Below are 144,179 nucleotides of genomic sequence, written 5' to 3' on the forward strand. Positions count from 1 at the left end.
TCCAGTGTTTTGGAAAACTGAGTGATCTCTGTAAGTAAAAGACTTGCCAGGTGGGAAGAAGAGCAAAAGCAAACATGGAAATTAATATTGTGTATATGAGAGAGAATGAAGTGACTGAAATTAAGACACTGGTGAGGGGAAATTGTACTACTAGGTTATTAATGTATTTTCTTTAACATAAATTTGTATGTTTTCATAATAGAAAATTTATAAAATTGATGATAGTAAGAAGTCACCCACCACCCTACCACCCAGACAAAAATGCTTATCTCCCCACTTAATTTTATGTACAAATGTGTATATACAAGTTTTAAGAAAGTTGTAATATTATATATACTGCCTTATTAAATGCTGTTTAATGTAAGTTTTTGTGTTGTTCTATTTTATTACTCTTTCTTATACTAACTTTTGAGTAGAATGCTAACATACAGCTGTTCTGTAAATTATTTATCTAACCCCATTGTATAAATCCCTTTGGCAAAATGCTCTTCCCAAAGATGTTCACATCCTAATCCCTGGAGTCTGAAAATATGCTACAGTTTGTGAAAAAGGGGACTTCACAGGTGTAAATAAGGTTACAGACCTTAATTGGGAGAGATTGTCTGAATTATTTGAGTGGACTCAATCTAATATGAACCCTTAAAAGCAGAGGATTTTCTCCAGCTGGAGGCAAGAGATGCAGCACAAGAGGAAGTCAGAGAGATTCAAAGCTTGAGAAGAAGTTGGCTTTGCTACTTTGAAGATGGAGAGGGCAATTTGACAAGGAATACAGACAGTCTCAGGGAACGGAGAAAAACTCTTGGCTGACACTAGCAAGGGAATGGAGGCCTCATTCTCACAGTCACACAGAAGTGAATTTGACCAACAACCCTAAATCATGGACAAAGGACTTTACTTGTCTGCCTTCTTCACTATTATGATTCCAGAACCTAAAATGTGCATCTCGTTTGCTAAATCAATGAATGAATTATATTTCTGCATTTGTAGATTGTTCTTTAATATCACTTCTACAATTTGTTTTGGCCTCTTGTGAGATGATTCTTTCATATATATATATATATATATATATATATATATATATATATATATATATATGAAGGAGCCAGAAGTTCTGTATTAAATATGTAGTATTGTTAGAATGAGAAATTTAGAAGAGGAATCTATTTTGTAGGAGGAAAGAAATGCAACAAACTGGTTACTAGAAATAAAAAAGAATTCATTTAGTAAAATCAGGAAAGCATTGTATTGTTTAGCCAAACTTACAGAAAGAGAAACAAAATAGGGAGAAGAAACATGCAGACGTGGAAATTGCCCATTTACTCTGGTACAGGAGGGAAGAAGCAAGAATGCAGGACGGCGAGTAAAAATATATGGAGTCAAGGTTTTATTCAAGACTGAAGAGTCACTCCTGGTTACAGGGAGGAGTGTAGAATGAGTCTGTGTAATAAAGGAAGTCATGAGGAGAGAAATGTATATCATTTGTAAAAACTTAAATTGCGTCCAAATGCTGAATAGCTTCTGGGATGCTGTAGAGCTGTGTTTTCTACTACCGTTGGGCTACAATATTTGCCTACAAGTCAAGGAATTCTGCTTTCCATGCTGTCTTGCTCCTCTTCCCATCAACTTGCTCTCTGAAAATATCACTTAACCTAGAAATAGCAGAAGTCCACCCTTATGTTGAGCGGTGGGTTTGGAACTTGAACAAATGTAGCAGCTGCTGCTCATTTGCTCTCTTAGCCCACAGGGTGGAGCCCACCCAGAGCAGCACGGGGGAACATCACTTGGAGATAACACTTAACAATATATTTTCATCATCCTTGAAATTCAAAAATTAAAGGACTATTTCTGTGTTGGCTTTTACATTTTGCTTGGTAGTCAATAAGCTATTTTAATTAACAAAACTGGGTCTTTGTTTACCCCCAAACTTTTTCCCTCATATTTTATGGTTATAGATCTTCCTTGTTTTCCCATTCTATTCTGTTCTCTCTTTTACAAGTTCTGTTATTTATTATTGTGTTCTGTTAATGGATACCCTGCACCTGTCATTGTATTTAGTTTTCTCTGATTTTATTTCTCTCCATGGGCCCCTTTTCTCTGAGTTACAGAAAAATATCCGATTTTTTCATGTATTTCTTTACCTTTTTTCTTTAATATTCTTTCTGTTGTTGACTGCACCTACTGTAGTTTTACATTTTGCGGTTGTGACTTTTCAAATTTTATACTATTTCTCTTTCATGGCTACCTCTTCAAGTTTCTTGGATTCACTATCCCCAAAAATAGTTTTGAGAATATGAACTAAAATTTTGGAAAGACTTTCTGCATTAATTCCACTTCACAAGAGAATATATGCTTCCTGAATGTGGTCCTGAAACTGCCCTCCTCAGTACCTATCTTTCAGGATGATACACTTACCCTGTTCACCTTCAAAGAGGGAGATGATTGAGGGTAAAGACAATTTCCCCAAGAGAATGATCAGATCCTCAGATTTTGATCAGACCCAGACAAAAGTAAAGGCTCAGTCATCTGCTGCACATCCCAGAACTACTGATAAAACAAAATATGCAGCCACCCTCTCCCCACAGCCTACTCTTTTGGCTTCTTCTCTCCAGTGTATAAGATATTTATATTTTTCCTAAATCTCTTCCTCTTACTCCCAGGGAAGTGGCTCTGGGGAGCTAAGATTTGAGAAGTTTCCTTCCATCTAGTTCCATCTCAACTGTATCCATAAAACACTCCTCATTATTCAAATACGTCATCATTGCCCTTTCCACATGATGCACAATTTTCTTTATTTTTCCTTTATTTTTCTAATGAATTTTCAATGACAATTTAGCAAGGTTTGAAGCAAGGGAGGGATAAGTGACATCTGCACATGTCACCAATTCACTTTGAAACTAATATTTCCGATTAAACAAGATTTTAGACTTGGATTAATCAGAATATTTATTTCTTTTAATGTATGTGTGCATTTCAAACAAAGTCCTTTGATTACCTTTTCTTGAGTGTTTTCATTCTTAAACGAAACTACTTGGAGTGACACACTATGCTGTCCGCAGTGCTCAAGAGTCTTCTAATCTGGGGTCCGTGGAGCACAAGGAATTCCATGGGTTGCTTATTCATAAATGCTCCCTTAAAAATTGTATTCTATTTTCAGTGCATGTTTTTATATACAAATGTACTGGAAATCAGTTCTAAAGCATTCAACAAATTCTTGGAAGGGCCCATGACTCAACAGTCTAGTGACCACTTTTGGAATATTGTTAATTTATACTTGTTGAAATGGCTGTCATAAAATAAACTTTTAAATCTTCACTCTGTACATGCCCTTCTCTGACTGCTTTTGGCTGTTCACAGAAACAGTGCCTTTTACCTCTAACTAGACAGAATTGTATGTCCATCTTTCAACAGTCAGAGTGAGAAAGATCTTTATATCTCAATGGCCTTTTGGTTGCTAAACCTGAGTAGTAAAATGAAGAGGCTGCTCCCTAGGCAACCTTTTACTTCCCTGCTGCTTGTGAGATTCACTTGTATCACAATAGTTATAATCAATTAAGCTTTCCACTGCAAATGAGGCTTCTGATCAAAGTACAGGAAGCTTTTTCTTTTAAAAAATGGATTTTTCAATTATTAAAATATATCTCATATAGTGCCGTGCATCACATAAATTCATCTCACCTCTCTTAAAACTTTAATTTTAGCAGAGCAAAGCTGCTTTTGGATCTTTTTCCAAAACAGAATTATTTCAATATTTGTACACAGTGAGTTTGCTAATCACGTATGTAAAATTCCTACAAGTGTTTGTGAGAATATTTGTACAAACCAAATTTATAGATCACCATCAAACTTATTGGAAAGGGGTTCTATAGCATTCAGCAGATTCTCGAAAGTATCCTTGTCACAAAAGAGTTTAAGTAACACTGTACTTTATTGATACACCTTCAGAATCTAGTTAATTTATATTTGTATAAATGGCTGAACAGTGCAATCATTTTAAATTCTTTATTTTTTATGCTTTTCTCTGGTTCCTATGCCTCAATCAAATCATTTAGAAGGAAAAAAATAGATAATCTCAACTTATCTAATTATTATAGCCAATACATTCAAGAATTTAATCTGTACATTTTCTAAGATGAGTTGGCCAATATTTAAATAAGTACTCAAGCATTTAAATTCCTTTTGTTTAATACTATATTTATGTTTGTCACATAACAAACTTATACTGTGATGACCAACTTTAGTGAGAAATAAAGATATATTACTCATTTACTGCCAAAGTTGGATTTAAGTTGTTCAATGTTTAATTAAAATATTGCACATCATTATATTCCTATTTTAGTATTGGCAGTTTGTAAGTGACCATGGGCTTTTTTTCTCTCATCTTTTCTAGAAACAGTTAACACTGACTCAGAAAGATGTGGACACTCTCTGAGAATCTGAGGTTAGAAATTAGGTTTCAGCAGCTCCAAAAATCAACCCAGCCATGGTAATTTTAAAGATGATTCATCCCAGTGATTCCTCTTACTTAACATTTAGCATGATTTCAGAAACACCGCTTGAGTAAGAGCAGAAATAATTTTATTGGATGTGTACTTTTTATGTATATTTAGGAGGGAAAAACTAAACAAAGGTGCTCTACCTAAAGCAAAAGTCTGATATTTCCAGGGTGACAGACAATAGCTTTTTAACAGTGCTTGATTTTCAATTGAACTGCTCAGAATATTTAAAAGATAAGAGGAAATAATATGCCTAGCTCACTGAAAAGAGGCATTTACATAAGTAGATCATAATTATCCAAGTAAGACCTTGTTGCTGAGACGTGGGAGGGTTAATGATTATGATGATAATTAAAATGCAGAGGATTTGTAGAGCACTTATTTGCTTTCTGAAGAGCTCAGGGTACTTCTCATATATTCTATTCTTCTCATTGATCTCTGTGTGATAGCTATACAACAGTATGTTTAAATACCTCAGAGTAATGGAAGGAAACATCTGACCTGTTATAACCATAAATGATTATAATCTTTTGGGTTTTGCCTCACCTGAAAGGCAGGACCTCCAATGACATAGCTTTTTGAAACATCACTTCAGGTCATCACAGCAAAACTGACTCTGAGGAAAGAGTGCCACCTACTGAATCAAATTGCCCAGGTTCCCTCCAAGGGCTGGTCTCTCAGTTTTAGAATTGTCCTAACATGCTCAACTATAAGAAGTAATGGGATTGCTGCACCATGCATGAAATACTTATTATTTTTGTTTCCAACTTCAGTCAGTTTATTTTAACAATCCACCCATCACATCTATAATTTAACCATTTCATTCAGAAACTTTCCATTTGTTTTGAAAACTAGTATACAAAGACTGAACAAATCTAACTTTGTTATTTAATGAAGGGAATTTCCAAAACAAATACCTGTCTTTTTTATTGTCGAAGTGGCCACAAGGGGGAGCTAGCATGCAACTTCTTATGGGGCAGGAGAGTTGAGGTTTCATAATTAATTGAACCCTTTTATTCCTGGCTAAGGTAGGAGAAGATACAAATATGTTATTTGAAATTTATGAAGCTCAAGATAATTTTTCTCAGAATTACATTTTGCACAATGCAATCCAACTCCCCCTTTTAATATATGCTAATACATTAGATATAATGTAACATTTTTTAGTCTGACAATTCCTGTTTCTTCATGGCCTAACTCTCAGGTACTCTACACACAATTACATGCACACAGTTTGTTTAAACCACACCAAATAATTTTAAACTGTAAAACTTAAATACAAAAATTTTAAATTACCTGAAATTTGTCTCAATATTTTATTTTATTTTTAATTTTTTTTTTTACTCTAGTACTTGGTAGTTTTATTAGTTTATTTATTTATTTATTTGCTAAAAGACAACAAAAACAAAACAAATAGTGTATGCAATCAATTAAATTGTTGAAATCTTTAAGTGATTGCCTCATTGATTTTCCATCATTGGAAACACATACACAAATAAACACACAAAAAATGAGATGAGAATTAGTGATAAGAAAAGTCTGGAACATATTATCCGGCAGGAAAAAATATATATATGTTGCAAGCAGAAATATTTCTAGAATAACTTTTACTATTTTAAAATAAACATCCTGATATGTGTCCCAGTTCAAAAGTTGATCATTGGTGACTAATTTATGAGTGTTTCCTTCCGATTGACATGTATTTATAATACATAGCACCAGTTGGAAATTTAGTTTATTTACTGTGTGAATTTCAAATTAATAGAACTTCCATGTTTTTGTAGGGCTAATCCTGTATTTAATTTCGACTGTTCATTGGGAACTCACTTCCTATGTGTGGGAGGAGGGAACATGTATATAAACATGTTATATTGTAACATAACATACATATCATATAGAAGAGACTTGAAATATATCATTTCCTGAGAAATATTTTTTAATAGCAAGATTTAATAATTTTAATAAAAATGAGAAAAAATTAACATTTAATTTAATATACTGTTTATTTATGGATATAGTTTACACTTTTTCTTAGCTGTTGTATAGGAGAGATTTAGTTCTCAAAAATATTTTTAATTATAAACCATTTCTCCTGAAACTCAAAAATTATAGTTAATTTACATTACTTTATTAAAATTCATATTTATCATAAAGGGGAAAGATATGTTTTAGTGATTGTCCTGTTAGTAGTGTGAATTTGTCATTTGTTAAAAGGGGAATCTTTGATTAAAAGACAGCAGTTGGCTAATAGCTGTGTGTTAGAAGTGAGACTCAAATATCTCTGAAAGACAATGGAGACTAGAACTAGCTGTGAATGAAACACTATCCTTCACCTGTGGATTTAAATATGATATGGCAATCTTTGATACTTATTACATCTAAAACGTTTAGCTGTTAAAGTTATTTTTGAAAATTCTCTGTTAAATAAAAATATATGAAATCAAATATTGAAATAATGGTAAAAATGATGGAAAAGGAAATAGTGGAGAGAGAATTTTTCAGTCATATAAACAGTGGCTGTGTTGAAACTATCAGCAACAGAAATTTCTCTTAGGAACTGTATCTTATTGAATTCAACAATACAACAAACAGGACAAATTTTGGAAGAATGTTATAACTGCTACCATTTTGGCTACATACATAAACTCTCGGGGCTACATGCATGAACTCTTGGGACTACAACTACAGCTAGTCAATCTGAATTTTAAAGAGTCTCTCAGAGACAAAATTAAGTACCTTATATAACAAAAAAGTCATAAAATAGCATTTTAAGATTATTAATGATATTCAATTATTGATTTAATGTAATAGCATTAATCAGCCTTTGTCAGTCTATAAAAATAGACCTTAATACTTCTCTGTTTGAAGCTGTTCCAACATAATCAGTTTATTTTAAAACTCACCTAGAATAGCATAATATCTTATTAATGAAATAATGTTATGTTTATATGAGTATTTCTCAGTACTTTTTCTCAATGAGTGTGCATATATTTATATTTTGATGGAATCACACAAGATTTTTGGATGTTCAATATATGTATAATAATAAAGGAATAATAATTTTGGTTTAAGGTTGAGACTATCATTTGCAATTACAACTCATGATTATCAACCAGTCTTTTCTTAGAAATATGAGATTCTAGGTATCATGAGCTACACTCAACTCTGTGGTCTTCTGGATTCCTCAGCTAGAACGCTTATGTCCATAGCCTTCTATGGTATAAAAAACAATAGGATCTTTGAACTGTTTAACAATATTTATATCATCTCCTTTTTAAAAAATTGAGCTCAATATTTTAAGAATAGTTTAAAAAATACTCAAAATGGTATCTTAAAAAGAAAAATTGTTTGGGGAAAAATAGAATATAAGAAAGGGTTACAAATTAGGAGTGACTACAGTTTTAAAAGTTGTATCTGTCTAAAGGGAAGTCAAACAATTGGAAGCTGATTTCATTTCCTTTAAAAATGAAATAGGGATGAGACATAAAGATTAAAATTAATTATTGTGGGTACATGTCAATCTTTAACAACAGAACTCAATACTTCAAATTAATATATGAGTAAGGTATCTAATATGTAGTAGTAGTTCTGTTTTGCTCCCCTTGGCTGAAATCCTGGGGTATTCACCATAATCATGGTAGTTCTCTCTATATACACTAGGGGGAGGTGTTACAATTACTCTGGAGGGGTGGTGGGCAAATTGGTGTCTATGAGTATGTGTTTCATATCTCTCACTGGTCTCTTCTTAGACACTGTGGTTTTCCCCTCGGTTGCATAACAACACTTCTAATTAAGAATAATCAATAAGCCATATTAACCTTTCCTTGGAAGTTTTTCATCCTTTTGTTTTTGCTTTATTGTAAACCTCAAGTAAGGATGTTTTATGACTTTCCTTGAATTAGTATGTATTGCAAAAATAAAAATCATAGATTTTTCATATTTAAAAAACAATGAGGGGCTTCCCTGGTGGCGCAGTGGTTAAGAATCTGCCTGCCAATGCAGGGGACATGGGTTCCAGCCCTCGTCCAGGAAGATCCCACATGCCGCGGAGCAACTAAGTCTGTACGCCACAACTACTGAGCCCGTGTGCCACAGCTACTGAAGCCCGAGGGCCTAGAGCCCGTGCTCTGCAGGAGAAGCTACCGCAATGAGAAGCCCCTGCTCCCGCAAGTAGAGAAAGCCCACGCGCAGCAACGAAGACGCAACACAGTCAAAAATAAATTTAAAAAATTTAAAAGTAATGATTAAAAATGAGTGTGCATTCTCTATTCTTGATTTAAGTTAACGGCTGCTTTTAAAGCCTCTACACTTCAGATTTCAAGGTACATGCATTAGAACAGAGATACTAACCCCTTCCTGAGAAATGTAACGGTGAGGTTTCATGCGACGGTGCGGTTAGGCACCCACTCAGCAAAATAATCCAGATGTCAACAAAGCTGTAGCTCCCCTGTTTAGCAAAAGTATGTGCATGACAAACTATTTAAAAAATATAAAGACAGTTTAGGATTTGAAGGTCTGGCTGTAAAGAACACTTCTTTGAATTTTTAAACTGTTAAAGACAGTCTCTTAAGGGAGTGGTGAATTTTGGATCCAGATCACACTGCAAATTCAGACTGTAGGTTATCTCATTGAATCCTCTGGGAAATAAATAGCTCCTTTACCTGAATCTTTAAGCAATTATCCCAATAACAATCATCAGAACTTTCTTGTAATTGGTCTGGATTTGATTTTCTTTGAATTTTGAATGATTTATGTTACAGATTTATACGTTAGTCATTCACAAGTTATAAATGGCAACTTTACTTCAGTATTTATGAATTGCGATCAATACTCTAGCAATCAAAACACTCACCTTTTCTATTTCAATACTTCAATTTTCTTTGGCGTTCTTTCCCAGAACGGCTGGATCACGAACAAAGCAGTCACCGCTTGTGGATGTTTGTGATAATAGTTTGGGGAGAAAGAATCTCTGAGATTAAGAACTGCAGAAGAAGTAGATGAATCAGGAGTCTCTCTCTCTCACTCTCTCTCTCTCTCTCTTTCTCTCTCTCTCTTTCTCTGTGTGTGTGTGTGTGTGTGTGAGTGTGTGTGTGCGTGTGGTGGTAGTGGTATTACTTAGAAAGCATGAATCTTTTTTTTCCTTTCTTTATTAAGGTGCATTATCAGTAACTACCAAGTTAGAAAGGATGAATCTTAACAGATCTCCCACTGATCGGTCTTCACAGTTATGGTTCAGTTTCTACGCAAAGAAGCTTTGGCAAACGTGGTCATCAACACTTATTTGGTCTTAAGGATATAACATTCAAATTTCCATATGGACCTTTAATAATAAGGTCGAGGTAAACAAAACCCCTCGAGAACTATTATGAGTGCGTGTATGGATGTCCGCTTTACTTTAAATCTGGGCTGAGAATGCTGGAGACTGAAAACGGTAAAGCTCTAAGTATTATTTAGCCAGATTTGAGTTTTAACAAGCTACAAAGCTTTAATTGACCGTAAGCCTTTCTCCTTAGAGGAGAGGCACTTTTCCTCTGGGGAGACACGGTTTCTCTTTCACTGGGCTTTTGCTTTCTTCTGAAACACTATATAATCAAGTGACTTTCCTTGCCGCGGTGCCTGGGGACAGCTGATTTTTCTCCGAGGATAAAGAAAGTTACATATTGATTGCTGTTGCTCGCGGTGTGTTGGCACTAGCGCGGGACAGAAGCGGGCGCGCTAGCCCTCGCATTTACACACACTCACTGAAATACACAACACACACACCCCGCCTCAGAAACACACACACACCCCACGTACATACACACACACCCCACGTACATACACACACATCCCTCTGCACCTCATTTAGATGGGTCCATGCGCAGGCAGAAGATCTGCGCCTCCCTTGGTGTGAATGAGTGTATGGTGCGCGCGCGCGCGCGCGCGCGTGTGTGTGTGTGTGTATACAGAACCCTATCAGGAAAACCGCAGCTACCCTATTCTGCAAGCTCGCTGCGATTCCGGTTTCCGTGTACACCGGATAAAACAATAAATAAATCGCTGCCAGCCTTTTTTTTTTTTTTTTAATTATCTCTTTTCCAGAGGAAGACGGTGGAGGCGTTTCTCCCGGTAGTTAAAGACTCAGGAGACCCTGCGGCGAGGCCCTGGGCAAAGCCGCCACAGCACACACAGGGCTCGGCTAGCCCGGCTGGTCTCCCACGTAACTGATCTAATCAATGGCTCTGAAGCTCGGAGGCTCCGGACTCCGCCCCCGCCAGTCTCTCCTCCGCCTTCCATTGGGCGCGGGCCGAGGAGGCAGAGCCTTGCTCCTCGCGCGGATTGGCTGGCAGGAAATCAGTATCAATGTTTAAGCGGCGGCGTGAGGTGAATAGACTCAGTCAGCAAGAGACGCTGGGGAGAAAGCAGGGACTGCGAGCCCCGCGGATGCGGCAGCGCGGAGGGCGGCTGGGGAGACGCTACTCCAACTGTTGAATTTTCACCTTTCATTTCCACCGATGCTTTGCTTGCGGAGATGGATATATTTGCTTTGAAATCCGCACGTCTTTCGCAGGCTGTGAGCTGATCGTGACAGGCACCAGACTGAGAGACCACCCGTGACATAAAAGGAGGACCCCCCCAAAAAAAACCAAAAAAAGCAAAAACCTCCACAACGGACTGCACAATTAACTACGCACACCGGTGTTGGACTTTGTGAATAGAGAACATTGAGAGGAAAATCGTGAAATATGATGCGGGGCTAATCTGTGAACAGTCACTGTAATCCAGATTTGTTTTTTTTTTTTCCCCCAAGACTCTGAAAGATTTGGGGGTTCCTTACGCCTAACAAAAAGGGAAGGTTTTTTGTCGTTGTTTTGTTTTGTTTTTGTTTTTAAATAAATACACCTTGCAAAACAGACGCCTTGCTATCCAGAGCCTCGGACTCCGGCAGAAAGAGGTAGAGTAAAAGTGCTGCTGGATTCAGCTTCACCTCCTTCCTTCCCTCCCTCCCTTTCTCTCGCTTTTTCTTTTTCTCCAAAACATGAATCTGGCTTTTCTTTCTGTAGAGTGAGTCAGAGAAAGCGTTAGGAAGAAGCCACAACTAATGTCTGTGAAGGGAGGACGATGAGGCGAGAGTGAACACGATTCGTTCCGCTACTTCTGACTCATCCGGCAGATCGGAACACCTGCATTTCTGGATGTGTCATTCCCGTTTGTCGAGGCGCCTCGACAACCCGAAATAGTGTGTAGACAGACCCGTGCCTAGTATCCCCTGGGCGGTAGCTACCCGGGGAGGGCTCCCCTGGCTGGACCGCCGCGGCCGCAGCTCCTCGCCCGCTGCCCTCGCTAGTCGCCCAGAGAGACTGCGAGAGCGAGACTGCAGAATGCATCACGCCAAACCTTGATGCGTTCCTTTCATCCAGCCCACTCCTCCTACTATAGAAAAAATTGAAGAAAGAAAAAAAAAAAAGCCCACACTTTATTCGCTTCAAATATTCACCACTTTTATTCCTCTCCAAGGTTTTCTTTTCTAGATGAAGAGACCTGGGAGGCAGGGCCATTGGAAGGAGATGCTGAATAGAAAGAAAAGAGAGGCACTTGACAGCCCAGCCCTGTGAATGCAGAGACTGTTTTCCTTCTAGCGAGAGACAGGGAGAGTGTGTGTGCGAGGACTGGGAGGGTGGCTCCCCCTTCTTTTTTATTCCGCCTCTCCCTTCCCCTTCAAATCTGCACATCCAACCATGAGTTGCCTGTTGATTTCCTTTCGCCTGGGAAGAAAAGCAAACTGGAATTAAACTGCATCGAGAGAAGTCCTTGCTTGTGGGGAGAGAATGGGATGGTAGCGGCGGCTACTGGCTCAGCGTAGAGAAATTACAGAGTGTGTTTTACCAACAGAGGCGGAGATACATCTATACATTTTTTCCCCTCCCAGTAGACTCAAACCTCAAATGCTGATCAGGCTGTGGCTTTCTTGACTTGGGGAAGAGCCTTTTCCGAGGAAGAGAGGGAGGAGCCTCGTGGAGGGAGGAAACTACAAATCGGGACACTAGTTCTTTGCGCTGCATTTCCTCCCCTCCCTTTGGCTGCTCGGAAAGGAGAGAGAGAGAGAGAGGAAAAAAATATATATCCTTGGCTGGGAGATGCAGTCTGCCGCCACCGCTGCCTCAGCCAGCAATGCAAGATTAGATCTCTAAATGCAGCAAAACACCGCCTGAAAACAGACCAACCCGCGAAGCAAGCAGATAATTCACAGGGCTCCGGCTATTTTGAAGCTTCAAATATATCTGACTGTCTCTTCGTTGTTCCTCATCCCCAGCAATTTCATCACAAGAGAGGAGAAACAAGTAAGGATTTCACTTTCTGATTTGCCTAGAGACACACCTCCCCGCTCCCTCCCCCACCCGATGTGAAGAGTATTCCGGAGGCAAAAAGCTGGAGTGGATTTGCAGCGCCCTAGCGGGAGCGAGGAAAACCTACGGATTCTTTAGCTCATTATCATCCTTCCCAAACGCGATTTCCTTCTTATCTCTTGTCTCATCGCTCAAGTTTGAGTCGCCCGAAGTCCGGGCGGGAGAGACAAAGCTCCGGGCTCGCCCCCAGCTGCAGGGAGCCGCCGCCTTGCTCAGTGCCCCTGCAGCTCTGCTGCACCGCTGCTTCTCGCCCAGTGCGGATGCTGTAGATCAACAGGTTCAGGGAACTTGAGCGGAATAAAGAGAGACCGCCGGGTGCCGCAGCCCGGGAGCGGAAGGAAGGAAGGATCCATAGACTTGTGGCTTGGATCGGGGTCGCACGCTGCGCCTGGGCCCCAAGCTGGCGCGCACCCATCCACTCGCCCCTCCAGTCCGGCTGCTCCTGACAGCACCCCACCGGTCTGGGATGTACCTTTCCATCTGCTGCTGTTTCCTCCTATGGGCCCCTGCCCTGACGCTCAAAAACCTGAACTACTCCGTGCCCGAGGAGCAAGGGGCCGGCACGGTGATCGGCAACATCGGCAAGGATGCTCGACTGCAGCCGGGGCTTCCGCCCGCAGAGCGAGGCGGCGGTGGCGGGCGAAGCAAGTCGGGTAGCTACCGGGTGCTGGAGAACTCGGCGCCGCACCTGCTGGACGTGGAAGCCGACAGCGGACTCCTCTACACGAAGCAGCGCATCGACCGCGAGTCCCTGTGCCGCCACAACGCCAAGTGCCAGCTGTCCCTCGAGGTGTTTGCCAACGACAAGGAGATCTGCATGATCAAGGTAGAGATCCAGGACATCAACGACAATGCTCCCTCCTTCCCGTCGGACCAGATTGAGATGGACATCTCAGAGAACGCGGCCCCCGGCACCCGCTTCCCCCTCACCAGTGCGCATGACCCCGACGCGGGCGAGAATGGGCTCCGCACCTATCTGCTTACGCGCGACGACCACGGCCTCTTCGCGCTGGACGTCAAGTCCCGCGGCGACGGCACCAAGTTCCCAGAGCTGGTTATCCAGAAGGCCCTGGACCGCGAGCAGCAGAACCACCACACGCTCGTGCTGACCGCTCTGGATGGCGGCGAGCCGCCGCGCTCGGCCACCGTGCAGATCAACGTGAAGGTGATTGACTCTAACGACAACAGCCCCGTCTTTGAGGCGCCGTCCTACCTGGTGGAGTTGCCCGAGAACGCCCCGCTGGGCACCGTGGTCATTGATCTGAATGCCACCGACGCCGACGAGGGTCCCAACGGCGAAGTGCTCTACTCTTTCAGCAGCTATGTGCCCGACCGCGTGCGGGAGCTCTTCTCCATCGACCCCAAGACCGGCCTGATCCGTGTCAAGGGCAACCTCGACTATGAGGAGAATGGGATGCTGGAGATCGACGTGCAGGCCCGAGACCTGGGTCCCAACCCCATCCCGGCCCACTGCAAGGTCACTGTCAAGCTCATCGACCGCAATGACAACGCTCCGTCCATTGGTTTTGTCTCCGTGCGCCAGGGGGCGCTGAGCGAGGCCGCTCCGCCCGGCACCGTCATCGCTCTGGTGCGGGTCACTGACCGAGACTCGGGCAAGAACGGGCAGCTGCAGTGCAGGGTCCTGGGCGGAGGAGGGGCGGGCGGCGGCGGCGGCCTGGGCGGGCCGGGCGGTTCCGTGCCCTTCAAACTTGAGGAGAACTACGACAACTTCTACACGGTGGTGACTGACCGCCCGTTGGACCGCGAGACACAGGACGAGTACAACGTGACAATCGTGGCACGGGACGGGGGCTCGCCTCCACTCAACTCCACCAAGTCGTTCGCCGTCAAGATTCTGGACGAGAATGACAACCCGCCTCGCTTCACCAAGGGGCTCTACGTGCTGCAGGTGCACGAGAACAACATCCCAGGAGAGTACCTGGGCTCGGTGCTTGCCCAGGACCCTGACCTGGGCCAAAACGGCACAGTGTCCTACTCCATCCTGCCCTCGCACATCGGCGACGTGTCCATCTACACCTATGTGTCTGTGAACCCCACCAACGGGGCCATCTACGCCCTGCGCTCCTTTAACTACGAGCAGACCAAGGCTTTTGAGTTCAAGGTGCTTGCTAAGGACTCCGGGGCGCCCGCGCACTTGGAGAGCAACGCCACTGTGAGGGTGACAGTGCTAGACGTGAATGACAATGCTCCGGTGATCGTGCTGCCAACGTTGCAGAACGACACGGCTGAACTGCAGGTGCCGCGCAACGCCGGGCTAGGCTACCTGGTGAGCACCGTACGCGCCCTTGACAGCGACTTCGGCGAGAGCGGACGCCTCACCTACGAGATCGTAGACGGTAACGACGACCACCTGTTTGAAATCGATCCATCCAGCGGCGAGATCCGCACGCTGCACCCTTTCTGGGAGGACGTGACGCCGGTGGTGGAGCTGGTAGTGAAGGTGACTGACCACGGCAAGCCCACTCTGTCGGCGGTGGCCAAGCTCATCATCCGCTCGGTGAGCGGCTCTTTGCCCGAGGGGGTTCCCCGGGTGAACGGCGAGCAGCACCACTGGGACATGTCGCTGCCGCTCATAGTGACTCTGAGCACTATCTCCATCATCCTCCTAGCGGCCATGATCACTATCGCCGTCAAGTGCAAGCGCGAGAACAAGGAGATCCGCACTTACAACTGCCGCATCGCAGAGTACAGCCACCCGCAGCTGGGCGGGGGCAAGGGAAAGAAAAAGAAGATCAACAAAAATGATATCATGCTGGTACAGAGCGAGGTGGAAGAGAGGAATGCCATGAACGTCATGAACGTGGTGAGCAGCCCCTCCCTGGCTACCTCCCCCATGTACTTCGACTACCAGACCCGCCTGCCCCTCAGCTCGCCCCGGTCGGAGGTGATGTATCTCAAACCGTCCTCCAACAACCTGACTGTCCCTCAGGGACACGCGGGCTGCCACACCAGCTTCACCGGACAAGGGACTAATGCGAGCGAGACCCCGGCCACTCGGATGTCCATAATTCAGGTAGGAGACTCTTAGCATAACTGGGACTTTACATTTTGCTGGATTTGGAGCTGTCCTGAAACCTTTGGAACAGGACTAGCCACACTGCTAGTAGCAGTGAGCAGGGAACTTTTTTAAATGAAAAAGATTTACACTTTTGCCACTGCGTGTACAACATATTCTATACATAACTCCTCCCATGTAAATAGTCAAGAATCTACAAGATGTAAATGTCTTATTTTTGCATTTTTAAAGTTTATTTTTATAGGTGTTAAAATGTTACCAGGGTTCACTATTTAATAGTTTATTTTACTTTATTTGTTGGTCTACATTTCTCTCCACAACAGAGGATTACTAGAGAGAGAAAAAAATTGTTTCAGTTAATTGACTTTAATATTTTTATTTCATTAAAAAAATCTGATGGCAAAAGAAAGAAATGTATACCCCAATATTAAGAAGTAAATTACCTGAAGCACAACATAGCAACCGGTCAGAATTCCAGAGCCTGAATCAATTTGATATAAGGTTTCACTCCCCACTCCCGGAAAAATATCAGTTTTTATATTTAAAAAGTGTTTTATATTTAAAAGTGCTCATGAATCTCATTTATTCTTCAGCTGAAACTGTAGCACAATGCATTAGTGTAGCTTAAGGGTTGGAACTGTGAATTATGCTCTGAAGATCTTTCAAAAGTTTGAAAAAATATAGGCTCTGGATAATGACTAGTATCTATCTATGAAAAGTTTATATTTATTTTGTGCTCTGATTTTTTCCTGGTCTTCTTCCCTGGAGTCATTGAGGGATGAACAGAGTACACTAGAGGGGTGTACTCACTCTGTGCTGTTGAAAACAGGAGGCAAAGCTGCACTAAAGACACTGGTGCCAAAAAGAATTCAAGGTTGCATTTAGTTTGCATACTGAGTATTTTCAGTATATCTAGGTGATATTTAATACATATTAGATAGTATAATTTAAGGTTATTGGTATATGAAAAAAACTGACCCAGCATGGACACTAGACTCTAACAACAGCAGGTGACTATACTGTGTCTAGTTACTACCTAGTTTCTTTTCTCCACATACTGAGCTGTGTTATGAAAAAACTTAATTCTTGCTTATTATGAATGCATGTTGCTACAAATTACTCTGGATGAACAATACTTGAAATACAAAATTGAGTTTAACTAAAAGTGACATTTTGGGAGGAAGATTAGTCTGGGACAAATGAAAATAATTTGTTCACAGTTTTGTGCTTTGAAAAAGCAAATACTGTTTTTATTATTAAAACAGAGTAGTACAATTTCATAATCTTATACTTTTTAACATAAGTGTAACGAATACTAAAACTCAGCAGAACATTTTCTTATAATAGGGTAACGTCCTCGTAAAACAGACTTGTACTTGACGCTACCGAATACTAGAATATCCACTGTAGTATTAAATCACACCTTTTACAGTGTTTACTACATACCAGTAATCATGAATTTTTGGAGATCTATATAAAACTGAACAAGATATTCCTCCCATAAAAACTGTAGTTTCTATGAAAGTCTATGAGTGTGTAAAACTGGTATTTATGATAATTTCTTTAGAGGGATATATGTTAAATATATATATAGATCTTTTGCAGTCATTTTATAAATACACATTTGTTATATACCTTTCTTATATTTTTACCATTGACAGTTAAAAAGATATCACAGAGGGTTAATGCTTAATTTTTCACTTCAAGTACTATGAGTTGAATTCTTATTTAGGGTCCAGTAAAAATGAAGTTTGTGCAGTAGAATTCTCAGCAGCCTGAATCCTGGTCAGATTAGTGAGGAACAATGTTGGATAGAAGTATCCAGGAGGTTTTGAGGGACAGGGGTCCCTATACAGTGTTTACACCTTACTGTTCTTGAAGCTGGTCATTGCCCAAGGGATGGATGATGATGATTCCTCTCATTAGCAGTAAAACTTGAGCCAAAGCAAATCTCTCTCTCTCTCTCTCACACACACACACACACACACACACACACACAAAGGGAGAGAGAGAGTTTAAACAGCAAACAAAGGAGACAAACTTCCTTGCTATTCCCTTTCTTCTGGAATCTTAATTCATGCCATAAAGACACAGAAAATGTTTAAGTTCTTGAATTTGTTTCCATAGTGGCTCAGTTGCCCATATTGCTTCTGCCCTGGAAATATCCTCAATATAAAATGTTAAAACAGGCTCTTTTTTTTTTTTCTATTGAATTTTTGTTGTCCTATGAGGGATGCCTTTTAAATTCCTAGTATGTTAATTTCCTTTTAAATGTGTCAGGTTTTTCTCAGTGCCTATTATGGAGAAAAGAGTAAGCTGACTACAGTGACCTTGCTGTCCTTCTTTTTTTTTAAACTAGTGTGCTGCACTTTGTGCTGACGTGACATGCCCAAATTAAAGTGTTCAGGTGTCCCATATTCTTGTTTCAAGTGCATTTATTAGCGTGTGTTTATTTAACACAGCCTGCTGAGGAAACACACTATTAATCTCATGTATATTTCTGAAGGAAGAATTTTAATTCACAGTGCAACTGGGCTGGCAGCTACTAGGTCTGGTTTATCTTTATTTTCCAGCATCTTGGGTGCTGTTTAGAATATTCCCAGAGTATTTCTATTGATGGAATGAAAATAATATCATAATTGTTTTGAGATAGAATGGTAAAGAGTGGTGATATGAAACAGGAACTTTAGGACTTAAAAGAAAAAGACTCATGTTACAGCTCAAGTTCAAATTTCTCAAAAGATTTTGTGTGAATCGCAGGGTCTAAAATTTTAAGATTAAGATATATAGGTTTGGGAGCATAAGAGTATTTTTATTGAAAATGGATACAGAACAGTCATGTAAACTGGTGTAGAAACAGTGGTTCAGGAGAAAGTATTTTATGGCAGATTTTCTTCAAGTTTCTCAGTCCAAGTAAAGTCAGTCTATGAACTGTTTAATCACTATTGAAGAGTGATTAAAATATCCTCAGTGGTGTGAATCATAATATAACATTGTTATAATGAGATATTTTATTTATTTTAAAGCTACAAAAGTGATTTGTGAAAAATAGGAACATAGATTTTGTGATAGGTAAGGCAAACATATTATTAAGCAAATTTATAAAAGCACTCTTCATAGGAGCAATTTCCATGTGAATTATTTCATAGGTTAATATGAGAATCTGAAATCAAGTAGAGGTCATTACTAATTGTCACGAGTAACTGCTAATCGTGGTTTATCAAGAATTATTTGTCCTGGGGTAACTTTTCAACAGGTGTTTTCAATGAAGGTCATGCTGCGAAGAGGGAGGAGGCTGGGGACTTCTCACTGGTGGGAGAAATTTCCAGTTTTGTTGGAACATCTGTATTTTCAGAATTTTTTTTGGTAGCACGTAAAATGTAGTAATTTTAATATGCTGTCATAGAAGAAAATATATTGAGCCAGCAGAATAAGATCTATTGAAATACATTTTTAAAAGGTATACATTCTTACACAGTGTTTTACAGTTCAGTTTTAAAAGATTCACATTTCGGTTGACTTTAGATTTTTTATGCTGGAAGAGGAAATCCTTTTGATATAACTGGACGGCCTTTTCAATAAAAGCAAATTAAACACTTATAATCAATACAGATATATAAAAATGAGATTGAGGAATAGAGGGCTAAAGTATCATAGTGTAGACAATAAACGCAGTATTTTAGAATGAAAGGGTGAAAGAAAAAGTCTTTCCTAGCAACATTAACCATTGTCTGCCTTGTTACTACTTCTCTAATACAAGAGATTCTTGGCTTGAGACTCAGATGAGTTTTCAAGTCCATGATGTTCAAAAATTCATACTCTAGTATGTTAGTGATTTCAGTAACAAGCACAAAGTGTGTGAACAATTTTTTCATTTACGATTTTAAAGAGTTTTTACAGTGTTATTCCAATATGGCACAGTTTGATCAATTACATGCATTTATTTCCATAAACTTGATATACTTCTCTATTTCTAGGGGTTTGGTGTGCTGAGAAGGAAGGGGATATCCCTTTCTTACTGCATGCCTCTAGTACTATCTTGTCCACTTTTCTTTTTTTTTTAAAGTTTTTTAAAAGATAGGATTAATTTCTACTTCAAATTAACATGAGTACACAATCATAAAACATATATTTCTGTTTTACCATATATCAAAAGTAGCACAAATAAAGTGGAAGCAAGTTTAACTAAAAAGATAATGATTAAAGTGGTTTGAGTTTCTTTGGAGAAGAGTTTAAAATCCAAATTATTATAATCATTCTTAATATATTATTTTTATTCTTAGTTTTGTGTGCACCCATGAAAATCTCAGCTTCAACGTAAATCTCTCTACATTTCTCTATTTTATAATAATATGAAAACACAAAACACATAACTTTTTTACTATATGAATTAGAAACCTGAGAATCTCATTTTTAATATTAGTTGATCTAACTACTCATGAGGTATTAACTTCTTTACCGATTAGTTTTTAGTTTTCAATACAATTCTCAAAATATTAGCTAGGTAGTACTTCATCATCCTTACAGTCTTATCCTTACATTCTTATCAGTCTTTTAAAAATGTAAGAGTAAGAAGATTTTTAATTTTACTTAAGGTCTTTTAGTGAGTTCTATAATTTTACTTGAATTCTATGACTGAATTTTATAATATCAATAAATATTGTCATATAGAAATCTGCACGGATGACTTTGAAATTTTATTCTTGGCCTCATCACGTTATTTAAGGCTGTGTGCGATCATGAAAAATATCAGATCATAGAAAAGTATGCCCTAAAATTCCTATCTCAACTTCTTGAACATATTTTCTGGTCAAGAAAAAAATTGTACATGTTCTAAAACATTACCTATTACCTATAACTATATTGATCAAGCCACACCCAAAAAATAAAATAAAAACATATTTTCTAGAAACTTTTCTTTATAAAGTTGATATTATAATGCATATTATTCACTGTTTTATGGTACACAGATACACATTTATATATGAGGCTAAAATAAATGAATTATTCTTAAAAGAATCCCAAATATCATCCCCTAAAGGACTAAGAAATATACATATCTTAAAAGAAAAACTCCTTAAAAATCTCCAGATAAATATTTAATATTGTTGAAAAATACAGTGTTTATACTTTATCGTGTTTCACTACCATTGTCAGGTTTCAAATTTTACAGTTGTTGCTGCTTGTGTAATATAATGCAGTAAAAATATATCTATAAAAGATGTAAATTAAGAAAATATTTTTAAAAATTTAAGAATAATAAAGGTTTACATGCATTTACTGCAGTGAAGGTCATCTCTGCCCATATTTATGAAAATGTGAGGAATCAAACTTCCTGGCAAAATTAACATATGTGTATATGTATATATATGCCTTTATATTTTCAGTATAATGTACATAAATACTCAAGCACAAATATTAGCCCATTTTTATACTTTTTTAGTTCAAAGGTAGTTCTCCTCTTATTAAGGATGAACTCAAACCTTTATTTTTCTTTGAAAATATTTTAAAACTTGATGACTCACTGTTTTAAAACTTCAAACATTTTGAAGTTCCTTAAAGTAGAGCTAGTTATTCCAGAGCAATTAAGGAACACCTGGTCTTCAGTGAACAATAGGTTGGAGTTTAGGTAGATTGAGAGAAAAAAAAATTCATGCAAGTTTCTGATTCTTTGGTGAGGATGGTGGGATGGCTGGAGGAACTGTGAGAATATATGCTGGGAGTCTGATGATGAAACAACAGGACGAAGGTGAAGCCACTAGAACTGGGTTCATGCCAGTCGGGAAGTGAAGCTTAACACCCCTATGCTGAGAAGTCTTGCAATACACTCAATTCTTACAGATGCACCTGCTAATTATGATATTAGTCATTGCTCCAGAATGTGTTCCCTTCAGTGATGCTTCTGTTTAATAAATCCCACAGGGCATTATCTTAAAGCCATATTTTAGTAAAGCCATTAGGGAATTTTTTTTTTCTATTGAATTCCTTCAATCAATGACTCTATATTTGTTAGAGAATAGCGTCAAGGTAATTTTGCCTATCAATTTGAAGATAGTGTGACTTCTGCCACCCACCTACAAAACACTTTTAAATCTTCATCAGACCTACACTAATTTATTGTCAACCAGTTTAGAAGAGGAGACGCTGACAAGAATTCCCTTCAGTGGCACACAGTATTTTACAGTTAGTCATAGCTTTCACCAGTAGCTTTGATGGTGATATATTGCTATCCTTTGGTCTACTGAAATAAAGAATCTATAATAAAGGAGTCCTTAATGACATCAACATTCTGTACCATGACTAAGCAGAAGTCTGCTCTCACCTCCTTGCTACTGCAGAAGTATAAATTCAATATTTTTAAGGTAAAGCAAAAAAAAAAATGTAACAAAATACAAATGCAAAGTTGTGGCATTGTAGGTGGCATTTTTCACTTGTGTGCCCCATGGTTTCCCAGTGATAGACTGTAAAATTGGTTTCAGACAGTGTTTGAGAAAATCTATTGATATACATGTGACACACTTCTATTTGTTCTGGATATTCTGATTACTGGTATTCGGAGGCTCTGCCCTGGATATATTCCAGGGAGCTTTATTGTATTGAAATGACTCTTACAGTTCATTGAGCATCTAGCATAAATGTACTAAATATGATTGGCACGTTTGCGTATATTTATTCAAAAAATAAGGCAGTTAAACAGCATAATTATGGGAAAATGAATCATAACAATAAAAGACCATTTAAGTTAACAAGCTTTGTGATCAAAGGATAAATACAGGTTGGATAAATTAGACTTTAGATGTAACTAATCTACATAAATAGACTTTGGTCTGATTAGGGGAAAGGAATATATTAAAATAATTTAATGGTATTAGAAATGCATTTTATTTCAGACATTATGAAATATTTAAAAACGAGTTATTTTCTTTATGTTTCTATTTGATGAAATGGTCATGAACCATATTTGTGTTGAATGAAAAATGGGCAAAGTAAAGATGACTATTATCTTGTAAGCTTCTGTTTGGTAGAATATACCCTGTCTGAACAATATTTATTGTCTTTTAGACTTTTAATGTTTTTGATTGATTTTTAATTAGTGGCACACATTAAAGGGACCATTTAAAGGACAGTTTCTTGTTTACTTCCTTTATCAGCTAAAAGCAACCTTTGTAAAATATGAAAGTGTGAGCATTAAAAGTCTATTTCAAGTTTTCAAAGCTATATATTCATAATTGTTTTGTAGGTATATACTGTTTTTAAGAAACACTAGATACATGTTTGTAAATTATATTAATACTTAATGTAGGCAATGACTTTATGTTCTCAAACTTTCTAATGCTATTTTGATGGCATATATATGTTTAAATAACAGATTTAACTTAGGTGACTCAACTAATTTCTTTCCAACAACTGTGGTGCTTAGATATGTTTTCTTCAGCTTCATTTAGTGGTAACTTTTTAAAAATGTAATTTAAGCATAAGTCATCAATTGGTATACTTCTTTACAATATTTCTACCTGAATCCTTAATAATCATTGCTAAGCAATGATTGGGTTGGACTTATACCCAGAATTTTTATGCCCTCCAATTCAATAAAACTCAAATTGAAATATACACATGTATCCTAAATTTTGATATCTTTCTTTTATAAAGCAGAAACACAAGTATTTTGTTGTAGGGAGACATGTTCACAGGGTCAAAATTTATTTTTTTATTTTTATAATCCAATTTTAGACAATGTCTTAGAAAAATTCTTAAATTTTTATTTATTTGCAGTACGAACACTTGTATCAGTTTTGAAACCTAAAATTATAGTTTTCACTCTTAAGATATATTAATTCCTTTTCTCTTCACAGACCCCAATTTAAATACCTTTGCTGAAAGCTCTTCATTTCATTTACCACAGAATATTTTACCAGAATATACTGAGATTATTTTAGGACTGCATATTTGGTAGACTTTTGCTATTTTTCCACAACACCAGAGCAATTGCATATACAGAGCTGATACTTATAAAGGCAGTTCACCTATAATTACCATGAGAAGGATTATCTAACCACAGTGTAAAGTGATCAAAATGCACTTTTACTGATGTCCCCATTTCAGTAGATGAGGTAACAGTAAGAAGTTAGAATGCTTGAGAAATAATATGTTTAAAATCTTAGCAAAACTTACTAAGAAAAAATGTTATCCTTTAGTACTTGGAAAAACAGGACTTAACTTTAAAAGGGGATATTTTCCATTTCAAAGTTGATAATTGCTTAGTGATACATCTTTATATAAATATGAGGCATAAAATTTTCTGAAATTTTGAAATTTGAAAAATAATTAGCTTTGATTTCAATAGTTCTATCAGCAAAACCCCAAAAGATTATCTAAATATTGGTGAATTCTATTACTGTGTCTTCTTGAGGCACAAAATTCTCTCTATTTTGCTTTAGCAGTTTTGCATCTATTTAAAAATAGTTTATCCAAAATTAACTTATTGAATTAAGAATGTGAATAAGAGGAGTTATAAGTCATGCAAAATGAAAGAGAAATCAGCCATCTATCATTACTAACATTCCCATTAAGACAGAATTAAAGATTATATGCAAACTTGCCTTCACATAGTTTGAAGGCAAGACACTTGATTTATTTATTTTTATTATTATTTTAGCTTTTCATGACCTTGTGTAACATTAATGAATTGCTTTTTCTTTTTATTTTAAGCCAACTCTTACTCTCTTATTTTAATCTTCATTGATTAAATCAGAAATTTCTGATTAATGAGAAATTTTGGAGGTACAGTTGACTCTTACTTGGCATGGTATATGCGTGGAATGCATTTGTAATTTTAGGAACTATGAAAATATTTTGGTGCTAATGCATGAACCTAAATGTAGATAAAGACAGGATGACTGAGAGCAGATATTGTATGAAAAATAGGAAATACTTTAATACAACACATATATTGAAAAAATAGTTTATAACCTTGCACTTTTAGTGTTGGCAGATGCACGGATAGTGATTATTAGCTAAATTTCGAGATCCTGAACTTCTAGGAAAGCTACTATTTATTCCTAGATAATAATAAGGCAGGAAATAAGAGAACTATCCTACTAAACAAATCTCACTCACAGGCAAGATAAGGGTTATTGACAAAAGCCTACTCTGCAGTGTGGCCCTGATATCAGGTGTGCCAGTACCAACAAATGAAGCAAAATGACTAAGTTGGGAGAAACTAAATGACAGGAAATACATTTAAGGAGACATTTTTTTTCCTGATTTTGAGCAATAGACTTTCCATGATTTCTTTTTTTTATAATTAAGGCAATTACATATTTATTTGGGTTAGAATGCATGCCTGGTTCCCTATCTCAAAACGCTATTTGTTACCACCTGTGGCTATTTCTATTTAAAAAAAGAAACATAATTACTATGAGTCTCAGCAGTCTTAGAGTAAATTTTTGCAATTACAATGCTTCCCTTGGGCAGATGTGTGAAAATGGCAGATTAATTCCTGCCAGGATCTTTCTGTTCCTTGTGCATTTTTAGGTTTGGTGTTGCCTGCTTATTAGAGTGGCTCTGTTTGCTCTGGTTAAAGGTTATGTCAGTGTTTCCATAGTAAATCTCTAGAAATGAAGATCCACAAGTCAGCCATTAAATTTTGCCTTAGGTGAAAAGTTGACATGTAACTTCTCAGCAAAGGAGTAGATAATATTTTCCATCGCACTCCTCTGTTGTCTGGTTAAGTTTGAAATAAATGGTAGTAGGACCATTTGGCAGTGTTGAGAAAGCAGGACTTAGACTAGCAGGCAAAAAGAAAAGTGCACTCTTTTGAACTATAAAATAATATCTAGTCAACAGAAGTGGATGGAAGTATTTTAATTCTGTGCTTGATCCTAAAGTTACTTAATGCATAAGAATTTTAAAGAGCCACAATAAAAATATTGAGGCTGGATAGCTAACGAGATTTAACATTCTATCAATTTCCATTCATTCCTTCTTTTGATTGTGATATGTTAACTCTATTCTTTTTTTTTTCTTTTTAATTGGGGTATAGTTGCTTTGTAATGCTGTGTTAGTTTCTGCTGTACAACAAAGTGAATCAGCTATATGTATATATATATATATCCCCTCCCTCTTGAACCTCCCTCCCCCCACCATCCCAACCATCTAGGTCACCACAGAGCACCAGCCTGAGCTCCCTGCGCTATACAGCAGGTTCCCACTAGCTATCTATTTTACATGTGGTAGTGTATATATATCAATCCCAATCTCCCAATTCATTCCACCCTCCCTTCCCCCTGCTGTGCCCACACGTCCGTTCTCTATGTCTGCGTCCCTATTCTTAATAAAGATCTAATTGATCTACACACAAAATAATGTTATTAAGTCTGAACAGTTTTAAACCTCTGGGTCAGTGTTGTAACTCTTTATTAGTAAAGTTAATTTGTCACAAAGCAGTCTAGATAGGAGAATGCTTGAGGACAGTGACCACATCCACCTTGCTTGTCGTTATAGTTGAGAGAACCTAGCATGGTTTCTATTGCATAGTGGGCACTTAAAATATGAATTATTTGTAATGTCTTGTGATCACTGATCAGATATGAGCAGGAGCTTGGATTCAGAATTAGAAATTACTAAGGTCAAACCTAAGATATTACATACAGAAACATGCTGAAATAAGGATCTGTTGCTAAATAATCTATTTGAAGGTGGCCTATTTGATAATTTTTATTTAATAGTTGTTACCTTTTTAATAACTACAATGAAAATTCCTATACAGTTCTATTGATAATATTACCAATTCATGGAAAAAAACCAGGTGATCAAGGTTCACAATTATGAGCATCAATCTTTTCAGAATGTGTTTATATTTATGCGTGTGTATGTTAATCCATATATATATCCATAAATGTATTTACATTGTATCAAGAGAAATAGTGTTGGTAAGAGAGTATCTTTCATCTTTTGTTCTGTTCCTTGGTATGGTTAATAAAATATTGAAACTATGCAATTCAGGTGTTATATTAAGGCTTTGAAAATCACACAGCTCTAGTAAATTAAGAAACTAATGTGATCCTTTTTTCTATGTTTTAATTAATTTTAAGATAATTATATTTATAGAGACCATAAAATATACACTTATTTTCTATATGAAATTTTAATGAAATTATAGATAAACTGTAAATAGTAATTTTGATTACATTTATTTGTATTTGTTGACAAATACATTTATTTGTATTTCTTATGATTTAATCACTTTGGTACCAGCAATTTGCCATTTGATGACGGGAAAAGAAAATCACCATGGGCAGTTATCAAATGTATGTAATAATACAAACTCAACTTACAAAACTTTTCTTGAAATTTCAGAATCTATCTTGCATAGGTAATGTGAAATTTCAGTGCACATTTTGGGGAAACATAAACTACATGTTCATGTAAACAGTATTTTCCCATTTCAGTATTGTTATTTAAAATACATCCACAACCTACAAAGTTGTTCAATCCATAATCATTAATTCAAGAATAAGTAATGAAATAATTTAAAGAGCACTTAACTGAAATACTTTACTACTTTTAAGCTACCGTAGGACTTAATTACTATTTATCTGAATTTTAAATTTTGATAGCAAAATTCAAGTCAAACAATAAGGAGGCTTGGTAGAATAAAGGCTTCAAGCAGAACGAGCTTTCAAACCATATTCAAAATTTAATTATCCTCATTTGCCAGAATAGCTGAGATTCAAAATGATGGGGAAAAAAAACAATAGAAAGGAGCATAGAAATATAAATTTAAGAAGTTTAGGATTCATTGTCAATTACCATTTATAAAGAAGAGAAGGACTTTTGGAAAGCTTAAACTAATAGTGTCAAATATTATGTAACATTAGCCTACAAATAACAAGTTCTCAATGGAGACATATATATCCACAATTATCTAGACATTATAGTTCAAGTCTATCTGTAAATTCACCCTGGAATATTTGGCATTTTGGGGAAAGAAGGCCCATCAGCAGTCAGAGCTGCTCTCTCCAGAAGGAAAACCAGGGTGGGTCTTGGTTTCCTGGCACTACAAGAGGCCTGTGTATCTGGGGAAGATATTCTTTTACACATAGTGGATCAGAAGCTGGACCTGTAATGCTTCATAATCTGTCTGAATTTTAATTCTTTCTCAGAATGTGCTTGTTCTTGAACTATCATACATGTGTTTTTTTTTTTTTTTTTTTTTTTTTTTTTTTTTTTTTAGAAAAAGAATACAGCTGAGAAATCTTCTGGAAATGTGGCTTCCAGATAATGTTGGTAGAATGTGAATGTTTCGCAAATATACTAGTTTTCATGAGTTTAGTTTTCACATAAAACCGTATAATCTACACACATGTATCATCTGCTTAAATTTTTCAAAAGTTGTTTATATAACTGAAAAGTATCATCAAAACACATAATTTGAGTGAAGCAAATGGAAAGGAATTATTGTTTTGTCTTATACTGACCTGTTCTAATTCTTTTCTTCCTATCTTTGCCGTCTGGTCTCTTTTCTGTGATATCCATTCAGAAAATTTATTTTTACAGGGATACCTTAAGAATGTTGCACATTAGTATATAGCTTAAATATTTTAAAAGAATGTAGATATATAGGTTGATGAGACCATGGTGGTATTTATCACCAGATTAATATTTAACTATAGAGTTTTCCCTCAGTATTTGTGAGGAATATGTTCTAGGACCTCCGTGGATTCCAAAATCCAAAGATGCTCAAGTCCCTTATGTAAAATGGCATAGTATTTGCATATAACCTACACACATCCTCACATATACTTTAAATTATCTCTAGGTTACTCACAATACCAAATGCAATGTACATGCTATGTAAATAGTTCTAAATACAATGTAAATGCTAGTTAAATAGTTGCCAGCTTGCAGCAAATTAAAGTTTTGCTTTTTGGAACTTTCTGGATTTTTTTTTCCCCAAATACTTTCTGTCTGAGATTGGTTGAATCTGAGAATGTGTAACCTGGGGATATGGAGAGCTTGACTACATATACATTTGGACTTGAGATTATATAGTTATTTTACATAGTGGAGCTATATGGGGTGGGTTGGATTTCAGATGGGTTGGATTGATAGTATTATGTTTAACAATATTAAAATGCATTTAATAGACAAGACACATATTTATTTAGTTAAAACTAAAAAGCTTCTTGGATTTCCCTTAATCTAGACTTGAGTATATATTTTAAGAAGTAAATTATTGATGTTCTTTTTTGTGTAAAAAACAATAAAATAAACCTCTCCACATGACTCCCTCTTTTTGTTCTTCAGGCAAGAGTGTTCGCTATTGAGATAGAGTAGAGAAAGAATCCTCCATCTGCCACTCCCGAAAATAGAATGCTTAGTTTTTTACCTCTGGATAAATCTTCTTCATATATTTATGCCTATGCAGGTCAGAGAAATAGACTAACATATCAGTTCATAACATAAGGAAGGTAAATTTATAGTTAAACTTCGTCAACAAATTCATTAAAATTATTTTCATTTGAAATTTTCCATTAAGCCTCAGTGAACCTCAGCTTTATTTAAATACTCATTGTTTAACTAGAGAAATTAAATCTCCGAGGACACATCTGTTTTTTAATGATATTATAGTTTGGGTTTTTTTGGTGAAAGCGTGGGATGGTGATGGAAAGGCACTAGGGATCGGAGAAGGAAAGGAGCTCTAATTCAATATCCCCAGGTAATATGATATAAATAATTGGAAAAAGGAGATATTATTTCAGTTGGTTAATTGTAATAAACCTATCTTATTAGAGCATTAAGGTAGAATCAACATGTTGGGAAACAGATAAAAGGTGCATGAAAGCATTTAAAATTCAATCATTATGTTTTATTGCACCTATCTGCTCCCAGGAAATGTAATTGGAAATTTGATTCATTGACCTTTAGTTGCCATTTTGGATCACAGTTCCAAAGCCTAATGTTTTCAAGTTGGACATTTGAAGTTAATTTGATAGAACCATATTCAATACATTTTTAACCCAATTATCTTTTTGAACAAAATTTCAAAAAATAAAATCAGGCTTAATGGGCTGGTGTGTATTTGACAAAGCATCAGCACAGTTATTTAATCCTGAATCTGGTTAAAGCAACTAATGTTCAACTTAAGGTTTCTATTAACTAGAAGGACTGGGAAACTTTTTACTGTTGTTTTATTCACAAACTCCTGCTTCTCATTAATTATTTTCTGGATCTATATTACACTACATTTATAGTTACAACATCCAATTACACTAAAATTACTTACCATGACATAAGAAAAAAGCAGTATTTAGTATTACAGGTGATTATCCTTAATTTCAAAAATTTGGGCACTTCCCAACCCCTTTCACCAACATAAGTATGATACCACAGGACCCTCCTAAAATATTTATGTCTTCACTCAGAAGGGTGATATATGACAAAATTATATGCCTAACAGGAGAAATACATTATGTAAATTGATCATGATTTCTTGTCAGCGTTTGTGTACTTCTCTGCTCACTGAAGTCCATGTAACTTGGAAAAGAATCATGATTAGATGGGTGTTTCTTCAGCCTATGAGATCAGATTTCTGAAATGTTTATATAGTGATGAGCCAGATGTACACAGCTTAACCTTATAATCCCATTTCACAGCTTTTCCAAATACTTGGAAACTTGTTAAGTATGAAATTGATTATTTTGGCAGCATAATTCCATTAATAGGATTCAGATCTTCCTTATTTACAATCCAGCGCTGTTAAAATAATCTAGTATGTTAAATTGACATGGAAACTGAAAAAAGAATCCATTTAAGGGCTCATTGACAGGGCAACTTTTCTCTAAAGCTTTTTAATTTTTTTTTTATTGACCATAATATTAGAACACACATGGTGCAGGTGAATGATGTAAAAGTTTTAGATACTATGCTACCACCACTTTGGTGTGAAGCAATTAGTACTCGGATTTCTCATAATTCTATCGTAATCTTGATAAGCCATATAAGACCATGGATCTGCCCTTTACAAATATTCCTTTCAGCATTATCTCAGTTGCAAGGCCTTGCATGTCATTTGACATGTGAACGTATTTTAAATGCACTCATCCTTTTTTTTTAATGAATAGAGGCAATACAGAATAATTTAATAATGTGTCATGATTTTCATTATGCTTATTTATAGGTTCTGCAGTAATAGATGGAGAGCTTATTGTTATGCTTTCAGTTTGAGCTATTTATGCACCATGCTACTAGGTGCACCATTTCATATTTTTGATGTTCTGTCCTCTCAAGAAAAAGGGTATCAGGATCCGTAAATCAAATTAGACTGGGAAGAGTTTCATACTTTGTCTTTTTTATATTAAGTTCATAGTTTTATAAACTACCTGACTCTGCTTGAATAAACTCATGCTCCTTCAGAGAAAGGAAAAAACTATTTTTCAAACTATATATTACAACCTGATCCTCTGTTTTGTAAAGAAGGAAAAAGAAAACAAACAATCAGTGACGAGAAAAATTCTTCTTTTTTGGGAGAATTATCTACTTTGTGTTTTATATTTACACAAAAATGTGTCTAATGGACCCAAAATAAGGAGACATAATATTCTTAACATCTCTAATCATTGGGGAAAGGCAAATCAAAACCACAGTGAGGGGGCTTCCCTGGTGGCGCAGTGGTTGAGAGTCCGCCTGCCGATGCAGGGGACACGGGTTCGTGCCCCAGTCCGGCAGGGTCCCACATGCCGCGCAGCGGCTGGGCCCATGAGCCATGGCCGCTGAGCCTGCGCGTCTGGAGCCTGTGCTCCGCAACGGGAGAAGCCACAACAGTGAGAGGCCCGCATACCGCAAAAAAAACACAAAACACAGTGAGATATTACCTCGCACCCGTCAGAATGGCTACAATCAAAAAGAACACAAATAACACATGTTGGCAAGAATGTGGGGAAAAGGGTACCCTTGTACACTGTTAATGGGAGTGTAAATTGTTGGAGCCACTGTGAAAAGCAGTATGGAGGCTCTATGACCCAGCAATTCCACTCCTGGGTATATATCTGGAAAAAAAAACAAAAACACTAATTTGAAAAGATATATGCACCCTAGTGTTAATAGCAGCATTATTTAAAATTGCCAAGATATGGAAGCAACCTAAGTGTTCATTAACAGATGAGTGGATAAAGATGTGTTTTTTATATATATATACACACACACACATACAATGGAATACCACTCAGCCATAAAAAAAATGAAATTTTGCCATTTGCAGCCACATGGATGGACTTGGAAGGCATTATGCTAAGTGAAATAAGTCAGAGAAAGATAAATACTGTATGATGTCACTTATATGTGGAATCTAAAAAATATAACAAACTAGTGAATATAACAAAAATGAAGCAGACTCAGATACAGAGAACAAACTAGTGGTTACCAGGGGGTGGGTGGGGGCAGGATAAAGGTGGGAGTACAATCTATTGGCTGTAAATAGGCTCAAGAATGTATTGTACAACATGGGGAATATGGTCAATATTTTGTAGTAACTGTAAATGGAAAGTGACCTTTAAAAATTGTATTAAAAAAAAAACAGAAAAACCTTACAGGTCTAAAAATAATCAAAAGGACTTGGAAAAAAAAGAAAGAAAATCACTGTTTCTACCAGGAGAGGCACCTAACCATTCTTCATGGCCAAAGATACTGAAAATTAATTTCCATATTAATTGGCACAAGTCTGAAAACAGGTATTCTGAAAAGCTAAGGAACTTGTATTTGTCAAGGTAAACCAGAGAATATTTGTCCAGAAAACCTGGCATACCCAGAAATTATTCAGATAATGACATTAAATTTGTAAGAATAATTATACATTTTAATAAAATACTCATGCAAATCCCTACCAAAAAACCCACATAGAATTAGGTAACCACTAAAGAAGAGCTCTTCAAGGACAATTGATATGTAAATATGTATTGAAAAATAAGATTTTTGGAACCTTATTTTTTTTGTGTGAGATATTTCAAAGATGAAGTTGCTCCACTGAGACTGTGCCTCAAGACCTGTGTGGTCATTGCTGGTCTAGTGTCTTTTGGATTTCAACTACTGTACTATCAAACTGGGAATTTATAGTCAGCCTCCAGGGATGAATTGGCTACATTTGACCACAGGGCCAGTTATTCCCTTCCTGCTTGATTTTAAGCAAGTTAACAGTTTTCTTAGAAGAAGATACTTTACTCTTGGGAAAAACAGTTATATACAAAAGCCTGATATGCAAAAATTGTTTTATTCATTAAAATAATTTCAAGTTATTTTCCAGTATATGTGACTTTGAGTTTCTCTTTTCATTTTTTTTATACTGACTATATTTTTTCCCTAATTTTAAGAGGAATTCTTACTTATTGCAAAAATTCCACTAAAAAAGCCATACCTAAAACAGTGTCCAGTATATAGTTAGAACTCATTATACACTTGTGGACTGAAGATAAAGTTGAATTTAAAAAGTTATAATTGCTTATAATTTAGAACTCAGAGGTAGCTATTGCTAACTTTTTTGGTTCAGTCCACAATCCCTTCTCTGATTTTGAAATCTAAAGGACTCAGGCCTGAACAGATTTAAGGCTATTTTAAATTTTTATTTATTCCACTTAGTGTTAATATCAATATTTATTTTACTGGAGAAATATTAATATGTTTAATTTTGAGGTGTTATACCAGTCGCCGCTGGGATGAGTAATACGTGACATACACCCACGCAAACACACACATAACTAGATTTTTACAATAAGTGGCATATACTGCACAACATTGTAGCCAACTATATTTCAATTTTAAAAAGTGGTACATACAGGGCTTCCCTGGTGGCACAGTGGTTGGGAGTCCGCCTGCCGATGCAGGGTGCGCGGGTTCGTGCCCCAGTCCGGGAAGATCCTGCGTGCCGCGGAGCGGCTGGGCCCGTGAGCCATGGCCGCTGAGCCTTCGCGTCCGGAGCCTGTGCTCCGCAACGGGAGAGGCCACAACAGTGAGAGGCCCGTGTACTGCAAAAAAAAAAATAAAGTGGTACATACAAAACATAATATATTAAAGCTGCTTTTTCCTCAAAATTATATAAATGTAGCATAGATATCTTTATTTGTCGATGATGTAGTTTCATATAAATGGTGGAATTCTTGGCCAATTAATGGATATCTTATAGTTCATATAATTCATCCATCTCTGACTGACGGATTTTTTACACTGAGATTCTGTTCCCAATGACTTGGTTTTAAGAAAAACAAAACAAAACTTGCTTTTCAGTTCAGAGCAAGTTGCTTAACTTCTTTTTTCTGTTTTCTTATCAGGTGTAATAATATTTGTTGCTCATAGGGCTGTCATAAGTGTCAAGAATGAAATATGATTGTGCCTATAAATAATATTGATGATGCTAAATTCTGAAGAAATATTAACATATTATTATTTTCTTTAACAACAAAAAACAAAATATTCTGGAGCAGTTAAACTTTAGGGTGCTGATATGTAGACATATTCCCTGTAAAAACAAAATTTCAGTTGGCCTCAACGTTAGCATTTGTACAAGAGTATAGTTTTATCCCAGATTACTTATGCTTATAAAAAAGTAATTTTCCTGGAATGCAAATGTATTTTACTGTACATTTCTATTTTGACTTCTTGGAACCAGAAGTGATCACTTTTGTTTTACTGTTAAATAGACATTTTAAAATGTGACTGATTTTTGATAGACTATCTTGTGAAAATTAATTTTTAGATGTCTAAACATTTTCCGGTACGCGGGCCTCTCACTGTTGTGGCCTCTCCTGTTGTGGAGCACAGGCTCCGGATGCGCAGGCTCAGCGGCCATGGCCCACGGGCCCAGCCGCTCCGCGGCATGTGGGATCCTCTGAGACCGGGTCACGAACCCGTATCCTCTGCATCGGCAGGCGGACTCTCAACCACTGCGCCACTAGGGAAGCCCCTAAACATTCTTAAACTACGAAAGTTAACTCTGAAGTTGTAAGATAGTTTTAAGTCTTCCTTAAGAACTGTGCATTTTATGCAGGGAGATCCTGCAGGAAGAAAAACTCACAGTAGGTAGAAACTGAAGAGAATTTTCCACAAAAGAACTGTTTTAGGGCAATGAATACTAGAAAGTTAGAGACATTTGACAGCTCCTGATTTCATTTACACTTCTTTTCATGTGAGAAAATTGAAGCACAGAAATGTTACCGCAGCTTGCCAGGAATAGAGAACTAATGTCATCTGACTCAGAGTTTAGGGATTTTACTCCTACACCAGTTGGGATATCATATTTGACATTCATTTCTATTGAGGTATCTATAGATTATGGGAACATCTTATAGCATGAAAATTGCTGCAATAAAGTAATACAACTTAGTCCCTAGACTGCAGGTCAATTTAGAAGAAAATTCTTTAAGGCTTCCACATAGGAAGTGTCAAAAACTCTGCTGGAGCCTATGTACAACATGTTGTCACAGGGTCTTTCAAATGGGAAACCAGCAGTAGTGTCAAGAGGTTCTGTAGTTGTTCCTATAGTATTTTCATTTGTAGTGAAAATACTTCCAAATTTTGGAGACTCCAGAAGCAGCCCTGGATTCTCAGATTTGATCACAGAACTGGTTTTGATTCTTTTATTCTAATCAAAATTGTCCAGTAGATGTCATTGCTTTTATTTGTGTTTAATTCAGAGCTGCCCAGTTATAGGAATAAAGCTATTCAAGGGGCTGTGACCTGGTATTAGAACTCTGTAGGGAGTGTTGATTAACAAGCATGATTAGAATGAAAATAATCTGTAAAACACAACAGACAATGATAAATAGAATAAAATAGAAAGCAAAGGACAATACACACAAAAGCAAGATGAATCATATAGTACTTGCAGGTTTTTTATTTGAAAGAGTGCAAAATGTTGAGTCAAAGTAACTCGTTCATATTACTTACTCATATTGGAACCTCCGGCTAGCCTTTCATGAATTCCACAGGCCTCAGCTTCTCCATACATAAAATAGAAATAATTATAATGGCCCCATCCAGTGAGGCTGAAAGGAAATAATACATTTGGAAGAGTTGAAATACTGTGACGACATCAACCTCTAAAATATGTAAGGAAGCACAGCAGAGTTCTCAGAACTGAAGAGTTCTTTTCTCTGGGAATGAATTAGTTACTCTTATTCTAAGTGCACTCTAGAGGAACCTGTAATACAATTCAGGAAACTTCATGCATCTGAGTGCATTTTGTTTTAGGTGTTCCCATGATGGTACTGTTTCCGCAGTTTTAAGTTGTTTGGAATTGAATATAAACATGCTATAAATCACCTAAAACCTAAATCACTTAAAAATATAAATCATTTTTCAATCAGGTACCTTCCAAGTGCATACTCTGTGAGGAAGTCTGTGTCCTTCAGAGGATGAAAATGACGTGTTTTTTCCTAAACCATGACCTAATTAAGCCTAGTGCATATGTAAAAATGCCTCATTACTATTTTATCTACAGGAGTGAGTAGAGTGAAAAAATATTAATTATATGGTTAGGAAGTGAGACTTCGTCTTTCTAAGTCAGGAGCCTGCAATTTTTTTTTTTTTTTTTTAATGAAGGGCCAGATAGTATATATTTTAAAGTTCGGGGATTGTACGGTCTCTGTCACAACTACTCAACTTTGCTATTGAAGCATGAAAGCAACCATAGACAACATATAAATGAAAGGGCATGGCTGAGTTCCAATAAAACTTTATTTTCAAATACAGAGAATGAGCCCCTTAGCCAGCCAGGATTCACCAACCAATTTTGTAAGTCATTACTAACTGTTAATAATATTTCTTAATTTTTTTTTATTTGAGTGTTTGCTAAAAAACTGCACTATGTAGACTTTAAATAGTTTCTAACAAAATCAAAATGATTATCTGTTATTTCAAAACCAGTTATTGGAGGAATGCTGGCTTATTGTCTCATGAAGTGATTCTCTAGATAACATTGCTTCTTTCACTAGAGGAGAAAAATTCTTAGAATTAAAGTCTTCAAGCAAAGAAAGAGCTGGGGATTCTTGAATTAGGTATTAAGTGACAGTCTGATAAAGAGTAGAGATATTTCATTTCATTTTATGCTAATGTTTAAAAATATGCTAACATTAGTAAAGACACTTAACTTTATTTTAATTTCAGGTATGAACGTCAACCTGAAATAGCTATTTCCACTGAATCATGCATTTTAAATGTGATACTTATATTTCAGAGGGAAAATGAAAAATATTCTAGTAATCTAATACTTACAAATTTGATTAATAATTAATTTTTTCTCAAATTTAGGAATTTCTTTTTCTTTTTAATATTCATTTCTGAGGACAAGTCTTCCAAATTCCTTGTATGTTATCTCCTAAATTTTCATAACTGTGCTTTCAAATTACTCTTGTTTTTAAGACAGAAATTCAAATCTAAAGGGTTATTTTTTTAATTTATAATTTTATATAATTTTTATGTTTTGGAAGGGGTTAGTAAGTTATCTTTGAAACTCATGCAAAAGGTTGGGGACTCAAAATTCACCCAAAGTATATACTAGTTATTGTAAAATATATTGGCTGTTTATCTGGTTGGCTGAATCGTTACTTATAAAGAGTTAAAAATTCTCTATGCTTATCAAGATTTAGAGGAAGGAAAACATTAGAAAGCTGCTGATTTATTCAATTTCACCTTGAATTCCTCCTATTTTTTCTCCTATTAAGAATTGGAATGCACCTGGACAGTTGATGACTTGAAAGGCTGATGCAAAATCAGATAAGAAACAGATCTTGTTGATCACTCTTTGTTGCATTTGCAAAATGTAATCATTTTTTAAATAATAATTGACTATCTTCTGATCAACAATTTAATATTTTGAGCAGCAAGACTGGTGAATTGTGTTTACCAAAATCATTGCATTCATAAAGTTTTTAATTTTAGTGTATTGTGAAAAAATAAACTGATGAAATGGATAGCAAGCATACAGTTTGATTTACTTTTTAAATTAGTTATTTGTCTTTTAGGAATTTCACATGATGATCGACTGAATGTAATACCTTAAATTTGCACTTTAAAAGTGAGTGTTCAGAAATGCCTATTTTGGCAATTGATAATATATGACTATAATTATTGTAATTATACAATTAAGCCTACTGTATGCATTAGTATATTTGATAATAAATGGCCATTATTACCTTTTTATGTTATTGACCAAAGGAAAAATCTAGTCATTAGAGTTAAATATAATATTAAGCATATTAAAATAATTTAATGTGAAAGTATAAAAGGAAAGGTAGAGTGCATAAAGAGCCATTTTGTTATTAGGGGTATAGTAGTACTATTTTGCTTAGTATGTAACAATAATTTTTAAGATCATTTCAAGGCAATTCACATTAATTTCTCATTAACTTATTTTTGAAAATATTGGTATGGATCATTATATTTCTCAGAGAGGCAGTATATCAACTGACTTGTCCTGGCAGTCTCTGGCAAGTGTTATTGTTCTACAATGAATTGGGTATATGACAAGCACTCCTATGAAAGTCAGCTGTAGTTTCTCTGCTTAAAAAAAATGTGGACAGTAATAGTATTGTGTCTCCTAGGGCAATTGAGAAGAATGAATAATAAATATCAATAATATCACTTTGTAGATCCTAATGTAGGACAGCATACTCCAAATCTCCAAGTACAGTATAGACACAGTTATACCATTTACATGTATTTAGATTCAGTGAGGTATAGTGTCAAGGCATGCCCATATTAGCTAAGTGAATTGGACTAAAGCTGGCTTAAATCTAAATAATTCAATTTTTAAAAATTTCCATATGCTTAGTAGCAAGTTTCTTAAAATTAATAAAATAAGATTTTAAGGAAATATATTTTGCAGAAAGGAGCATTCAAAAGAATGTGTCACTAATTTGTCTCCCTCTTTTTTCACTCTTTCTCTTCATATATGGAGTATTCCAGAAATTCAGGCTTGTAATGAATTTTTATTGGCAATGTATAATTTTTGAGTTGTTAGTCTTAGAGGCCCAACTGCAGAGAACGTAGTTTCAGATATTCTCTCCAGGGGGAAAATTCTTCTGCATTCTTAATAGAGATGGGAAAAGAATATGATAGGAGGAAAGCAGAGGAGAGTTTCCTAAGACTAAATGTCTGGCAAAGAGTTAGCAAGAAAACAGAAAACAACTCCAAACTTCCCCCGCCACTTGGAAGGAAAAGGGAGGACTGAATATTGGTTAGAGTTGAGATGGAGAGGCTTACCACCTTGAAGAAAATGGATTAATTAAGGATGTTGAAATTAACAATCTTCTAGTAAGTTTGGATTCTTTTCCTAAAATATCCGCTCATGGCATAATGTGCTGCTGTTGCTAGTGGGAAAGTACAGCTAGCATTCAGTGGTGCCTCGGTGGCCTCTGGGCTCCACCCTTCAGCAAATATATAAAAAGAATGTGCAGCATTCTCTATTTTGTATGCTTTTATAGATAACAAATAGTTCTCATCTTACCTTTTGCGTACTTAGATTTTCTTCTTTCTTGTCAAAGATGATTTTCTTTAAGATTCACAGATTACATAATTAAATTCTGGCACACCAGTTATTACTGAACTTATCAGTGCCATTTATAAAAGGGTTAACATTTGCAAGAGGTTTTCAGATACAGCCACATCACTTTAAAAATGCATCTAAGTCATCCTAATTGGGCAGTAGACTTGCAATTCTCACTTAACAGGATATGGCTGTTCTTGTCCTCCCATTTTTAACTTAATGTCAGTTTTTGCTAAATGTGGTAAGAATTTCTCACTTTTTTTCTTATACCTTTAGTACAGAAGTGTGGACCACACTATATTTGTATAAAATGTATTATTTTGAAAATCACTGATAAATACAGTTATTGCCATACCTCATGCACTATAGAAATTTCAGAGCTATAGGTGCTGTCAGATAATTTTATAAGCGGTGGCTTAAAGTGCTGTTGGCTACTTCAGCAATGTGGAAAGAACCACACCATATATTCTGTTGAAGGCAGAGCTATCAGAAGCAATGTTGGTATGAAAAAGCTTAAAGTGAATTATTCACCTCTTAACACTCCCTTGTGTTCAGAGTGCTGCAAAGAGAATACTGTTATCAATGGGAAAAGCAGTGCCTTTGAATTAAGGGAAAAGTTCAACTTGTTTCGTTTTGTTTTCAACCCAGTGGCATCAATATATGCAATCAATCTTCTCTCCCTAATTCAAAGGAATTTTCAAAATTTCACTCCCCTGTTCCTCTGGATTAGGAAAACACTGATCATCTAAGTATAACTGAAGCTATAATGATGTGATTCAACACCATGACTACACATCCAACCCAAAATTAGTCTGTGAGAAGTTTTATCTTAATGATGATTCAAAGAGTCAAATATACACTTTCATTTTTCTTCAATAATTCTAATTCTAGATCAATACCTCTAGAATGAAAGCTTTCTTCGTATTTGTATTGCAACCTCTGGGAGAGCCTTTTTGTATTTGACATATCTGTCTGCTCTCTTATATATTACAAAATTATAAAAAGGATGTGTACTCAAATATATAAAGCTTATACAGATAAACATAAAGTAGAAATTTAATATTAAATATATAATTGTTAAGACAGATGCTTCTAGAACTTGGTGCAAAATGCTACATCTTTTGCCCCTCATTGTCTAATCTGTTGTCAGTCTTATTCATTGTAATTTTTTTTTTTCGGTACGTAGGCCTCTCACTGTTGTGGCCTCTCCCACTGCAGAGCACAGGCTCGGGACGTGCAGGCTCAGCGACCATGGCTCGCGGGCCCAGCCGCTCCGCAGCATGTGGGATCTTCCCAGACCGGGGCACGAACCCGTGTCCCCTGCATCGACAGGCGGACTCTCAACCACTGTGCCACCAGGGAAGCCCTTATTCATTGTATTTTTAATTTCAAATATTATAGTTTTCACTTTTGGAAGTTTCATTTTGCATCTTTTGGGCCATCTATTTCTCATCTTTAGACCCAAGATTGGGATACTGCAAGGGAGGTTCCTGGGGCTCAAAATTTGAGGCACTTACTCTCAGGGTCATGCTTTTACATTCCTGATCATATTTTCAAAATTCTAATAGATTTTAAGGTCCTTATTGGTTAATTCTGTCATCTTTTTCATGCCTGGGTCTGTTTTTATTGATTGATGGGTTTTATTGATTGATGGGCTATAACCTAGGTATGGGTTATGTTTTCCTGGTTTACTTCATGCCTTGTAATTCTTGATAGAATATCAGATACTGTGAATTTTACGTTGGTGGATACTAGATTTTTTATATTGTGCATGGTTTGAACTAAATGTATGTTTGTGGAATGAATTTACCTGCTGAGTCTCTGTCCCAAAGGTCTCCTCTTTGGTAAAGAAACAGATGTAGAAAAGCAAAATAATATCAAGAATGCCAGCAGTTTATAAACTACTGTCTTCTGTGTTTACACAACAATGATTCTGGAAATGCCAGAGATGTTTGGTTTGTCAAAATTGTTCTCTCCATAGGAAATTTCCTGACTGTCTCATGACTCTATAATGGGAAATATAAAATAATTCTGTTAAATAGAACCGAGGTATTGTGCATGTATTTTTCACAGTTATTGCACTAACCACAGATTGAATTCTAGAAACATTTACTTAAACAGTATCTGTGATGGTGAAAAATAACTATAGAATCCAGTTTCCTAATGCTCACAATACTTTTCTCTGTTCCTTTTGCAGGGATACATTTGGAGAATAGTACTCTGATACTTTTCTTAGAAATTCTTTAGAAACTGAGATTCAAAAAGATGAGGTCTTTGTTTTTGTCATCCCATAGTTATCTCATTTTTTAGAAATTCAAGTATTGTTTTACAACTTACCAGACTTTCATCCAGTTATTGTTATTTCATGATCATTACAGTGCTGCTTATAAGATTAAAAAATAATTTAAAAGTGGGAATTCCCTGGTGGTCCAGTGGTTAGGATTCTGTGCTTCTACTGCAGGGGTCCTGGGGTTTGATCCCTGGTTGGGGAACTAAGATCCTGCAAGCTGTGTGGTGCAGACAAAAATTAAAAAAATAAAAAAGTAAAAAATTTAAAAGTTATAATAGGAATGGTATTTTATAACTAAGGAATTTTCATATATTATCTCATATAAAACCACACAACTTAAATAGTATTATCCTAATTTTACCATCAAAGTTGTAAAATTATTTTGACTATTCTGTATATGCTTTGGTGCATCTTAGATGCTAATAATTTCATATTCAATGTCTTTAGTCTTTACAAGGATATTCTATTCACTTACTTACAAACGTAGAATCAATTTCATGAGGTATTCTCCAAATTAAAAAACTCACCATTTCTAAGGATGGTTCCTAGTTCTTCATGATATAGCCATATTTTTTCATGCATTGAAAGAAAAAGCTACTTCTTTGCAATAAATGCAGTCTGAAATCTTTATTTAAAGTATCTATTTTATGTCTGGGTAAATGAGAACTGCACGCAAGGAAAACATCTTTGAAAAAATATGAAAATTGAGCTAAATAATTCATATTTAAGACGACTGTCTTATAGAGTGTTGCTTGGGTTTGTTAGTGTGGCTAAATAGAGGTTTATATCTCAAATCCATTTGTAGTCTGTCCAAATGAATATGGGATTTCTAAATAGTGTTTTGAAAGTTGGCTCTGTATAATTTTAAAAGACAAAGTTCAGAAATACTCTTTATTGAGACTAATGAAAGAATTTGTAGTTTTATAATCCTCTGTGAGACAGAAAAAATCCTCAGTGTATATGAGATGCATATGATCACCTTATATGTATGTTTGGAATTAATTTTTATTAGCATCCAATAAAATGAACCTTTTTTGGAATGTAGAATTCTGTGTTTTTTGTTTTTTGTGATTTTTTCATATATAGCTTCATGAAACTAATACCACAACCAGGACAGTTCTATCACCGTAAAAAGCTTCCTCATGCTATATCTCTATAGTCAACCTTAACTCCTGGCATCTACTGATCTATTCTTTGTTGTAATAGTTTTTGCTTTTTTGAGAAATCTTATAAATGGAATCATACACTGTGCAACTTTTTTGAGACTGGCTCCTTTCACTCAACATAATGCTTCTGAGATTCATCCAAGTTGTTGCCTCAGTAGTTCATTATTTTATTGTTAAATAGTTTTTCACTGTGTGTATGTACCACAGTCTATCTGTTCACCTATTGAAAGATATCTGGGATGATTCCAGTTTTGGCAAAGAGAGCTCTTGAAATACTCATGTACAGATCTCTGTGTGATCATAGTCTTCATTTATTTAAGGTAAATACCAAATTATTGGGTTAATTTTGCTTTTTTTTTCCCCTACGAATGATACTTTTGGTATCATGTCTAAGACCTCTGCCTAACATTAGGTCACATAGATTTTCTGCAGGGTTTTCTTATAAACTTTTATAGGTTTATGTTTTTCATTTAGATCTATGGTCAATTTCAAATTTTCATGTTTTTGTTTTGTTTGTTTTTACAAAGTGTTCATTTTTGCTTAATTGCCAAGGTTCATTTCTATTGAATTGCCTTCTGCAACTTTGTCAAAAATTAGTTGGCCGGATTTCTGTGAGCTTCTGAACAGTCTCTCCTGTTCCATTGATCTATGTGTCTTTTCCATTGACAATACTACACTGTCTCGATTTATGTAGCTTCATAGTAATACTTTAAATAGGGTAGTGTGATTCCTTCAAATTTAATCTTCTTTTTCAAAATTATTTTGGCTATTACAGTTCTTTCTGTTTTAAGTTCTAGAGTCCTCTTGTCTATAGCTATAGAAAATCATGCAGTGAATATGAATGGAATTATGTTACATGTATAGATTATTTGAGGAACATTGATGTCTTTACCATGTTGAATTTTTCAATCCATAAACGTGATAAACCTCTCCATTTATTTAGGCCTTCTTTGATTTATTCCATCAGTTTCTGTAATGTTCAGTATACAGATTCTGTACTTATTTTTAAAAATTATCTATTTGCTTATGTATTTGACTCTTAGGGACATATTATAAATGTATTGCTTTGGATATTTAAGTTTCCAACTAGTTCATTGCTAGTATATAGAAATATGATTGATATTTGTGTGGTGACCTTGGACATGGCAACATTGCTTAACTTATTTACTCATTCTGAGAAGTTTTATTTGTTTGTTTTTGTTTGTCTTGATTCTTTCTTATTTTCTGTTTGAACAATACTATTATCTGAGAATACAATAGCATTGTGAAACATTTTTTTCCTCCTTTTCTAATTTGTATGTCCTTCACTTGTTTTTCTTGCCTTATTGAACATATTAGGACTTTCAGTGCAGTGGTGAATAGAAGTGGTGAAAGCTTTCAGTCTTTCAAGTGTGATGCTAGTTATACTCTTTTTTGATAGATGCTCTTTATGCAGTTGAAGAAGTGTCCTTCTATTCCTATTTGCTGAGAATTTTTATCATTAATAGATATTGAGTTTTGTCAAATGCTGGATATATTTTTAAATGTTCCATTTTTACTATTCTAAGAGTAAAAAATATCTATTTTGACTCTTTTTGCTATCCATTTTCAGATCAACTTCTCTAGATACATGTAAGTGGTCATGTCAAATTAATCTACTTCCACAAATAAAGCTTTCCCAATTTCAGGCAATGTGGTTCAGCTTCAGTAGGTGCTTTCTTTTGGTCTTTTTCAGAGACACTCATTTTTAAAATCACGATTTTTTTTAGAGTCCTAATAGATGAGCAAGTAGTAGAAGATGGCACATCTTAGGAATAGTTTATTATTGACTACTGCTGATAAAAATTATGATTTCAAGTATCATTTATAAATTTACTACAATTTGCTGAGTACTAGAAGAGAAGTGCATAAAGGTAAATAATCAAAGAAACCATTCATATCATACAGACTTTTCCACTGTGTGTTTGTTTACTTGATTACTTGTTTATTTGTTTATGTTTTCTGAACAAAAGAAAGAATATCTAAATTTTTATCTTCATCCAAAAAATAACAAAAAAATCAAATTAGGAGGGCCATTTAGTTTTATAAGTTAGTTCATATTTACGTGATCATTATGAGCAAATGATCATTTAAAAAAAACAGCAAAATATTTGTCTTTTTATTTCTGAGTGAAATAGATTAAAAAGATAATCATATCCTACAGTTTATTTCAAAGTGTCTGCTTTAGAACTTTTTTGTAACTAGCCATCAATTCCAGGGATCCATTTTTTTAAATAATAAACAAATGATATGTTTTAAAAATAAAAGTTAATAGTTCCTGTGTTCAAGTTGTGTTTGAAGGGAAAACATTCTAATTTTATCCTTGTATGGAAAAGGATAAAAGTTTCAAAAGTTATATTTTAATTACTCATATGAATATTTTAATTACTCTGCTGAGACCTAAAAATCTACAAGTGTCTGACCTCAAATTTTACTTTCTTTCTAGACTTAATGGTTAAGAATTATAAACGTACAAGATAGAATTTGATTTTTAGAATACAGTGTTGGAAAATAGCTGAAAGCCCTTATATTTCTAAATTAAATGATGCTGTAATACATTTAGCTTTTTTGTCTATTTTCTGTTTGTTTTTCTATGTAAATACTGTTATTTTATTTCAGATTATTTGAAATGAGTTTTCAGACATCCTTGGAGCCTGGATAATGAAAATGTTATTTTCTATATTAAAACTAGTGTGTTTTTTATAGTGAATTAGTCATATGTTTATTAAAGGCCAAATGACTATTTCATTATGGTAATTATAAACAGACACAGCCTCTCACATTCCTACCTATTTTAATGAATGAATGCTGGCAGACATTATTAATAAACTCCTGATACTCTGCTACTGATTAAGTTGCAGACTTCTAAAATTGTACTTTGTGAAATTCTACAATAATAAACCAACTTTCTTTAGCCTGTTTTTACCACCCTCCACCCTCATTTCTCCTCCTTTGTATATCCTTTTGTTTTTCTCTTCCTCCTCTCTTTCTATTTTTCCCTTGCCTTTCTCCCTGCCTTTCTTTCCTTTCCAAAATTCTTCTTTTCTAACTTCCTATTGTTTTTCTTCTTTCATCAGAACAATATTTGGTAGCATTACCATCACCCAGTGCTCATCAAACACGCTGATACATACATAGAAACATTCATAGACACGTGTGCACACATACTCACATATAATTTAAAACAGCTCTTCACTCAATAGGAACTTAAAGTATCTTATTTTATAAGAACTGCCCAGAACTTTGATATTATGCAAAAAATTTTAGATACTGTCCCTATTAGAACAAGGGAAGAAAAGTTTTCCCAGTCAGTCTCCCTGTGTCTAACTGAATAGGGATCCACATCCTATGAGGTCCCACCTAATCAAAGCCATTAAAATCACAAGATTACTTATAATAGCCCTTATATTTTCTAACTAGAGTTTACACTTTCACTTTACATTTTACTTGCTCCTTAATACCCCGGATTCTGTTTTTCTGAAGTGTTCTAAGATACTCAGGCTTAGCTTTTAACTGACAGCAATAATGATGCATGTTTTTGACCAATTCAAAAAATGAGCTAGATGATTTTAAGTTTAAATGTAGAGTTTCTAAGTAATTTTAGTTTTTAAAATTGGCAAAACTCTTTTGCAAACATTTTTGCTCTTGGTGTTGGTTTCCACTATTACTTTTACTAGAACATAAGGTTATCCTTAAAGATAGTTTGTTATGGAAACAATTAAGGTGCTTCACAGAATCTGGAAATTAGTAAAAACATGTTAATAAAAAATGTCTGCTACCAATTACTAGTTAAAGTGGATTAGAAATGAGAAATTAATCTACCTTGTTTACCTTCATCTTTGCATTTATTTTGACAAAGGTCATTTGAACAACAGCAAGAAAAGATTATAGATTAAGAAATTTGTGAGGGTTTTTCCTGTCCCCCAACTTCTAAAAGACAGTGAAACTTAGATAGTAGTTTAAGCTATTACTGTTAACATGTTTTTTCCAATAATAGTTTAAAAAGCCAAATAATTTAAATTATTACATGGGATTAAAAAAAAGAGTCCTGTTAGTTTAAATTAGCCTTATTTATAAGGAAAAATACATACTGCTCTACATTAAACCTTACCTTGGTCCCTCTGCTTCATGAATTGTACGCTCCTGTGTCACTGATACTTGCATGCTGGATGATCTTGTAGGAACCCATAGCTGCTTCAGAGCACAATGGTGTGACATGAAGTGAGGCAGAAAACAGGAGAACCTTTGTTGCTGAGTCAGCTGCAAGAAGAAGTAACGTGTATGAATGTACAGTATAGGGAAACCTATGAAAGATCTACTCTCTTTTTCGCAAAAGACTCTGTTCTACGGTACAAGGAGAATTCAGTTCTATTTGGCAGACATCCACGTCAGTTTGGAAGCAGCAAAAACAAACACAAAAACAAGCCTCGTTTCTCAGTGTCTTTACTCCCACTGCTTTAAGTAACATTTTAATTCTTACTTTTATTTTACTTTGTTTTTAATAACCAGGAAGTAACAGCCCTTTCCCTTGTATTGAGTACAATTTCCATAGTAAGGATGCAGATAAGGATGCACTATAGAGATGAGTCCGACCATAGGTGCCATGCCTGTATTTGTTACTGGTAAAATTTGAAGGAAAGGTTTTATATCCCTTAATTGAGGAGTGGGTGACTTTAAATGATGTTATATCAAGAAGGGCAAAGAATCCCAGCAGATGATGTAATTATGCTTAAAAATGAGTATTATTAAATAATTCATGCTTTTAATATGGAGAAATTAGGTCATTTTTCCACTCCTCCCACAAATATTCAATCTTAATATCTAAGTAATGAAACAACACAGACAGTGTTATCCATCCTGGTACTAACAGAGAATGCCAGTTATGACAGGCTCATTGTTTACTTTAACAGGTAATTTGTGGACCGGAATCATTTAATTGTTCTGAGTACATAATTACATGTCAGCAATTTCCAATTTAATTAAAATGTACAAATTTGAAGATTAAGGGAATTTTTGAATTATTAATCATTTTTCCACTAGGAAGTCTTGTTGCTCTGCAGGAGATTTGTCCAGTGTACAACTATACGTATTTTTTTCCTTCTCTTTCGCAGACAGACAATTTTCCCGCAGAGCCCAATTACATGGGCAGCAGGCAGCAGTTTGTTCAAAGGTAAGGCCTATTAAATAACTTTCTCAGCTTCCCCATTTGCATTCATGTCAAAATTGCTTTGCTAGAGATTACACTTCAGATTCAAACTCGTAGAGACAACACTTTCTCTTCTTTTTCTTTATATGTATTTCAGTAGCTCCACGTTTAAGGACCCAGAAAGAGCCAGCCTGAGAGACAGTGGGCACGGGGACAGTGATCAGGCTGACAGTGACCAAGACACTAACAAAGGCTCCTGCTGTGACATGTCTGTTAGGGAGGCACTCAAGATGAAAACTACTTCAACTAAAAGCCAACCACTTGAACAAGGTGAGTGAAGTCTTCCAATGCTTACAAAGTGTAAAGCTTAAGCAATAATTATAAACCTCATAGTACTAGAGTTGTAGTTTATCACCTTGGAATGGACCATTGACGATATAGCAAAAGGAACAGCAAGTTCTGAGGTTGCCCCAGACAGAAAGCAATTATTCAATACCTCAGTAACCACAGAAAAAGGAAGGCCATGGATTTTGGTCTGTAATCTTCTTAAGATGAGAACTTGCCCAAAGTCACTAGATTGTACTTATCTTTATGAAGATTTTCCAGCCTTTGCTATTTTGCATTTTATTAAAGGAAAATATAGCATATGTTAGCTAGATATGCACGTTTTAATATACAGATTAAGATGAATAAATTCAACGCTTTTAGGTGAAATGAAAACTCGATTGGAATTGTATAGCTCTTATCAGTGTTGATGTATTTTTAGTGTGGATTTTAGCTTCAAGATAGTTTTTCAAGAGTCAAATAACAGCTAAGCCAGACTTCTGGCTCCTTTTATGTCTAAGTCTTCCTGGATAGCAAATAAACATGAACTTGTTTACCCTGATAGAGTTAAAAAAGAAATACTTCTTCATAAATACATATGTTTTTTGCTAAAAGTCTATCTTCAATTTATTAGTTTGATATGCCTTTTTAAATTAATTTTGATATTTTTATTGTTTCAAACACAATGGAATATTTACTAATGATTCACCCAAAGAGAATTAAGCTAGTCTTAAGTGTGAGACTTAGATGTTGTGAATAAGCTTTTGTTATGTCCAATTATAAGAAATGAAAAGAGCTGTTGTATAAATCGAATTTCAGAATTACAAATGCATATTATATTAGTTAATATTAATTTTCAAAATATTAATAGTATTTAAATATGTTTAATATTTATTTAAGTTTTATGAGAGACTACATTTAAGCTATATGGACATATTTATGTATTCTTCTAAGTCATTTAATGATTGGTGATTCATAAAGAGTAAATTTTTGCCTCTAGTGCAGTCAGTCCTATCACATATACATCAGCAGATAGAATGCTTTTTAATTTCTCTATTCATGTTGAAATTTGAGTTCAAATACTCACACACATACATTCAATACAGAAATAAATTCATATATATATATACATATATATAAAAGTTTCTGCACTAAATATAATTACGTTGGCTTTATTTTAAGGATAACCTCGCAAAAGCCTTCTTTTCTAAGTAATAAGTGCCAGATATGTCTTAGCAACTTTTTACATAACAATGCAATATTGTTTTAAAAATTATTTTAAACAAAAGCTATTTGAATACTTATCTAATATTCACAGTTCCTGCACACTTGAATGTTTACTTGAAGTGAGTTAAGTGGTCTTGATGGGTTTGACTATGCAATATTATAATATATGAATATTTTAGGCACATTTTAAGTAATGGGTTATTGGATCTTGATATGTGAATGCATAGCCTAACAGACTAATCTATGTGTGTGATAAAGTGATTTACAGGTAATTCACTGGCCACTATTTGTAAAGCTGCATAGAGTAAGTAAAGAGTTTGCATTTTGTCCTATCTTCATGAGAAACTTTGTTAATTAAAAAAGCCTGCTGCTCACTATTAACTTTTTAATTCTTTTCCATCCACTGACTGAGCAATGTATTTGATAGGAATGAAAAAAAGACCCCTATAGAAAAATGAAATATATGTCTGAAAATGTAGTTTATACTGAAAAGCTGTTTTTTCCTATTTTGATATCAAAAAGTAATATCATAGAAAGGTGGCTATTGTTCTTAAAAGAAAATGTGGTTGACACATATTTTAATTAATATTACACATAAAATAATTGCTAGTCTATGAGTGAGAATGCCAATAGATATATCTCCTGTAAAACAAGTAGTTTCCACATATCCTTATTAACAAACATGAGAAAGTTATGAATCTGAAAGCCATACTTAGAAAGTAATCTCTGAATTTATAGGAGAGAGACTGACTTCTACTTTAACACATGATTTTGAAGGAGTATTTCATTGATTGATCGACAGATTTGATTCATCAATTCATTTATTTAATAAATATTATCAAATGTTTTCAATATGTAAGGAAAGTTAGATTTTTTGGGAACATCAAAAATAAATTTGACTTGAAGCCTGCCTTCAAGAAACTGTATGTAACTAGTTGAGATGGGAGACCTTTCTCTGTTTGGCTCTCTCTCTCTCTCATATCTCCTCTCTCATCTACCTTTATCTGCCATCTATCTCCCTATCTATCTCTCTGTCTACCTCCAATCTGTCTTTCTCTCTCCATCATCTAGATAATCTTTTTGTCTCCCTCCTTCCCTCTCTCTCTCTCTTTCTCTTTCTTCTATGTATTTTATGCATACATCTATCTATCTACCTATCCAGATTCAGAGGAGGAGACTAGTATTTATTGAGTTTTTCCTACTTACCATAAACTGTGCCAACTTCATTTCAACATTAACATATTTAACCTGCAAACTCTAAGATAGTTATCATTTTTTATCTTACATGTAAGAAAACTGAGCTTATGGGAAATTTATTAACCTGCCAAGCAGGTTGGAATTTTATCTTAGGTCCAGGTATGCCCGGAATTTGTGTCTTTTCTGTACAACTTTATCCCCAAATGGGAGAATTAGCTCAAATATATTTTCTGATTCATTGCTATGACTAGATATCAAATAAACATTGAAGGATAAGTTAAAACTTAAGTTCATGTATGCGAACCTTGAGGGAAAACATCAAAATAGGTTATATTCATTGAATTATTCAGTGGTTAAAACATAATATCCTATTTAGTTTTCATTGCACTTATAGATAGGTGACTACTGTTACTCTCACATTTAATAGTTTTTAAGAAATTTTCTCAATGTTCTGTGCTATAAGTAGTGAAGTCAGCATTAGAAATAAAATAGCATGCCTTCAGGGTCTGCCCTCTTAACCAATACTTTATACTATTCACATAATGAATTGTTTACTCAGAAAAAAAAAATTAAAATGTTTGAAGAAGCAATCAGCCATTTTCTTGGTCAATGTCCTCTATTAATTTATTTGAAAAGCATCATGAGAGCCAATGCCAAATTAATTTAATGCACACCTACAAAGAATAATTTTCTTTACAGATGAAAGAAGATGACAGCCATATTCAAACAATTATCTCATGTCCAAGTTTCATATGTTAACCCTAATTTTTAATGCCTTTTAAAATACCCTAAAAAACATAAATAAATTTCCTTTAAAACAAAAGCTAAACAAAAAGAAACCTGTTTATCAGTCTTTTGCTTGTCCTAAAAATTTATAGTAGTGCCTTAATAGTTTTCAATTAAAAAATCAGTAGTATAATTATATTTTATATTTTTATTAGTTTAATTGGCTTCTTTCCCTGTTTAAATTATCTCTATTAAGAAAAATAATATTCTATTTTAAATTAAAATATTTCTTTAAGTTAGAAATTAAAGTAAATTTAAAAAATAGTCTTCATATTTTCAATGGAAATTTCTATGCTAATAATGATTTTCCTTTGCAAATAACTTAGTCCATTTGAGATTTTATTTTATTAGCTCAATTTTTACTGTTTTTCTTCTCTTTTGTGCTGTTAGATTTTTTCCATTTGTTCTGTTCCTGATATTTGTGTATTTTTGCTATCATCAGTTTAAGCATCCCAAATATACAGCACTAGTATGTGTTGCCCATTATTTTAGAAAAAATATTTTAAAGGATTCAGTAGTTAAATGAAGGTGTGATGTACTGCACTACAGCTGAAGATAGCTTTAAGGATTTTATGTTAATAAAACCTATAATAGAAAGAAGTTGTTTTAGCTTCTCTTAGTGTGATTAAAAAAAATCTCAAAAAATGTGCTTAGTATTTTCTTTTTCTATTTGAGTTCAGTTTTGTGCTCTGCCTCTCTGTTTGTCAATTAGATTTTTCCCCATACATTCCCCATCAAATATTAAATGTAGGTAGGTAGGTTAGTGGGGAGAGAGAGAGAGAGAGAGAGGGAGAGAGGAAGATAATAGGTAAAACAATCCATATGTTTTGGAATGTGTATGGTGCCATAGTAGCAAATTCCTTAGAAAGGCATATATATATATATATATATATATATATATATATATATATATATATATATTTCTATTTAATAAGTCATTATTTATCAAAAAATGACACAGAAAATTGACCAAAATACATTTCATCTTATTCTTCTGATTTTATATTTTGGAATGACAAAAACTAATTTATATCAAGAACTAATAAAAATACATAATGTTACTTCTGTAAAGAAGAGTCACATACAGTTTTATAAAGAACAAAAGTCTTTCAAAAATTTTTGTAGGTAAATTACTCTTTATACCTCAAAATATTATTTATACTTTGACTTCTTTATTTCTATCCATCAGAAACCTTGTGGAGTATTTTGATTGTTAGCAATAAGTGTTTTGTTTTTCTTTTAAAAGACTTAATAAGCTTTCCCCAAAATTCAGTAGTCTCTGTTGATTCCCAAATAATAAATGTGCAGTCTTTATAAATGCTGACTGGCAATTTTTCTGAGCTTGTTATTGATAGCTGTGTGACTGTTCTCAATTTTCCAAGGATAATCAGTCTTCTGATATCTTTATAATTAACTGAAACCAAGTCTTTGAATTGAACTCTGAAGCTAGTGGAGTAGCATTGTACATCGTGAGTACTCACATCCTGTGCTAGAGATTGCAGTGGATGCATCACCAGCACAGGATGTAATGCCCCGTGGGGACCAGATGTTGGTCCCTTCCCTGGTGACTGGATTCCAGGACATTTCTGAGCCTCAGGAGTTGCTCCAATCAAATTCTTTTTCATTTCTCATCTTATTTACTTGCCTTATAATTTGTTTTATTCTCTTCAATTTTGTGCCTCCCCCGTTCTCTCTACTGCTAGAAAAATCTGACTTCTTAAATTACATTCTGGGTTCAAGACATTTCACAATGGAATCCCTGATTAAAATCTAATAAAACATAATCAATAGAAAATTGAGAATAATGGAAACGACAAATAAACTAGGTTTGCTCCAGTGAATTCAGTTTTAAAAGTAAATTGTGTTCTTAAGGGGTGCCTTCACTCTTCCCAGAGGACATTCTAGAAAACTACAAAAAATAAAGCTAAAGAATTGTTTTTTGCTGTCGTTCCTTTTTTCTTTAAGTCAGTGTTTGAATTTTGCTTGTGGGCTCCATATTCAAAACAGGATTAGGCTAGCTGGAACGACTTTAGTATTTGTTATAGGATTTCAGAGTTTGGCAAGGCTCTGAGCCCCACTTCTTCTAATTTTCCTCCTTAATTCACTGTATAATGACTGCAATTTCACCATATTTCTAATTATGTCTGGAAAGGAAACAGTTTAATGTTTGTACAACCTATACTTTACATGAAGGAGATATTTACGAAAGCAATAGTAGGGAAATGGGAGAATGGAAGTTGAGGTCCTTGTCCACTGAAGTGAGGGTGGAGCCATACATTCAGGATTTGGGAGGAGGTTATTGAGACAGAGGGCTGGGATGCTGAACACAAACTTGACCTACCTTGCAATTTCCCCTAGAACTGACCCTGAATAGAAAAGTACTAGCATAGTACTTTTATATTCTCAAGCTTCTGTTCTGTTTTCTCTTCTGCATTATGGTTACTGCAGTCTGAATCTTCCAATCAAGCAGTGTCTTTTCCCAGGCCTGCCCGTAACAGGCAACAGCAAATCCACTTCTGCAGAAGCAAGAACATGAAGGAGGTGACTGTGTCCATCCTCTCAGCAGCCATCTGGCGATCTATGAAAATCATTTTTAAAATAAATTTTGCTATAAACTTACTAATAGGAAATTTATCTTAGGAAGGAAATGGGAAATTACTGCCATATATTGGGGGTGAGAAGGAACTTTGAATATTTAATGCCAGAGAGGAATCATTTACAAATTTTTAGAAACACTGCTGCTTTATGATTTGCATACGTGGTATTTAAGAAATTGTATTATTTGTCAAGAATTCATATTATTTTCAAGTCCTGTAAGTTTTTATTAGGCTGCATCTATCCAAGAGCAGGGTAATATCAATTTTATCACCTCCCTGTGCTATCTTTTAGGGCATTCCCAATTCATCTGGCCTTACATTTTACTAGACAAAATATTTCTCAAACTGTGAGCACTTTCACTTTGTTTTTGCTTACCAGGCTTTGCAGCCGTCCCACAGTTCACCTAACTTTAAAAGTTTCAATGACATCTCTTTTCTCGTGTGCAAACATCTGCTTCCAGAATCCAGCATCTGATATCATGAAAATAGAGAGATTTTATCACCCTCACATTTGTTGCTCATCGTAAAGCCTCTCTAACAAGTGTTGCATGATTTACTATAGACTCACTGTGATTTTGAGATTCTCTTGCTTTGAGTAAGCACAGCAATGACTTTTCCTGAAAGATTCCAATTAGGAAATGTTGGAACAGTATTTCCCAAACTTTTGACATTCATTTTGCCTTATACTTGGGACAGGGGAACCCTCCCCAGCCTTAGAATTACACACTCTCTCAAATATTCCCAAAAAAAACAGAGGATTTTACTTTTTGTGTTTTTTATAATATAAATAATGACAATTTCTTTTCATTTTTATAAATAAAATTCTATACTAATATTACATACATTTTTTATGAAAACAGGAGTGTGTCCATAAATTCTAAAAATATAAAATAGTTATCAGCTCATCTGTTAATTAAGAACTGTAAGAAAATAATGTTATTAGGTCTAAAACTTCTCCCAGCAATTTCCTGTTATTTCACTTTAATAGCATGTTTAATATTGCAGGTTCTCTATTCTTTTGAAAGACGTATTACAAAACATTAGGGTAAGAATCCTTGAAGTATAATTCCCCTATTGTGTAGATAAGAAAACAGATTAAGTGATTTCCATGGGGTCTTCAAGTTAGTGACAGAGGTAGCACTAGTTCCAGGTTTATAATTTTCTGTCTAGAGCCCTTTCCATCCTTCTGTGTAATTTCTATGACACATTAATAGAGACCTCAAAGCCTCTGAACAGGTACTTCAGATTTGTCGTCACACTTCTTTTCCTTATTAACTTGAAGATGTCAACTGCCAAGCTTCAGAACTTCATTCTTGATTCTTTCATATATATTGAATAAGTATTTCACATATTCATATATTTAATATATATTGAATAAAAGCTCCAAAAGGTCAATTAAATGTATCATTCCAGAAGTTAGATACTGACACTACTGGATTATTTGTCACTAAGCCCTAGGATGTAAATATTTCTTCAATCTGGACACAGTACCTATACCTGTGCTACCTGTGGGTACTTGATACTTTCTTAGTGTGCTGAGGAATGGTGGTGCCAAGAGAGATTTTCAGTCATTCATTCGTTTATCCAATCACTTAAGTTTTCTTCTAATAAATGACTGTGCTCGGGATACAAAGATGCACTAAAGCACAGGCTGGGTCCTCAAGAAGCTCACACTGTATTAAATAAATTTGACATAAAAACCATGAGTTTGGTGCAGTGAGAGAGAGATATGTCCTGAGTATTAATGGAGTCAGGAGAATGGAAACCCGGCCCAGAGTTGGAGGCTCAAAGAACATTCCTGGAGAAGAACACATCTGAGCTGACTCTTCAAAAAATGTTTGGCTTACTTGGCAGAGTGAAGTTGGGAGAGGGAAGATGATGGGCACTCTCAGAAACATAGGTGAAAGGAAGCAGTGCATGGCAAGCTGCTGTTAGAGGCATGTGAGTAGGGATGTTAAGAGTGGGAATGGCAGGTAGAGACTGGGGAGGTAAGTAGAAGCCCAATGATGGGACCACTGAGAGGCAGCCCTTGGAGGTTCAGGAGGTGGCAGTTCAAACTTTCATTTTAAAGGGATGATTTTTATGACAATGTCTTGGGGGATGGGAATACAATTAGGAAGCTGGGCAAGTAATACATGGCAAGGCAAAATGAGGCCTAGAGTGGTGAAGAGGTAGTAAGAATGGAACAAAGTGAAAGATTAAAAACTTCTTTTAGTACACACCACTACTTTTATGATTCTAATGAATTGCTTAGAAAAAAATCATTTGATGCCCAAGTAAATGTAATAGCACTTGAATTATTTAATGCATTTAAGTAAGCTTTTATGTAATATATACCACATACATTAAATTAACACATAAATATTTGAAACTTTTAGCATTTTCTCTAAATGACCAATGCTTATTTCTATATAGGAATCGATTTAATAAAGAAATTTACCATTCAAGAATGCTGGGGAAGAAAACAAACAAACAAACCAAAAACTTCAGTTAACCAGATCTTTGAGAAAACTTTCAGAAAGCAGTAAGGTAGTATAAAACTTGCTGTGATAGACATTAGGATTGTGATTTGGATAACTGAGTTCAATTTACTAAATGGTAAAAACAGGGTGAGGTCATCATGGGGAAAACATTTGGGAAGTAAAAAGAGTTTAGATGAGTAACAGAAGAGCCAACTGAAAATTACAGTTTGGTAATGGGAGGAGAGGTGGGGGGTATAAACATAGAAGCCATTGATATGGGATCATACTTAAAGTAAACTGATGACAGGGATTATTGGGAGAAAAGAGAATAGAGTCCAGGACAGAATCCTTCAGAACACAACAGTAAGAAGTTGGAAAGGAGAAAAGTTCAACAATTGTTCAATCTGAATGAGACATAATCAGTATGTTGTGTGACAATCCAAAATCTGGAGACCAACTAGATGAAGTATTTGACTGAAGCCAAGAGTTTTTAGATTTCATTTCCAGACGACATAATTGAGAGCCAAATTAAATCAATTCATTAAATCAATCTGGACAACTCTGTTTTTATTTAAAACAAAATGATACTGAGCTTGCTTCTGTTTTATGGTTCACAAACTAGTTCTGACGACAGTCCCAAATATGTGATCTGGCATCACTGGCATTAAATGTATGACTTCCAGAGCTCACTACTTCAAAAAAAGGAACATTTACTTGGAATCATATATTTTTTTAAAATAAATCTATTTATTTATTTTTTATTGCATTGGGTCTTCGTTGCTGTATGCGGGCTTTCTCTAGTTGTGGTGATCAGGGGCTACTCTTTGTTGCGGTGAGCGGGCTTCTCATTGCATTGACTTCTCTTGTTGTGGAGCACGGGCTCTAGGCGTGTGGACTTCAGTAGTTGTGGCTTGTGGGCTGTAGAGCACAGGCTTAGTAGTTGTGGCACATGGGCTTAGTTACTCCGTGGCATGTGGGATCTTCCCGGACCAGGGCTTGAACCTGTGTCCCCTGCACTGGCAGGTGGATTCTTAACCACTGCACCACCAAGAAAGTTCAGCAATGTGATTTTCATTGGTGAATTGCAGTGCAAATTATTTCCTCTTATGTTAAAACTCTGTTTATGAATAAGAGAAAGAAAGGGGGAAAAAGTAGCTAAAGAAGGTGGTATTACAGATGGAAAATGCTTTAATTATTCAAGGTATCTGAGTATCAATATACTGAGGTAAATGATCCACCTAGAGGAATTATTGAAGGATTGGATGAGATAGATGTTATTCCAGTATAATGGGGATGCTAGCTTTAAAGTGAAGATAAACTTTTTCTGTAAAGGAAAGAAAGGAGAAATAAATTTGAAAAGATAAACAGTGATGTGTAGGCAAAGGGAAAATAGTTGTAGGTTCTGATCTTCTCTATAAAATGGAAAGCAAATTTCATCAATCTCATTATTTCACAAAAAACATGTATTTTATAAATAACACTCAGATTTGCAAAAAGCCAGAGGAGCTCATACAATTACCAAGATAATCTATTGCAAGATGAACACCTGTCAAAAAGAGATACGGCTATTATTTCATATTTATATTTGTTAAAAAAATAAGAAATAGGAACATATAATGTATCAAACCAAATACATTAACATATTTAAATTAACTCCTCTTGTACTTCTCAATTTTATAGCTCCCAAGGAGTCTTTAAAGCTGATGTTTTGATGTGTAGGCCTATAGTATAGATGTTTTCTAGAATTAAAAAAAATTTCAAATTTTAGAAAGATGATGTATTGCATACACCATGTATTATGTAACATCCCCACTGGGAACTGTACCAGTACTCACAATGAAACACATGATCAGTTTTGTAGAGAAAAGTCTAAATAATCACATTAAATTGAATAAATGAATAATATAGATAGCCTATGTCAGTTCAAGTCAATTTTACCACCGAATGAATAGCAAAATAACTTCCAGACCTGAAATTTTTTTGGATTTCAAAATGGACAAGAGGGCTTCCCTGGTGGCGCAGTGGTTGAGAGTCCGCCTGCCGATGCAGGGGACACGGGTTTGTGCCCCGGTCCGGGAAGATCCCACATGCCGCGGAGTGGCTGGGCCCGTGAACCATAGCCGCTGAGCCTGCGCGTCCGGAGCCTGTGCTCCATAACGAGAGAGGCCACAACAGTGAGAGGCCCGCGTATCACAAAAAAAAAAAAAAGGACAAGAAATTTAAAATTTTTACTTAATTTGCATATTGGAGCTTTTCCTTCCTTAAATTCTTGACAGTTAGTTATACTAATGATGATCCCAGTAGTAACATGATGAAAAAAAAAATCTACCAACAAGAGAAATGATTTAATCCAGTTTCCTATTAAATCATAATAGAAATCTGCAGTGGAGGATGTCTTAAATCAAATATAGACAAAAATATTCTATCACCCCTGTAATCATTTTAATGTGATAAATATTTACTTTGGGAAGATCACTCAAATGTTTCATCCTGGAACATTTAAATGTTTAATCATGTCATAAGAACATTTTGAGTAGTACTTTTGGGATTTGCAGACAGGTAACAAATGCACTCCCACCTCTGATACAGGGTATATTTTTGAAACAAAATACATGTTTCATGGAGATTGATTCATCTGCCCTGGATTTTATTTTCTTTGAGGTTTTGAATATTTATACTGAGGGATGAAATTTTGTTTTGTTTTTGTCCTGGGCCATTTCCTTCCAATTTTAATTACTACGTTTATTACATAATGTCCTTTATATAGACATCTGAACTTTTTCCCCTCCAGGCTAACATTTTTAAAGATATTTAAAAGAAGGATGGCAAGAAAACTTCAGAAAATTTTAATACATGCAGAATGACTTCATGATGTACATAGGTATTACTCCACACTGTTGGAAAACAATAGAAAATAGTTTGAATCTTAAGTAAATATATGTGATTTTTTTTTTTTTTTTTTACTCATGGAGTGTATTGTGACTCTTGCTCAGGAGTGACTCTCATTACCATTAAAATATGAATAAATTAATACAATGCATATTATTTCAGTACCCATGTATATGACTCTGCCTTCAAGGTGTTTGGTTTTTGAAACTGTCATTCCTCTATCCATCTAGCTATAGTTCCATTTGTTAAATACTGTAATATATGTAATAAATAAAAATAAAATTCTGCTAGAGAAATGAATAAAGAATTACTTCATGAATTAGATGTGCCTTTAATAGGGTCTTGAAAGTAGAGTAGGACTTACAGGACACAGATGAATTGAATATTTGAAGCTGGGATAATAGCATGATCCAAGATCATGCTAGAGATTTGACAAGTCATAGCATGATCCAGGACTGACAAATAAGTATGGATATTTTTATTGGAGTATGACATGTAGAGTTATAATGGAGAGAAATTGGACCAAATAAATGGATTAGGGTCAGATTATGAAATACCTTAAATTCTGTACTAAGAAGCTTGAATCTGATTATATAGGCCATTAAAAACTTTATTTTGAGTACAGTTAACTGATCAGAATTTTGTTTTAGAAGAGTCAATTAATAATATACCATAGGAGCGCTGGAAATCAAAGGAGCCCAATGGCCAAGACGGATCATTCATCAAATTTCAAAAGGACAGTGGTGTGTTTAATATTTCCTAATTTTTGTATATTATAATGTAATTTAATTGCTGAGCCCAAGAGTTTTTATTGAAATCATTCTGAGCAATAAATGTAACTCAAAAGAAAGATTACTCAGTTCAAAGTACCATCTATTTGTATTTGTCAAGTATGATCAAAGTTGATTTTTCTCTTTCATTTTTATTTACAGCAGAGCTGAAAACCCTACCTTAAATATGAATCCTAATGAAACACTTAAAAGATTATAAATATATAACAAACTGTGTGGACTTATTCAATCAGATAACAAAAGAACAGCTAATAGTTACAGGCAATTAATAAGAAAAAAAAAATTGAATAGCTACTTATGTCAAGTACCGCACCAAGCACCTTTAAGCAAGTTTGTCCTCATGGCAAGCGGAGGAGATGGCTGTTATCTTTAATAGGTGAAAAACCTGAGCATAAAGAACTGATGTAACTTACCCGTAGTCTAGGCCCTCTGCGGTGTAGCAGTTGTCTGCCTGATGTCATGACTGTGCTCTCTTCATTCTAGTTCCATTTCCTTATTTACAGTCTTCAATACCAATGTGAAAAGAAGAGTTCACAGAAAAGTTATACTAATATTTCTAAATTGAAAATAGGGTTGAAATTAGAGTTGAATGCGATTATCTATGCCTAAGTGAATAGAGTTATGAACAGTTCTTCAGTACCATATATAGTCATCTCATTGCCATTATTTTATTATTATTATCTTTGTGACTTCCTCTGCAGCAGTATCTAATACTGAGACTATTGTTTTTTGATCCATATATAGATGATTTGCCTTTACCTCAAATAACCTTTATTTCATTGCTACATATTGTGCAGTTAACTTAGGCACTGGACAGAAGGCACAAAACTTGCCATGCTAACTTGTTGATACCAATTGGAAAATACTTTAATTTCTATATACTTATAAAAGTCACCTTCATATGTGACGGTCATTTTATTAATGTGTGATCACTGTTAAACACAGAATATAACAAGGTAGTTCTAGATATATATTCTATCTCACCATTCATTTCCATTAAGTTTGATAAAAAGGTACTTTTGCTATTTTTGAGTAATAAATAAAATACATTTTGTTTTTTGAATGCTGTCTGTATTAAGCTTTAACATTAGTTTACTTTTAAACCTATGACAAACTACTTAGAGTTATGTTATATACACAAATTTAATCCCACTTTATTCATAATCTACATTTTGTGATACACTGTAGTCCGTATGTTTTTTTGTTTTGTTTTGTTTTGTTTTGTTTGCGATACGCGGGCCTCTTACTGTTGTGGCCTCTCCCGTTGCGGAGCACAGGCTCCGGACGCGCAGGCTCAGTGGCCATGACTTACGGGCCCAGCCGCTCCGCAGCATGTGGGATCTTCCCGGACCGGGGCACGAACCCGCGTCCCCTGCATCGGCAGACGGACTCTCAACCACTGCGCCACCAGGGAAGACCCCGTATGTATTCTTAAGAAATGTCACAGTTCTCCAGGTATTTGATCAAAGTTTTTGTTCAATTAAAATGGAGCAGAAAAAACCTTGAATAAATTCCATTTACCTCATATTTTTCCACCCCAAAACTGCCAACACATTTTTTTCTACTTTCTTAAGCCCTCCCAACCAGCCCTTATAATTCCAGTTATTGGTACCACCATCTACCTAGTCACTCCAGTCAGAAACAAAGGAACTCCTCTTATTTCCCTTCTCTTCCTCACCCCAGCATGTGCCATTAATTCCTATTGTTACCACAAGCCAAGTCTACTTCTTTGTTTCACCTCTAGTGTATTCCCCCATCAGGGGCTACCTCTTTTTCACACCACCATACCTTCCCAGGGTAGGTGGTCACCTGCTTCCCTTGCTGTCTTGTTTGAGATGTAAGTTCAAACATTTCACTCCAATTAAAACTCTTTAATGGCTTCCACAGAGTACTTGAAAAAAAAATTAGACTTTTAACCTTGGCCAGTAAACCCTCCCCTTTTGTCATTCTCTTACTAGCTCACTATATACCAGCCATGGAAGTCTTCTTGCAGTTTCTTCTTTTCTTACTCAAGAAAGAGGCTTCTAGTGTGGAAAGCTTTTTTTGCATTAACTTGTCTCCTTCAAGAATCTGCATGCTCTGTGTGCGATGGAGATACTTTTATTCTCCAATGTATTACCAATATTTGGTTTAAAAAAAGGCTTATCAAGGATTAAAACTACAGATTAAGAAGAAGATTTTAGGGAACTTGAAGTCATTGGATAAATGTTAAAGGATCTTGATCTGATAAATAACATGATATTGTATTAATCTTTAGAGAAGCCAGTTCTTCTATAGTTAGAAACAAATCCAACAAACAGTTAATGACTTCCAGTAATTGAATTATGCACATTTAAATTGAATCATCTCATTTACCATGCACAATTTTAAATAATTTTATAAGATAGGCATTGCCATTTCCATTTTGAATAGAGGAAATGACCAATCTAAGGTCATCGAACTTTTATGTGGCCAAGCCAAAACTTTAGCCTAGGGATCTGATTCTAATTTCATTGGTCTTTTCATTTTTTCACAGTAGCAATGGCCACATGAGAATGAACAAGGTTGTAACCAGTCTAAGTGGTAGTGAAAATAAGAGGGAGTCATTGGGATGAAAATGTTTGGAGAATATAGATCCTAACATCTGGGTAGGGAGTAAGAGAGAGTCATCAAATTTTTCAATGTTAAAAACTTCCATCATGTCTTAACAATATGGTTGGGCTATTTAATAGTATTGGCTGGCTAAAGCAGCATGCAAAGTACATGGTGCAATAGGAATGGGTGAAAAGAGAAATGAAAAAAGTGAGTACAATCTATTTGAAACATATGATTGCTGTATTTGAAATATGTGACTGCAGGCACTCAAAACATACTGTAATACTGAGGGAAAGATGGGTAAATTTGGTTTAGCTTTTGAGTGTCCATTATTGATATAGTACTATATACAGAAAAATTAGAGCAAGTAGATAAACTGACATGTTAAGGAAGATGGTAAAGCAAATTGCTACTTTGAAACACAGGAGACAAATCAGTAAAATGAAAGCTTATCTTGTGAGTAAATTCAACAACAGAACCTTAGATGAGGCAGGTAAAGATTCCACAGGGCTCAGAAGTGTCCTTCATATTACTGGGCCCAGAGCTACATTTGCAATAAAATAATTAGATTTGAATCCCAGCAAATAGTGTTCATTTATTTGTGAAATACTGATACTGTTGGCCACATACATGTACTGATTTTTAAAATTGTCAATTTATATAAGTCCATCTAAAGTAATAGAGGTGTGATAAAAATAATAATGAAAATGAAAGCTTTGCCAAAAGTGATAATAGACAATACTAAGTAAAGGAATAACTGAAAGTACTCATACATTGAATAGTTACTAAAAAGAAGGATAAGTGTACTACTTCAGGGCATGATGTGAGATCCCCTTGAGTTTATACTTTAAGAAGAACATATATTTAAAATAACAAAGATTAAAGAACCAACACTCCAGAAGCCAAAGCTTTCCAGATTTCTTCCTTGAATTTTACTGAGAACACCAGTGCTATGTTTTTGTTCCCTCTTTTCTTCTATAACATATTGAGATTTAAAAAAAAAACTAGGCTACATAAAACTTCAGAGGTTAGGAAATACATCTCCTACTAGATTTGTTTTTGTGAGACATAACTCTGACTTTCTATATTTTGATTATTAAATTTATTTTCTGTTTTATACCCACACATATTTATATGAAACATACATGAGCTTATATATTTGTATATATATTTTCAAAATTTGAATGACAAAAGCTTAATTTTTTTTTAAATTACACTTAGCCTATATCCACTAGAGTATCATTAACTTCTCCAATGTATTGTAATTGTGCCTGGAAATTGTACCAGGTTACTAGAGACTTGCCCTTGAAATTACAAAATGTATCAACAATATATAATAATGCATTTTCACATAGATTTATTAGCACAAGAGTATTCAAAACCCATTAACAACCTAATTATTTCTGTGTTCACGTGACAATATTTTATTAACCATCATTCAAAAACATTTGAATGTTGAAAAGAATAAAAGAAGAAGCTTTTTAAAAAGCCATAATCCAAGTTATTTGTTTTTAGGTTATGGGTAATATGTTTTTATGAATAGAGGTTACCTATTTTGCCTAATTTGTTTTTGGAATTATGTTATGAATATAAATATGTACATTCATTTCAGTATATTTATTACTTACATATCATCAGTTCATTTGAACACTCAATACATTTGTTAATACCATCAATGTTTGAGTGATTTGCTATCATTTTCTTCAGATGTAACCAATTTTTCTCCGATATCAATTCAATATTGTTAAACTACTCAATTTTTCTTTAATAATACAGCACAGTTATTAACTCTGTCTGGGGGAGAACCTATGTGCCTCACAAATTACTTTAAAAAGGATTCAGATTTCTATTTGGATTCAAAGACATACTGAAATTCAAATGAGTCAATAGTATGTTGCCATATAAATCCTTATTAACATCTTCAAGGATAAATAGATATGATAGATAGTAATTAGTATGTTATCTATAATTTGTTTCTAATTTATTTAAGGGAGAGTAAAAGTAGTTTGTTCCCTTAGAACTGTTAAGTACCCCTTTATAATTGTGTTTATGCTCTTAATGTGCAATATCTATTAAAAATATTTGACAAGGTAGAAAACTCTACCTATTAATAATTATACTGATATATATATATATACTTTGATGATTATATGATATATATATACTTTGATGATTCAAAGTATATATATAATATATATATATTAATAATAATATATATTATTTTATATAATATAATATATATTATATATAGAATATAATATATATTAATATATATATACTAATATATATATTAATATATATTAATATAATATATAATAATAATATATATTATTATATTTATATAATATAATAATAATATATATTATTACTCTACCTAGTAATAATTATACTGATATATATATATACTTTGATGATTATATGATATATATATATACTTTGATGATTCAAAGTGGCATATATGTTTTCTATCCTCTTAAATATAGTTTACATGAAAGGAGTCAATATTTATTTGTGCCAGACATTGTACATGGCACTAGGGAAAGAAATTATTCATGAAACAGACCTAAGTCCTGATCTTTTGTTGTTTACCTCAGTAGATGTTTGTGTTATTCAAAGCTCTTGGAACATCTAATTTGACTTTTTGTTAATGAAGCATACAAACAAAAGTGTTTTGTTAGTCTGAAAAAACACCTTAGATCTACCATACGAAAATCAATGAATATGTGAAAGTAAACTTTAAAAATTAGGTGAGATAAAAATGTACCTATCTACAGCTGTGGAAGTTATAGGATGGAATTTTTATTCCCTTCATACAGATAAAAATATTGAGGAATGATATCCTGCATGGAATCCTTGAACAGAAAAATAACATGAGCTAAAAACTAAGGAAATGCAAATAAAGTATCAATATTGCAAATAAAGTATCAATATTGGTTCATTAATTGTGACAAATGTACTATATGAATGTAAGATGTTAAAAATAGGCCAGCTGGGTGTGAGACATAGGGAACTCTGTAGTATCTTCTCAATTTTTCTGTAAATCTAAAACTGATCTAAAATTTTAAAGTTTATTTTAAAAATTAATAACTTTGGAAGAAATAAATTGAGGATACCAAATTGTGCAGAACTTGAGATGTTAACTCAAGTATTTGAGCATTTTTAATGATCAGTAGGAAGCCAAATATGTGGGCAGGAGCCTAACATAATTAATGTAGCTATTTAGGGACACCTTCTTCTACAACTGCACAAATTGTAGGAAGGGAGTGGTGACTTCCAGGAGAGCAATCTGATTCAGTAATTTCCCCATAAATTGATAAAGGCAGAATTCATGTGGTGGTCAGTGTGAATGGAAAGATAAAGACTTGACACAATACAAATAAGTAATTAACAGTATTTGGCAGTTTATTGGATATGAAACCTAGCAGAGAAACAAAGTCTGGGTGATTTAGAGGAGAGATGTATAACATAATAAACTGAATATAGAATAAGAAAGTAATATGTAGTTTAGACTTAGAAATTACAGTTGCTAGTGTTGTATTAGTTAGGGTAAAAGAAGATATATTTGAGTCCCCAAGGTTAAAAGAAAGTTTAATCATTTCCTCCAGGAATGTCTTATTGTTAAATAATCCGAAGTCTTTTGAGCAATGAACAAGGAATGTCTGGACTTTTTGAGCCCAGAATGTCACTGTGGTCTGTTTCACAACCTCTTGTTTTGATTGTTTGTTTGTTTGTTTTGTGGTACGCGGGCCTCTCACTGTTGTGGCCTCTCCCGTTGCGGAGCACAGGCCCCGGACGCGCAGGCTCAGCAGCCATGGCTCACAGGCCCAGTCGCTCCGCGGCATGTGGGATCTTCCCGGACCGGGGCACGAACCCGCGTCCCCTGCATCGGCAGACGGACTCTCAACCACTGTGCCACCAGGGAAGCCCTCACAACCTCTTTTTGTCATGATAATGATTGTGCTTTTATTTTAAATGTTAACATTTTCTCAGAAGCACATAGTGAACCATAACCTCTTAATGGATAAACTAAGAATTAGGAATAAAATAGGAAAATTTCCAGCTGCCAGATATCTCTTAATCAGTAACATGTATTCAGAATATTAATTAATGGTTATAATAGAAGTCTAAGCATGGCACATTGCTCCAATTCCAAATTCATTTGACAAAATGAAATTTTCGCTGGTTAACTTTTATTTTATTCTCATTTACATTTCTACCCTTGAATATTAAAGGTAATTTTATGTTCTGTATTTCATAAGTGGAAAATAAATTACTTCTGAAACTTTTAAAGAAGGATAAATGGTTGGAATTATCAAATTTGAAAGTGACCCACAAAACACCAGTAATGACTTGAGAGAGAGCACTGAAACATATTCCCATTGTGTGGAACAGTCCCCTTGATGTCAATGAAGATTCCTAGAATGTTTCTGTAGGCCTTTTGAAGTCTTCACATTAGAAATAACTGTTTGATTAAACACAATCTCAATTGGATTTAAATTTGTATTTTATAGACTTGACTGACTCTTTAGGGTCATTCTTATTGAAAGAAACCAACTCTTCATTAACAAAAATTCTAAAATTGTTTCATCGAAAGAATAGCTATGCAGTAGTTCTCTGGGTGGGGGAGGGGGCTCACATTCATTGTTGATGTGTATTGTGCTTTTCATTTGGATTCAGTAAAGTGTGACATAATTTTATGATTAAAATGGATAAAAGATGTATACATTTGACTGCTACTTTGACCATGAATACCTGAAAAGAATAATGGGATTTTTGTCCACACAAGAGGATGGGTTACAGACTCTCTTGTGGTGCACTGTTCCCTTATAAACCACCATTAGTATGTCTAAAGCTGAATCTGTGGAGGGAACGCCCTCAGGAAGGGAATCCTGGAGCATGATACATTATTTTCCCTAATCAGGTTAAATATAATCAGGATGGTTAGAATCCCATGAGAGTATTTGGTCAGGATAAGCTGTGTAGAGAGAGATTGTTCATTTAGATCACTTATAGTGCAGTGGGGTACAGACAGCTTTGGAAATTTTTCCTCTGCTGAAAAAACTTAGTCCATTCACTCCCCTACCCCCTTTCCATTTTCTCTGAAATCTTAGAGGTCATGGGTCTTTTTGCACAATTAGGTAATTAGTGTATTTATTTATTTATATTTTCTCTCTTTTTATTTTTTTATTGAAGTATAGTTCATTTACAATGTTGTGTTTAATTTCTGCTGTACAGCAAAGTGATTCAGTTATACATATATATGCATTTCATATTATTTTCCATTATGGTTTATTATAGGATATTGAATATAGTTCCTTGTGCTATACAGTAGGACCTGTTGTTTATCCATTCTATATATATTAGTTTGAATCTGCTATTCCCAAATTTCCAATCCATCCCTCCCCCTCTTGGCAACCAAGTCTTTTCTCTATGTCTGTGAGTCTGTTTCATAAATAACTTCATTTGTGTCATATTTTAGATTCCACATATAAGTAATATCATATGGTATTTGCCTTTCTCTGTCTGACCTATTTCACTTAGTATGATAATCTCTAGTTCCATCCATGTTGCTGCAAATGGCATTATTTCATTCTTTTTTATGGCTGAGTAGTATTCCATTGTATATATATACCACATCATCTTTATCCATTTATCTGTCAATGGACATTTAGGTTGCTTCCATGTCTTGGCTATTGTAAATAGTACTGCTATGAACTTAGGGGTGCATGTATCTTTTTGAATTATAGTTTTGTCTGGATATATGCCCAGGAATGGGATTGCAGGATCATATGGGGATTAGAGTTCTCTTCTACATTTTCACAGGGCAGGGACCAGGGTGAGGTCAGTGAGCCAGTTGCCTGAGGCATAGAATTCAAGGGGGCATCAAAATTCTCAGGAATCCAGGTAAACTATATTCGAATGGAATACTTTTCAAAAATCAAGATTCAATGCACAAACCATGATGAACAAAATATCAAAATTTTAGAGGTCAATGCCATGCTGAGGCATTTTAGAGCCTGAGGCTAAAGGAAAAAATGTGCTCCTTTTAATAGACACAAACTCATCAGTAGTATTTTCAAAATATACCTTTTTGCTTATTTCAATTTTTATTGAGAGAATTACCATATTTGACCATTTCTCCTGTCCAAGGGATAATTTTGAATAATTTTGAATTAGCTTAAGCTGATGTAAAATTATAATAAATTAGGTTTGGGTATAAATAAAATGTTTAAATTAAAAATAATACTGTGAATTTTAATACACCAAATTTTCAATTTTTCATCATTTTTTCAACTACTTTAATGTTCTGGGAAAATTCACCATTTGAAAAATACACAAAATCGTGTATATCGGGGTGCACAAGTTTTCCTTTCCTTTTGCCTCAGGCTTCAATATGGCTCATATTGAATATGGCTGCTACTGCTTTTTCACTTACTTAGTTCAGAATTTTATATTAGTTAACTATTCTTTTTTTTTGAATTTTATTTTATTTTTTTATACAGCAGGTTCTTATTAGTTATCTATTTTATACATATTAAGTAGTTAGTGCATTTAAAAGTTCTTTGGGAAAAGTGTTTTTATACAGCAAGTATAATAAACATTCCATTTTTGTACTAATCAACACATAATAACACAACTTTTATTTATCTATTTTTTGGTCAGGGAAAAGCAAATTTAGTGACTATTATATCTGAGACTGATCTTTCTCTTGAGCTCAAAATATTTTTTTATTTTTTGCAAATACTACTGACATTTAATTATCAGTTACAGTTGCCTAAATATTTGCAGAAATGTTGTATATTATATAAAGTTGCTTTAATATATCATCAAATGCACAGGAGACTTGAAACTTTCTACAACTTCATAATGGATGTTAGGTCAGGAATCAGTATACTCTGTTCTAGTCTTGGTTCAGTAGTATACCAGTTGCATATGTGTGTCTTTGACTCTGACCTTAACTTGCTGGTTCTTAAATGCCTTATCTATAAATGGAAGAACCAAACCAGATTATCTCTAATATACCTTACCACCATATAACGTTCTATTATACACAGACATAAGGAAACTGAAAAGTTTTGCCACTGTAAGACTGATTTTGCAGCCTCTGCTTGAATTCTGATGATTATTTTCTCCGTATAGAAATATGATTAATTTTACATAGGTAATAGCAATAAGAATTCATTAGAGAGAGAATTTATTTGTACCATCACAAATTCTCAGCAACCCTGTTGTTGCTAAATGATAAGGACAATGACATATTAATAAATATTTCTGAGTAATAAGGTTCATTTACATAACACGTTTTTACTGAGTATTTATAATAAGCCAGATACATTGTAGAAAGAGTAGACAGGAGTCCTCATGGAGAATATGGCTTTCTAGCCACCATACAAAAAAAATGGGGCAGTAGAGCCATGAAGGAAATGAGGAAGTACAGCTAGGTAGCTCTCTGGAGAAGAGTTCCAAGCAGAGAGAATGACCAGTGCAGTTCCTGCTAGTCTGGTGTATTGAATAAAAAGCACAGGTTCCAACACGGCTAGGGCAGAGGAGGTGAGTTTGAGGCAAAGGATGTGTCAGATAAGGAGGAGAGAAGATGGTAGATGGACAGTATTAGGACCATAATGGAGAGGACACAATTCCTGCTTATTTATCTTACTGATTATGCTTATGATCTGTTTATTGAAAGAATCATTGAAATAGGGTTCTCTTATAGTAAAATACAAAACTTTTGTGGGAATTATAGATTATAATAAAACTTGCCTGGAGATTAACTTTGTAAACATATTTGCATAGTTTCTCATTAGGTGTCTTTGAATGTATCTGTCTCTATTTCTGTCTATATCTGTATCTATACCTATATCCCTTAACACCTAGCAATATATATTGAACAAATCCCTGATCACTCAATTTCTTCAAAATAAGTAGTCTGATTCATCTCAGCATTTAAACTCAAAATTCAAAACTCTGGTTGAACAATTCTTTATTGAAGCATAATTCTATTTTGGGAAAATTTTATGTAATACACATACACACATATTTTATAAATATTTTGATAAATAATGGGCTATTTCAGTGATCTCACGGGCAACATACTGTTGAAGATATCTTTTACAATAATATCATTTATTATTTTCCTAAGAAGTGATCCTAGGAGCAAATTATTGTTTCAGAGAATATAAATGTTTCTTAAAGTTCTTGATAAAAAAAATAAAACTTTATAGGATTTAAAATAAAATTAATAAGCTATAGATTTCTCAAATTTTTCACATGCAAAACCTGCCCATTTTCGATGATATCCATAAAGGAAATATTCTGAAGGAAATATAACTAGTTTTTCATATTTAACTAGGTTTCAGGAATCATGTATGAAAAAATAATTATTTTAATTTTTAGACCAGCATCTTAACCATATTCCTGCTGGGTTTTTTATTATATTGTTTGTATTATTTGGGCAAAAATGTTTTCACAAATTAGTTTTAATAATTATTATAATATCAGCTTAGTGTAATAGAATTTAGGGGATTGTGTTCAAAGGTTCTTTATCCAATTAGAATGTAAAGAGATCATTGAATGAAATAAGAGACTTTAATTTTTAGATACGGCAGTTTAGAAAACCTAAAATTGTTACCATAATATTCTTGAAGGAATATACCTTGTTTTATCAAATTATGCAACTGAAACTGAATGAAAAAAGTGAAGATGACTAAAATCATTAATTTTGAGTAAGTGAGAAATATATTTAGTATGATGTATCTACGATCAGAGAATTTGACTTCTGAGTAAAACTGAAAATACTCATTGGTAGACTAAAAAATGATTCAATGCATGAGCCATAATACAAATCCTTATAATACATATCCAAATAGCATCATTTATGTGTGATGATGTGTGATGTGTAAATTGTGAAGTCTTTACCTCTTACCAGATACAGTCTTCAAAATAATCTAACCAGAGCATGTTCACTAATTGCATTACTCTAACTAGCTATATTATATGCCCTTCATTACACATATAGTATAACTATATAATCTTTGAAAATTGTATCCCTTGTGATTTTTAAATTCAGTATCAGTATTTTGGCAGAATCATTTGGTAGGCAGTTAAGTTCAATGCATCTGAGTTACAAACTACATCTTCTGAAAAAATGTCTGCAATACCCTTTTAATTTTCATCTTCTCTTTCTTATTGGAGTTATAATAAATTAATTATTCTTTGGTGACTATTTGCCAAATCATTAATCAAAAATGTTTCTCAAATTGAATACTGAGAAATTATGGGCAAATATTTAAATATTACAGCAAAATTCTATTAAATGAATAAAATAGAAAGAAAATGAAAAATATTTTGTTCATTTGAAATGAACTTCATTCATTCATTGATTCATAACCATTTTAATAGCACTTAGTGACAGAATTTAATGGGATGACCATACTATTTACTATCCAATATGGCTCATTTTTTTAGAATGAAAGGGGCACTTTTAATAGTTTACTGAGAAGATTTTTCAGGACAAATACGAATTTATGGTCAGCCTAATATACAGGAATTTTTTTAAATAATGGGATAAAAAGTGATTATGTAGGAAAATCAAAATATAAGTAGAATAGAGAGATAAAAAATTGAGAAGTAAAAATTGTTCTATTTGGCTCCTCTATGATTTTTTAAATGTTGACGTTTTCAACATTTGCATTTTAATTTTTAATAAGAATACTAGCTTTTTCGTTACTCATAGATGTAGAATGTGTACACATCAATTAAAAGTTTAATAGCTTTACAAAAAGCTTTACACATTTCCCTATGTCTTTAGAAGTGAAAATGGGTGGTTTGAAAGGGAATTCATGAGAAAAAAAAAATATTTAGAATTTAATTCATAGATAAAATGGCATGTCTAGAATAATTTTAGCTGCTACCAAAGTGAAAGTATATTGTCCTCACATAGTTTGCCTTTGCCTAAGTCAATACACATATTAATATTATGCCAACTAATAAGGGTAATTTATTTTTGAATTAAAGGCAAACCTTTATTTGAATGCATATGAGACTGTCTTTCTTTGAATATATACTATAGCTTATTAAATTTTAATACAAATAAACCAATTTAAGGTGACTTATTGTTTAATAAATGCCAGTGAGAACAGGAAGTTAAAAGGCTTATAAAATTCAGGAAGATAATTTCAACTTGATAATATTTCATGATGAAGACTGATAAAATTTTCTCTTATTATTTTGCTTCATCCTCTATTTTATTGTATCCAGACATTGATATTTAGCATTTTTATGTTTTGAATAACAGTTTTATGCTTATTGCTAAATTGTCTGCAATTTTATGGATACATAAATGAGAGATCCTCCCTTTCTCTGCCATGCCCTGGAAGCATGCTGGCAGTTTTCATTTCCATACATCAATTGAATGTTTAACTAGCTGCTCTCTTGGTTTACCAGCAATTAAATTTCTTTGTATTAGTTTACTTTTACTTTTAACTATTTTAGTATTGTAATATCTTTTGAGGTTAACTAGGCTGATATTTGGTACTCTTATTTACATTGAAATAAGATGTTCAAAGCCTTTTATTAAAATGAGTTAAAATAAACCATGTACTGTTTCAGCTACTTCTAGAGTAACTTAAATATAATATTTTATTTAATATAAAAGAATTACTTCTGGAAATTCTAAAATGATGTATGTATTTCATACCTGTTTGGAACATCTCTAAAAATAGCAGTATTAGATGAAATAATCTAGAATGGAGGCGAAGAACACAGGTTAACTTGTATTTTAACATTCACTTATTCTAGATTATTACTTTTCTATTTTGTTTTCTTTTTAGACCCCTTTTCAAAGAGGAGAAAAAAAACCTTTAATTTTTCCAACTCAGATTATAAAAGTAAATCTCACTTTCAAAATGACTATTTCAAATTGAAAAATATATATACATATATATATATTATATATATATATAAACATATATTTGGCAGTAAGGTGATCTGTATGATGCAGTCTGAATTTATATGAACTTGTTTTACAGTCAAATTATTTTATGTTCATTTCTCTCATAAATAAACAGATATACTTTTAAGAACTTTAAGGATTTCTTCAGTTGAAGAAATAGTGTCATTCAAATGTATTAGCTTTCCCATAGCCAGAAAGAAATCCATACTTCAGCTTGGATTGAAGCTACAGTTCCTGACGCTTCATCTCAAGGGATGTGCCTGTTGTCAGCACTTCCACTTTAAGATATTTCCACAATTTTCAGGTACCAAGAAACTAGTGCTCTTAAAGTAGTAAAGGTGAACACTGGAATTCAGATCGACATTTTTTTCTATTTCAATATGATAACTCATTGCTAACTGAAATAATATTTAAAGTATTTTTTTAAAAAAGAAAACATACATTCACTTTCATATTTTCTCAAATAATATTCAAGATTCAGACCTACTAAAAATTTTGCATTGCTTTTTCATATTTTATTTTTTAAAGTTTCAGCATATTACTAGAGAAATTGCAGGTAGATCAGAGTGGATTCTGTGTATTGTATTCAGCAATAGTGAATGAAATCAAATTGCTCAAAAGCACTTGGATTTATTACTTTAAATACGGTGAGGAATACAATACTTCAACATTGGTAATTGGTTTATTTTAAAATTTTCAGCTAAACAGAAAAATCTTTTAAGAAGGGTTAAACTATTATATGGTAATTTATTCCAGTCAAATAGTACTTTTCTTAATTATATAAGGTATTTTATGCTGCTTTTCTCACACTTTGTGATCTCTTATAGTCTTTGGAAGGTGTACATGTCAGAGAAAATCTAACGCAGTTGTATATGTCCCTGATTTAAGAAGAAAACCTAAAAAACTATTAAGTTTTTGCAGTTTTATATCCAATATTCTTTTATAACAATTCAAGCCATGTCTTCAGAGACCAATTAAAGTCAAAATAGTCTGTAAGAATACTTCCAATTTATAAACTGTAGATACATAAATTTTAGAGATCATATTGCAGCATTCAGTGATTTTTTTTTTAGGCAATCTACATAAAGAATGGCATATCAGGGAGGTCCAGATAATTGATGGCAACAGGTCTTGGATATTTCTTTCTTTTTTTTTTTTTTTTTTTAGGAGTTTATTAATTATTTATTTTTGCTGTGTTGGGTCTTCGTTTCTGTGCAAGGGCTTTCTCTAGTTGTGGCAAGCGGGGGCCACTCTTCATTGCGGTGTGCGGGCCTCTCACTATCGCGGCCTCTCTTGTTGCAGGGCACAGGCTCCAAAGGCGCAGGCTCAGTAGTTGTGGCTCACAGGTCTAGTTGCTCCGCGGCATGTGGGATCCTCCTAGACCAGGGCTTGAACCCGGGTCCCCTGCATTAGCAGGCAGATTCTCAACCACTGCGCCACCAGGGAAGCCCTGGATATTTCATAGCCAAGTTTTAAGGGTTTTTTTCCAGATCACGGTAGATGCAAAATGAAATCAATCCTACCTTGTTGTGGAAAAAGTTGACTCAATTATTAAGATGGGAATGCTAGAAGTAGGTAAACCAGTCCAAGTATATAAATCATATGCTATGTTGTCTCAGCAAAAGATGTTTGTTGTTAAAAATGCCTGAGGGAGAAGGGTTATTTCTGCAATAGATTTTAGGGCACAATCTAATTGCTACATTATAATAGCTATCTTCTTATCTGTAGAATTATGTCAGCAATGCCTTGCATCTTTACCATAGAGAACAATTGTTAGAATCCAATAAATAATGAATATGAAAATGTTTCGATGAGAATGAAGGACTTTCTTCCTGTTCAATCTTGCTCTTACATGTCAGGATTTATCATTTGAAAAGTGTATGTCCAGTATTAGGAAAAGTGTTATGAAGCATTAGCTAACTCAGAATTTAGAAGCAAGTTTTTAACCTTCCAAAATGAAATCTGTGCAAATTAATGTATTGTTGAATAAACACACTTAATACTAATTTCAGTCCCTAAAATAAAATCTATAATGGTAAATTTATATTTTTACATGTCCTGAAATGAAATCTCTCCTCTTGAGATCAGCATTTGATTATTTAAAAATTTTTAACCTTTTAAAAAAAATTTTGCTGCAAACTGAAAAACAGTAACAATATATAGTAGTATAATTGCTCCATTTTAATAGAGTCTATTTTTCCCCAGTCCTCAGAGAGCTCCTATATAGGCCATTGCCAGATGTATCATTCTAGAGTATATTAATCAAGGATCTGAATCAGGATGACAACTCCTGTGTATTGAAAGAGCTGGGTCAGCATGTTTCTGTAATTCCCTGATGTGAAATAGAAAGATATTGGCCCTTTGTGCTATATAGACTTTAGTGTTTTCTATTTTATTAACCACTTGATTACTGCTAAGTGTACATGCTAAGTAGGACACACTTTTTTTTCCAGTAAGTGAAAGTCTTATTGTACAGTTGAATATAATTTTTAGAAAAGTTTCCCACTGGCTGCAAAAAAGTGAAATAAACTATGTTTTCCTTTCCAAATACATTAAAATCAAGTGTATGGAAAGGAAGGGAAAGTTGAGTTCCCTTTTATCTATTATAGAATATCTGGTATAAAACAATGGCTCCAAGTATGTTGATAATTTACATCTTAAAAAATTAACTAACTCATAACAAAGAGGGACACGATGGGGTTTAGTTTGTTTGTAAGTCATTGCCTCTTATTAGCAATTCTAGCCTAATTCCTAGAATCTGACACGCTGCCAGAAGCAGGGCTTTTACGTAAAAACGTACAAGATAAGGTTGAGATTACAAATAGAAGAAAAGTAAGAAAGAAAGAAAGAAAAAAACAGAAAGAAAGAAGAAAGAAGGAAGGAAGGAAAGAAGGAAGGAAAGGAGGGAGGGAGGGAAAGGAAGGGAAAATATTGGTTTCTAAAAGTAAATTATGTCTTCAGGGGAAATTGTATTTACTACAATTATTTTGAGGAAAATAACCCATTATTAAGTTATAGTCTGCTAATTATTATTTTTCCCATCAAAGTAATCTTCTCTGCAGTATGGTTAATTTTGGATAGAAAAATGAGGTTAAATTTAAGAATTATGGACCAGTGCATTGGAATACCTATCTGCCATTTACCACCTTCTCTACTTTGTATCCAACCCTTTACATATATCAACACTGTCCTCACAGATAAATACCTCTGTAATTTAAATGTAAATCTCAGGTTACCAAAGAAGAGATTATGGCTCAGCAATTATTCTTGTACTTAAGTCTGCTCAAGATATCTGTTTTGCTTCATGAAGAAATAGACATGAAGCAGAAAGCCTGGGTTCTGGCTTATTTTTGCCACTTGTCCCTTTAACTCTAGATTTCAGGGCTGTCTTTTGAAATTCAGAACTAATAACAACTGCCCCAACTTCTTTAAAGATGAAGTTTAATGTATTGATGTATGTAAACACAGTTTAAACTCTATACATATATGATGTTATTATAACAACTGTTCTTAGCAAGAAATAGGAATAGATGGTTGATCTTTATATTTTATTTTTAATTATTATTTTGGTTTCCCAGACCTGTTCGCATTTTATGAAAATACTATCTTGATTCTAGAATACAAAAAGAAGACCACAGATTGTATAAAATTATTTAAATCTTCAGTTTTAGAGGGCCAGATTCTCCTTACTTTATACATCTTCAAAACAGTAACTTTGCAATTTTATATAAACTAATTGCATTTAGTCCTAAAATTTTAAGAAATAAACCATAAAAACTGAACAGAGAAACATGAAAATAGAATATCAATAGAAAATGTCAATGTTACTATATATAGATTATTTTAACAAAGGAAAATATACATATATACTTTTTGTAAACAAAAACATGAAAATAATTGGACTGTTTTTAATTGCCTTAGAATTATTTGTACTCTATCTTAAACTGTATCCACCAAAATACACTACATATTTCAAAGCATTAATAGTGACATTTAAATTTATTTTTCTCATTTACACTGGGTAATGGAAGCTAGCAGTTCTCTATCCCAAGCAAAGTATAAGGTGTTACACATTTTGAGTATTAACAGTAAAGATTAGATAGGAATTATAAATTGAAATTCATGATAAGGAAAAAAAAATTCCTTCTACATGGCAGTGAAACTGCTAAAGTTTTTTATGTTGTTAGTGTGAGAAAGGAATCAGATATGAAGCTTGGCAGTGTTTTTACCTACTTAAATTCCTCCCACATTCACAGTTGATTGACACTCTCAACAAACTGATAATTGCCCACTTTATTTGTTTAAATAATTCTTAATTTTTTTTTGGATTTTAAAGTAGACTTGAAGAAATCATTAGGAAATACTTGCATCAAGTGTAATCATTTGTGTGTGATATTTTATCATTTATTTATCTATTTATTATTAAAATTCTACTTTTTTAGAGCAATAATTTGATTTTTTTTTTTAAGATGGGAGAATCCATCTCTTAAGGAGACAGTCTTCCATTTTTTTAGGCACCTGCTTACATTTTCAGATGGCTCTCTCCCCATTGAGCTGTTTGTACTTATTTTTATTCAGTGAAAACCCCATGAATACAGGCTCGTTTTCCACTCTTTCTAGAATGTAATGGCTATACAGAGTAGTTCTTATTTATTCATGAAATAAAATGATTTTTATGCATATTAGCCATATTGCAGAACTGCAATTTAGCAAAATTTTGCATGAGTGTTTTGTGCTAGAAATCAAAGATACTTTTTTTATTCCTGAAGAGATGTGAGTTTTTTAACCTACCTTTTTAGATTTATGTTAGTTTACATGTTTAACAACTAATATATACAACTTATATAGAAAAAATGCAAATATCTTGCCAAACAAGCAAAATAGGGAAAATCATGTTAAAAAGCTAGTTGTCTCGTATATCTAACATGAATAGCTCTGTTATCTTCTATGCTATATATTTAGGTTTATTATAACATGTTTCTACCAAAAGTGAACTATGAAAAAGGTGTTACCAAATTACAAGATGATAAGAATGATTGCCTTTATATCCTCTTACATAGTATCAAAAGTCAAATATTCTAGAATGTTGTTTTTTAAAAAAAGTCGTATAATACTAATAATGAAATGAAACACAGAGTCAATATGTTTAGCATCCTCATCCTATAGCTCAAAACAAAAGTGATTGTTTTTAAGTCTACAAAGAGAGTTGGAAAAGGGGTCAGAATCAACATAGAATCAAGACTCTAAGTCTGGGGTACTTCAGATTAAATGAATTTAAACTATCTTTTGTTATGTGAAATCAAATAGATAATAATTCTACTTTGGATTTTCATCATTCTTTTAAATATATTAAAATATAGTTTAGTATTCCATATATTCTTCAGTTTCTTCCATGGATAAATGAGTCACAGCAATGGAGCATCTAAATTCAATGACACTAAACACCCGTAATCTTGGTAAAGCAGTAAAATGTATATTTTGGGGTAACAGTGTACACAAAGATTTCATCAAGTGGATTTTTACCTTGACCTGATGTATTTTGTGACATCATAGACAGATAAAATGTTCTGAATTTATTGAATTATTGCATTTCTTATATAAAAATTGGAGAGACTATATAGAGGGATACATATAAAAAGAGGAGAGGGTTTTTTGTTTATTTTATTTATTTTTTAATAACAGAAGATCCTTTGTTCATATGCTTATTTTCAGAACCATTACTGGGAGATAGATACTTGTGGGAACAAACTTTTCTTATTGACCCGTTAGAGAAATTGAGGCTACAGAGCATATAGATGTAGAGAGTCACAGTTTTGAAGTGAAATCAAGGTTCAAATATTGGTCTTTAGTGGATTATAAATATCATACTGCTTTAATCTTCCTGATAAATTGATGTTGATTACAGGGTTCTGATAATTATTCCTGCTCACATTATTGAAAATACCAACAGCATATTATGTTTTCCACAATTTCAATTAGTAATTTTGAGCACTATGCAGTGAATTGAATTTATCTGTTTTACAGAAATCATTGAATAACGTGACCCTCTTGAAAAATATTACATATTCTCTTTCATTCGGAAGCTGATTCTTTTAGGTCATAGAGATAAAATTATCAGAGTTGTTGCCTTGCAGAAATGCCTTGAACACTGCCAAAGCCGGCTTTCAGAGCTAAAGATCTCAAATGAGCGGCCACCTTCATTTTGTAGAGCATATATTTCTGAGGATAAACAGTGATCTTTAGCACCTTGTAGAAAATCAGTATGAAATATGCCAGCTAACCATTTTATGCCAACAATCGAAAGGCAAAAAGAATAATTAGAAAAGCCTTGACATCTTTTTTCCCCCACTCTGATTCATTTCTATGTAAACAGAGCTCCATTTTGACAATTGTTTAGCTCAAGGCACAGATTTGAAGTATTAGAGATAATGGCAGATTTATTAGATTAACTTTTGCCGGGATATTTTAGTGTCCTAGATGATTACTGACCATCATACATCTGAATGGTTTGAGCTTGTATAATTGTAATGTGTGCATTCCCTTGCAGGCGTTGATGCTGTGTCAAAAGAGAGATTAGAGGTCTATATTTAGTTATGTTTCATTGATTTGTATTTTTAAGGTTTGTGTCTGCGTGTGTGTATGTGTGTGTGTGTGTGTGTGTGTGTGTGTGTGGAATAATTCATATCTCTGGTTTGTTTCTTCCCCAAATTAATAAAAAAAGGGCAAAAGTTTCTTCCTATTAATTTTCTAAATTTTTAAGAAACTATTCTCTTAGCTATCTTTCTAATTTTAATTATTGATCTGTCATTCTTTGATTACTCAGGTGAGCACCATCAGAGTTTCTTCATCAAATTTGCACTTTATATTTCTCCCTTCGTTTTGTATGATTAATTGACACCGTCTCTTTGCATACTTACATTTTTATTCTGGATCTGATACCTTTTTATCCTTCTTTTATTTTTATATGTTGTTCTTTACTAGCTGCCTTCTCTATTAGATTTTTTACAAGACATGTTTTTATTACTACTTTTTATAACTTTTAATTTGATTTAAAGCTTTTTGATTAGTTTAATATTTGATACAGATTTTTTCAAACATTCCCCTGATTTTGTTCATGATGGTGCCTATTGTTTCTCACAAAAGCAATAAAGATTTTTCTACTGCGTTTTTCTGTGTACATGGATGACACATTTTAATGCAATCAAAAAATGTACAATTATTTCCAATTTTAAAGGATAAAGATTCATATTATTATCTAGACAGAATGTTGATTACAGATCTCAAATAAAATTGTCATATTTTTAAATAATCTTCTTGGAACAAATCAAAGGATTCTAAACTTGTACTTTCTTTACTTTCTGGGTAGGTTATCATATGTCACGGTATCTCTGTCTATACCTGTTGTCCAGGCATAATTATTAATAGTGGACTCTATCACTTTCAGAGATACCTTAATGTGGGAAAAGAACTGTACTTGGGATCAGGAGAATGATTTTTATTTTGTCACTACCTATTCTGGACCTCAGTTTTCTTGACTGGAAAATGAAGATATTTTTTTGAATGATCTCTAGAATTCCTATCATTCCTAAAATATAAAATATAACACATAATTACATCTCCTTTGAGATTTAAACTGCACAAAGATTGTGTATACATATAAACAATAGTTGCAACGAAAGAAGCTAAGATGAATATACTTGATTTAAGAGATGGCCTGATTGTAGGAGTGAATATTTGCTTTCTTTTGCTTAGAGTTATGTTGATATTGTCCAAGTACCTTTGGAAAATATAAAATAAATTTATTAATGTAACTATCATTCTGTATGTGAGCAGTCAGTCATACACATGGAAACCTGAACTAGATCCAAGGAAAAGTTGAGGCCAAGCAATTCTATAAATAGAGTTCTTTCCACAATGTTCAATTAAGAGTTAAAGAGATGTAATTTTCTTGTGTCACCGTTTCTTTGAATGTCAATAAACCATAAGTAAACAGCGAATAGAAGGCCAAACTAAAAATAAAACTCCCTCATTATTTAATTCCAGTATTAAAGATCTAATGGAAAAGAATTGTTAAAATGGAATTTAGTTTACTAAAAAAAAATCAAAGAAAGCAAAAGCTAGCATCACTTTTTCTGTAGTTTATTAAATTACCTTGTCACAGGTTTGCTTTATCTCTTTTGACTCCCTGATTTTTGTCATGTAAATTGTAAAAGTGGAAGGTGGGGGAAAAAAACCTGTATTGTAGACATGGGACATTCATTCTAACCTCCAGAAGGTCTGCTTCTAATTTGCATGTGGCCCATGTCAAATCCTTCACCTTTCTGGTATTTCTCAGATGTTTCCATTAAAGGATCTCTAAAATCAGAGGAGAGTAAAGGCGGAGGACAGTAAATGTATAATTATGATTCATCGAATGACTGCTAGGGGTGTTTGAGTCTCATGTTTTAATTTTAAAATACCTGTAATTTTGCCCTCTGTTTTATGATAATATTTGCTTTACAGAGAAGTAATGATTTAAATTATTTTGCATCTATTAATATTTTTCTTCAGGAGCATGTATCTTGCCTATTTTTGGTTTTGCCTATCTTGAACACACTTTTCTGTTAGAGAAGCATAGAGATACATGATCAACAGCTCTGGAATTCTGATTCCATCATTACAAAAATCATCTAGAGGGAAAGAATAGTGTGCATTTATGACCTTTTCACCTCAATTGTAAATTAATATCACCTTCACAAAATTATGTGTTTTACTTATTATATGCTTAAATTTGGGGTAAGGGTTATATTGAGCGTATTAAAGACAAAAGCAACAACAACTATATGTTTTGCTTTGTGATGCTAAAACAGAGTCCCCAAATGAGTAGCTTTTACTTGAAAGAGGCTCTGCATTCAAACTGAGGTGTACAAATTGTATTGTACTTTCTTTGACTTGCCAATCCTGCCGTAGCGTTATAACCTAATCGTAGCATTCACAGAGTGGTTTTCATGAACTAAGTGCTTTGCATGCATCTGCTCATTTAATCCTCACAATAACCCTATGAAGATATTTCCATTTTACAGATGAGGGAGTGAAAGAATACAGAAGTTAAGAGATTTGACCTGGAACACATGTAGTAGTAAGTCCTCAGATCCAGCTATAGGCTTTGCCAAATTCAAGTTCTGCCCTTCCTTAATGGTCCAGCTGCCAATCACGACTTATACTTGTAAGAATCCAGCTCTAGAGATTGAAATCTTCAAGTCCCCTAGGGGTGGTATGACTGTGCTCTCTTAGCCTGCGTTATGCTCTCTGAGTACTGAATGTGCTCAGCGGTATATATGCAGCTGCGTGTAGCAAGACAGGCTGTCTCTGACTTATAAATGACCTGGGACAAAGTGAGAGATTGGCATGGACATCTATACACTACCAAACGTAAAATAGATGGCTAGTGGGAAGCAGCCACATAGCACAGGGAGATCAGCTTGGTGCTTTGTGACCACCTAGAGGGGTGGGGTAGGGAGGGTGGGAGGGAGGGAGACACAAGACAGAAGAGATATGGGGACATATGTATATGTATATGTATATCTGATTCACTTTGTTATAAAGCAGAAACTAACACACAATTGTAAAGCAATTATACTCCAATAAAGATGTTTTTTAAAAAAAATGACGCAAACACATGTAAGAACACTCTCCCTTCCTCATTGTCTTTGCCACACTCTGAACCCCTGCTGCTGACTGCATTCAGAAAGTGGGGAAAGGAAACAGGCACAACTAGGGCTGCTGGCAGACTCTCATGTGACATTGTTTTCTGTGTCTCTGCACAACTATGTATGCATGTGTGTGCAGGTGCACATGTGTATTTGTGTGTTCTGTATTGATTTTGTTTTTATATCACCAGTTTACTTTTATTAAAATTTCACAATTGAGACATTTAAACTAGTTTTATAAGTGTTCTAATTTTTGTAAAGATGTAATTTCTTTGGCCAGGAAGCTGTTAAACAGTTAAGTAAAAGTGTCTTATTTTTTCCTAAATTTTGAGAGAATTAGAAGTTTATTAAGTCACATGAATTTGGATATAATTTAATTGTATTGCTTTTAGGTATAACATACATGAAGTATGAACTGTTCGGCATGAAAGGAATTCTCTTGAGGAAGGAAAAGTCTATAGGTAATTTGCGGGCATAGTGAACTTATGGGGAGAGTAAATTGGCCAAGGTGATATTTCCCAATTGGGAAAATAAAGGGAGTTTAATAAATTTAGGGACAAGAGAAAGAGTGTTCAGTGGAGGAATGATAAGGAGGGAGAGTAAAGGAGATTGAAACCAACTTGTTTCATATATCTTCATGGAATCACTTCTTGTATAGGAAGGAGGGAAATAGCTGTTCTTCCTCCACTTCCTATTATATTTTATTGTTCCCTATTGCTAGAACTTCAAATTAAAGCCAGAGTTAGCATTCATAGTACTATAGTTCAGCCAGCCTGTGACTTTAGTAGGTTTTTGTAAACTAAACTAAAATCTATTTTATTATGAATTTTTAACATAGTAAAATACATTTTGAATTCCCAAAGTGAGAATAATGAATAAGCTTTCAGAGCATAACTCATTTGCAATCGTGGAATATATATATATATATATATATATATATATATATATATATAAGCTCAGTATATATATAAGCTCAGTATCCATCTATTGCATGGATATTCAGTAGTGATGTTTGCTTTCTGTCATAAGAATGCTGACTTATCTTTTTCTTTTTAATGTCATTGTTATTGTTTTTGAGTTAGGGGAATTCACAGAGAAATTTTCAGATAAGATTTATTCTGCTTTATTTAGATATTTTAATACTCTTAGATACCTGTCCTCTGATTTCAAGACTAAATGAATGAGAATTCAGCCATGTAGGTTTGTGGTCTGAGATTTAATCACAACCCAACCTGTACTTGTCAGTGTGCCATTTTGTTTTATCATCAAAGTAATATGAATTAAATGATTTCCCTTTTCCCTTTAGCCATCGTCAAGAATAATGATGATTATCTGGCCATTATGCCTTCCTGACTTTTTGGTAGGCATTACAGATTACAAAATCTACTCACTAAAGCAGTCCAGTAGTCAGCAGATGTTTTGTAGGAAACCCAAAGTGTATTGAGCATTTTTCCCCTTTGATTATAGTTCTGATAATATAAGTCTGTTTTTAAAAACTAATTTTGCATTATATTTCCATGTCAGTATAAAGATTGAGAGCCAAGTATCAGGGAAAAAAAGTAATTTAATAGCTGTTACCTACTGTAAAGCCTGGTTCGGTGACTCAAATTCCTACTAAGAGCCCACTGAAACCTAAGATGTAGTCATGGTACTTGGAAGACATTATTTGAAGCAAAGTGACAGTGGGTAATTTGCTATGCTACAAAAAAGCATGCATCGATTTTTCATTGAAAGAAACTGAAATAACATGGCAGAAAGATTCTACTGTGAAAAATATCACAAACTGATGAGATATTTTCTTGCATTGTGTGTAAGATACTGATGTCACTTTTTACACATCCTTAGATTCAGTCACTTTGAGAGATATTACAGAACTTGGATGGATTGATACTTAGGCTTTGCACTTGCAAAGGACAGATAAATACCCAATAACTAACATATACATGCTCGTGTATATGCATATACATATTTATATGTATATATATAAAATGTGACATTTTTTAAAATTCTTTGTTAGTTCCACAACAACCAGTTGAAAAATTTACTCAGTTTCTTTTTAGAGGTATGACTTTTAGTCTTCACCCCTTCCCAAACATTTATGTTATTTCATGAAGTAGAATGCTGCTATGGACTGAATGTTTGTATCCCCCCAAAAACTTCCTGTATTGAAACCTAATCCCCAATGTGATGGTATTTGGAGGTGGGACCTTTAGGAGGTGTTAAGTCTTGAGGATAGAGCCCTTGTGAATGGGCTTAGTGCTCTTATAATGGAGGCCCCCTTCCTCCATGTGAGGATACAGGGGAAAAACAGCCTTCCATGAACCAGAAGGTGGGTCCTCTGCAGACTCTGAATCTGCAGGTACCTTGATCTTGGACCTTTTCTAAGCTTCCAGAACTGTGATAAATAAATTTCTGTTTTTTATAAGCTCCCAGTTTGTAGCAGTTTGTTGTAGCAGCCCAAACAGACTAAGACAAATGCCTTATAAAAATGATTTATTTATTTATATTTTAAAATTCTCCTTCGTTTTAAAAATTGTTTTTGGCTGTTCCATGCAGCTTGCAGGACCTTAGTTTCCTGACCAGGGATGGAACCTGGGCCCATGGCAGTGAAAGCGGCAAGTCCTAACCACTGGACCGCCTGGGAATTCCCTAAAAAATGATTTAATATTAATATATTGGAACATAAAGCCCTAAAGAAACACAGTATGCATGTGTGTACTGAATTAAAAAGAAATGCCTTTGCTAATAATGCATACACCTATTGCTGATGTACAGTATATTTTAGTGAAATTCAGTATCATATTTCTTAAAGGAAATATATTTCTGCCTTCTTTTTTCTATCTAGATGAAAAATACAGTCAAATGTCTTTTGATAAATGTATAAAAATTGAATATTTTAATGTTTATATATTCATTTCCCAAAGAAGTAGAAAAATATATTAATATGTGGCTTGAGAGAATGCTGAGCATCTGTGGATTTGAATCACCTATTCATGCTATCCATAGTAAGTTTCTCACTAAAAATATGCATGGTTTTGAAGCTACATTTACAAATATGGAGATATATTTTCTTGTAAGAGACTATTTCTTTTTTCATTGTTAATCCAAATGCTCATGCACATATGTGCACATACGTACAGTCACACATTTTGTTTAATAGTTCTCTAGTATACATAGAAATTTTAAGCAAAGTTGCCATGCAGATGGTATTAAAATGTGATTATTATACATACAAATTAAAAGTAATGCAAATTGAGATGAGAAATTCTGTCAATCTTAGGAAATAAGCACAAAGAGCTACTATTTTGCAAGCATTTTTTAAAAAAAAATTCTGTTTCAAAGTTTTTGGTAAGACTTGGAACAATCTTACATAAACACACACACACACACACACACACACACACACAACCACACAACACACACACATTTTTCCTGGGTGATTTCAATTTAGTCTTATACTCCTGGCTTCAGTTTTATTGACTTATGTACTTATCTCTTATGCTAAATTTATTTTATTTATGAGCCATAATATTGAAGACATTTTAATTTATTAATATCAATATTGTTTTACTTTTCTGGAATCTACATTTTAATTTGCCCCATTGTCATTCTCGACAGCTATCTGGGTACTTTAGATTTTTGTTTGTTTTTTTGATGGTATGTATTAGTTCCCTAGGGTTCTTGTAACAAAATATACGAACTGGGTGGCTTACAACAGCAGAAATTAATCCTTTTACAGTTCTGGAGAGCAGAGTCCATAATCAAGCTGTCAGCAGGGCCGTGCACTCTTACAGCTCTAGAGCAGGGACCTTTCTTGACTCTTCCTAGCTTCTTGTGGTTGCTGGCAATCCAAGACACATCACTCCCATGTCCGCCTCCATGGTCACATGGTGTTCTCCTTGTATGACTGTCTCTGTGTCTCTTTTTTTCTTCCTATAAGGACACTATCACTGGATCAGAGTCATCTTGAGTAATTATATCTACAAAGATTCTATTTTTAAATAAAATTACATTCTGAGTTTCTAGGTGGACATGAATTTTGGGGGGATGATAATTTAACCCAGTCTACCCTCTGGCCCCCAGTTCATGTCCATCCCATTTACAAAATCCATTCACCCCCTTTCAACATCATCCCAATGTCTTAACCCTTTCCAGCATGAGCTCTAAGTCCCAAATCTCTTCTAGATATCAACTCAAGTAGTCCCAAATCTCAGCATCTAAATCAGGCATGACATGGTCCATCCCGGAGCAGTATTCCTCTATTTCCACAAACCTATCAAACTAGAAAACAAGTTATCTGCTTCTAAAATACAGTTGTGGAAGAGACACAACCTAGACATTCTCCTTCTGAAGGAGAAAATAGAGGGTATAAGGGGAGTTGGGGGCACAGCAGAGCAATTTTAATGGAAATGGTTTCAAGGCCTGAATTATGTCTTGATGCTCTGTTCTTTAAGCCTTTCTGACCCTCCTCACAGTAGTCCACCCTTCCTGGTCCCTGCATCTGTGACTGTGTTCTTGGAGTCATTGTCCTTTCATTTCATCCCGTATCTGTACCTTTCAGTTCAATTTGGCAATGTTTCTATTAGAATGAAATTCTCAAAAATTTTGTTCATCTCCTGTGGATGTTGAGGAGATCCATGCCATTTGATAAGCATCTACAGATTCTTCCTTGGTAATCCCATCCCATCTCTAATCCTGACTTCTCTTGAGATGGTTGATTGGATCCATAAACCATATACCAAATCTCTGTAGCAAATGACTGTCCACCCTTGTCCTTATTTCCAGAGCATGCTATTGGATAGGCAGTGAATTTTCTAAATCATGTGGTGATTCCTTTTTGCTTAAAATTTCATTCCTCAGTTAATCTTTTTCCTTTCACATTTTTTTTATTATAACCAGCAAGGAGAAACCAGGCCACACCTACTATACTTTGCTTGGAAATCTCTTCAGCTAAATATCCAAGTTCATTGATTCTACTTTGCACACAATAATTTGGCCAGGTTTTCTGCCACTTATAACAAGGATTGACTTTCAGAGTCCAATAACATTTCCATCTGAGCTCTCACAAGAAGCAACTGTTCTGTTTATATTCCTATCTACATTCTGTTCGTGATAACCATACAGGTATCCTCTAAGCTGATAGATGCTTTCTCTAGAGCTCTCCTGGCTTCTTTCTGAGCTCTCAGAAAAATCACCTTTAATGTCCATATTTCTTCCAATAGTTCCCTTAAGGTAATCTAGGCTTTTTAAAATACACACCTCTCAAAACTCTTCCATCTTCTATCCATCACCCAATTTCAAAGTCACTTTCACATTTTTAGGTATTTGTTACAGTAACACCTTACTTCTGGTACCAGAATCAGAAGTGGTTTCCAAAAGATGCCATAACAAAACTAATAAACAAAGTGGCTTAAAATAATAGAAATTTATTATCTCCCATTTCTGGAGGCCAGAATTCTAAAATCAAGGTGTCAGCAGGGCCATGCCCTCTGATGGCTCTAGGGGAGGACTTTTCCTTTTCTCTAGCTAGTTTTTGTGGTCGCCAGCTATCTTAGACACAGTACTTCAACCTTAACTTCCACTTTCCCATGGTGTTCCCCCTGTGTGACTGTCTCTGTATCTCTTTTTTCTCTTATAAGGACACCAGATTTTGGAGTAGGGCCCACTCTAATCCAGTATGGCCTCATCTTAAGTAATTACATCTGCAAGGACCATATTTCCAAGGTCATATGTTCTGGGTAAACATGAATATTTGAGGGACAATTTCCAACCTAGTGCACAACCTATAGCTGTTCTTTCTCCAATTTGGATGAACTGTATTTTTATGAATAAAAAAATCCTACACCTTATATGTAGGTTATATGACTTTGGTTATACTATTTCAATAATATAAGATATATTTTGAATATACCTGAAAAGTGTTAGATATTGATTTCTGAGTTTAGATTATTATCAAGTGAATGTAAAGTGCCTTTTACATAGTAAATTGGTCAGTGGATAGAAAAAAGTTCAGTTTATTGTAGGACTGAAAATTTAAGAGTCATGTCAAAAGCATAAAAGACAAATGAATCTGGTAACAAAATAAGAATAAATGAAAGCTGTAGACTAACTTTTTCTCATATGTCTTCGGCAAGAACCAGATTGTCTCTTCAGAATTTTAAATTCAATATAGTAACAAGATGACTTACAGATTAATTATTTTCTTTCCCCTAAACAAATTTTCTGTGTGTTCTCTTTACTGTGTTAAATGTCACAATAGGCATTATTTAAACATGTGCAAGAGGCAGACTTAATTTCAGGTGTTTCCATCTGTTGTGGGAATATACTTTAAAAATAGGAGAGAAACATACACAAATTAAACAGGAAGCCAGGGGAAAAAAAGAAAAAAATGAAACATCGTCAGGGCAACAGTGTGAAAAAAATGTTTGAGCTGCCTTTTATTAACAACTCAACTTGTTTTACATTGGAATTCTGCATAATTACATTCCAGGGGAGGGGCAAATGACAGAGGTTGGATAAAGGCTAAAACTAAGAAAATGAGACTACTTAGAAAATAAGCAACGTTTGCTTACCAACAGGCATTTTTTTGGCAGAACTTTTAGAAGGCAATTTGTTTCAAATATTCACTGCATATTTCAATAACATTAATGCCAGCAAAATATTATTTTTTTAGTGTAAGAAATTGATCAATTATACACTTCCATAATATACCTAAGTTAGTTAAAGGTTCAGAGAAAACAAAACAAAACCAAAAAAATGCCGCATTCCCTTAATGTCATATTAAATAACTTCTTTTATGCTGTGTGGAAAAAGAACAGAAATTGTTACAGAAATATATATAATTATCATTAATACTGTCAGTGCAGTTTTAAAAACTGAATGATTATAGGCAACTGAGTAAAGCATTAAATAAATTACAAATAGTGTGTTGTTTTCAAGTTCCAGACAATATACATTGTGTAACTAACATGAAGAAAAAAAATGCAGTAAAATATTTATTAAAGCCTTGCTCTCTTGCAAGTTTAATTTTGGTCCCACTTGTTTACATCTTCTACTCACTATTGAAGAAAAGTACTTTATTTAGGAAGAATGAATCCATCATCATCATGAGATTATTTTCCACATTGACCTAGGCATTCATGTAGTTAATTTGCATTGTTTCTATCTCATCTAAACAGAAATACTCCAAAAAAGTAATCTTCTTCCAATAAGACTAAGTCTTTTTATCTGGAGAAATGCCAAAAACCATATGTTTAGGGATTGATCAATCTAAAGAATTTAATACAAAATTTGAAATCAATAGAGAAGGATTCATCATTCACTTGGTTTTTCTATTTGTTAACTAAAAATATATTATTTTTCAAGCATTCCTGACTTTGCTTTCCTTTGCTATCCTCACCCTACACACCATCACAAGTAGACTTCAGTCTGTTGATCTGTTTCCTCCAGGTGAGCAATTTCTTCAACCTGCTAGCTTTCTTCTCTTTGATCTGAAGTTTACTTGTTAGATGATGGCACTCAGAGGACTATGCACACATGCATTATATATATATACGAATATACATATACGTATATAAACATATATATATGTACACATATATATCCATGCAGAACTTGTAAACTTTATTTTTAAAGGACAATAGCATTGTAAATAAGTATTGATAATGTATCCTATTATATCTGTATTGGTACTGTTAGTATATCAGGAAAAGCTGTGAAATATTAAGGGTTCAAAAGAGAATCTAAATATTTATTTATATTTTTTTCATATTTATTATTGAGTTTAAGTGGCTCAATTCTTAATTATTTAATATAAAAAATCTACACTTGTATTAATTTCACTTAGGAGATCGTGTAGGAAATGCTAAGGAAGAAATAGATGGAACGAAAAGTGGGCTGGGACAAGAAAGCAGAACTGATTTTTTTTCTTGGATGTTGTGGGTATAGAGCAAATTGCTTCACTGTTCAACAGCCTAAAGAACTGTGTTTCACCTGAGAAACTGGGTCCTCAAATTATTTTTTCCTTTTGGACAGGCAGTTATACTTTGTATTAGATAAGTGTTATTTTGCAGAAATATTTTAAAGGCTGCTTTACACATTATTTTGTAAAATCTTTGCACATCACCCTAATATAGATTCACATATATATGTATATATATTTATACACATATATATTGCTGTGCTTGAAAAATATACAGGTATGTTATAGCAATCTAGCAATCACTGTTATATTTATTTATGTAGCTTTACTCATGCCAGAAAAAGAAGAGGTAACATTATTTTTGTATGGAAATGAATGGAGATGGGAGAGAAAATAAAAGGAAATACCTTAGATACATAGGAACAAAAACGTTTTATTTGTTCCTGATTTTGGAGGGTAAGCTGGGAAGTTTGACAATGTGGGCATGCACACACGCATATACACATGCATATACACACACACACACACACACCTGCATACAATCTTTCTTATTACCCTTAAATAGTTGTGATTTCACGTTCATTAAATTATAATCAGTTGGGAAAAAGTTTTATTTTTCAATTCTATAAAAATCAAATCAACATTTATCCCCATAGAGCATTTTAGCTTTTATAATGTAAATTTCTATCCATTATTTTGTGTATTCTTAAAAATTTCTCTCTCTTAATTTGAGATCCATTTTCTGTACATGTGCACGTGTTTGTTCCCTGTGTGTGTGTATGTGTGTGTATACGTACACACGTGTGCTTTATTATGGCCAGCTTGCAACTTGAAACACAGAGTCATCTGGGTGCTGTGACTGAGCACCAGGAAAACCAGTAGGTATTGTGAGGTGAATTAAGCCTTTTTTGTTTAATATCCACTAAATAGTTCTTGAAGATTTTTGCCCTTAGGCTACGCTCCTTCTATTTATTTCCACCTGGTACAAGAATGATGTGTTTTTTCATCATGTGTACAAAGGGTGCATGTATAAGTGTATGCAAGCTTGCTTTTTAGTTGTGTTTCTTTGTTGATAGTTATCTGGCATATTGGAGTTACCTTCCTATTTCAAACTTGTATAGTTTTTTAAAGTATCAAGCTAGTGAAGCTAGTGAATATTTTCCATTAACATTTATGCTGTCATAGAATTCTTCAATTTAGAACTCAGTTATTGGACCTTACTGAATGTAATCTTTTTCTGTTTATATACATATATATTTCCTTGATTATTATTATAATAGAATTATTATATATAATATAATCATTGTATATGTATGTTATAAAATAATCAGAATAACTATAAATTTCTGTTTAAAACACTATGTCCAAAATATGTGGTTTCTATAGCTACAGTTCTTACGTTTATGGTTCAGTGAGTTAATGTTAGACTGTGTACTTTTTTTTTTAATATAAATATATTTATTTATTTATTTTTGGCTGCATTGGGTCTTTGTTGTTGGGTCTTCGTTGCTGCACACAGGCTTTCTCTAGTTGCGGAAAGCAGGGGCTACTCTCTGTTGCGGTGCGCGGGCTTCTCATTGTGGTGGCTTCTCCTGTTGCAGAACTCGGACTCTAGAGCACAGGCTTCAGTAGTTGTGGAGCACAGGCTTAGCTGCTCTGTGGCATGTGGGATCTTCCTGGACCAGGGCTTGAACCCGTGTCCCCTGCATTGGCAGGTGGATTCTCAACCACTGCGCCACCAGGGAAGTCCCAGACTGTGTACTTTTAAAATAAGTGCTTAATCTCACAATACATCACTTATATTTGGAATTTTATGTAAAATTATGTACATATATATATGTTTTTAATAATAAAAGAACCACCCAACAGATAGGAAGTTTCTATTTTCCAAGTACTTCTAACTTAGTAGTTTTTCCAGTATGCAGTAGTACTTACCACAATGACCATATTTATAGTAATTAGCTAGGTAATTTTCTTTTGTGATCATGTATATTTTTATCAATTCAATGAATAAACATTAAAATAAATATTTTATTAGAAATCTGCCAAATCAAGTAGTTAAATTTAATTTTAATTTAGCATGGAACTTGGATTTTAATACTAGATAATCTTAGATCAAGGAACACACTCATCTGAACCTCAAAAATTAAGTCACCTTGGGCTTCCCTGGTGGCGCAGTGGTTGAGAGTCCGCCTGCCGATGCAGGGGAAACGGGTTCGTGCCCCGGCCCGGGAAGATCCCACATGTCATGGAGCGGCTGGGCCCATGAGCCATGGCCACTGAGCCTGCGCGTCTGGAGCCTGTGCTCCGCAACGGGAGAGGCCACAAGAGTGAGAGGCCCACGTACGGCAAAAAAAAAAGTCACCTAAAAATTTAAGGTTAGAGTTATACTTTCTCAAAGTCAAGTTTTCTGTCCTTCGGGAGGACAAGTTATAATCCCAACTACGTGTCCAGTAACAGGTTCTGCATTCTCCAACTGACTTAAATCCTACAGTGCTCTAAAGGAATTTTAGACTTCAGTTACAAGATTGCTGCCATTTTCCTAAAGATTACAAAGAGATTTGCTGTGAAAGAATGTGTACAACTTTGACTTGTTGTTAATTTTTTTTTTAATGGTAGTATTGTCTAGCAAATATCTTTGGGCCAGATTAAAAAGGCCCGAAGTAGTCCAGATTATGACTATTTTCATTATGATCATGGAAATGTTAAGCAGCTACTCAAAAATGACTTTCACAGCACAAAGGATCACTTCTTTCTGAGACTGAGCATACATATTTTTAAAGGGAAAAACTCAAACAGAACATGCCTGAATTAGAAAAGACCGTCTCAATGAATTCTCCCTGTGATGTCAATATAGATTTTCTTTTAGATTAGTTTAGATTACATGTCTGAAAATAAAATAAATTCTCATACACTTATGTTGATTCCCCTGTTGTTATTACTCATGGGAGATGCACTTTACTTTTATCATCTGTTCTTTGCTTTGGGTATGGTTATCAGAGCTCAGAAAGTGCTCTCCAAGATAAAGTATTTAAAACACCACTGTAGACACATTTTGATGTTTATACTGCATTATATATGGGTAGACTTCATATTCTTTTAAAACACCTTTTAATCTTTGCTCTGATTCAAGGATAGCCTTCTCCAATAGTGTTTTGACCCTCGGTTACATTACATAGCAGGGTGATACAGAAGGCCTCACATCCTCTCCTTCTATATATGAGTTTCATGGCCTTTTTTCCCCAATTTCTTCTATACTTGTGTGTGTTTTAATGATTACAAAATATTAAAGCTGTTAGTAGAAAAATGGCTTGTCATTGCCAGTAAAACCCATTACAACTTACATTTCTGTGTATTTACTCTAGAACGTGGATATTTAGTATACTGATTTTGCTTAAATTTTCATTCTTGAGATGACCCACTCTTAGAGGGTAAAAAACACCAGCTTCTGATAAAATTACAACACAGTAAAAGTAATAAGGACCAAATAGTTTTTGAGAAGTAATTTTGAAAACAGGTTTATTTAAAATGTCAATTAAAATGTCACTCTCTCATTTCCTACTATTTATATATTTTTGAACTGTAATAATAGTAGCAACAATATGCTATGGTAGGATTTGTTTTAGTAAGATGAAGGCCAAATTGTTTTTGTTCAAACAGTCTATATTTTATTCTAAAGTAACCTTTGGGACACTATCAATTTTAATAGTTCTCTCAGAAAGGTTTCATTTCACAGGAGGCATTTTTGGTGAAAATACATATTTATTATCATTTGTGTATGTGCGTAGATGCACACTGAGGATATTTAGATTCAGTTTATTTTTTAACATCTTTATTGGAGTATAATTGCTTTACAAAAGTGTGTTAGTTTCTGCTTTATAGCAAAGTGAATCAGCTATACATATACATGTATACCCCTATCTCCTGCCTTCTTGCGTCTCCCTCCCACCCTCCCTATCCCACCCCTCTAGGTGGTCACAAAGCACCAAGCTGATGTCCCCATGCTATGCAGCTGCTTCCCACTAGCTATCTGTTTTGCATTTGGTAGTGCCAAATGTAAACTCTCTTGCCACTCTCTCACTTTGTCCCAGCTTACCCTTCCCCCTCCCAGTGTCCTCAAGTCCATTCTCTAGGTCTGAATCTTTATTCCTGTCTTGCCCCTACGTTCTTCAGAACCAATTTGTTTTTTAAGGTTCCATATATATGTGTTAGCATATGGTATTTGTTTTTCTCTTTCTGACTTACTTCACTCCGTATGACAGGGTCTAAGTCCATCCACCTCACTACAAATAACTCAATTTCATTTCTTTTTATGGCTGACTAATATTCCATTGTATATATGTGTCACATCTTCTTTAACCATTCATCTGTTTATGGACACTAAGGTTGCTTCCATGTCCTGGCTATTGTAAATAGAGCTGAAATAGACATTTTGGTACATGACTTTTTTTGAATTATGGTTTTCCCAGGGAATATGCCCAGTAGTGGGATTGCTGGGTCATATGGTAGTTCTATTTTTAGTTTTTTAAGGAACCTCCATACTGTTCTCCATAGTGGCTGTATCAATTTACATTCCCACCAACAGTGCAAGAGGGTTCACTTTCCACCACATCCTCTCCAGCATTTATTGTTTGTAGATTTTTTGATGATGGCCATTCTGAATGGTGTGAGATGATACCTCATTGTAGTTTCAATTTGCATTTCTCCAATGATTAGTAATGTTGAGCATTCTTTCACGTGTTTACTACTGGAAATCTGCATATCATCTTCGGTGAAATGTCTATTTAGGTCTTCTGCCCATTTTTGGATTGGGTTGTTTGAATTTTTTTAAATATTGAGCTGCATGCGCTGCTTGTAAATTTTGGAGATTAATCCTTTGTCAGGTGCTTCATTTGAAAATATTTTCTCCCATTCTGAAGGTTGTCTTTTCATCTTGTTTAGGTTTTCCTTTGCTGTGAAAAAGCTTTTAAGTTTTATTAGGTCTCTTTTTTTGTTTGTTTTGTTTTACTTTCCTTTTCTCTAGGAGGTTGGTCAAAAAGGATCTTGCTGTGATGTATGTCATAGAGTGTTCTGCCTATGTTTTCCTCTAAGAGTTTTGTACAGTCTGGCCTTACATTTAGATCTTTAATCCATTTTGAGTTTATTTTGGTGTATGGTGTTAGGGAGTGTTCTAATTTCATTCTACCTGTAGCTGTCCAGTTTACCCAGCACCACTTATTGAAGAGGCTGTCTTTTTGCCATTGTATATTCTTGCCTCCTTTATCAAAGATAAGGTGACCATATGTGCATGGGTTTTTCCACTCTGTTCCACTGACCTATATTTCTGTTTTTGGGCCAGTTCCATACTGTCTTGATTACTGTAGCTTTGTAGTATAATCTGAAATCCAGGAGCCAAATTCCTCCAGCTCCATTTTTCTTTCTCAAGATTGCTTTGCCTTTTGGGGGATCTTTTGTGTTTCCATACAAATTGTGAAAATTTTTGTTCTAGTTTATTGAAAAATGCCATTGGTAGTTTGATAGGGATTGCATTGAACCTGTAGATTGCTTTGGGTAATATAGTCATTTTCACAAAGTTGATTCTTCCAATCCAAGAACATGGTATATCTCTCCATCTGTTTGTATCATCTTTAATTGCATCAGTGTCTTATAGCTTTCTGCATACAGGTCTTTTGCCTCCTTATGTAGGTTTATTACTAGGTATTTTATTCTTTTTGTTGCAATGGTAAATGGGAGTGTTTCTTTAATTTCTCTTTCAGATTTTTCATCATTATTGTATAGGAATGCAAGAGATTTCTGTGCATTAATTTTGTATTCTGCTACTTTATCAAACTCATTGATTAGCTCTAGGAGTTTCCTGGTAGCATCTTTAGGATTCTCTATGTATAATATCATGTCATCTGCAAACAGTGACAGCTTTACTTTTTCTTTTCCAATTTGGATTCCTTTTATTTCTTGTTCTTGTCTGATTGCTGTGGCTAAAACTTCCAAAACTATGTTGAAAAATAATGGTGAGAGTGGACAACCTTGTCTTGTACCTGATCTTAGAGAAATGGTTTCAGTTTTTCACCATTGAGAACGATGTTGGCTGTGGTTTTGTCATATATTGCCTTTATTAAAGGTAAGTTCCCTCTATGCCTTCTTTCTGGAGGGTTTTTATCATAAATGGGTGTTGAATTTTGTTGAAACCTTTTTCTTCATCTATTGAGATGATCATATGTTTTTTCTCCTTCAATTTGTTAATATGGTTTATCACATTGATTGATTTGCGTATATTGAAGAATTCTTGCATTCCTGGGTTAAATCCCACTTGATCATGGTGTATGATCCTTTTAAAGTGCTGTTGGATTCTGTTTGCTAGTATTTTGTTGAGGATTTTTGCTTCTATGTTCATCAGTGATATTGGCTTGTAGTTTTCTTTCTTTTTAACATCTTTGTCTGGTTTTCATATCAGGGTGGTGTTGGCCTCGTAGAATAAGTTTGGGAGTGTTCCTCCCTCTGCTATATTTTGGAAGAGTTTGAGAAGGATAGGTGTTAGCTTTTCTCTTAATCTTTGATAGAATTTGGCTGTGAAGCCATCTGGTCCTGTGCTTTTGTTCGTTGGAAGATTTTTAATAAGAGTCTTAATTAAAGTGCCTGTAATTGGTCTGCTTATATTTTCTGTTTCTTCCTGGTTCAGTCTCAGACACTTGTGCTTTTCTAAGAATTTGTCCATTTCTTCCAGGTTGTCCATTTTATTGACATATTGTTGCTTTTAGTAGTCTCTCACAATCCTTTTTATTTCTGCAGTGTCAGTTTTTACTTCTTTTTCATTTCTAATTCTATTGATTTGAGTATTCTGCCTATTTTTCTTAATGAGTCTGGCTAATGATTTATCAATTCTGTTTATCTTCTGTTGGTGTGTTTAATATTGTCCCAGAGGTCTCTAAAGCTGTCCTCAATTATTTTCATTCTTTTTTCTTTATTCTTCTCTGTGGTAGTTATTTCCACTATTTTATCTTCCAGGTACTTATCCGTTCTTCTGCCTCAGTTATTCTGCTATTGATTCCTTCTAGAGAATTTTTCATTTCATTTATTGTGTTGTGCATCATTGTTTGTTTGCTCTTTAGTTATTCTAGGTCTTTGTGAAATGTTTCTTGTATTTTCTGCATTCTACTTCCATGATTTTGAATCATCTTTACTATCATTACTCTGAATTTTTTTTTCAGGTAGACTGCCTATTTCCTCTTCATTTGTTTAGTCTGGTGGGTTTTTCCCTTTCTCCTTCATCTGCTGTGTGTTTCTCTGTCTTCTCATTTTGCTTAACTTACTGTGTTTGTGGTCTCCTTTTCACAGACTGCAGGTTCGTATTTCCCATTGTTTTTGGTGCCTGCCCCCAGTGGCTAAGGTTGGTTCAGTGGCTTGTGTAGGCTTCCTGGTGGAGGGGACTGTGCCTGTATTCTCGTGGATGAGGCTGGATCTTGTCTTTCTGGTGGGCAGGACGACAACTGGTTTTGTATTTTGGGGCACCTGTGACCTTATTATGATATTAGGGGGCCTCTCTGCTAATGGATGGGGTTGTGTTCCTGTCTTGCTAGTTGTTTGGCATAGGGTGTCCAGCACTGTAGCTTGCTGATCATTCAGTGGAGCTGGGTCTTAGCGTTTAGATTGATATCTCTGAGAGAGCTTTCACCATTTGATATTACATGGAGCCGGGAGGTCTCTGGTGGATCAATGTCCTGAACTCAGCTCTCCCCCCTCAGAGTCACAGGCCTGACACCAAGACCCTGTCAGTCACACATCTCAGAAGAAAGTGGAGAAAGAAACAAAGAAAGACAGAAATCATAATATAAAGTTTTTAAAGTAAGACATTTAAAAAAAATATTAAATATAAAAAAAATAAAAAGTAATAAATAAAGGAAAAAAGAAAGAAGTGAGCAGCCAAACCAACAAAACAAATCCACCAATGCTAACATGTGTTAAAAACTATAGTAAGAAAAATAAAATAAAACAAAATAAAACGGACAGGCAGAACCCTAAGACAAATGGTGAAAGCAAAGCTATACAGACAAAATCACACAAAGAAGCAAACACATACACACTCAGAAAAAGAGAAAAAGGGGAAAAATATATATATCTATACATTAAAAGAAAGGAAGAGAGCAACCAAATCAATAAACAAATCTACCAATCATAATAAACTCTAAATACTAAACTAAGATAAACATAAGACCAGAAACAAATTAGATATAGAAAGCAAACCCCAAGTCTACAGTTGCTCCCACAGCCCACAGCCTCAATTTTGGGATGATTTGTTGTCTATTCAGGTATTCCAGAGATGCTGGGTACATCAAGTTGATTGTGGAGATTTAATCCACTGCTCCTGAGGCTGCTGGGAGAAATTTCCCTTTCTTTTCTTTGGTCACACAGCTCCTGGGGTTCAGCTTTGCATTTGGTCCCTCCTCTTCATGTATGTCACTTGAGGGTATCTTTTCTTCGCTCAGACACAATGGGGTTAAAGGAGCAGCTGATTAGGTGGCTCTGGCTCAATCAGGCAGGAGGGAGGGAGGGGTATGTAATGTGGCATGAGCCTGCGGAGGCAGAAGCAGGCATATTTCAACCACCTGAAGCAGTCCATGTGTTCTCCTGGGGAAGTTGTCCCCGGATCACGGCACCCTGGCAGTGGTGGGATACACATGCTCCCAGGAGGGTAGTTGTGGATAGTGTCCTATGCTTGCACACAGGCTTCCTGGTGGCTGCAGTAGCAGCCTTAGCATTTCATGTCCATCTCTGGTGTCCACGCTGATAGCTGCAGCTTGTGACAGTCTCTGGAGCTCATTTAGGTGGTGCTCTGAATCCCCTCTCCTTGGACACCCCCAAACAATGGTCCCTTGCCTCTTAGGCAGTTCCGGACATTTTCTCAGACTCCCTCTCGGCTAGCTGTGGCACACTAGCCCGCTTCAGGCTGTGTTCATGCAACCAACCCCAGTCTTCTCCTTGGGATCTGACCTCCGAATCCTGAGCCTCAGCCCCCAGCCCCCACCCGGCCTGGAGGGTGGGTAGACAAAGATCTCAGGCTGGTGAGTGCTGGTCGGCACTGATCCTCTGTACGGGAATTTCTCTGCTTTGCTCTCTGCACCCCTGTTGCTGTGCTCTCCTCCGTGTCTCGGAAGCTTCCTGCCCCCTGTCCCCCACTCCCCCCTCCCCACACCCCTGTCTCCGTCAGTGAAGGGGCTCCCTGGTGTGTGGAAACTTTTCCTCCTTCATAGCTCCCTCCCCAAGGTGCAGGTCCCATCCCTATTTTTTTGTTTTGTTTTGTTTGTTTGTTTGTTTTGTGGTACACGGGCCTCCCACTGTTGTGGCCTCTCCCGTTGCAGAGCACAGGCTCCGGATGCGCAGGCTCAGCGGCCATGGCTCACGGGCCCAGCCGCTCCACGGCATGTGGGATCTTCCCGGACTGGGGCACGAAATTGTGTCCCCTGCATTGGCAGGCGGACTCTCAACCACTGTGCCACCAGGGAAGCCCCCATCCCTATTCTTTTGTCTCTGTTTTTCCTTTTTCCTTTTGCCCTACCCAGGTACTTGGGGAGTTGCCTTTTGGGAAGTCTTAGGTCTTCTGCCAGCATTCAGCAGTTGTTCTATAGGAGTTGTTCCACATGTAGATGTATTTCTGACGTATTTGTGGGGAGGAAGGTGATCTCCACGTCTTACTCCTCCACCATCTTGAAGGTCTCCCTCCAACACTGGTCATTTTGGGGATCACTGTTGTCATCTGGCTTTGGGAGAGGGGAAAGGGAGTGTCAGAACGACATCTCTACCATTTACTTTCAGTCTCAAAGTAACTGAACATGGTGGGTTATTTGCTTAACAGTATATTGGTTCCTCTATATTTCTACCTCCCCTCCATGAATCATGTGGATAAATTTGTAAAACACTAAGCAGACCTTGGGGGAACAAGAATATTGCTTGAGACTCCGCTCCCACCCTCATCTATACTCTAGTACAATAATCCAGGTCATTTTCGAAGTGAATAAATGCAGAATATACCCACAGCCTTTCTAACTCTCCTTGGCATGCCCTTGTTTTTTTTTGCACAGAGAAGTCTTCAAAGAGATCTCCTTCTAGAATACTAGATCAGAAGGGGTGCCAACGTCCTCCATTAAATATCCTCTACTCTTCTCCATCTCCCAATCTTTGGTCCCTAAGGATGAGATTGGAACAGTATAGTCACACTTAACTCCATCATCCTTAATGCTCCACAACACTTGGGTTACAAGCTTCATATTTCATTAAGCAATGACTTTCAAACATTTTCTAATTGATGTTGATATATGGTAAACCAGAACGTGTGTGTGTGTGTGCACGTGTGTTATCAAATTGAAACAAAGCTTTTATAAGCAATCTTGCCTTTACTCTCTATTTTTCTACCTTTGTCTATTTCACTTAAAAAATTTAGTTACAACCAGAAAATTGATTTCAAGATCAATTGATGAGTCTCTACCATGGTTTAGAAAGTCACACCATCCTACTACCATAGAGCAAGAAGGTTCATAGTTTAGCTCTAATTAGAACAAACTCTACTATATAATCGACCAGCAGATTTAGATCTTGGTTTGTATATGAGGTTTAAGGAAATTTTTTAAAATCATTCTTAAAAAATCCTCAACACCTGGCTTTCACAGACATTATCTTGCTAAAAGAGGGAATATAAAAGTATTAAGATCTAGCTTGAGACTCAAAATATCTATCCCAAGTCAGTGGTCTACAAACTTTTTCTTAAAGGTCCAGATGGTAAATACTTTAGGCTTTGTAGGCCATACAATCTCTTTTGTAGCTATTCACTTCTGCCCTTGTATCATGAACATAGCCATAGACAATATGTAAAAAAATGACTGACTGTGGCCCCATATTCTAATAAAACTGCATTTGACAAAATAGGTGGTAATTTCCCTATTATTGTTCTAAATAAAAGTATCTTATTTTTTTCTCTCATAACAGTATATTCTCCAGGAGTTGTTGCACATGTAGATGTATTTCTGATGTATTTGTGGGGAGGAAATTGATCCCCACATCTTACTCCTCCACCATCTTGAAGGTCTCTCCTCAGTTTATTTTTAAATTATTGTAATATAAGTAATTTTTGTAAGAATTATTTATGGAAAAGTATAGTTTCACATATTTTTCCCACAGCTTTAAATCTTGAAAGAAAACATCTTTTGTTTTACTTATTTCTTTTAAAAAATTACATTTTTAAAAATACTCATCTGAGCAAGGCACCCATCTGTTCTTTTGGAACCATGTCCATCTAATTGAAGGTAACTTAATTGAAACTTTAGATCTATCTCTAGAGTAGAGTTCTATGAATTTAATGAATAGACTTTGGAGACCATAATATCATTAAAATATTATAATATTAAAATCTTTTTAAAAAATCCATCTTCTGGGACTCCCAAATCCTATTGGCAAGCATTGATTACTAAATAATAAGTAAGAGAGGATTAGTTGCATCTGAATTAACTCTTGTTTTCTGAGAATGCCAGAAATGATACTGATTCCATTTACTTGTCTCTAGCAATTGAAAAAAAAAAAAAAAAGGCGCTAGAAACAAGGTGAACAGTGAGATTTAAACTAGTAAATAGAAATACATCCCAACAGAAACCAGATAGCAGGCAGGAGAGAAAAACTAATAAGACGATCTTGCTTCCTTTTTACAAAGAGTTCAGCTTAATAGGCATGTTTTCATTGACCTTCCTTAATAATTACCACTTTGCTAGGAGAATGACTTGAATTTTAGGTGTATTCATCCATGTCATCAAAAATGGTGTCATTATGAGAGATGGGGTTAACTTACACAGGCGATAAAAGCATAAGGAAAACATCTCCTCCATAGTAGTATATTTAAATAGTTTTGGGTCTGAAACTCACAGTATTGTTTAAGTCGCTAGAATTTTAAATTTGCCCTTGTAAACCAAACAGTTTTTACTAACTACTGCATGCCAGAGCATAGGTTTCTCACTGCATATAAATCAGGCTTTTTTGGAAGCTGCATTAACCCTTTCAAGAATCTAAAATTACAAGGACTTATTAATTAATTCATATGTTGATGGTAGCTGTCAGATAAAGCATAAAATACAGAGGCAACTACCTTAAAACAAAAGAGAGAAACTGGCACATTTGACCCAACAATGCAGTAGAATCAAAAAAAAAAATGGCCAAAAGGAGAAACCTAGGAGAGATAAAAGAAATTTAATAGATGCTGAGGTGTAGGTTTTTTAGAATACTCACTGTTTACATAATTTAAAATTATAAAGAGATGATTACTTAAACATAGATTTTAATTTCAATAAAAGTGTCTCTGGTTTAAAAAATTCCCTTAAGGGGAAAATATTCTGACCTCCATGTTTCAGTGGATATATGTCAAGTAGGATTTATTTATTTTATTGAAAATGGTACCCTCAATAATAAATAGAGAGCTTCAGAATTTTATATAAATATGGTATTTAACAGATAGATCTGATGTTACTTTAAATACTGTGTATCTCATAGCAAAAGAGAGCTATTATGTATAACTTTGTTTAGGTCCTGGGATCATTCTGAAAACTGACGAGACACTCTCATAAATGAATTGAGTAATTTGTAAGGGGTGGTCATTCTTATTATAGCTTACCAATAGTATTTGATACCTTTTAAATTTCATCTTCCTTTATATCAATGGTAGCATTCTGTTCAAATTCAGAAGTGTGACTATTGAGTGTATTCTCAAGGAATAGAGCATGTAAGAATATACTAGGACCTCAGAGTCTTGATCCTCCAGGGGCATAAGGAACTTGATGAGGCAAACAGATTAAAAAATAAGAGTCAGGGAGCAACACTAGAGTATATAATGCAATTGGAAAATCGTGGCATAGTCTTTGTCCAAAATAGAAATGAGTATTTTGGAGAATATTTTCATTATTTTTTTATTCTTCTTGAGATCCAGAATAAATTTTGAAAGGTTTCTGAGATTGAACATCTACTACCTTATTTGTGGCCATGTTCCTTGCCTTGTAGGAGTGTTTATTACTTCTCTTCTAGATACATATAATGATGTTCTTTCTTCCAGACCTTCCCTCTCCTGGCCTTCTAGAATCCTTTAAGCTTTCTGATATGTGATCATATGCAATCTTATGGTTGGTTAATAGTAATAGCAAATTTGAGAAAGCAGGAAGGGATATAAAGTAGATGTAGAAAGAAAAAAATAGTTTTCTAATGCAGAACTATAAAATTCAGGATTTATATTGTTAATATACAATATCAATTGAATCAACATACATTAAGTCTTTCTTTAGTTTAGGAGAAGTGGGGTGAGACGCAAGCAGAATGGGGTAGGACTGGAGTTGGAATGATGGTGCCAGAGCTATGACAGGTTCTTTGTGCTCTGTTGGAGATAATCCTGGTCGGAGCCCAAACGCTAGATACCTGTACCAGAAGTAATGCTGATTTGAATACTACTTGCTCTGTGACCAAGCAGATTTTTAGGCTATAAATGTTGTTCAGTACTGCTCAGTCAAGCTCCTAAGTATTTCAAGAATCTTCTGAGATGTACAATAAATTGCTCAAATACCTATATTAGTGTTCCATTACCCGTTAAAATAAATTCGGTCTGTTATTCAGAGCTTTTCCATTTTTTTTACATTCTAGCCAGTTTTTCCCTTGTTACTTTGTTTTTAGGCACTGTAATATACATCTTTTGACCTACAAATCTGCTCTCTTATCACCCTGTGAAACACACATTTCTGTGTGGTAATCACTTCACTTTCTAATCTCTTTACCTAGATCACCCTATCCCTGCTCTCCACTGTCTGTTGAAACCCTGATCATCTCTTGAATTGCAAATCAAGCACCACTTCTTCTAAAAAGCCTTTCACCGTATTACAATCTACACTTTTCTCTGTTTTTCTGTTTGACATTCATATAACATAGTTCAAAATGTAACGAATCATGAATTATTTCTCTTATGGTGGTTTCAAATCAAGTTTCTAGTTTCTAATGAAATTGTAAACTCCTTGGTAAAGAGATACAGCCTTCCAGACTGGAGAATTTTAGAGGTGGGTAAACGTGAGTTCATTTACCACAAACCTTTACTTGAGACAACACCTGTTCCACAACATTCTTTCGAAGATGCCTTTGCTTGAAAACTTCCAATTCACAAAGTTGATGTTTAGTTCATTCTTACCTTATGAATGATTGAATATAATTCCTTTAACTGCTGGATTACACACATCTACTACTTCCAATGAATTTGAGCTGTCTTTACTCTGGTGGGGCATTTGAGTTATATTGTTTTTCTTTGATAGGTTATGTCAGAGTCCTTTTCTCAAAAAAACAAAAATATAAACAAAAACAAAAACTTGTTCCATTTAGTATAGAATTGAGTTGCAGAGCCAGTTCTCCTGAGCGTAACTGTTAAGAAAGAGATGGCCCTATTTATCTGTGCCTTCACTTCTAAGCATCTGCTACTACCCCAGGGGATGGCTGCACCTACATTATGGGACTGGGGAAGGGTGGCAGCTAAATTTTGAATGTTAATTTCAGGACACTGTGCCACAGGACACAATTATATTTGTGCCATACGTTCTCAATACGTGGTTTAGATTCTCATTTTTTTTTTTTTCGGGTGCTTCCGTATCAGATTTCCTTATATCCTTAACATATGTTCCCCTTTAATTTCATTTTTCTTCATCTCAGAGCATTATCTGTGGTTGTCAGTATTTATGCCAGAAAATTCACTCTGGTAGACCTATTATTATGTCCAAAGGGTCACAAACAATTGAAACCATCCCCGAAGGTGTGCAGGTGCATTGAATAGTAAGTGCAAATGCTCCCAGCACTCCAAATACCCAGCTGCAGTTGGATTCAGTTGAATGTGATACAGGACAGTGGTTTCTGGTGTCTGAATGAAGTTGTGGCGATACATTCAGAAGTGTTGTGTGATGTAATTGCACGCCAGAGGATTGGTACTTCTAAGCTGCCACGGTTTGACTATTTGATAGCATTATTATAACCTCCTCTTCAAAATGTGCTCTCTGCCTATCAAAAGCAGATAGAATGGCATTTCACAACTGAGGTAAATTCTGGAAGCCAGGTCAGCAGTACATACACCTAAAAATATATACATTTCTCTCATAGTATTTTTATTCCATGAACTATGTTTCTAAATTATTATTTCTTATGACCAATTATTAGGAAATATTTTAAGTTCCTGGAGTCCAGTACCCAGTGTTTTATCATTATATCACTGCCAACACGTGAACAAGCATGCTCATGAAATGAGCATATTGTAACAAGATACGTGATCTTACATTAAAAAATAAAAGAAGCAAAAACATATCCCACATCTGTGTATTTGTTTATCAGTTATTTGATTAGTAGAACAGCCTAGATCACTGTGCACAAGTGAGAAACATGGGAAATACAAGGCAATAGATGAAAGATCACTTGGCTAAATAAAGTGATTGTACTCTGATGCAACATTTTCCCTTACCCTTCTCTTTTCTTCCCTGAATAAGGGATACACCAAGGTTATTAAAAATTGTGCTAAAATTAAGCCTGGAAGTCATGTGAATACTAGCAGAAGAAATAGCATGTGATAAAATTATAATATTAGGATACTTGTTTCTTTTTATTCCCCGACACAGAGAAAGACGTTTTGAGACAACTTTCCAATGCTGTCTCTAGAAGTAATATTGAATGAAATTTTTACCCCCTCATAGTCAGATAGTGTGAAATCAGAAGGTTTAATTTTAACTAATATGCTAGTAAATGAGACATAGAAATCAAAAATGGAAATAATTTGAATGAATATAGATTGTTAAAGTGCCATTTATATGGAATGACTCACCCTATCATCATAACAAGTGTAAGGGGTTTATAGGATGGTAAAGGGAAGTAAGTGAATAATCATTAACATTGCCAAAAAAAGAGAGAACTGTATGTGGTAGAAAACTGTCAGTTTGCAGGATATTATGAATTATGTCAATTTACTGAAGAAACATTTTATTAAAGTTTTGTTGGACTGTATTCTGATGAGATTTCTATTTTAGTATTGGTGTTTTTCCTCTGATATGTTAGAATATATTTGGATTAGTTGTAATTTGCTGTGCTCATAGAGAAGTGTGTGTACATGTGTAAAATTGTGTGTGTGTGTTTGTGTGCACTGAAGAAAGAAAAAGGCAGTGAAGCAAGCTGTGGTTACAACATTAAAAACTTTCAGTAGAAAACTGGTGTACACGAACTGTCAGTCTAAGGTCCTGGCTTGCCATTGTTTACTGGTAGATAATCTGTGATGGGCGTCAACTTTAAGTTTTGTAGAGTTAATCTCCAGAACATTTGGGCCAGCCATAAATATAGATGGGTGCCAGCTCTCTGCTTTCCCAGACAGCTAATTAGGTGTTATGAAAGCTTACACTGGTGAAAGAAGGTAAAGTAGAAATACAAAAGAAAAGTGAGAACAAATAAAAAATGAACTTCATTTATAGAGCTCTCAACTTGGAAACAACTCCAATTTTAAGGTGCTGTTAGAAACAGGAGCAACCACCACACTAACAGAAGAGCACTATTCCTATTTAAAGCTATTTACAGAGCTGAAATAAAACCATTTTGTTGACAGTCGTAAAGCACAGAAAACTCTCTCAAATAGCCTTCCCCACAACCACAACAATTTAGAACTTCCTCACTGATGTTCTGATTAATGGATTTTGGTTTTCAGATTTCTACGACCCAGACGTTTATTTCTTCATTATAAAAATTAAATCAGATGCATATCTGAAACTCTTATTCTAGAAATAATAAGCATGTTTTCAGATGTACAGATATGTGGGCTCTGGAGGAAACAGGCAATGAAACTAAGGGGAGGAAATCCTTTTATGTTTTCTAATATTTCCCTAAGTGTTAACAAATTAGTTGCTAAGTATCTCTCTTTGGGTTATGTGGTATAATGCTTTGAAGATGGGGAAAATAAGCTTATCTTTTGATTTGTGATAAATTCCTTCCTGAGAGTGAGACAGATTGTAGTAAAGAGATAGATTTACTCTAAAGAAATTTCATGACGTGGCTCCTCGAACTGTGTTTCTTCTGCAGTGAACAGTTCTGAGTCACAACACGCAAGGGTTTTCTCCTGACTTTTCCCAAAATAACTATGTTCAATAGAGGCCCCTTAATCTTTGTTAATCTTTGATGGTTTAAATAGTGTTTTGACTTCAAATTTTAATCTTCTACATTGTAATTATTGGCACCTCTTACCCATCTTGAAATGGCTGTGTACTCTTCATGATGTAGTGACATTACAAGGTTAAAATCACATTGTGGACATTAAGTTCTGGTAACCTTTGTGGAAGATCACTAAAATACAATAATTTGGGAACAGATAATTTAATGTTTTACCTAAATATTTTTTTCCTCACATATATGTAACTTTCACAATGCCTGTTCCTTTGAAGGTATATTTTGGCAAAAAATGTTTGCTTGCCTAATATCTTTAAGTTATAAAACAGTTTAATCTAGGTTAAAAAAAAGAGAGAGAGCTTTCAGATTTATTGGCTAATATGAATTTGCAGATTTCATACATCTTTATGTCTAAATCAACTTGAATTATATAAAATTCTAAAATCAGTAGTCAAGTTGTTTAACCAGTCAGAGGTTTCACACTCATAGTTGAAGGGCATAGGGAAAGATTAAAAGGTTGTTTACTGGTGATTTTAAATAAAAAGATTTATACATACATGTAAATTATATACAAGGTTTTATATTTATAAATATATTTATATATATGTTTTATATATATCTACTATCCTTTATATTACAAATATATAACTTTCCTGTGTGTTTTATTCATTCATCTGTATTTCTCTTATGGTAGTTACTGATTTTTAATTTTCAGGAATGCATTGGACATGCATTTAAGTTTTCAAATTTTGTTTGGACTATTTCCTGGAGAAAGCTCAATTTTATTACACACATGCAAATAAAGATCTATACGTGTGTGTGTGTGTGTGCATGTATAGTTTATGGTGGCAGCTGAACTGCAAGTACTTACAGTAATTTAAGTGATTATATCTTTTGGAAAAGATCATATAAATTAAGATGCAAAATTGAACTAATTAAGATGACTGTGTTTATATCCCTCCCCTTGGGAGCTTTTATAATAGTCAGAAGTGACTATAGTAGTATAGAAAATGATTCTTAATGTTAAACAAGTATTTAAATTTCTGATTGTCACATGATCCTTCAGGGAATTTTACACTTAAAAGATTAGACACTGTAAACTTTCTCTATATACAGAACTGCCCAGATTTCTAGCTGTCGGACTTCAGAGTTGTTTTCACTTTGCAATATAAATATGCTTATCTCTCAGTTTCTCTCATCTATATATCATTTGGATTATCCCATCTTTCTTGGCAAGAGGTGCATTCTGTGAAAGGGTTATTATGTTATACTAAGGAAAGGACAAAAATGAGGGTAAATAATTTATTTGTAATCCCAGATTGGTCCAGAAGAAAAAATGAATCTTGGATCAAGCATCTCTAAATTTGTTTTCTGCCCAGGATCCCTAAATTTGTTTTTTGATACAAATATGTAATCTATGCAAATAGTGGCTGTCTGTATAATTTGCTTCTTTTTCATTTTTATAGTTCATAATTCAACATATCTGTTTCGGGATTCGTTTTCCCTAAGGTACAGAAAGAAGCTATTATCTACCTTTATAGTCCTAGGGCTTGAGAAAATCCTCCACACTATTATTCTTTATTATACACACTTAGTTTATTGAGTGGATTTTTAAAAATATAATAGAAGGTACACATAGCAGAAATCCTCCCAATACGACTCCCGTTCCTTTAAGCCCCTCCTCCCTCACTCCTCCCTCCATCCTTCCCTCTCTCCTCTCACTTTGGTTTCCTTCTCGCCTCTCTTTTTCTTTCATTTTTTCCATTTTGTCTACTTTTTTGGTCTAGCTAGTAATTCATTATGTACTACCTATGTCTCTTTTATGTGTCTACCTAGTCATCTATTTATTTATGTCACTTCAGAAATAATTCTACTCTCTCAAAAATTCTTATTTGACCCTTGGCAATTATAGTTCATCTTATGTTCTTAGTTTCTGCAGCTTGTACAGAAGGGTCCATTTGATTTTCTTCACTGTCTCTGAAATGCTGCTGTCAAAATTACAGTCTAATGACAAGGTGAACAGCATATAATGTGTCGTAATCAATACTCAAAATTTGCTCCCTAGGATGTGACATGAAGTCAAGTAAAAAAAAGCTGCAGAGTTTCAGTAGTGAAGTGCAAACAATAATTTTATGTTGATGGTTTCAAATTCAAGGTCAATTTACACTTTTATAAATCTGCATTATTCTGTCCTGTTCACTCTATTCTTAAATTCATATTGAATTCATTCAAAGCTGGGCTATCAAAATTGCTGAAATTGAGACCAGTCAATATTGAAAAATAAAATTATGTTAGTGTCTTTCAAAGAGAGTGTATGAGTTGTAAATGAAGTTTTTAAAAATCACAAATCTAAAAGATACAAAAATATTAGCAAGTGAAATAGATAGTAAAGTTTTCTACTGTATTTTTTAAGGATAAGATTAGTTGAATGAAATGATATGTATTTTTTTTTCTAACACTTACTGACACAGGCATAATATTGAAGATTCACTTTCAGAAGAGGTAATGAAAACAGATACCTGATATTAAACTTTTCTGATATCCTGTTGTTTAAATTCTGCTCTACTTTAAATCTGCACAGGGAGGCTTCTAGAAAATTTTAAATGCCTAGATTTTTTTGCTTCTGTTTGTGTCCATCTGTCTGACAACCTTTCAAATCATAGATAGTATTTGAGTCTGTGTGTAGATAGTTCAGTTTGAGACTACATTTCAGCATTCTTGCCTGCATTACATAATAAACTTAACATATTTTATTCACTCCTAGGTAAATATATGTTTAAAAGTAAGACAAAGTTAAAATAGAGACAAACCACGTAGATACTTCTTTTTAACATTTCAAGTGTGAATAATGATACATGCTATGAAATACCACAGAATTTTTGTTCTGTCAAAACACCATTTTGATTCTTTTCTAAAAGAGTTTAGTTTCATAAGAAATTATTTTATCCTAAAACCTTTTGAGATAATTAAGGTGTGGTTTATTTTTTTTCTTTTTGTATAAGGAATTTTTTGTGTGTTTTAAGTACAGACTCAGATTTTGTATATGACTTTGAAAAGTAACTGTATAAATTTATCAGCACTATTAAATTTGCTGCTTTTTCCCTTGCACACAGGACACTATACATTATGGAGATCCTCTCGCATCAATTAAATGGCAATCCCAAGTGTTCCCAAATGAGTAGGGAATTCTATTCCCATCACATAGATTTAAGCTGTAAATATCCTCTCCTGAAAAAAAGGTCCCTGATTTAAAAAGGATCATTAAACATAAGGAAAATAATGATTTGTAGATGAAAGGGACAACTGGGAAGATATAGTTCAAAGTTATCTTTTAAAATATTGAGTTCATGGACATATGCAGCTGTTGTCATAATGAAGGAATTTTCTTTCATATTTTCTTGTTCAGCATCTTTGAAATAGTGATCGTTAAACAGTACTTTATTTAGATTATTTACATGCTTATCACAAAAGAGAGAAGCAAAAATTCTCACAGAAATCATTATCATTTAGAATTGAAATCATGATTTGTCATTCATTCTGAACTATATCTGTTTACAAAATACATTTTCACCTACTTACACCAAAAACAAAAAGCTGAAGTGAAGAAAACTGATTACATGATCCATACGCAAATCTACTACAATAGCAATGTGCACTTTTTGACAAGCTTATTCATAACACGTTCAGATAGAAAATTCCATTTGCTACTCTTCAGTAGGAAAAGCAGGCTTTTAAAGGAAAACCTTATTTCATGACTGTCACCAAAATAACAATTACAAGCAAAATAGGGATAAAAAATAAAAAAAAAATAGCAGCTTAGGACTTTTTATGGAAGTTTGTGATTCAGGTTTTGCACTGTTATTTGATTTCAAAAATTAAACCTGGTAATCCTTTTTGAAGTTCCCTGTTTCCAGGATGGGTTACACAGAACAAAGACTAACTGATATCCCCAGGAGATTAGTTTACAGTGATATTGTACTCTACTGAGAATGATTCTCCAGTGGCCACTTTTACTTCTTCCCAGACTATGGAAATTTGTTAATACCTAGAGAATAGGCTTAAATAAAACCGTTGTCTCAACCAGCAGGTTTATGCAACCATCCTGAAACGTTTTAATTATTTTCTTTTCCTTTTTAATTTAGAGATCAGAGGTCAAGCAAACCCAGGGAGAGCTGATCGCAGCCTTTGTAGAACTGTAAAGGCATCCCTAATGATTGGATTTGCTGTCCTCTCTTTTGTTTTGCAGAACCAGAAGAGTGTGTTAATTGCACAGATGAATGCCGAGTGCTTGGTCATTCTGACAGGTGTTGGATGCCACAGTTCCCTGCAACCAATCAGGCTGAAAACGCAGATTACCGCACAAATCTCTTTGTACCCACAGTTGAAGCTAATGTTGAGACTGAGACTTACGAAACTGTGAATCCCACTGGGAAAAAGACTTTTTGTACATTTGGAAAAGACAAGCGAGAGCACACGATTCTCATTGCCAATGTGAAACCTTATTTAAAAGCCAAACGTGCCCTGAGCCCTCTCCTCCAAGAGGTCCCCTCAGCATCAAGCAGCCCAACCAAGGCATGCATCGAGCCTTGCACCTCAACGAAAGGCTCCCTGGATGGTTGCGAAGCAAAGCCAGGGGCTCTGGCCGAGGCGAGCAGCCAGTACTTGCCCACTGACAGTCAGTATCTGTCCCCCAGCAAGCAACCGAGAGACCCTCCCTTCCTGGCTTCTGAGCAGATGGCAAGGGTCTTCGCCGATGTGCATTCGAGAGCCAGCCGGGATTCCAGTGAGATAGGCGCTGTCCTGGAGCAGCTTGACCACTCTAACAGAGATCTGGCCAGAGAGCCGGTGGATGCAGAGGAAGTCGTGAGAGAAATCGACAAGCTTCTGCAGGACTGCCGGGGAAATGACCCTGTGGCTGTGAGAAAGTGAAAAAAAAAAAAAAAAAAGCATTGGCATTTTCTTGTCTCTTCTGTTGATTTAAAAATGACCCCTCCTGGTGAAAACCCCATTTTACAGGGATAAAGAAAGACCGATGCTGCTTTAAGGCTTTTAGTGAACATCTGAAGTGCCCACAAGTATGTTCTTTTCACTGCTGTTTCTTTTTCAGAAATAACAATGGCTTTGTTTTGACCAAACTTATATTAGGACAGAATTAACGATGTTCAAAGAGGAAAGAAAAACAGAGAAGAAAAAAGAGAGAAGAAAAAGGAGGATGAGGAGGCAAGTTACCTTGTGACTATCTGTTAGGAAGGTATGCAGTGTGAGAATGGAAGTTTTTTCTCATTGCTCTAAGACTGTCCTCCGTGATTTATTCTGACGTAACTGTTTACCTATAAACCCCATACAAAGCAGGGTCATAATTTGTGATCTGTGGTAGAATTTCTAGCAGTCACCACAGGCTTCTACTGAAAGTCCTGAAACGACCTTGCAGTAGTCCAAGCTACACCAAACATTAACACATATTTGTGGTAAACATTTCTGTATAAAGTTACCTGCCACGCATAGAAACACAGAAAACATTCCATAACATTAGTCAAAAAAAATTAAAAACTGAGTCATTTGTAAAACACCTCATATCGTATAAAAGTTCAATGTAAAAAGGTATAGTCCATTTTGTCCTGCACACACGTAGACTAATTCACTTCATGAAAGAAGAAAATTTAAAGGTTTAAAATGCCTCTTTAGCATTTTAGTGTCCAACAAATGTATAAATAATGATGGATATGTTTTAAATTTGACCTAGAAATGTTCTGAAAAATAGTTACCATTGAGTAATGATATTCAGAGACAATTAACATGAATGATATGTTTTATTCATTTGTGGACACTAAAATAGCTCAGGAACGTGAAAACGTCTTAGACATACACAAATCACATGACCATTTAAATGTGCAAATGTAAGAAGATTCAATGTGTTTACATCAAATGACATATTTTTATTGATTTATTGCAGATTCAGTGCATATGAGCCAAATTGTTGAGTGTATAAGAGCTATATTGTGTATTTTATTAAATTAATATATAGTTGTGTTGCAAAAATATTTGGGCTTATATTGTAAATGGCAAGTGTTGCCTTGGTAGCTGTCGAACTCTATGAGTTTTGTTTTTTCCTGCTTCCATTTCCCCATGGAGTGTTGGAAGCAGTGCCTCAGAGCAAAGTCTCTTGTTTAATGTAGAGTCTACCAAGTACTACAGTACATAATCTGTTCAAAATGTGTTTGAGTGAGCTGATGGAGCTAACTGAAAGGTCAAAAAATACATCTGTCAGTCATGGTTATGTACAAGTCCTTCATGGAAGCTTTTATTAAAGTCATGCTAAATTACAAGAATTACATTTGTACCAATACCTGAAACTTCTTCATGTTTTTTCAATAGCATACAGCTGCTGCCTATGTAGATATCATACTGTTGATTGGTTCTCAAAAGTATCTTAAGTGGTTCAAGATGTGTGTCCCCATTATATTTCAAAACCATGCAAAATGCTTTAATGCATGTGTGGTACCACCACTGGTTACTTGCATTGTGTAGTGTTTTACAAGAGGTCTGGGTCTTAACAAAAAGTTTGCCTTTTTTTCCGCACTCTTCTGCCTCTTTTTACTGGTGTCCCTTGAGAACAATACACCGTCTATTCCTTCATTTTCTTGCACCTTTCCTTGTGACATTTAGCGTGTTTCAAACTTACTTCCATATGAGGCTAGGAAACCTCAAATTTCAGGAATTGGGAAAAATAAAATTAGCACTTGCTGAAGTAGCAGTAGATGGGAAAATGCCTTGATTGACATTTTCCTTCAGCGTTTAAAATTTTTTGCATTTTACAGCTTCATGACAAACAGTTTCCAGCCCATACCTTAGAAAATGCGGTGCTGAGTTAAATAAAGGTTGTTTGTGCACGGGAGCAGAAAAATGCATTATTTGCAAACTGGTGGAGAATTCTGTGCCTTCTTTCCTGGCCACCTAGCCAGTGTAGAAACAACATAAATGTCATAAAATCCTTATATTAAAAATAAAAACAAAAGCAAAAACAAACACTGAAGTGAATTCAGCTTTGTAATTTTAAACCTCGAAAAATCCAACTGAAAATATTTCCATCAAATGCTGTCAAGATTTTAGACTGTACCTCGTTTGCAAAACTGCTTTGAAAGGGAAGAATGGACAACTCCCATCAGCCTTATTCTCTTGAGAACTGTATTTGGTTCCCAGTAACAGCCTTTCCAAAGCTCTACTCTTGGTTTTTATTATTTGTAAATGTTTAAGTCAGAAAAGAAGGGATCTTGTACATGTGAAACCTAATTGACTCTCTATATTTTGGACAATTTATGTATATGAAATGTGTTGTCTCTATTATATGATGTTATTTTTTGCCAGGAGACTACAGGTTGATTTAGCTTGATAGCTGAAATTTGATGGAAAACTGATTTCCATTTAGTCTTACCAAGTGTTGCCTCTCTCTTACTAGACAGATAACCAAGTAGTAAAATCTAAGGCAGTATGTAAATGAAATCAACAAAGAGAGTAGGATTTATTTTTAAAATGTTCTTAATGCTGAGTAACCAGTTGTTCAATTTATTATATGTGTCTGAAGACATTAAAACACTATCAGATTTTAAGAACTGGTTGTGCCAATGTGTGAGGGATTACCTTTAGGCTCTCTGTCACCAGTGATTTACTAGTGTTAGCTGTTTAACACATTATATGTATTTAGTAGTGATTATTTATTTACAAGTTGGTGGTAATTCAGCAGTCAGGACGCTAAGCTTTTATAGTTGAGTTGAGGGAATCTTGCTTTTATTCATTTGGCTGGCAACTGCCTTTACCACAGACCTCTGGTGCTCAGCTTCCTTGGAAGTCTACGAGATACCAAAATTACCCCTTTGGGGAGCAACTTGCTCTAAGGGGTGATGCATGATCAAACAGTGATATTTCAAGGTGTTTTTATCACAATTCAGAATGTGAAAAAATTATCTTAATTCACATCTTCCAATTACTAACCCTTCATAAAAATCCCACACATTCAAAAGGAATAATAATATTGAATACTTTGTCTTTTAGGTCCTTAAATAACTGAAGTTAAGCACAGAAAAAGGATTTATAGAAATTTTCATAAGAAAGTTAAAGTTCTAAAAACTGTTTACTGATGAACTAAAAACACAATATCAGTAACAAAACAATTTTTTCATTAAATGTTGATGAAAAATATTTTCATCAAAATTAAAAGTAGTGAGAATCAGTTAGTTATACCTATACCAAAGTGAACATTAAAGAGACATATCATGCAATTTCAAAGAATGCTTTCACATTATTTCTTAACCTGACATACTTATCCTTACTGCAGGCAATATGCAAATATTGGCTCACTACTCCATAAATTAATTGAATTCTGGTTTGGAAAATTGACTTGTTTTGTTTTTCAAAATTAGCTGAGATCTTGTAAAACATGACTTCCTTTTAAAGGATCTAGGTACTGCTCAATTTAAAATATGACACCATAAAAAAAGTCATGTAGTAATAGAGCAGTATGCTTTATTACCACCAGGTTAAAAGCTGTTTGTTGCCTAATGGACTAGAAGTTGCTGAGGTCAACAAGTAGACTGAGGTTTGGCATAATATATGCCCACTCATTACTGCCTAATTATATTCTTTTGACAACACAGAGCATTTATCGCACTAATTCAAATGAGAGTTTTGGCTATCAAGATGTGTTGATTCGAAACATAATTGAATGAGACCTGAATAAAGTCTGACTTTCCTGGCCCCAGTGTTTTGCAGGTTGGCTATTCCCATTTATCAGCCCCATCACTCCATAAGGTTCTTAGCTGCACCAAGTGATTGGTGAACAAGAATAACAACAACAAAGCAGCATACATTGTATGGATTTATCTCAACGCTATTGTTTAATGGCTGTGTTTAATGTGACCTATCTGGAAAATGAGGACTCCGAATAAAAAGCTATTACTAATAGTGGTGTTGCCTTCCCTTGAATTCATTAATACACTGCGTACTTCAGGGACCCTGATCATAATTATTTTGGAAAGCAACTGTGGCATCACAACTGTTTGTGCTCTAGTTCTTTATTTGCCAATAAAATAAACTTTTGGAAAAATTTATTTAACAATATTGTCACTAGGTCCTCAGTGGGAATGGGTTACCTGGCTTTCAGATAGCTTAGATAAGTTGGTTAGTCAGATAATTGCCATGGAGTCATAGCCTAATGATACTAGTGGCTTTTCATATTTATGATTAGTTTGAAGATAATTTGGTTCAAGACCCTAAAGGACTTCAGAAAAATAATTTTTATAAGACCTCTCATAAGCTTACATGACTAATGAAACCACATATTTATAAATGGCATTTTAAAGTAAATACATGTTTATTGTGGCATCTTAAAATAATAAGCCTCTCTTTCTACCCATTCAACAAATGTTTATTGAATTCCTACTGTGTATTTTCCCTGGGCTATTATGCCCAGGAGTAAACAGTAAACAAGGAATGGTGCCTGGGTCACAGTCTGGAGGGAGAAACAAAGAGGTAAGTTCTAATACACATTACTCTTGCTTGTTTGCATTTTCCTTCAGCTACTCCACACATCCCATATCTCTGCCATATCACACTCAGTGAGCGGCATCTCCTAAATTACAAACCAACATAATATTCTGTCCCTGTCGATCTGACCTTTTTTCTTTTAATTTTACTTTTCTTCTGACAATATAGATTAAATCAAGAAGAGTGCATTGCTTTTCCATATTTAAGAAGATCTTTATGGTCTAGACTTATTGGGGTATACTAAATGGCTTATCTATTCTTTATTTTGCTCATTTATTTGTTAACATGTCTTTCTTTTTCATTGAGCACCACTGAGGTGTCAGGTGGCGTTCAAGGATCTCAAGGGAAAAAGAACTAAGCCAATTACATTTTATCCTCAGAGAATTTATAGCTTGTGCTTAGGTGATATATGCTAACATAAATTGACCTTATATTGTCTGGATACTGTTACCTTTTTATAACAAAAATAATTTAACTTTTAAGAAGAGAAAAACCATATGCCTACCATGACATTCATTGCTTTCAAGTGTGAGAGTCAAACAAGCTGTTAATTGACTCACCTGAACCATCTGACCAGGGCTGAGAGATTAGGGAGTCATGCAAATGAACAACCCTACCTGGCCAGGCTGCAATAAGGACGAAGTCATGAGTGGAACATGTATCACAGGCTTACTCCATGTCAGTGAGCTATTAAATCCCCTCAAATTATGGTATTTTTTAAAATAGATATGCTCAAAAATACAATTATTTGACAATCACAGAGAACAATCATTTGTAGGATATGAAGAGAACAAATTCTTAAACATCACTATAGAGAAATAGAAATAGATATAGAAATAGAAATAGAAATAGATCATTAAGTTGATGGACCATCTTCAAACTCTTCATTAGATCCTTTTGGAGATGGTTGCACATGGTTCACCAAGGAAATATATCATTTTCTGTTCATGTTAGACATTAATAATGCTGGATAATCCACTATACACTAGAGATTAAATTCTCAATATTTATAAAAGAGGGTGCAACTTCTTTCATTATTCCCCCTTTTTAATATTTCAGAAAGTTATCAAAAAGTAACTTAGTTTTTTCAAACTATTTTAGATGTTAATGAGTATCTTATGTACAAAGTTTGATTAAAGGAGGGAAAATTTTAGTGAGATTTTACAAATTTTGTATCACACAGGCTGACCTCCCCCATTAGACAGAATAAGTGTTCTATTTTTGGTCTTACAAATGAAACATTTCACTTTGAGATGAACAACTTATAAGTGATCTATAGCATTCTAATGAACTATATTTTGATTGTGATATATATTTCAAAATCTAGTTTCCTGAAGTTACAATACTCAGTCAAATTACTTCATAATACTTTTCAAAGATTGTCAAAAAACAAACAACCAAGTTTGGAACCCTCTTTTTGTTCAACTTACACAGATTATCATATTTTGTATAAAATATTGGTGTTCAACACTGCTTATATAAAAATTGTTCTTATTTCCCTAAGGGTTTATAGCATCAGGCAGGCCAAATAAAAGAATAATTACACAAGCCTAAATTAATACTGCTAAATTCTGTTTATAGAGAATTTTCCAATTCCCAGAGAACTTTCACAAATTTACAAGGCATTACAGAACTAAGGATTCTGAAGCTCAAGGAGGTCAATGGACTTTTATCCAAGGGCAATGAGCTTGGAAGCCTTAAGCCCACACTTGAACTTAATGACCAGTTCTTCTATTTGTTCCAGATTTTGTAAATTCTGCAATCTTGCCCTATCTAATATCTTGCCTCTCTAATATCTTAAATTTATCATTCCTAAAACATTAAATTATGCCAGTAATGTGCCTTCCCCTTTAAATTGACTGCCACATCATATAATTTAGATCCCCTCTATGTTAATAGTTCATAACAACATTGAATAATTTGAAAATAGAGAATAGGGATTGTAGTCTCCAAGTAAAGAAAAATACATCACAAGAATTGAGCCTCTCTTAAGATTGTCCTCAATTTTTTACTGTCATTTATAAAAATGTTTCACAGCATTGATGGTATGATCTCCAAAATATTCTGAAACAATATTATGGAAGATTTGTTTTTCCATTAACTTGGTATATTCTCACCTGGAAGAAATCCATAGACTTTATTTAATTCCTTTATATTATGAAATTTTGCATATATTAAATCAATAAGATTATTAATTGGCTTCTTAGAAATTATTACATAAACTCTAATAATATTGAAAGGACATTTAAATATTACATTCATATATATATGGATTCATATGCATACATAGAGGCGTGAGAGTCAAATCATTTCAAAAGCCAGTATCACAAAATAAAAGAATTTGAGTAGTAACAATGTGGCTAAGGGATGAAAAACATGTTGTTTTATTTATGACTTACCTCATCCTCATTTGATACCACTGTCATCTTCAATGATCTGATGAAAAAGAGAGATAGCAATTGCTATCATTTTCAGGCTGGTTAATCAAAAGTGAAGTGTTCTGGGGCTTCCCTGGTGGCGCAGTAGTTGGGAGTCCACCTGCCGATGCAGGGGACACGGGTTCGTGCCCCGGTCTGGGAGGATCCCACGTGCCGTGGAGCGGCTGGGCCTGTGAGCCATGGCCGCTGGGCCTGCGCGTCCGGAGCCTGTGCTCCACAGCGGGAGAGACCATAGCAGTGAGAGGTCCGCGAACCCCCCCCAAAAAAAGTGAAGTGTTCTGCTTCTTCCTGAATTTTGCTTACTCATACATTTTTAAATATCTTTATTTTCAATATACAGAAAACCGACTTGACTTTTAAGAGGTCCAGAAATAAATTTTAATGTACCTTTAGCACTATTTTATGTTTTGAAAATTTAAATTCAAATAGATGATATGAGATATTCATTCATTCATTTTATTGATCAGCTGAATATCTCAACACTATCTCTTTAGCAATATTAAATCATATTTTGATATTATTCCTCCTTACTTTTGCAGTTGGAAGACAATGTCTTCAATATAATAATTTGCTTTGACGGAAGATTTTTGAATTTTTATTTTATTCTTTCCATTATAAATCAGATATATATATATCTTTATAGCATTAATTTTTATAATATTATCTACTGACTTGCACGTGACTAGTCTCTTTATTCTAATCTTAATTTCATAATTTTATCTCAACATCAACTATTATATAGTCTTTCTCATCTATTTGTTTTTCCATTAGATATGTTCATATAGATATAAGTATTTTCCATATGTCTTCATATTTATGGATCAATTATGGAGGTAGTGATGTTTCACCCAATAGTCTCATCAAAATGTTCAAACTGCTTTTATTAACCTATAGGAAAATTAGCTATTTTTTAGGTGTAACCTACATGGAGTGTTAAAATTGACAAAATGCATAATAGAATATAACAGTATAAACAGTGGTAAATAAGTTAGGATGCAGGGTCTTAGTTAAAATCTTTATGCAAGAGTGCCTAGCTACTTCATTGAAAGGTTGAAAAAGTGAAAGTGAATTATCTTACTCTATTATTAGTAACTCCTATGTGTTAAAAAATTCTCATTTTAAAATCTCATCCTGTGAAATGTTTGGCTTTGACTGAAGATAAGAAAAGACCCTTACTTCTGAGATGTGCTTATGATTTCTCAATCTGCCTTTTTTTCCCCAAACACCTTGAAAATTCAACTATTGTACGTATTTTATCATTTCTTTCATTTTGGATAACTACCAAAATTTAATCTGTGTTCATAATGCAAAGGAGAAAAAGAAATAAATGAATGGGTCAAAAGTAGCCTCTCTGGTGATTTTCCTTCCCGAGAATGTGACATTTCAATTCAATTCAACATTAATTTATGGAGCATGTATAGTGTTTTTGAATACAATGGAGCATACAGATATTAACAAAATGCAGTCCCTGTCTCTATAGAATTTAAAGTATATTGGGAAATGAAGTTATTTACACAAACACAGTTTGTAGTTGGTACTATGAAAGAAGTACAAGTTGCAGTGGGTAAAAAATGAGAGTGACAGAGAGAGAGAGCAAGTACTTTCAGCAGAGGAAATGAGAGGTGGGGAGGGAATCAGTAACAGCTTCTTGGAGAAGGCAGCATTTGAATTGAGCATTTAAGGTGGGACAGGATTTTGGCAGTGGAGATGTACAGGAAATGTGTTCTGGAAGGAGAGAGAGGCAGTGTGTGCAAATATATTTAAATAAAGTCAAATTATTTTCTGATTAGAAAACTAGAAAGGATTGGGAAGGTGGGTTAGGTTAAGATGGGGATTGTACTGAATGCTGAGTTTATGACGTGTCATGTGAATTTCTATTCCAAGGAGGAAGAAACTTGAGGATACCTGAATTAGGCTCACCAGCTGGGAGAGCTCTGTGAAAGGCTTGTCAAGCCGAATGTGAATTCAGGAAAATAACACTAGGACAGCTTGCTGCTGCCTGGTGATCCATTCTTTATAAGATGCTGCCTAATAGCACCTTGTTCTTGGGTCGGGTCCAACCATCTAAGGGCAATGCCAACTTTGCCAAATCTTGCAATTCTCAGCTTCAAGCCGTCAGCAGAGTATTTATGTGTATGTTTCCAACTTCCCAGAAATAATTCTTCCTTTGAAATCTGTAATCATGTTTGAAACTTTAGGAAGCAAAGAGAGACAAAAGAGAAAGGCGAAGACCAAGAGCATAGATGATTTTCATCCCACGGAAGAGTGGCTTTTTAACATTCCCAGATTTTCCAGTCTAGTATCTGTGTGAATTCTGTTAGGCAGAACAATTCTATTTCTAAATATTTCTGTCTGAGTCCACTCATCCAGGGCCCTCCAGGCTGATATAGGTGTGCTATCTTAATGCTTCTATAATGTTCCATTCCTATCAGAGAGGAGCTTTAAATTATTGATTATTTAGGCACTGAAATAAGGAATAATGGCCTTAGATTAGTGGTTCCCAACTGGGGGCAGTTGTGCCCCACAGGGATATTTGGCAGTATATAAAGGCAATTTGGGTTGTTAAGAGGTGGGGGAGTTGGGTTGCTACTGGCATCTGTAGCAACTAAACATCCTGCAGTGCACAATACAGTGCTTCCCCCAACTAACAAAGATTTATTTTGTCAAAAATATCACTAATGTCCAGGTTGAGAAATTCTGCCTTAGAAAGGAGGTGTTTAGGAAAAGAGCAGTGAACAATATTAGGTTTAGGGTAATGGACATTGACTATTAAATGGATTGACATGTTTTCTTCCTGAGTTTTGAGAGGAGTTCTGGAAATTCTCCTAAATTACTTATCATAAGGACTTATTTCCAATTTCTTGTGCGTATATTCTGCTCTGGAGATTGCCAGGACAGTATCTCTTGCAGCTGGGAGTATTATCTCATACTCTAATCAGTACCAGTAACACATATATTGGAAGAATCTCCATGGAATGGAAAGGTGTTGCTTGGGATGGCTGTTTACTCCTCCTGAAGCAGTTGAAAGCTGATTTCCTAAGAAGGGAAGGTAAAACAAAATTCCCTAGCTGTAAAGGAGGGAAGAGTCTGCCTCTGGGACTATCTCAAAGGTCTGGTCTACTGCTGCCTTAGAGATCAAATGATATGATCAATTTATCTTTCAACCTCAAGTCACCTGTCCTTAACGTGTATGTGAAATCTGTCTCTCCCATGACATTGGGACTTTGTGGGGCCAGGTATTAAAAAATGTTTTGGTGGTAGGAGGTATCAGATCAAGGAATGGCAATGTTTAAACAGAAGCTAGGTGACCATAAATATGTCTGGATGCTGTAGAATGAATGCCTGTATTGATTTCTTAGGCATCTTCCTACCTGAATCTTTCAGAATAATATGTGGAATGCCAAAAAATTTCAGATTGACTTTCGAAATGAGGTGAGGGGAAGGTGAGTGCAAATGGTTTCTTAAAAGTTTTATTTCTTTTGACACATATTCTGTTTTACCATCTGTAAGGCAGGGTGGGCGGTTCCAATGCACATTTTATGAATTTGAACTTAAAATGACTCTGGTTTAAAAATAATAATGGTAATGTGTTAAAAGGGTGACAGGAACCCCAGTGGCAAAGTTAAAAGTCTGAACATTGACAGGATAATTAATATAAACAGCAGTTACCATAGCCAATCCACATTTGAGATTTTATTTGGTACAACTTGGCTAAATACGCACTAAGTGTGTTAAAACTAAAGTTAGTATACACTGTAGTGAATGCTGGTGTTACTAACAGGCCAGGAACATGTTGAAAAGCACTCGAGGGGTGGAAGTGAAAACCATAGCCTCAGCCTCTGAGGTGTTCTTTCCAGGGAGACTCAGTCACCCTCCAGCACATACAGAAACTTGCTGGGTTTTATTTATGCTGGAATCTTTCTATATTAAAAAGCAATATAATCACTGAAATACCACTACTGTTCAAGTTAATTTACTTTCTAATGGTTTATTTGCATAGTGGAATTTGCATTTTATTTCACAGCAAACGTTATGACTCCACCTGCCCTATTTTAGATGAAACACAAAAACAAGAGAGAAATAGAAACAGTTAAAGAAAATAATGAATATAAGAAACTTCTCGTCCACCCATCCTCACTTAACAATACCGAACCCAGCAGTCTGGAGAGCATGAAAGACCCCGAAGCTTTCCACCCTCATGACTAGTGCACTGACTTTCTGTTTCGATCTTCTCTCTTCCTTTGTCTTTACAGTGCTTGCAGTTCAATAAAGGTAATTTCCACAGGTGATATTGAGCCCTACAAAGTTCATCGTGAGGGTATATTCATTTTGGGAAGTGTAGAAGACAAGTGAGACATAGAATGTCTTATCAACCTTCAACATCACGCCTGCTTATCTGACTGTTATTGGCCTCAGACAGATGGGGGTGCTAATTGCAGATCACAACCTAATGTAACAAAGCACTGCTTTCTGACCTCCTTCTGTGATCAAGAGCATGAAACTTGGCGATATACTTTCCTTTTTCATTGAAGCACATGCATTTTCTTTGGGGGCTTCAAGGTTCAAATCCTAGGGTGACAGCTGCCATTTTAAAGGTGACTCATTACAGTCATTTAGAGAGTCCCCTAACAGATGGATAGGACTTTGTTTCCCAGGAAACACTGACAGGTTACAAGTTGTAACAGTTTTTAATAATTTCAACCAACTTATACACATCTGTCAATCACCCTATTTGGTAAAGTTAATAATGCAGTAATCTGAGGGTGACAAAGTGATGGGTTTTTAGAAACAATTTATTCCATAACATTTTTACATAAAGAAAAGAAAATGTAGGTCAGATAAATTTGAAAGTTTATTTTTTACCCATAGGAAAAGACTCCTTTTATTTTCAATAATAAATTTCATATTTAGGTTACTATTCAGAAGAATTCATAGATGCTTCATATAAAAAGCATTAGGGACAAAACTATGAAAATATAAAGAAAAATATTAAGCACAGTTAAGCAGTCATTTTTCTCTTTGAAAACTTTTATAATTACATAATAAAGTTTCCTAAATAAATTAAATTGCAAGTATTTCCATTTACAAAGTCACAGAGAGGAAGTATAGTGGTTAAAAGTCATAGACTCTTACCTCAGAGCTATAACTCTCACCTACCACCCTCTAGCAATGTGGCCTTATGTCATGAGTGGGCAAACTATGGTCTTTGGATCAAATCCAACCTCCAGCTTATTTTTGTAAATAAATATTTATTGGAAGCCAGCCACACTATAATTTATATGTCTATGGCTGTTTTCTAGTACAACAGTAGAGTTGAGTAGTTGGGACAAAACTGTATGTTTTGTACACAAAGTAAAACAAAATATTTACTATCTGGCTCTTTACAGAGGAAATTTGTGTTGTATAACTACTATATACTTCAGTTTTTCCATCTGTAAAATGTGTGCAAGAGTAACTTCTAAAGTAATTGTAAGGAATAAATGAAATAAGACATAAAAAGCTTAGAAGCATTTTGGGCACATAGAAAACTCTCAATGAATGCTATCCATTATTGCAAATGGACTCATCTGAAGCAATACAAATCTATCTACACAAAACCACAATACATCATTTCAAAATCTTGTTGAAGGTCATTGTCAGACAGAAAATTCTAAGCACAACAAAGCACAACAAAACAATGATAACAAAACAGTTCAAAGGTTTACTCAGTTTATTGTAGTTTCCCAGTCATCACCAACAACTGTTCCTTGCACATTAATAGCTAATAAGTCATTTAAGCACTTACCACTATTTTACCAGAAACTGGGATGCCTTTACCTTGTTTGCTGCTAGCTTGTAGAAGTATGTAATCCATGGTCAAATGCTTCTCAGTAAAGTTAAACAAGTGGCAGCTGGCACCATACAGCTCTGTTATAATGAAAACATGAGGTGGCTGCCATTACACAGTCCTGCACTAATGAGAACAGTAGGAGTCTAGCATTACAATGGTCTAATGAAAACAGGAAATGGCTGACATTAAATTGGTATAATAAAAACAGGGGGTGGCTAGCATTACACTGGTGGAATAAATAAATTAAGAGATGTCAGACCTCCCCAATCTCATCTCTGTTATATATGACCACAGTACCCACAATTTAGACTAGATCCATTCAAAGTCAACCAGTGTTGGATAAAAACAAGATTTTTTCATACTGTGCTTCAAGTTTCTTTTATTTCAATTTGTGTTTCCCTTAGGCCAAAGCAAGTATGCTGTAAAATAACAATATAATTTACACTAAACTCTTTTTTCCCCCCTTAATTCAAAAAAAATAAAACAACATTATTTCCAACTCCAGAAGAAGATTGGCTGGAATAAGAGCCAGCAATTCAAAAAGAGTTTCTAATTTGGTCCTTGCCTTTTCCTCTACTTTCTCTGTTAAGTATCCAATGGTGACTAAATACTCAGAGTGGCATAAAACAAACTAAAAAGGAACACAAAAAGGAAATAAAATGCCTCAGAGAAAAAAATTAAGCATAAAATCAATCATTTAACTAATGGACTTTTTTCTCTGAACAAAAGATCAACGTTTCTCATATATTGGTTTTATTTTTAAACTTATTAGTATAGATAGAAGACTTTTGTGTATACTTCTCAGACAATAAATTTACAAGAATATTATGTTTTATTGTAACTCACAGGGCCAGCTGTATCTGATTCACCGTGGTCTTTTTTTTTTTTTTACATTTTCACTTGAGTATAATTGCTTTACAATGGTGTGTTAGTTTCTGCTTTATAACAAAGTGAATCAGTTATACATATACATATGTTCCCATATCTCTTCCCTCTTGCATCTCCCTCCCTCCCACCCTCCCTATCCCACCCCTCTAGGTGGTCACAAAGCACCAAGCTGGTCTCCCTGTGCTATGCAGCTGCTTCCCACTAGTTATCTATTTTACGTTTTGTAGTGTATATATGTCCATGCCACTCTCTCGGTTTGTCACAGCTTACCCTTCCCCCAGCTTACCCTTCCCCCTCCCCATATCCTCAAGTCCATTCTCTAGTAGGTCTGTGTCTTTATCCCTGTCTTATCCCTAGGTTCTTCATGACATTTTTTTTTCTTAAATTCCATATATATGTGTTAGCATACGGTATTTGTCTTTCTCTTTCTGACTTACTTCACTCTGTATGACAGATTCTAGTCTAGCTGAAAACAGCGCAAGTTGGCACAGTTCAAGGTCAAGGTCAGTACATTAATCCTATCACTCAGTAGCTCCAGCTCCCATTTAAAAAAACAGAAACAAAAAACCTACATCAGTAACTTTATTATTTTTACATTAAAAATTTATTTATTTATTTATTTACAAATGACTTCAAACAAGAACAATGCTAAAACTACTTCCATGGATAGGGTCATGTTTCTGAAGGCTTATATACACTGACAGCTTTATTTTTCCAACGTAGAAAACAAACAGGAACATTCTGGTGAGGTCGCCAGATGATAAAACAGCAGTATGATTCAAATATGGTGAAAATACTGATAATCAAATAAAACTTTTTAATCCAGTTTTACACACTGACATGTAATTTTTTGTGCTCCACAGTTTTTATTAGTCTTCTCTAAGATGATTGAATTAGCTTAATGAACAAATCCACATTCATGAATACATTTCTGTCTAATATATACTAAAGAAGAAAGTAAGTGGAAGGGGAAAATAATCTTATGCTACTCCTATCACATTTTTACATTTGTGTAAGATTAAATCTCTCTTCTTGAATGTGTTTTCTTAAGAAATGACCAAAATTGAGATTATTAAATTTTAAATAAGGAATCATAGACAAAAAGTCAATTAAAATTCCTTATTCATTTTTTTTCAAAGAGGTAGAATTTATTAGCCTAAAAGAAGTGATTTCTCTTACACGTTTAAAGCCAGAATTAAATCTATGATGTGCTGAACACTAATATATATGTTACACAAAATGTGTTGCTGGGCTTGCATGGGATTCACAGACATGGCTTAATCGAGACACAAAGTGATGTGTGCCGTGCATTCAAAATTAGCATCTGGCCCAGGGCCACTCAATTTGGCATACTAAGAACTGATTCTATCCTCTGCCAAGTTTCTGCAGGGACTAGACTCACTGAATTCTGAATCACAGCCTCTAATTTTCCCTTCAACAGACTCTTTTTGAATTGTGGGACCAGAGAAACTTGCAAGTGAACATAAAAATTAAATGTGAAATATAGAACTCTCCAAAGAAAAATATTCTTCATAAAAGATGGATATAGAACATGAAATATTTCCAATTAATCACTTGTAATGTGGACCACTTACTAGCCAGCTCACCCTCCATTCAATGTATTTGTTTCTTACACAAACAGAGAGCACTCTATAGGCTGCCCCTTCTGCCAAACTCCAAAGAAATTCTTGAGAGCTTATGAATTTGGCATATCATGAATTTACTTGACAGGTCTCATCATATAGTAGGCTGTATTTTTATTAGCCAACTTTGTGGAAGAAATGGCACTTTGCCCTAATGTCAAGCTAACCAATTCTGTCATGGTTGACATCTTTATTACATTATTAAATACATCAGTCAATACCAGCTGGTGTAATTGAGTCTTGTTATGTAACTCAGATAGTTGTTAAAACTATGGATCTTTTATCAAAGTCAAGTCAACATGCAGAAAAGGCTATTGTTGTAATGGAATTTTAGAAAAATATGTATCATTATTGCAAGTATTTCCGATTTAAAATAGTGAATTGACCTTTCCTTGGATTATGCTCAGAATCATCTGTAATTGTGTTCCACTGAAAGCACTGTGTTAAACATTTGATTATAGTGATTTTAGCTTTGTGCAGCATATGTAATCCATGAAACCAAGCACCTGGAAATTACAGGGGGAATCACAAATGTCTGAAGTGGCAACTGTGAGAAGAACTTGAAAAGACATGCTTAGAATTGAAAAGGGGGAGAGGGTAAAAACAATTGGGGAAGAACAATTTATTAGAAGAAAAAGAAATCACTCTATATTTTGAATTCTTAAAAAAAATAGCTCCAAAGAAAGCTCAATAAGTTTTCTTGGAGGTCAATAAAATTATTTTTAAATGAGTAGAAAAGATGTTAAAGGAGAGAAAATTAAAGGAAAAAAATTGTAAGTATTTAGCTTCCTTTCAAAGCTCATTAAAACAGCTTTTACTGCCTATCTAAAATAATGGCATAGGATTAAATTAAATTTCCACAGGCAAAGTCAGCATTATTTTTTTTTTTAATCAGTATCTATTCTGGATAAAGCAACTTAATTTCTAATTTCCCCTAAATCCTGAAACCTAACACCTGTTCCATTGTGTGTTTCATAAGAAAGTAAAATATTCTTACATCTTATCCAGAAAGAACAAAATTCCCATGAGAAATTTCTTGTATTTTTAGCATATCTGAACTTTCAGGATTCCACAGGAAGAAATCTTGGTAATAGCCCACACTGGAGCAATTTATATGTGACTCATTTTAAATAAAAATGAAATGTTAAATGAAAGATTCTTTAACCCAAATATAAAATGTAATATAACCATGAAATTTCAATAGCATTTAAAAAGTATATCAAGTATAAAAAAAACTGAAAATTTAAAATATAATTTGTTTAAGAGATACACATATTTTTAGTAATAGTTTTATCCAATAAAAGTAGTCCTTTTAATTTCATTTAACACCAAATTTTCCTTAAAAAAAAGTGGTATAAAATTAAAAATAAGCTTTAAAATGATTGCCATATTTGATATTTTTAAAGAATTGAATTGACTATGGGGATAATAAAATAAGTACTGGATCTCACAAATATGTTCTGTTTTCAAAATATGTTTATTTTGAAATGTATATGGAGTGCAATATTTAATTTTACATGACAATTCCATATAATACTTATTTCTATCTATCTATCATCTATTTATCTATATCCTATTGGTTCTCTTTCTCTAGAGAACCCTAACTAATGCAAGTGGTGTACCATAATATTGTCAGTGCTTGGAGCCAATTTGCTTAATGATAGGTTTGGTTTAAGACAGTCAAGGACCGTGTTGAGAAATGTAGCCTGAATTAATTTCATGCCCAAGGCATGTATAAGTTGCTTCTCCCAAATGTCTTCATCAAAAGGGTTGCCACAGAAAATAATAACTACCTCACTATTCTCGAGGTTAAGTAGAAGTCTGTACAGTGAACAAAGGGATAGAGAAATTGGTGGGAAGAATGGAGTTCTAGCAAATGCCCCCAAAATTGTGACTGGTTTAGAAAAATATACTGATAGGAAATTTTATACTAGAATGACTGATTGCTGTCAAAATTATCATCAGCCCATAGAATGATTTCTTGGCAAGTATGGTATAGAGAAAGATTTCTCAATATCTCCTTGGAGCACCTCTACTTCCTTAAAGGAAAACATATCCAAAAGTCCTCAGTTATTAACAAATTGTTTGCATTATTATGTTAGTTAACTGTGTACAAAATTAAATATAAACTAAATATGAATTCCGTACATTGATCATTTTTAGCTGGAAAAAAAAAGTACAAATTACATACAAACAGGGATACAAATCCTATATAATTCAAATTAACCACAATTAAGATGTTAAGTGATTGTGTTTTGTTGAAACTAAATTGCTGCTAGAAACATGAGTATGAACATGGCACAACGCTCTGTTTCGGGACTGACTGCAGGTGGTTGCAAGTTTGGCATCGTTAAATTCCTGTGCATCTTATAATGACACAAATCTCCCACCAGTTATCTCTTTTTGACTTTTTTTTTTTTTTTTTTTTTTTTTTTTTTTTTTTTTGCGGAACGCGGGCCTCTCACTCCTGTGGCCTCTCCCGTTGCGGAGCACAGGCTCCGGACGCGCAGGCTCAGCGGCCACGGCTCACGGGCCCAGCTGCTCCGCGGCATGTGGGATCTTCCCGGACCGGGGCACGAACCCGTGTCCCCTGCATCGGCAGGCGGACTCTCAACCACTGCGCCACCAGGGAAGCCCTCTTTTTGACTTTTTATAAAACATTCATTAGTATACATACCCTGACGTCTTTTGAATGAATGCTTCATTTACATATTAATTCTGTCTCTATTCTTTTCTCTTTAGCCTACTACAATAAATTGTTGATAGGTCTTAGTTTAATAACTAAATTTTTCTATGATTTTAAAAATGAAAGCTTATACTTTGAAAGCTCTGGTAGAAAATGTTGTGACACTCAAGGATATGTCTGCATATTTCAGAGAACATATGGGCCCCACTTGAGAGAAACTATTATAGAAGAATATTTTATTGTGGTCATTTATTATTCTGGGATTTTTTTTTTTGGTCCAAAATATTTTTTTCCTTATCTCATTCCCCATATTTTTTTCTCCAGAATGTAAGCATTAAATTGTGAGATGCATCAGGATGCACCATAGAAATATCATGAGACATATGATCCGGCTTCAGAAATGTATTTGATTTTATGACTCTAAATAAGTGTCTGCCCTTATCCACAGCTGAGTTGAAAAAAAGTAAATCAATGCCATCCAGGGAACCTCCACAACATGAGATCATGGTTAGGTGGAGTGATAATCTTCCAAATGAAGAAAGGTCAATGAGATAAGGCACTGCTTAACAAGTCTTTAAATTTCTCCATTTTGGCAAAGTTCCCAACAAGGAAGCAAGAAGTGGCATTGAAGTGTTTCATTCTCACCTTGATGAGCCCTTAAAATGTAATTTACTGTCGCTCTCAATTACTATACATTCCACAAGTGTTTACTATTTTTGACTTACAGCGGCCTCACAGTCAAATGATGATGAATAAACATAATGAAGTGTTCTGTTTTAACAGAAATCTAGTGCTAAAGCAAAATAAGATATTTAGACTTATATATATCATATAGACTTATATTTAGACTGAATGACTCCCACTTGAAGTTTTAATAAACTGCCGAAACAATATGCTAAAACTAGAGTGAAAGAATTATTCCACGAAGACAGATATTTTTCCGAGGTAATAAGTGATTTCCTTCACAAAGAAGTGATAATTTGGTTTGTTTTCCCAATGTGTTATTTGTATTAATTATCTAGATTCTAGAAGGTCTTCATATTACCAAGAAACTTGGTAACTAGCAATGAATTCAAATGTCTTCAGTATGGCAAGCTTTGCCCAATTACACTTTAATTGAAAGTACTTTTTCTTAAGTTATGTCATATGTGCCACATATGTCTCATGATATATGTGTGCGTGTATATATATATATATATATATATATATATATATATATATATATGGCTGTTTAAGGTCTACACAGTGGCTAAAAGCAAAACAACAAAACAAAGCAAAAACTAAAAAACATTGGCGGGGAAGACAATACATATGGATGTGGGTGGCAGTGTTTGAACAACAGATCTGGCAGTCCCTAAAGGAATATTTCAGGAAAAAAAAAATATTTATACCAAACTAGTTCATTGTGTTACATTTAGTGAGGGTTTCTACCAAATATTTGTATGCTATCAAAATTATAACCTTTGCCATTGCTGGCTTGTGCCCTTGGATTTCATTTGTGAGATAGAATTTTGGATGGTGCCTTGTTCTCTTTGCCCTACACATTTTAAATTTTCTTGTATAGAATTAGTTTTAAAAGATTGGGTTGCATTATTTATGTATGTTGCACAGCATGCATATCTATATACATTTATTTCACCAGTGCCAACATGGGGCTAGAAGCAAATAAGGAGAACAAATACATTTGCAATTCATTATGTGATAAGTCCTAAAATGCTCACTTCTTTTCCTTTATTCTCATCCAAAAGTTTCTCTACTTCAAATTTGAGATATACTTAATTAGAGATCACTTATTAAGAGCACAGGCTTTGAAGTCAGAAATTTATATGTGCAAATCAACTTCAAACTCTTGTAATCTGGGTGAACTTGGGAAATTTATAAATTATCTGAGTTACATTTACTCATTTGTACAATTATGCCTAATTCATTAGGTTATTGTGAAGATAAAAGTGATTATGTTTATGATATGTATATACAACAGTGTCTGGCTCATATTAATTTGTTTTTAAATGTTAGTGCTGATTTTTAAGAAATACTTTTATTATTCACTACTTCAAAATGTAAGACATTTATTTGGCTTTGAAATAAAAATGCTAGTTCCTGTGTAAATAAAAAGATAACTAATACAAGAGGGTCTTAGATACACGAGTGAATATGGAAGTTCTAAGGAAGGTGAAAACAGACACATACTTTTTCCAATTAATTTAATATATTTTATCTAATTTTAAAAATAAATACTTTGTTACATATTATTATTACTATCTCCTTTTTAATGCATTAGAAAACTGAATCCTGGACACATTCTGTGCAGGATTTTAACCAAGATCTAGTTTTGAAATATATGCCTTCTCACCAATAAGTTGTTTCATCTGAGTGAATTCCACTCAAGGGGCTGGGGAATGCTTTCATGTTTTGAAGGATATACAGGCATACCTCATTTTATTGTGCTTTGCTTCATTGCACTTTGCGACTATTGTGGGATTTTTTTTGTTTGTTTTTTGTTTTTTGTTAAAATCGAAGGCTTGTTTAACCCTTCATCAAGTAATTCTATTGGTGCCATTTTTCCAACAGCATTTGCTCACTTCGTGTGTATCAGTGTCACATTTGGTAATTTTCACAATATTTCAAACCCTCCACCAGTAAATATATTGACTCGTTAAAGGCTCAGGTGATGATTAGTAGTATTTTAACAATGAAGTATTTTTTAATTAAGGTCTGAATATTTTTTTAGACATAATGCTATTGCACTCTTAATAGACTACAGCACAGTTTAAATATAACTTTTTCATGCACTGGGAGACTAAAAAGTTTGTGTGGCTTGCTTATTGCGATATTCACTTTATTGAGGTGTTCTGGAACCGAACCACAATATATCCAAGGCATGCCTGTACCATTCAAACTAGACCATCATGAAATTAAATGGGTAGGAAGATGGAAGAGAATTTAAGGATAAGGGAACATCAAGAGCAAAGGCACCTATGGCTGATATTTCATACATCATTTGGGTATTGGGAGGTATATCCATATGATTGGAATATGGAATGGGGAAGAATGAACTAGAACGTGATATTCAAAATGTACTAGATTTGGAGTACCTTGAATGCTATGAGTTTATACTTCTTACCAAAGATGATAATGAAAGATTTCTGAAACTGCCGATCAGAAACATAATGTATAATAGAGTAAAAAATAGAATGAATTGATGAGCAAATTGTCCTGATAGGAAATTATAATAACCTGAACAGTTCTTTACAGATATCAACGTACATTCTCAAATCTCATAATGTTGCTTCCAACTTCACGAGAAAATTGAAGCAATCAAAAGAGAAAATAACATGCACCCACATCCTCTGCCTCTTCCAATGTCACCATGGATGAGACCTCTGTTCTCCCAAGCAAATCAGTTCCTCCCTTTCTGCACCAACTCCCATCCTTTCAGGTTCTGCACTCTAGGCAATTCTTGTCACTTCTTCTGAATTCTCAATAGTTGGCTCTCTGTTGAGCATTGCAATTAGCAAACAAATGTGTTGTTATTTATAAACACACACACACACACACACACACACACACACACACACACACACACTTCTCTTGACACACTTGCCCCACCTGTTACTGCATATTTTGGTGGTGTTGTTTTCCCATTTACAATGGAATTCCTTGAACAAATTTTCTGTACTCTTATCTTCAAATCTTCTCCTTCTGTTCTCTCCAAAGTCCAATCCAATTAGGCTTTTGCTCCCTTCTCTTATTCTTGTGACACTGCTCTTATCAAGGTTGCTAAAACCAAGGCTGACTTCCAGGCTGTTGAATGCAATAGTCAGCTGCATGAGCAACTTTTCAAGGAGTTGATCACTCCTTTCTCATTAATATATTTCTTTACTTGTATTCCAGGACTCTCTTGGTTTTCCTTCTGACATGGATTGATTCTTCAGTATCCTGAATCTCCCTTTTCTTCATAACCTCTTAATTTTGGAGCATCCAAAAATTCAGTCTTTGCATCACTTATATTCTCTACATATATGCATTCCTTTTGTAGTCTCTGCTGGTCTCATGGCTTTAATCAATGTGCAAATGATTCCTAAATTTATATTGCTAGTCTAGACCTCTTTTTCTAAATTCCAATTCCATATGTCCAATTCCTTCCTTGATAAATCCACTTGCTATGTCTAACTCAACATCTCAAAAAACTGAACTCTGATCTTCACAATTAAAATAAAATGAAACAAACAAAACAAAATAAACCATTTGCAACCTTCTGCATCTCAGTTGATGCCAACTCTATCCTTTCAGTTGCTCAGAACCTAACTACAGAGGCCTCCTTTAATTTTTTTTTTCTTTCAAATCCGTTTAAATTGTCAGGTAACCTGTTGATACTTTTTTCAAAGTAGGCATAAACTTTCCACTCTCCATGGCTTCCACTAAACTACTCCAGTCCAAGACACCATTGTTTCTAGCCCAAATTACTTTATAATCTCCTCACGTGTCTTTCTGCTTCTAGCTTTGCCCTTTTAAGTGATTGTGCTCAACATAAATGCAGAGTGATCCTTTGAAATCATAATCTGCAAATAATTCTCCATGTCACTTAGAGAAAAAAAACAAAGACCTTATAAGGGCTTACAAGGTGAGTGTGCTCTTTACTGCCTTTCTTTTACACACTACTGTACCTCCCCCTTCCCCTGTTTTCAGGTACATTGAACTCTTTCTTCTGGACATCAATTTGGTTAAAACCTTCACTTATTTAAAGTCTTAGCTTAGTCTTGGCTTACATATTTGTTTTTCAAAATTTTTAAAATTTGAAATGGGAGAAAAAGAACAGACAGTAAGAAAGCTGGATATGAGAAATAAGGGGGCCAAACAATGTAAGCAAGTCACGACCTGGAGTTACTAACTAGGCACCCAAATTCCCATGCACTGTGAAAGCACCTCTTGTGTTCATTTTATGAATAAAAAAAATTCTCCTTTTTCTTTACAGAAACCAATAACCTTGGGAACTTTCATACAAAGACAAAAAGGACAGTAATTTCTGCTTCATAAATGTATTGTCAAGAAACAGTGAGATGCGTAAGAAAAAAACCTGGTAAATAAAAAGTTTATCATTTAATAAAATACCTATATTATTCACTTTCCCTAAAAAATAAATCTTTTGAAGGAATTTGGAAGAATATGAAGGAAGTATATTAATGCCACTAAAGTGGTGATTTAAAAGTAAATATTAGGTGTTAAAGCTTTCCACGATATTGAAAATAATTAGTATTTTTGTATCAGCTTTCATAGCATTTGAAGTTTATAACATGATTTTTTTTTTTTTTTTTTTGCCGTACGTGGGTCTCTCACTGTTGTGGACTCTCCCGTTGCAGAGCACAGGCTCTGGACGCGCAGGCTCAGTGGTCATGGCTCACGGGCTTAGCTGCTCTGCGGCATGTGGGATCTTCCCAGACTGGGGCACGAACCTGTGTCCCCTGCATCGGCAGGCGGACTCTCAACCACTGCACCACCAGGGAAGCCCCTATAAAATGATTTTGCACACATATATTTGTTGGAATAGAAAGAATAGACATGATGCTGTATGTGCTTAAAGCTTAGTAATCTTATAATATGAAATGTTTGCCCTTATAACCCTTCAGCTATATATGTATCTCTTCCCTGAAACTTCTATTTCTCAATAGTATGATATAACATAAAGTAGCCATTGCTGAGTAAAGGTTTACTATATATTATTAGGTACAGTTATAAATGCTTTTTTGTTTTCAGTTATTTATTCCTTACAATATCCCTGTGTAGTTATGTGTTATTATTACTTTAATTGTATCAATGAGTAAAACTAAGTTCAGAGTTTTCATAACTTGCACAAGGATACACAAAAAAGAGAGGATATATGTATACATGTAGCTGACACAGCATTGTAAAGCAGAAACTAACACAACATTGTAAAGCAAGTATACCTCAATTAAAAAAATAAATAACAGCTAACACTTCTGTAACTCTTAACAAAAACAAAAAAAAAGTAAAAAGAAAAAAAAAAAGTAAGGACGAAAACACAATTCATATCTAGCCAGTGAAACTGTGGAGGTCATCCTCTTAATTGCTGTATATCACTACCTCTATGAAAAGAGAGGTGATATAAAATTGGCTTCATGATAACCAATTTAGACTAATAGGTAAATGAAAGGAGAAATAATAAATAACATGACATTTTTTGGCCTTTGGAACAGATTCTGATTAGATTTTTTGCTTGAAGAGACAAAACTGGAGAAGAGGCACAAAGCTTGAGAATTAAGTAAAGGAACTCAAGGATGGCATAACTGAGCCCTCTGAACCCAAGGTGGAGAGCTGCAATGCCCGTACCACCTTTTAAACTTGTAATGTGAATGACCATTGTGTCATGTACACAAAAAGTCTTCTGTGGTCATTCCGCATCAAAAGACTAAACTTGTCTGACCTCGGAGGCCTGAGGACCTTGAAGGCAGCCTCTAGATAACTGGAGGAGGCAGCAGCCATCCTGCTTCATGCAGCAGCAGGAGGAAAACAGGACTACATAGTTAAGGGGAGCCTTTCAAATTTCTTTACTTCTTACGACCTCCTTATTTTGCATTTGAAAGTTTGAATGAGAGTTGTGTTACTTTAAGATTAGTTGTAAAGTAGGATGGGAAATACTCTCTCTTTCACTGAGATGAATATCACACATAAGGGTTCGCTAACATTTTTCTGTCTTTTAATATTATGTCCTGAATATAGAAAGCCAATCTGAATAGTTCAGAATTATCAGGCTACCTTTCTTCAATAACAGAATGTGTTTGCTACTTATGATTTTGCAATAATTACTGCACCTCCACTTTGCCTATGTAGACACAGCCAGCATTAATTTTATGGGGTGTGAAATCAAGCAAACTGGAACTAATTGAAGTGTTAGTCAACATTATACTCAAATTGAATAAATCAAGATTAATATGACTTAGGTAATAATTGAAATACACATCTCATTCCAGATAATCTCATTTTCAAAGTAATCAATGTGTTTTATGTCATAAGAATGAGCAAGTATCTTTATGTGTATATGTATCTATCCATCTCTCTATAGATATGCCTACATATGTGTGTAAACATATTATCTAAGAATATGACTGCACCATAAGCTTACAGCATTATAAGGAAATAATATAGGGCTTCCCTGGTGGCACAGTGGTAGAGAGCCCGCCTGCCGATGCAGGGGACAGGGGTTCGTGCCCCGGTCCGGGAAGATCCCACATGCCGTGGAGCGGCTGGGCCCATGAGCCATGGCCGCTGAGCCTGCACGTCCAGAGCCTGTGTTCCGCAATGCGAGAGGCCCGCGTACCGCAAAAAAAAAAAAAAAAAAAAAAAAAAAAAAAAATGTCACAGGGATATCGGCTCGGTGCTTTGTAACTGCCTGGAGGGGTGGGATAGGGAGGGTGAGAGGGGAGGAGACGCAAGAGGGAAGAGATATGGGAACATATGTATATGTATAACGGATTCACTTTGTTATCAAGCAGAAACTAACACACCATTGTAAAGCAATTATACCCCAATAAAGATGTTAAAAAAAAAAGAAGAAAGACCAAGGGAGTCCTATTTTAAAATAAAGTTTTTCAAATAAATAAATAAAAATCAAGCAAAAATAAAAAATAAAAAAAGAAATAGCATAGCCTAATGTTAAATATGAGTCAGACAGATGATTTGGGTACAAACTGACTTTTGGCCATTCATTGCATGAAAAATAAAGATAGTAATACCTATTTCAGAGTTTAAAAAATTACTAAAACTTCTAATACAATGCCAGGACAGAATATGAACTCAACAAATGGTGCCACATTAAGAAAACAGAGCAGTGACTCAGTCCAATAAAACATGTAAACCTATATCGATAAAAATATATTCAATCACTCTACCTGTCACAGATCCTTTCCTCACTTCCTTGCCAGGATGCAATCAGGCTAATCTAGTTGTTCTTAATAGGGGACGATTTTACTTCCCAAGTGACTTTTGGCAATGTCATTTTGCCAAAATGAGTGGTTGCTGCTTCCATTCAGTGGGTAGAGGCCAGAGATGATGCTAAATATGCTACAATGCATAGGACAGCTGCACCCAGCAAGTAATCATCTGCTCCAGAATTTCAGTACTGCAGACATTGGGAGACCCTGGACTAAACTCATAATATTTGTAATTTATAATGATCATATTGAATCAACAATTCAATATTTATTGAGCGTCCACCATATGTCAAACTAAGTATTATTAATACAGTGTTTAGAAGGCAAGGCCATTTTCTTCATGGTGATTACAGTGTAGTTTATATGCTGTCCTTTTCCTGTCCCTCTCCTATTCTCACATGTTCCTCCTCTCACGGCATAGTCACCTTTTCAGAACTTCTGGGAAACCATTTGTGACCTCTCCAATCTTCACTTATCTTCTCTTTTCCAAATGTCCACACAACTAGTAGTCTGAGTCATATATTTTAGTACTTACTAACAATCATGGATTGTTCACTAATTGTTTTATGTACACGAGTGTTATCTCCACAAAAAAATCTTGATTAGAAATCACAGCTATTTTCCAAAATCCTTATTTATTGATTAAAATACATAACAAGTATGAATTCCCCATTCATGCTCTTAGATGTGCAAAAATCTAGCATTTTAAAAATCTAATTGAAGTAAATTTTTATAGTGAGTATTTTATCTGGTAATGGAAAACTTAATGTCATCAATTCAGGATAAATTCAATTGCTTGAGAGTTTTCCTATTTGTTTCAGGATAAATTTGATCAATGGCAGCTCTTATACCTTCCAGACTTCTCCCTAGTAAGCCATCTAGCTTCTGGAATATTTATGTGACCTGGTGGGGGGGAGGGGCAGGGTGGGTGCAGATGTCTGATCAACTCATGATTTCCTCCTCTCAGCTAAAATAATATAGTCTGCTAGTTCAGGCTACATTCAAGCATAAGAAAGAGAGGGCTCTTCTTATTCCCCATCAAGGAGCAGAGAGAGTCCATGAGGCTGCCCTATACCTGCTTTCTCTTATACTCTACCCTCTGTGCCATGGTTGACCCTTCTCCATGGTGGGTGGACATATCTCTTCTCCAGGACACTCCCCAGCACCTACCTACATTGTTTTATTTTCCTCTTTAATTCTCATTCTATTTGAAATGATTTTCACAGGACCTGGAATGTCTTATGTGTGTGTGTATGGAGGAGGGGAGTAGAGAAAAGGAGATTGGTAGCAAATATTTGTTCTGCCTATTTACTAGCCTTTCCCTACACCTGGAATGCCACTTCTGAAGCCTATGTCTTTTCCTACACCTAAAATGCCATTTTTGAAGTCTAAAGTCCAAACATAATCACTTGAGGGTCTGCCTTAATGCCTGTTCCTAAGCAATGGAGAGAGCCCAGAGTAATCAGAAGTACAGGAAAAATCAGATCTACAAACCCTCCACAAAGGCCCTTGCAGCATATTGTCACAATGGACCAACTTGACTATACTTCCTCCTTCTGCCATCTCTCCTCCCCAATTACTCATGCAATTTGTTTCTGGGTTTCACGTTTGGAGGTTTCTGTTCGCCTGGAAATTTGTTTGCTTCCTCTCTGTAGACACCCTCTTCCTTCAAAATTGTCTTTAATGCACATTCCTGTATGCAGGAAATTACACATAAGTTATTCCATTTCTAATGAAAACAATTGATAATTTTGTGAAAGCCTGAATTTATTTTCTTTGTTTTCTCAAACTGTAAATTTCTAAAGTCAGAGCTCTTTGTCTAATTGCACAGTGGCAGTTAGCACACTGTGGGAACACAATAATCAATTGCATTTATGGTTATATATGTAATATATACAAGCATTTATACTTCTAATATCGTCAGTTATGTGAAATAAAAAAGCACTTGGGGCTTTTGAGTGGTGGTTGTGCAGTGGTTGAGAGTTCGCCTGCCGATGCAGGGGACACGGGTTTGTGCCCCGGTCCGGGAAGATCCCACATGCTGCGGAGCGGCTGGGTCCGTGAGCCATGGCCGCTGAGCCTGCGCATCCGGAGCCTGTGCTCCGCAACGGGAGAGGCCACAACAGTGAGAGGCCCGCGTACCGCAAACAAACAAACAAACAAACAAAAAACACTTAAATTAATTTAATACACACATTTAATACACCTTGGGCGATGTCGTAGTTTCTTTGTAAATATCCAGTTCAAAAATAAAGCTGAATATAGAAGAAAATTCATGATAACACCAGTTCTCTTATTTGAATATGTACGTTATAGGTAGTCTATATTTTGCATCCTCACTGCATCCATTTAATGGTGTCATAAATATTTGAATACTAATCTGAATCTCTTCATCCCTTTGTACAAGCGATTTCATTTTCCTTTGCTTCCTGGGATAGTACCAATTGACTGTCTTTGCACCTCTAAACAAAAGCAATTCAATCTCCCACAATTTTTCACCTGATGCTAGTCATAAGCAGCCAGAAAAATGGTATCTTCCTGTTAATGTCGTCATTTGCATAGCTGTTAGTATTCCAGTGCATCATTACATCAGAGAATGAGAGAAACGTAACATTGTATTTTATTCAATCAAGAAACAGTGTCAAATGCCTGATGTCCATACCTAAACTTTTAATTGTAGTTTCCTTGCATATGGGACTGTACTGTGAGGTACAAAGCATTATCCTTCAATAAAAACAAAGGCTTACACTGTACGGGAGAAATCCACAACAGAACTACCTTTGAATACAAGAATGGAAATTATGTGCATGTTTCTCCAGGGAAAATTTGGTCTTGCACACTCCTGAAATCAAATATTTCTATGAGTGTTCACTGAGGATGTGATTGCCTGTTTTACTGCTAGATTAGGTCAATGCTGGCATGGCAACTTCATATCACTTTACCAGCAAGGCAATTTCATACAATTAATTTCCTTCTTTAAAGGAAGCAATAAAGGACAGGCAATTGGAAACCTCACAACCTGTAACAACATCCTTTACTAACTAGTGCACACATCTGCAAAAAATATCTCCCTTTGTGTAGGCTTACACACGTGAATTCAATTTTTAAATGATGTTGGGGTTTTCACAGATCCATTATGAATTCCTTGTAAGAAACAAACAAACAACAACTACAAACAACAGCGCTGTGAGAAGCAGAGAACACAGATTGACTCACAGATCTCAAAATTCCTCTTAAGGTACTTCTGTATTCTTTGGGGATTTAAGAGTATGGTTGTAATATACAAAGGTGGGGAAAAAAGGAGTAAAATACTGGAAAGTAACATAGTGTGAAGACAGAATCTCCCATCTAATTCATGCCTTGGCAAGCATTGTATGTATTGATTTCATAATTATTTTCTGTCTTTTTATTTAAGTTAAAAGGCCACTTACAGTGCTATAAAGTATAACATACGCTCTTTTTTTTCTCTTATGTGGACATACTTTGCTTTTTGGACATCCTTTTACTGTCAATACTTACATCTGTTGTTTAAAAAGCTATTCGTGGTGCAATTTCTTTTTAAATGCAAACCCATATGTGTGATCTCTAGAGGAACTGGTAAATTTCACCAAATGGGCATTCCTAAATTACATGCCATCTGTAGCTAGTGAAGAGAGGACTAAACCTGCTCAGCTGTGATTTTGCACCAATGTTTCCATCATTTTGATTGGCTCTAGGGAAATCATCCGTTTTTGGCATGAACTTTTCTAGCCCCAACAGGTTATTATGGTCTGCTTGAGTTGCATTGGCTCAAAGAATATTATATTTTGGCACATGTGAGAACTCATTCAGCTTTCTGCATTGGTTTCTTTACCACACCTTACCATTGTGGCATAAAAATTCTGCTTTTTTCTTTGTTTGTTCTTTTAGGTTTCAAACTAGTGAGGAGATGGTAAAGGTAATACCATTGCCTACATAGTTGTTGAAAAACAAATAAGCCCCAAGATTGCACATTCTAATAGTTGAATTACCTTAGTAAAAATTGCCACATTATACAATTGAAAGATCATGGCTAAAGGATCATGCTGGAAAAACAATATAAGAGGGTAAATCTCTAGTACACATTTTTACCAGTGCTCCCCTGCAAATAAAGAAAGAAGAATATCTCACTTTTTTTTTCAGTTTACAAATGCAATTTTTCACACTTAATTATTTTTTCTGGCCAAAAGCTGTTTTAGGCTCATGTATTTTAAACTGTGGATAAAGTCCCAAAACATCAATGTACAGTTAAACAGTGAACTGAAATTCTAGGTATTATTTCAATGACCACTGTTGAAGTTTTACATACAAAATAATCTGCAGTTGAAGTAAGAATACTATCATATAGGAGTCATCCTAATGATCTCACTTCCTCCCTCTTGCTTTTAATTCATCCTAACATTTTTGTAAAGATTTTAAAACATGAGCAAAGTCAAAATATTAGCAAGACAACTATTATGACTGTGGAACACAATCATAAGCAGGATGCTCACATATTTTTCCCACTGGTTTCTGTAATCATTCCCAAGAA

General features: G+C 34.7%; 1 protein-coding gene across 1 annotated transcript; it reads left to right on the forward strand.

Annotated features, from left to right (window-relative positions):
* The first annotated feature begins 11,834 nt into the window (after positions 1 to 11,834).
* Positions 11,835 to 113,585, forward strand: PCDH17 (protocadherin 17). Its single transcript, XM_019936410.3, has 4 exons — positions 11,835 to 15,914; positions 48,036 to 48,094; positions 48,228 to 48,400; positions 112,903 to 113,585. The coding sequence occupies exons 1-4, from the start codon at positions 13,347 to 13,349 to the stop codon at positions 113,583 to 113,585; spliced, it is 3,483 nt and encodes a 1,160-aa protein (XP_019791969.1). The 5' UTR covers positions 11,835 to 13,346.
* The last annotated feature ends 30,594 nt before the right edge of the window (positions 113,586 to 144,179 follow it).

This window comes from Tursiops truncatus, chromosome 18, assembly GCF_011762595.2.
Source record: "Tursiops truncatus isolate mTurTru1 chromosome 18, mTurTru1.mat.Y, whole genome shotgun sequence".
NCBI lineage: Eukaryota > Metazoa > Chordata > Mammalia > Artiodactyla > Delphinidae > Tursiops > Tursiops truncatus.

Excerpts from the sequence above, each read along its gene's own strand:
- PCDH17 (XM_019936410.3), top strand. The coding sequence starts at position 13,347 with ATGTACCTTTCCATCTGCTGCTGTTTCCTCCTATGGGCCCCTGCCCTG. Across the intron at positions 15,915-48,035 it reads CTCGGATGTCCATAATTCAG|ACAGACAATTTTCCCGCAGA; the intron begins GTAGGAGACTCT and ends TCTCTTTCGCAG. Across the intron at positions 48,095-48,227 it reads AGGCAGCAGTTTGTTCAAAG|TAGCTCCACGTTTAAGGACC; the intron begins GTAAGGCCTATT and ends TATGTATTTCAG.